General features: G+C 42.1%; 1 protein-coding gene across 2 annotated transcripts; it reads left to right on the top strand.

The window, feature by feature from the left end:
- The first annotated feature begins 17,810 nt into the window (after nucleotides 1-17,810).
- On the top strand, nucleotides 17,811-95,102 carry FAXC (failed axon connections homolog, metaxin like GST domain containing). 2 transcript variants are annotated; one of them, XM_034962569.4, is made up of 7 exons: nucleotides 17,811-18,048; nucleotides 18,536-18,657; nucleotides 24,746-24,881; nucleotides 34,224-34,420; nucleotides 44,114-44,337; nucleotides 75,888-76,004; nucleotides 86,560-95,102. In XM_034962569.4, exons 2-7 carry the CDS (start codon nucleotides 18,551-18,553, stop codon nucleotides 86,847-86,849), a joined length of 1,071 nt encoding a protein of 356 aa, XP_034818460.1. In that variant the 5' UTR covers nucleotides 17,811-18,048; nucleotides 18,536-18,550; the 3' UTR covers nucleotides 86,850-95,102. The 2 variants fall into 2 exon arrangements, with proteins under 2 accessions (XP_034818460.1, XP_003824411.1); XM_003824363.6 differs by lacking the exon at nucleotides 17,811-18,048 and having other exon boundaries at nucleotides 18,272-18,657.
- Nucleotides 95,103-132,522: the final 37,420 nt, after the last annotated feature.

Genomic DNA, 132,522 nt, shown 5'->3' with positions numbered 1-132,522 from the left:
TTCTGTGTATGTCCTTATGCAGCATCCAGATTTTCAGAAAAAGCCAGAGACTCACGTACTTCAAGAGGCATAAAAATATATTTCATGTTAGTCCTTTTCATTATAAAAATGTTAGCTGAAAAAGGAAGTTTCCATAACTAAATTGTTGTTGTTGTTGTTTGAGACAGAAACTCACTCTGTTGCGCAGGCTGGAGTGCAATGGCACGATCTCGGCTCACTGTAACCTCTATTAATTCCTTTGGAATTAATAGATAAAAATATATCTTGCCTCTATGTATAATCTAATTTGATCTTGCAGGCCAACTTCAATCATATTCCAGAAGAAATAGACTTTTAAAAGACATTACAATTTCTTAAATGTGTATTTGTAAAGTGAGGATTACCCAGCTGAAAAGTTCTAATTTTGAGAACCACCTATTTTTGAAAACCAGGAAAGTATCAATTACAGTTATAGTAGAAACTTTAATATGCAAAACATCCCTTAGGAACACTGGGGGCATAAGAGTCCCTGCAATAAATAATGGCGGAAACTTTAGGGCTGATAGTCCAGCAAAAGAGACCGTAGATCTGTCTTAGGAAGAAAAAGAACAAGGCTGGAGAGAGCAGGAAGGTGAATTTGCTTGGGATTTTGGTTTAGGGTCGGAGGAACAGCGATGGGAAGCTGAGAGATGACCTGAATGAATATGCATACCCTACTTATAAAAGTAGATGACTCACATAGTCCTCATGAAGGCAGTCAGATTGCTCTGTGGGGCTACTAATTATAAAAACTCCTAGACCATTTAAGGTTGACTCCCAGAGCTATGAGCACTAGGAGAGCAAAACTTTCAGCACATGGAAGTAGTAATAAATGATGGTAGGAAGAGTCACAAGAGAGAAGTCAAGTGGTGTAGCTTTTTCGAAAACATCCATAAGGAACCATAGAAGCCAGCACCCAGCACACGCACAAAACACCTGTAGAACCTAGAGGAGACTTCTGGCAAGATTCCAGAAACTAGCAACAGTAATGAATAAAATCAATAAAACATCATGTGCATGTTCTACATATTTCCTCATAGTAAAACATGACAACAAAAATCTTTCTTTTATTTTACATCTTTCAGGAGGCACTAGAATTGTCAGCATCCATTCCTCAAATTATGCCTGAGTGTTCTCAAATGAAAATGTCACTGTTACTACAACTGTAAGCTTAGAAAACTTCCTATTTTTGATAATAATGTCAGGATTTAAAAGTCAGGAGTATCATTTACATAGTCAGGAGCATAATTTACCCAATCTCTATGTAAACAAATCTTCCTCAAATTATCTATTTTAAGCATGCTATCTCTTTCCTGTTGGAAACCTCACAGATATACTGACCCCATGCCCTGACCTCTTCTTCAGTGGTTTCTCATTGCTCATAAGATACAAGGCCTAAATCCTTTAACATGGCTACCAAGTGCCCACATGTAGCCCTACCTACTTCTCAAGGCTGTTTGTTTGCTTTTTGACAAGTTTGCTGTATTTGAATGACAGAACAGTTCATTACAAGTCTTTTGCATTATTTTATTTTATTTTTTTGAGATGCAGTCTCACTCTGTCTTCCAGGCTGGAGATCAGTGGAGTGATCTTGACTAACTGCAACCTCTACCTCTCAAGTTCAAGCAATTCTCCTGCCTCAGCCTCCCGAGTAGCTGGGACTACAGGCTAAATGCATGGCTAATTTTTTTGTATTTTTAGTAGAGATGGGGTTTCACCATGTTGGCCACGCTGGTCTCGAACTCCTGACCTCCCAAAGTGCTGGGATTACAGGCATGAGCCACCGTGCCCAGCTTTTTGCATTATTTTAAACTTTACATTTTAAAATAATTTAAAAATAATTTCAGACTTAGAATAAAGGATACAAAAGTAATGCAAAGAGTTCCCATATATCCTTTATTCAGCTTCTCCAAATGTTCACAATTTTAACCACATTATAATTATAAAAACTGGGAAATTAAATTTGATACAATACAGTTATCTAATCTAAAAACCTTATTTAAATTGTATTAATTGTGCCACTAGTTGGGTTCTTTTTTTTTTCCTTTTGAAACAAGATCCCACATTGCATTAAATTGTCATGTCTTCTTAGTTTCTTTTAATTTGGGATGGTTCCTCCATCCTTCTTTAATATTCATGACTTTGACACTTGAAGAGCACTGGAGAGTTATTTAGAATGTACCTTAACTTGAGTTTTTCTGAATTTTCTTTGTGATTAAATTCTGATAATGCATTTTTGGAAAGAATACCACAGACATGATACTGTACTCTTCTCCACCTCAATGCATCCTATCAGGAGATACATAATGTCAATTTGCCTTGTTACTGGTGATGTTAACTTTCATCACTTGACTAAGGCGTTGTCTACCAGGTTCCTTCACGGTAAAGTTAGTATTTTTCCCTTTGAAATGGATGAGTATCTCGCAGCAAGATACCCCTAGAAATACATAAATATTCTGTTTTTCATCATATTTTGCCCATTAGTTGTATCATCCATTGATGCTTCTTGCTTGAAACTATTATGCCTATGGTGTTTGTCTCTTTCTACACTTATTAATGGAATTCTTCTGAAAGGAAGAGCTGTCCCTTTTCCTCCATTTACTTATTTATTTACATCCATATAGACTCATGGATATTTATTATCATTGATGGGTTATTATTATTCATTACCATTTCATGATATGATTATTCATTATTATTTTGTTTTTCAACTTGTCCCAGATTTGGCCATTGGAACCACTCCTGTGTCCTTTCATGTCCCCATAATTTTTTTTTTTTTTTTTTTTGAGACAGAGTCCTGCTCTGTCACCCAAGCTGGAGTGCAGTGGAGTGATCTCGGCTTGCTGCAAGCTCCGCCTCCCAGGTTCAAGCAATTCTCCTGCCTCAGCCTCCTGACTAGCTGGGATTACAGGCACCTGCCACCACGCCCGGCTAATTTTCGTATTTTTTTAGTAGAGACAGGGTTTCGCCATGTTGGCCAGTCTGGTCTTGAATTCCTGACCTCAAGTGATCTGCCTGCCTTGGCCTCCCAAAGGGCTAGGGTTACAGGCGTGAGCCACCATGCCCAGCCTAATTTTTTGAATACCACATTTTTTCTGGCACCATAAGATGCTCCGGGTTCAACTTGTGTTTTTCCTGAACCAGCCCTGGAAATCGAGGGACTCTAATACCTTTAATTGGAGAATGGTATTTAGAAACCAAGATCTGAGAACCAACGACTCTTGTAACTACTGAGATGTCATTGATTCCAGGTTCAGCAGATAGCTAGGAAATATGTGAATGCATACAAATATACATATCTCTATTTCTGTATCTGTGGGTGCGTTGTTTGTGTGTATATAATAATGAATTCATACTGATACCTCTGATTCCAATCCAACATCACAGGGTTTATTCCAACATTCCTCCTATCTTTATTTGTAACCCTTTCTCTGACAATGAGAAACCTAGCTCTCATTATTCACAGTATATTCAGTTATTTACTCAATTCCAGAATGCTTAGTTTCACAATTGCTAACTCATACCACTGCGAGTTAGTTCTTTTCCTTCTCATCTATCTCAGCATGTTATTCATTTGTAACACAGTTGGGTTCTTATGGTACTCTGTGTATGTGTGTGTGTGTGTGTGTGTGTGTGTGTGTATCTATCTATATTTTTTGAGACAGGTCTCACTCCAGGCCGGTGTGCAGTATCCCAAGCATAGCTCACTGCAGCCTTGATCTCCTGGGCTCAAATGATCCTTCCACCTCAGCTTCTTGAGTAGCTAGTGCTACAGGTGCATGCCACCATACCTGGCTAATTTTTTTTGAGACGGAGTCTCATGTTGTCGCCCAGGCTGGAGTGCAGTGGTGCAATCTCGGCTCACTGCAATTTCCACCTCCAGCATTCAAGCGATTCTCACGCCTCAGCCTCCTGAGTAGCTGGGATTACTGGCGTACACCACCATGCCCAGCTAACTTTTGTATTTTTAGTAGAGACAGGGTTTCACCATGTTGGCCAGGCTGGTCTCGAACTCCTGACCTCAAGTGATCTGCCTGCCTCAGCCTCCCAAAGTGCTGGGATTTACAAGCATGAGCCACTGTGCCCAGTCCACTCGGCTAATTTTTTTTTTTTTTTTTTTTTTTGAGATGGAGTCTCGCTCTGTCACCCAGTCTGGAGTGCAGTGGCATGATCTTGGCTCACTGCAAGCTCTGCCTCCCGGGTTCATGCCATTCTCCTGCCTCAGCCTCCCGAGTAGCTGGGACTACAGGCACCCGCCACCACGCCCAGAAAATTTTTTTGTATTTTTAGTAGAGATGGGGTTTCACCGTGTTAGCCAGGATGGTCTCGATCTCCTGACCTCGTGGTCTGCCTGCCTCGGCCTTCCAAAGTGCTGGGATTACAGGCATGAGCCACTGCGCCCGGCCCTACACAGCTAATTCTTAAAAATCATTTGCAGAGACAGGGTCTCACTATGTTGGCCAAGCTGGTCTTCTGCCCTCAAGTGATTCTTCTGCCTTTGCCTCACAAAGCGTTAATATTACAGGCGTGAGCCACTGCATCTGGCCTGATATTTCATTTTGGGTCTGTCTGCCCACATCTTGGCTAATTTAAATTATTTCCTTTGGAAATACATGCCACTAACATAGTACTGAAAGTCAGAACTATACAAAAGTTATACTCAGAGACATGTCACTCTCCCATATGCCTTCTACTCTGTTTCCATCTGCCCCATTCTTTCCATCCATTCTTGCTTACTCATTGTAAGTGACCAATCTCATTATTCTTCTGGTTTTGTGGGTTTTGCAGAAATGAACAGAAATGTATATTATTTCCCCCCTTGCTTACATGAAAAGTGGCAAACTATTGGTAGTGTTTTGCACTTTGTCCCAGGCTTCATGTTGTTACATTGTTATGGGAACTGTTGCTCAGTTCTCCCTCCACTGTCAGGAACATTTAAACTCTCTCACCACTAGTCACCCACCCCTTCACTTAGTTCACTCTACTTCTCAGTCTGACCTCAGCCCAAGCATCACCTCTCCTGGGGACATTTCTCTGATCTCCCTGACTAGGGCAATACCATTTTAATATTATACTTTATTTCCTTTCTTGTAGCACTTACCACAATTGCAGGCTTAGATTTATTCATGTGAATATTTGATTCGAATTTGTCTCACATAAGTACTGTGTGGGCTGGGACCACTGTTCTGCTGTGTTCACTATTGCATCCCCTGACCCAGTTTGGTGCCTGGCACATGATATGTGTTTATTGAATAAAAAAATGAATGAATGAAGTATTGGTAATATATTCCAACAAAGTTCCAATAAAGTCAGTAATCTGGATATCTGACAGGTTACTACTGTAGGCTTTTTTTTTTCTTTTTGGAGACGAAGTCTTGCTCTGTTGCCCATGCTGGAGTGCAATGGCGTGATCTCGGCTCACTGCAACCTCCGCCTCCCAGGTTCAAGTGATTCTCCTGCCTCAGCCTCCCGAGTATCTCGGATTACAGGCATGTGCCACCATGCCCAGCTAATTTTTATATTTTTAGTAGAGACGGGGTTTCACCATGTTGGCCAGGCTGGTCTTGAACTCCTGAACCTCAGGTGAACCACCCGCCTCAGCCTTCCAAAGTGCTGGGATTATAGGCATGAGCCACCATGCTCAGCCAATTTTGCGAATAATAGGTTCAAAACTTATGCTTTCTTCACTTTGGGTCTACCACCTTCAGAGAAGGCCAAATAAATAAAAACAACTTTCTTGAGGTTTTGAAAAGTATTTAATCTGCCTGTCTTTATTCTCAATTTCCCCTTATCTTTTCCTAAGAATATGGCCTGTTTTCATCTTTCTAAAGATTAACCCATGCCATCCCCAATGCCTGGAGAGCCTCCTTTTTGTTCCCCACTAACTGCTCCTCAGTGACCCTCTTAGCCACCTGTGAACAGACATAGCCAAGTCTGATGGATGTTCTCTAAACCTCTTCCCTTCTGTAGCAAAATAACTGTATTTTAGCTACATTTCTCAACCTTCTTTGCAGCTAGACGTGGCCATGCCTTTTAGTTATGGCCAATGAAATGTAAATAGAAATAATACGCGTAACTTTCAAGAAGTGTCCTTAAAAATATGCCCTTTTCTGTGCCCTTCCTCCTTCTTGCTGGCTGAAAAGAGGACATGATGGCTTAAACTGGAGCAGTCATCTCAGACTTTCAGCTGGAGAAACAAGATTGAGAAGCCTGAGACATGAAGTACTATGTTATCCCTAGGCAGTTTACTTCCATACTTGAGAGAAGAGAGAGAGAGAGAAACACAGAGAGGCAGAGAGAATCAACTTGTTTGAGCTACTGATGTTTGGGTTTTCTGTCACTCACAGCCAAAATCTTAATTCATTGTAGCTTACTTTACCATAACATCCAGACCTAGAGCCAAATTACCACTTAGAGAGCAGGGATAAATAACCCAAACAAAGCTCACATCTGTTGATTGGAGGATCCCACACAAAGGAAAGCAATGATTTAGGAATCATTATAAGAATGACCACTTTAGGTCTAGGGGACCATGATGACATAAGGATGAAGTCAATTCAGAGGCAATGGCAGACGTCCATATCTTTATTCACTCAGCACCCTTCTCTCTCGTCCATTGAGTGAGTAGCTAACCTGCTTCCAGACTCAGCCCAAATATCACCTCCATGAACCCATTCCTGACCAGCTTTCTGACTCAGGTAGAACTGATTATTCACATCTTAGAGCCACCCTTTCCATCCTCTACCAGCCCCACTCTGTTATCCTATATTTATTCTATCAAGTGTTTATAACATCTTAGTACCCTTAATTCTTTATTAGGAAGCTCTTTGTGAGTAGGAACTGCATGTCTTATCTATATATTTCTAGTGTAATTTCTGGCACATACAGCCACTATTAAATAAGAGTTGAAATGAATAAATACTTGTCTTATGAAATCCAGCCAAGAAACATATATACTTATAAAATGAGATCATTTTTACACATGGTGTAGGAACACAATCTCCAAGCCCATGGTGATTTCTGTCAACTTTTAGATATTCTTCTTCCCTTTAAGCACTGTCTCTACTCTTTTTTAACTGACCTATTCAGTCACTCAAATGGAAAATTAAAAGCACTTGCATTGCCTACAACGTAATAATTGATTCAGGCAACGGTCATCAGTGAAAGCTGTCAATCTAAAATAAGCAACAGAGAGGCTGACTCTCCAAAACAAAGAATTTACTTGGGAATAGCAAGAAATTGCCATTCAGAATGCGATTCACCATAGGCACATACAAAGAGGCTGGGGCAAGGGGAAGTTTTTAAGTGAAAAAAAGGAGACATCCATGTAAGCTGCTTTGAAACAAATCCATTGGTTACAGAGGCTTGTTGCAGGAGTTGGCACTGGCTTATTACTGGAGACAGCCATTGTTAGGTGAGTGTCCTTTGCCAAGTGGCTTATCTGGAATAGTGTGGGTTTGAGGAATTTCTTGCAATAATTTCTGTTACAGATATAGGTGTGTGAGGGCTCCTTCTTTGTGGCTTCTCAGCTGCATTTTGAAAGAATATGACTTAAGTGACTCAATTTTGATACTGATAACTTCCACAAAGTTAAAACCATTGATATAAAAATTGAGGGGAACAGGATGTTTATTGGATGTCAAAGTGTCACCCAACAGATTACTTACTAATTCCAAATGAGTGTTTTTTTTACAACGGAAAGATTAAATTTAGCATCACTCATAGTGGGATTGCCTTACACTATGTCCTCCTGATATGATGCAATATGAAGTACATGATATATCTATGGTGTGTCCTTGCTAAAAAAAAAATTTAAATCTAATTATGCTTCTAGGCTTAAGTTTCCAGAAATATAGGGCAAAGGGAAACACGTTAAAATAAACTATAAGGGGAAAGCCAGACAAATCCAAAATGTGAGGCATTCTACAGGTTAACAGGCCTAAACTGGGATGTAGGTTAAAAGTGACCAATGCAATGCAAGACTGGATTCTAGACAGAAAAAACAACGGCAACAACCAAACAACTAGAAAATATGTTCGAGACAATTGGAAAATTTTGAATATGGTTTGAATATGTACTGGATATGAGATAGCATTATGGAATTATATATTTCCTTGTGTGTGATCATACTATGTTTATGAAAGAAAATGTCCTTGTTCTAAGGAATTGCATGCTGAAAAGTAAAATACTTGCAACTTATGTTCAAAGGGTTAAAAAAAATGAAAACAGGCCATGTTGTTAGTACCTGATAAGGGGCAAATGGGAATAGTCAGCTAAAGAGAGACAGATGAGATACTTTTCAGAACTTTAAGTTTCTGAGAGTGTGTGTCCCCGCTTATGTAGAAACACAGAGGAAGTAAATGTAGCAAAAGACTAACAGTTGATGAGTCTAGATGAGGGCACACAGGCTACTATTCCTTCAACTTTCCTATTAATTTGAAAATTTTCAAAATCAAAAGTTAGCAGAAAATGTTAGTGAAATTATGATTTTGAGTTGGCCAAGAAAAGAATTCCTACATTGATTATTGTCTCTGTGTCATATTTCATTTTAAAAAGAATTCATGATTGGCCGGACGTGGTCACTCACGCCTATAATCCCAGCACTTTGGGAGGTTGAGGTGGGCGGATCACCTGAGGTCAGGAGTTTGAGAGCAGCCTAGCCAACATGGTGAAACCCCGTCTCTACTAAAAGTACAAAAATTAGCCAGGCGTGGTGGTGGCGTGTCTGAAGCCCAGCTACTCGGGAGGCTGAAGATGGAGAATTGCTTGAACCCAGGAGGTGGAGGTTGCAGTCAGTGGAGATTGTGCCATTGCACTCCAGCCTGGGCAACAAGAGTGAAACTCTGTCTGAAAAAAAAAAAAATTATGGTTACTCTTGGCTATTTACTGTAATCCTTTGGATTTATGAAGTGCCAAATCTTGTGCTAAATGCTATGCATGTGCAATCTCACTTAATCCTCACAACAGCATGAGGTAGAAACTATTGTTAGCTTCATTTCTCAGAAATGTTGAGTGAGATTGACATGTTCAGCATTACACAGCTAGGAAGACAGAGCCAGGATCTGAAGCCAGGCAGTCTGATTCCTGAGCCTGTGCACTTCACCACTTTTATACTTGTATCTAGTGTCCATGCCATCATATAGTCATAGCAGTAGCATAGCCATGCACAACTGGATTATTTTAATCACATATTTGAATTGTCTGTATGCAAGGCAGCATCTTCAAAAATATTGAAATCAGACAGAACATCAGCAAGCCTGAGTCTGGGCTCTTGACTCAGTTCTCTTAAAGATTAATTCCCCTTCTATGATTAAAACAACTATGAGCTACTAATTGCAACTTTATAAAAATGCTTTAAATACCCTGCATAAAATTATATCCTTACTCTCTGTATTATACTTAGATGTTTTACTATTATATTAGTGTTAAATTGAAGAAAAGCATCAAGTTAAAATATAACACATTGAAAGTATCTTAGTCAAGCACAAAGGTCAAAATTTTGGACACTATTTGAAATAGCCCTTTGATGTGTTCTAGGGACACTCAAGAGGGCTTCTGTGTTACTACTGGCCTGGAATAGATATAACATTGAGAAGCATCAAGTTTTAGAGACTGTTCAGTAACCAGGCACAAGCTCAAGTCATGCTTACTGGGAATATTTTTTAAACCTGGACTGCGGAGGTCCCCACAATTCCATTTAACATATTTACATTATTATAGGCTACAGAAGGAGGTCTGAACATCTAAGAAAATGTCAATGTAGAAATAAAGATGGAAAAGAGATGCGATAAAAGTGTTAGTATAGTCAACACATAATTGTTTTGATTAACTTATGATGTTAATTAACTTACAATGTGACTCTATTAGAAGGGAGATTCTTACTTGACAATTACTGATGAGATGCAAATGACATACAAACTTTTTCTGTATCAAAAAAGCTGACACTGACCATTTGCATGAAAATTAAGTAAAAAAAATGGATTGTGAGTTCAATAAACCTCTTGTATCTGAGGAAAAAAGTGATGCGGCACGTATAAAGAACCATTGTCTAGGAGATAAAAGGCACCAGTTGGACCCAAAGGAAAAAAATATGTTCTCAAGATGATGTGGTGGCAGAGCTAAGAATGGGAGTAGAGAGTTTCAAGGTAAATATGGACATGAGATGTTCCCACTTCAGCTAGATCTGAATCCTTGTTTCTCATTGAGGAACAGAACCAATGGATGTAGAACTCACTGATATCTCACAAGATCTCCATTCCTTTCTTGACTTTAAAACAGGCTTGGTGTTTGTCTCTGTGCTCCTTAGATGACACCTTTTCCTGAGAACAATCAGTTCAAGTGCAGGTCATTGGTGTTCCAGGGAGCCACCGAGTCCAGATGGTTGTGCCATTCCTATAGTCTGATAAGGATCTCTGCTATCTCTAGTCGTTGCCCAACATGTAGACACCCCATAGTGATTCTTTCCCAGAATCTCTCCTTAAGAGTGTTTCTTGAATGTTTCTTGCCTAACTCCCATTGATCTTCTATACTTTTCTGCTACAACCCCTATAAGGCCCATTTCATGATATACTAATTACCCTACCCTCTCAAGTCCTCTTTGTAGTGCCCTTTACTTCCTACCTCAACTGAAACCTGCTGTCCTATGAGGACATGATTTCACCCGAAGGAAGTCCCACATTTTCTATGAACCTCAGACTTTGGAGATGGGCTTTATGTCCTCTTCACTCACTGCCATTACTTTTGGGTAAAACTCATGCTTCTCCAAGTTTCAGGTCTAGCTCTCCCATCCTCTACTCCTCCTCTGTTCCAAACTCCCACTTCTGGTCACACCCCTCAATCACAGCACCTTTTTTCTTCTACTCTCCCTAAGTCTTCCCATATTCATGAATAACTCCTCTGTCCTTGTGGATGGTCTGTGTCCTATCTTGTCAGCAACAGACTCTTATCTCTAGAGGCCTCTTCCTTCCTGGTCACAATTGACAAAGACTCTCTCCTTGACCGAATTTTAGTCAGGCTCCACTAAGCCTTCTTCTCAACTAAGCCTCAACATTTGGACTTCTGTGTCTATGTTTGCATTGCCCAATTTTAGAGAGAATTCTGCTAAGTCAGTTTAGCCAGATTCTCCCATCCTTGATATTTGATCACCTTCAGTATCTGATCAAATTTCTCATTTCCCATGTGGCATCTGATCACTCAGGGCTGTCTTCATCAGGAATCTTGTTGGCCAGTTTAGCCTTCTAGCCTTGATGTCTTCTCATAGTAATTCTCCATCCTCTGACATCTTCTCCCCTCTTCCTGCCACTTTGCTGTAAATCCTCACTTTTCCTTGTTGTATTTGGAGTTAAGCTCAATCTTTCTCCCCTATTGCAAAGCCCCATTGAAGTAGTCCCTTGAAAAAGGTTTTCTTTACTGCCTTTAACAAGTATCAGAATAATTTTTTCTTTAATACAACCCAGCATTTGAGGTCACCCCGGAACATTGAAATAATAGATTTGAGCATCCCATTCAGAGGATAAGACCACTCTAAAACTATAATAGAAAATCAAGAAGCCATAGAAGAAAAAATGGAAAGAGACTGGGGCAGTGGCTCATGCCTGTAATCCCAGCACATTGGGAGGCTGAGGCAGGTGAAACGCTTGAGCCCAGGAGTTCAAGACCAGCCTGGGCAACATGGTGAGATCCCACCTCCACAAAAAATACAAAAAAAAAAAAAAATTAGGTGGCCGTGGTGATGCCTGCCTATAGTCCCAGCCACTTGGGGTGGTTGAGGTGGGAGGATCGTTTGATAATTCGGGGAATTATATGAAGTTACCTAGGCCCAGGAGGTTGAGGCTGCAGTGAGCCGTAATCATGCCACTGCATTCCAGGCTGGGTGACAGAGCGGTCTTGTCTCAAAAATAATAAATATGTAAAATAAAAAGAAAAAATGGAAAGATAACAAGCTGGGGAAAATATTTGCATCACTTTGATTTATAGACCAAGAGTTATTTTTCTCTATTAAGAGCTCATATAAATAAATAAATATATAAATAATGCCAAGTGAAAAATGAATAGTTCAGGAGCAGGTGTGCACATATAATTTCAGCTATTCAGGAGACTGAGATGGAGGGATCACTTGAGGAGTTCGAGTCTAGCCTGGGCAACATAGTGAGACTTGACGCTTAAGACAAAACAAATGAGCAGTTCACAAAAAAATAGAAATACATCTTTCCAAAAAATGCATTCAACCTTACACATAATAAGAGAAGCACAAATTTAAAACTACAAGGAGACACTGCTTTTTCAAATTAGGGAGGATCAAAACATTTAACAATATCATGTACGGTAAGGGTAGGACAAGGAAACAGACACTTTGAACACTATTGACAGTAACATTTTTTCAAGCTAGTTTCTGCCTCCGCAACACTTAAATGCACTCACTCACCCACGAAGGTCAGTAATGTCTGCCCTACTGGCTAACTTTATTTTACTTGACTTTTTGGGAGCATGTGACACTATTGATCCTAACCCTAAATTTCTCGAAACTCCCTATTCCCTTCTGTGGCTCTGACACCCTCCCACTTGTTGCTCCTTCTCAGTTTCCCTCTTTCTTTGCCCATTCTCTAAATATGATGTTCTTAGGGTTCTGTTCTTTGCCCTAGCAAACTAATACACTGTTCAAACTCAAAATGTTCTACACTTCTCACGATTCACCTTCTCAATTGCCTCTCACTCATCTGAGCCTGGTTATTATTTGCATATCTTTCCTCAGCATCAAGTTAATCTTACAGGACATGCTTTCTGAGAGTTGCATAATGGTTTATAAAATGTTCAAGTCCAGTGGATCAGAAAGTATATAGGCAAAGCACCTTATGGTGAGAGGTGAGAGACTGGCTTCCAGCTATAATGTTAGTTAGGATTCAGAATTCTCTTATGGGCTGGGTGCAGTGGCTCATGCTTGTAATCCCAGCACTTTGGGAGGTTGAGGCAGGCAGATCACGAGGTCAGGAGTTCGAGACCAGCCTGGCCAACACAGTGAAACACCGTCTCTACTAAAAATACAAAAATTAGCTGGGCATGGTGGCAGGCGCCTGTAATCCCAGTTACTTGAGAGGCTGAGGCAGGAGGATCGCTTGAACTCGGGAGGCAGAGGTTGCAGTGAGCCGAGATCGCCCCACTGCACTCCAGCCTGGGCAAAAGAGCTAGACTCTGTTTCAAACAAAAAAAAAGAAAAAGAAAAAGAAAAAAGAATTCTGCTATGCCAGGTGGGTAGCTTGGTGTGAGATGTCCTCTCCATAAATCAAGCCAAGAAAGCAGAAGTTTACAACAAAATTCAGAGAAATATTATCAATTAAATTACCTACATTTGAATAACATAGAGATATTTTAATGCAATAGCATAGTAAATGTTACTATGTAAAAACCAGCAATAGTGCCACATCACATCCACTTATTACTATAAGAGCAAGGCTTTAAATCTCTTAAACTCGATTTTAAAACATCAAGTGTAATATCATTCTGATAAAAGATGATTAGGATAAATTAAATTTGTAAATTATTTTGTTCATTTGTTTCTGCTGTTTGTATTGGTGCCTGAAAAATGTTCCATGATATTATTAATCACCCAGGTAGTGAAACAGAGACATCATAAATTGCCTATTCTCTGTCTTCTCTCTTATCTCCTGTCCCCTTCCCTTACATCTCTCCTTCCCCATGACTTCCTCCCTCAGCTCCCAGCACTTGGGCATCAGGGTCAGTCTCTCAGAAGAAATACACATTACTTTCTGTTCTAATTGTTCTTCTAGAGTCTTGATTTATTTTCTTCCTATTTCTCATTCTACTACTGCCCCAAACTTATCTGCAATGTATGATGTTCAAACTAATAAAAGGTGGTGACTTGATTGGGTTGATTAGAAACCATCTAACATGGGGTACACCTGGTGGGCAGAGTTCTTGATCTTCCTCATAAGCCAGTGGTATAAACAACTGTTACACAAACTGTGGTCTGGTATCACCTGGAAGCTTGTTAGAAATGCAGACTCTCAGGCCCCACCCCAGAACTACTGAGTCAAATTTTGCATTTTAATAATATCCTCATATACACGGTAATGTTTGAGAGGCCCACACTCAAAACTTCCTAAACTTTTCTCACCACCCACCTTCTCAATTGCCTCTGATCTAATTGTCTCTTGTTTGATCGTCATGACAGAGCCCCAGGTGACACATATGTACTTTAAGGTTTGGGAAACACTGATTTAGTTCTCCTTACCCAGTTGTCTTGGTGAGGCTGTAGACCCACGTGACACAGGGCACGCCGATATCCGTATAATAAATTATCTGAAGCTACCTTTTTCAGGTGACAGTATAACCTGCAGGCATTGGACGCTTTGTAGTCATTCAGTTGAGACAGTTCAAAACTGAGCCCCAGACTAATAGTGTAAAGCAAGAATACCATGGACAGCGCTCCAGCACTCACTGTTCTTGGTGTGAGACCCTTCTAGGTCAAAACCTTGTCCAACCTGGTGGCCCAGGACGACTTTGAATGTGGCCCAACACAAATTTGTAAACTTTCTTAAAACATTATGAATTTTTTGCGATTTTTTTTAAAGCTCATCAGCCGTCCTTAGTGTATTTTAGGTGTGGCCCAAGACAGTTCTTCTAATGTGGCCCAGGGAAGCCAAAAGATTGGACACCCCTGATGGAGGTGGTGGAGCGCCCACAGGGCCGCTGGTGTAAGACATGCTTGGATCCATCATCAACTCACTCTGGGAATTGAACTTGTTAATTGTCCCCTCTGGGCCTTAGTTTCTTTCAGTTGTAAAATTGAAATGACAATACTTATCTAACATAGCTTGTTACTGGAAAAAAAATCACTATACAACACAAACAGGTGTTCAATCAATATTAGTTCCTTCTTTTTTCTTGTCTTATAATACCTCAATTAAAGTTAGTTAACAAAAAGTCCTTGAAAAAGAAAAATAAATTGCCTCTAGTTTGGAGCTAATGTCCATGCGTACGGCACCAAAGCTGTCAAAATTAGTGGTGGTGGTGGTAGAAGGGGTGAAGTAGAGATGCCTAGCCTAGTGCCCAGAGTCTTCAAATTTTCTCACTAACTATAGGAGCCTCAGGAGGAGAGCTGGGGTGCAGACATGCTCAGCTCCTGCACCTTCAGCCTCAGTAGGGAGGCCCTGCATAGCTACTGTGGCTTCAGCCTGTGACCTGGCTCTACACTAGGGATTCTGAGGAGCCATTCTTTGAAGAATCAGCCTCCTTAGCAACTCTTGTTAACCAAGCTGTGTTTGGTTCCTTTCTACCGAGTTTATCCCACCACCACCACTCCTCTGGGGCTGAGTCCCTTGCCCCTGAGCCTGAGTCTCCCATCTTTCTACAGCTGGCTTGCACCCCTTTGTGGAGCAGCTTTTCCCTCTGAAACTCAGTCTGTCTTTGGATGAAGAGTTGGCTGAGGATTGCATCAGTTGGTGCCTTTACAGCTAGAGCTGCTTTCCTTGCTCCCCAAAGGTTTGTTCTGAGGTTCTTCTTCTTTATTTGAGATGGAGTCTCACTCTGTCATCCAGGCTAGAGTGCAGTGGTGTGATCTCAGCTCACTGCGACCTCTGCCTCCCAGGTTCAAGTGATTCTCCTGCCTCAGACTCCCAGGTAGCTGGGGTTACAGGTGCTCGACACCATGCCTGGCTAATTTTTGTATTTTTTTTTTTAGTAGAGACACGGTTTCACCATGTTGGCCAGGCTGGTCTCAAACTCTTGACCTCAAGTGATCTGTCCACCTCCCAAAGTGCTGGGATTACAGGCATGAGCCACCCCACCATGCCCGGCCTGTTCTGACATTCTGATACCAAATATTTGTCCAACTCAGATTTGTTGTCTCCTCAGTCTACTCTTCCTCTTTTCATCTTATACAGCCCTAGCAATAATCATCTTTTCTCTTCTATGCCATGGATCTAAAAGTTAAAATTTAAGATGCATCAGATTAAGATGACATTTTAGTTTCTCTTGTGGGATTTTATTTTATTTTTATTTTTATTGAGACGGTGTCTCGCTCTCGTTACCCAGGCTGGGGTGCAATGGCACAATCTCTCCTCACTGAGACCTCCGCCTCCTGGGTTCAAGCAATTCTCCTGCCTTAGCCTTCCGAGTAGCTGGAATTACAGGCGCTCGTCACCACGCCCGGCTAATTTTTTGTATTTTCAGTAGAGACGGGGTTTCGCCATGTTGGCCAGGCTGATCTCGAACTCGTGACCTTAGGTGATCCACCCACCTTGGCCTCCCAAAGTGTTGGGATTACATGCGTGAGCCACCTGTGCCCAGCCCACATCTGCTTCTTAAAGATGTTCACTGCAGTGTCTCTAAAAATGTAAACCATATTTGAACCAGAGACCAGATGATGCTCAACAGTTGTCCGACACTACCAGGAAGCAGCAGTGGGCCCCTGGCCTGCATGAGTGGGTGGGGCAGGTCACTATGAGTGAGAGTGAATTGTAGTCAGTGGCTTTCTGGGATAAAAATACTACACTTCCTCTGGGTTCTAACTTGTTTTGGGCATAAGGTTTGTCAGGATTGACTCTCCCTTTTGCCTTCCATATTCTTCCACTTAAGGTAATTTATGCCCATCCCCATGCCTAGACCTAGATATGCAAATAATGTGATCCCAAGTATCAAACTTATATTCTTTAAATATTGGCTCAGTGTTCACTGAGAGCAAAGACTGAGTGCTCTGTGGGAAGGGCACAGAAGGAGCATGGAGAATCCCTGGTGCCAGCCCTCCTTGTTCCCTCTTCCAGAGCACTGCAGCTTTGGTCCCAAACTTAACTACTCTGCTTCTTGCCGACAAGGCCAGGCAGCCTTCTGGCCTCTCTCCTTGAAAGACCGGCTGGTGACCACCTCAGTCACCCCAGGAGGCCGTTGGGTTTCACTCCTTGCAACCTACTTATGGGAGCTTCACTTACAACCACACACATTACTTCTTCCTGGGAGGTCACATTTTCCCAGGAGTGTTTGGGGCGTCTCACATGCTGGTGCCTAGGCATCAGCTGACTAGCCCCTCCCCCCGTCTCGTTGAGGCGACACGTCCATATTTATTATTTATTAACAATACGACCACACTCCTTGCCTGTTCTAAGGGGCGGGTGTGTCAGGAGAGGAAAAAAAGGGGGAGTCCTTTTGCGCCTCAATCTCTGCTCCACAGGCAAGAGCCTGGAGGTTTCTTTTACCCATCCTTCCACCTTGAGAGTGATGAACCTCCACGGCCCGAATCCTTTTTCAGTTCTTCCAAACAATTTAAAACTATCCATGCTCTTGTTAAAATCTGTGCATATATTACAAGCTTCTATTCTTTGTACTTATGAACTTTAATAAATGAAGTTAAAGGAAAAAAATACACTGAACACACACACAGTTGTTAGACAGATTTTCTAAAACAAAAGAGGGACCCCCGTCCCCCAACCGAAACCCTGTATCAGCGAGTTCCCTGATAGTGACTTCAAAGAGAAAAGACTTGAACTGGGTTTGTCAGAGAAATCTCTCTAGGTAGAGTATTTTGTTATTTGTCAAACCAGACATCTCGTCTCTGCGAACACCTGGTCAAGCCCGAGGTAATTGTGTAATGTAATAAGAGTGTTTTTATACATTATGCAAATACGCAGCGCTTTCCTGATGGCCAGAACAATCTGATTCCCGACTTTAATCCTGGCCCACGCTCCCAGCCCCCGCCTGGTGGCGTCTCCTGCCCGCAGCTCCGCGCCGCCCCAGGTGAGTCCTGCGCGTTCCCTGCTCTGGGGCCCGCGGGAGGGGCTGGAGCGCAGGCGGAGGGCGGGCCGGGGTAGGGGAGGACCGGGATCCGGGCCCCGACTGCAGCTTCCTCGCGGTGGGGCCGCATTTCCAGGCACCTCCGCCGCCCTTGCCCGCGCGCGGCGAGCGGTTTTTGGGCGTGCCGCCTGGAGGCGCGGAGCCTGCCCGGCGCGCCTCAGCCCTGCAGATCCGGCCCCGGCGGAGGCGGCCGGACCGCGGAGATGCGGGGCGGGGGCAGGGCGCGGGGTAGGTGACTTTATCCCGCCTCTGTTTCCCTGCCCCGGGGAGCAATGACATCACGCGGCCTTCTCCAGGCGCCGACACAAAGAGCGGGGCGGAGAGGCCGCTGCGGGGGGAGCCGGCGGCCGCTGCTGCCGCCCAGGGCTCTGGGGCCCCGCCGGCCAGGCCCGCCGTCCGCGGCCAGTGCCCTTCCTCCTCCTCCTCCTCCTCTGCCGCCGCCTCCTCAGTCGCCGCCGCCCGCGCCGCCCGCGCCCTCCGCGCGCCTCTGAGCCCGCGCCGGGCCGCGCCGGCCCCTTCCCATGCGGGCGGCGCGGGCCCTGGGAGGGGCGCCCGGAGCCAGCCGCGCAGCATGCACTGGGGGGTTGGCTTTGCTTCGTCCAGGCCGTGCGTGGTGGATCTGAGCTGGAACCAGAGCATCTCCTTCTTCGGCTGGTGGGCCGGGTCCGAGGAGCCCTTCTCCTTTTATGGGGACATCATCGCTTTCCCTTTGCAGGATTACGGTGGGATCATGGCAGGGCTGGGCTCCGATCCCTGGTGGAAGAAAACCCTTTACTTGACCGGGGGAGCTTTGCTGGCCGCAGCTGCGTATCTGCTCCACGAACTCCTGGTCATTAGGTGAGCCGGAGAGAGGGCCCCGCACAGGGGCGCAGAGAGGGGCACCTGGCTAGGGCAGGGCTGGCGCGAGAGGGGCCCGTGCCAGCCCCTCGGTCACGCTGCCCAGATGCCCAAGCGTCCTGCAATTACCTTTCCCTAAAGGCATTTGTGGTCACCTGGCCGTGAGGGGCAGTTTGGAGTTGAAAGGAGAATTAAACCGGTGCTGGGAGGGAAAAACATTTGTCTCCCAAAATGCTCTGGGTCACTTGTCGTTATCTATTAAGAAATGGCCTTAGGAGGATCTAAGTGCAGTGTGTTTGCAACAATAGAATTGGGCCCTGCAGAAATAGGTTACACTTTTATGAAATGCCTTGTTTATAAGTAATAATGCTGGAATATTAACTGCTAACCTTATCTTTTACCTAAAGGTTAGTTCTTCACCATCCTTCCCTAAATGTCAACATCAAAAGACTGAAAAATTGCAAAAGCTCCAGAAATCTGCGGGTCCCTGTTAAAGATGCATGACCAAGTGTAGTGGTGGGCAGCTCTGATGCAGCCTTAACCTGGTTCTCTGCTTATCTGGTATTGAACGCCAAGCACCACCTTCAGGCTTAGATGTCATTGTTGTGTGAGCAGTAGGACAGGCTAGCACATGGGTGTGTTGGGCACAACACGGAGTCGCCCAGTGCCGTAAACAGTTGCATCCGCTGCCGCAGAATGTTTACAAGATTGAGTTGGAAATACCAGAAAATGGAGGCCCCTGCTGTTGGTACATCCAGCCGGCACGAGATTTTTGTTTGGGTAGAGTAATACCACAGGGCACTGAGACAGTCGTTTGGCTAATTGATACATCAATTAATGGTTAAAATTTCCATGCATTTGAGCCTTCCGTCACTGGAAGATTACCAGAAGCCCAGTTTTCAATAGCTCAGAATGTCTCTTTGCCAGTATTTTCTAAAGTGAGAGAAATGTGTCCACACTGCCTTATTCCAGTGGAGGAATCCTACACAATAGGTTATAAACAAAGACAGTGATAGGTGACCTTTACTAGCCTGCAGGGATCCCAGGAGATTATTGTGATAGCCTAATGTAGGCATTTGGCCTAACGTACATATTTTGAATAGTTCCCATCTCTGAAAGGGTGGGAAATCATTTAGGTTTGGAGAAATGTATTGGTTTTCATATTATTTAGCCATATTTGAGGAAGTTTATTTTAAGCTTGTTGCACATTTAATTCTCTCACTTAACACATTGCCTTGAATCTAGCTGAACCAAACAAAAAAATTTAAAGAGAATTATCTCTCTAGATTATTTATTAATTGTGCTAGTTTTAGAACTGTATTTCAAGTTAGATTTCAAGCTACCTAAAGAACTAAAACATTTGGGCAGTAATTTAAATGGTAACCCAGTTGTTTCTCAGTTGTATTCTAGTCTAAAGCCTTTGAGGAGATCCCAAACCATGAGGCTTCTCAGCAGTGGAGGGAGTGAAGGCTTCACAGGACCAAGTTTAAAACAAAGCTTAAATGACCTTGCAGAAACAGTGTGGAGCTCAGCTGCCACTCCGGAGTAGGCCATGCCCTGGCAGGTGTGGTCACTGGAGACTGGAGAGCTCTCTGCCCACAGATAGCTACTAACTCATTTAGGGGACTATATACCTCAGCACTGGATGCTTATTTGGACTAAGGAGTTTAATCCTAGGTTGATTCACTTTTTCTTCCTTTTTTTTTTTTTCTTTTGAGACTGAATCTCGCTTTGTCGCCCATGTTGGAGTGTAGTGGCTCGATCTCAGCTCATTGCAGCCTCCACCTCCCTGGTTCAAATGATTCTCCTGGCTCAGCCTCCGGAGTAGCTGGGATTACAGGCGTGCACCACCGCGTCTGGATAATTTTTGTATTTTTAGTAGAGATAGGGTTTCACTGTGTTGGCCAGGCTGCTCTTGAACTCCTGGGATCAAGCGATCCTCTGGCCTCAGTCTGCTGAGTTGCTGGGATTACAGGCATGAACCATTGCACTTGGCTAATTTTTTTTTTAACTTTTTTGTGGAGATGGGGTCTCACTATGTTGCCCAGGCTTGTCTCAAACTCCTGGCCTCAAGAAATCCTCCCTCCTTGGCCTCCCAAAGTGTTGGGTTTATAGGTGTGAGCCACCATACTTGGCCAGTTTTGTTTCTGGACAAATGTTTGAGTTGAATTAGAAAGCTCTGAAGTAATGCAAACAATAAAAAAGGGCTATTTCTGAATACTGAGTAGGATGGGCTTTGCATGTGTGACTGCATTTATTCCTCACAACTGTTGTTTGTTCATTTCATAGATAAGGAAATTGCAGCTCAGGGAGGTTAAGCAGCTTGCCCAAGATCACACAGTAAGAGTAGTAGGATCTAGATTCAAATCAGAGCCTGCAGTTTTTAACCACTGCCTCTTAGAAAGTACCTACTTTGGCCGGGCGCGCGGCAGCTTACGCCTGTAATCCCAGCACTTTGGGAGGCTGACGCGGGCGGATCACGAGGTCAAGAGATCGAGACCATCCTGGCCAACATTGTGAAACCCCGTCTCTACTAAAAAACAAAACAAAAAAACACAAAAATTAGCCTGGCGTGGTGGCACATGCCTGTAGTCCTATAGCTACTCGGGGAGCTGAGGCAGGAGAATCGCTTGAACCCGGGAGGCGGAGGTTGCAGTGAGCCGAGATGGTGCCACTGCACTCCAGCCTGGCGACAGAGCGAGACTCCGTCTCAAAAAAAGTACCTACTTTGAAATCCGTTTTGTTGGAGGAAGAGGAAGGAAGAGAAATGTGGAGAACTGAAGCATTGCTCAGGGAAGACAGACCTGTATCAGGTGCCTTTCTTGCAGCGTCTAGGGGAAGAGGAGTGGAGGGGCAAAGGGAAAAAAACCAGGCAGGAAGGTCAAAGACCAAGGCTTTAGAGGTTACATGATAACTACCTCCACTTAAGGTGAAATCTAGGTTTCAATAGTCTTTATAATTTAGGCAGAAAACAAAACAAAATCTGAAATATGTAAGATAGAAAATACACCTTAAAATGACTACCCTGAGTTTCTGGCTATTGCAAACTCTTCCCCAGCCTACTTGGATTTTCTGCTGCATAGACATAACCTTAATCTATGACTGTGTCTCTAGAGTGGAAGAGTAAAGTTGACAGGTGAGAATTACTTAGGAAGTTTAATTAATGAATATAACCGAAGTAGGTTTTTGGGGTTTTATCCATGTTTTTTAGCACCATATTTTAAAATAAATATTGTTCCAGCACACTACTTTGTTTTCCCTGAGTGGAGATAGCTTGGCAGCTATCTTAAATTCAATCAGGCTTTGGAAATTTTTGTTTGTAAATTGAATGACTAAATACTAACTACATTACCAGTGCTTATTTGCACTTTTGACACACGGGCTCAGCCTCTTCTAGAGCATTTAGTTGGCGAATCAACATCTGATCTCTGCAAACTAACAAATCATCAGCTGTATACAGAGGCGTGTTCATCTGTGGTATCGTTAGCCCCGGGAATAGTAGTAAACTAGCTAGTTAATGCTCTATGGCTGTCCTCTTATATAAACCTTATGGTAAGATCACTTTATAAAATATAGCCGTACAGGGAACAACCTACCCAAACCTCTGATCCTAAATTAGAGAGGAGTTTCTGACATGTTGGAGGGAGGGCTCTGGTGCCAGACTGTCTGCGTTCAAATTCAGACTCTGTCTGTAACCAACCACATAACCTTGGATATGACAGTAAGCTCTTGATGACTCAGTTTTCTCATCTGTAAAATGGTAATAGTAGTAGTAGCTTTTCTCATAGAGTTGATTAAATTAGATAACACGTGACATGCTTAGAACAGAGTTTGTCAAGGTGAAAATTCAATAAAACTTGGCCATCATTAGCTGTGATTTTTATCAGAAAGTTTCAGGCTTCAGTGGTCTAAGTCAAACTGGCAGTTTTAATATGATTAACTGAGGAATTGCCCATTTTGGTGACCTTGAAGTGCTTAAGAGCATGGAAACGAGTTATTTCAGAGTCAATCTTAAATTGATGTTCCTTAGGCAAGTTATTTAACGTCTTTGAGCTTCAATTTTCTTATCTACTATAAAATAGTATAATATGATATCCCAAATTTAAACTATAACAATACCCATTCTAAAGTGTCATTGTCAGAATTAAATAAGTTAACATATATAATATATATAAAGTCATTAGCATATACTTGGTAGATAATTAGCCTCCATTCTTACCATGACATGGCCCAAATTAACAATTAGAATTAGATCGTTCTGGCTGATGGAGCAGGGATTTTTTGTTTGTCTCCTCTCCTGTCAGTTCTGAAATTTGTGCCTGTTAATTTACATGAAAATACCACTTTGTGATGGGAATTATTTGACTGGACAAAATGAGTTAATTGTCAGATCTATAGTTTGTGCTGTCTTGGAACATTGTCTAAATGAGTTCTTGATTTTAATACCTGACTTCCCGAACATTCCATCTAAATGAAAACATTTCTTTTATAGTGAATATTGCCAGAAAGCAGCAAATATTTTTTTTTTTGACTTGACATATTTTCAAAATGAGTCATTCTGTACTGTGAAGTTGAGTGGGCCCTTGGGTGGTAAACTTTTCAAGAGAGTTTGTTTTACTAAATGGGGATCTGCAGGAAGTGGGCATCCATGTGATGAAGATACAAAGAGCTTGTTCTTGCTTGGGTAGAAAGAAGGGGGTGTGGTGTTGTACTGGGAACAATGCGAGGGAACCAGAGGCTCAGGGAGGGCCAAGGGGAAGGAAGAGTGAAGTTTATCTGACTAGAAATCAGCTGGGTCAAATGAAGATGGAAATTGCAAAAGGGTCCCGAGGAGTGGGGTATGAGTGGGGCTGTGTGGAATGATGAGCTTGCAGGGATGAGACCATATCTCTTTGGATGGGGATAAATTCCACTATTACTTAATGCTTGATAGTTTACTAAATAGTTACAGTATTACCTTATGTAATCCTCATGATAGACCATACAGAATTGGTACTGTCCTCACTCTTCAGGTGAAGATGGTGGAGAGATCTAGGCTAACGTGGCCAGTAGGAAGCAGGGCTTGGATTTGACACCAGTTGTCCAGACTTGGAATCCAGCATTCATTCCATTATGTAGTGGTTATTGAAAAGCTGTATGCAGGGAAGTCCTTCTCACCCAAAAGAGTAGCCAAAGGAAAAGATGGATGTGTGGCTGAGACAGAAGAAAGGGGAAAAGCAGGGGTACTGAAATACATGCTGTGTGGTAAAAGTGGGGATACTGGGAAGGCAGAAAATAAGGAAGACAGAGCTAGAGAGAGAGCATCCAGAAGGCAGGTTCCATGGCATTACAGGTGAAAGAAGGGTTAGGTGAGGGCATGGGCAGTTGGGAAGAGGGACCAGAATTTCAGTCTCAGATTCCCTACAGACTTGGGTCATAGCAGAGCAAATCTGCACTGTTATTCCTGGGTCTTATGGATGAATAGACTGTTTCATGGTATAGTCTAATGGCCAAAAACATGGGCTCTGACTTCTTGGTTGAGTGCCCATTCTGCCATAACTAGCAATGTGACTTTGGGCAAGTTAATCCTCTGTGCCTTAATTTCCTCATCTATAAAACGTGGATAACAGTAGTACCTACTTCATAAGGTTATTATGAAGATTAAAGGAGATAAGACCCGTGAGACCCTCAGAACAATGTGTGACACGCAGCAAGCACAGAATATCATTTTTATCCATCCAGCTTGTCCCTGGCAGGTAAATACAGCCGGCTGGAGAATAGGTGGACCAGTACCAGAAAATGTTCTTGCTGCCTGGAGGCCATAGGTAACAGAAGGAGGTTGTTATGTAGTTACTTTGCTGAGCCAGTGGGGTCATGGTAATATCATGGGAGTTTGTAAGGTTCTCTTGAGTTTTGACTAAGCTTCCGTGAGTGCTGGGTGAGGTAAGCCCCTTCAACAAACTGGGTGCTGGGTGATGTAAGGCCCTGTGACAAACAGATCTGCTTGTTCATTGAGGAGCTACAACCCTGCAGGGTCCTCTCAAGAAGTAAGGGAACCGAATGTGGATAACATGTGGATTGTACTTTATTTCTGTTTTGGTTTTGACAGGAAACAGCAAGAGATTGACTCTAAAGATGCTATTATTTTGCATCAGTTTGCAAGACCTAACAATGGTGTTCCCAGTTTATCTCCTTTCTGTTTAAAGATGGAAACTTATTTAAGGATGGCTGACTTACCGTATCAGGTACTTGTGTGCAAATATGTTTTCTTTTTATGACATCAGTATCAGGGGATGAGTATTTAACTAAAGGGGGGAATATTTCATCTCACACAGTGGATGCCAGAGGGGATGGGAGCTGAAACTAGCAGTGCCTAATCCTTAGTAAGAGGGAAATAAAATACTTGATTCCAGGGTCTGTTGATAATGATGGATCAAAAAGGTCTAAACTTTTGAGAGAGTCAGCGCCATGATATTTTTCTTTAACAGAGTATTCTTTGGGCTGGGCACGGTGGCTCACGCCTTTAATCCCAGCACTTTGGGAGGCCAAGGCAGGCGGATCACTTGAGGTCAGGAGTCCGAGACCAGCCTGGCCAACATGGTGAAACCCTGTCTCTACTAAAAATACACAAATTGGCTGGGCTAGTGGCAGACGCCTGTAATCCCAGCTACCTGGGAGGCTGAGGCAGGAGAATCACTTGAACCGGGGAAGCAGAGGTTACAGTGAGCCGAGATTGCACCACTGTACTCCAGTCTGGGTGACAGAGCAAGACTCCATCTCAAAAAAAAAAAAAAAAAAAGTATGCTTTGGTTAATAGTTTGGACAGGCCTACTGAGCCTTGACAAAGATGGGTGTGCCACTGCCTGATGTGGTTTTTTACTTTAGGTTTTAGTTTATTGACAGCATCGTATTTTGTCCCTCATGAATCTTGGGGGCAGAAGGCCCAGTAGGCCACGAGGTAGATATTTGTGTATGTGGTGAGAGCTTTTCCACAGCACTCCATGTTCTGTTTGTGTGACTTTCAGGGAAACACTTGTTCATTTTAGCAGTAAATAAGGAAGAGGAATGTACTTAAAGGTATATATTTCTCTCTGAGTAATGCTTGAGCTGTGTCTCACAAAGTCAACACGCTGTGTTTTCATAGTCATTCAATTCTATGTATTTTTTTTTAAAAGTTCACTTATGTTTTTATTTTTAACCAAGTTCTAGCCATATGGAACTATTTTAAGCTTTGATTTTTGTTATCATTTTTAATTTTATGGTCAGAGAAGATAGTCTCTGTGATATTGATTCCTTGGAATTCACTGAAGCTTTAGCCTGGTTTGTAGTTACTTTTTTAAAATGTTGAAAATAATTACATATTCTCTGTTTGGATGTAGAGAGCTCTCTATAGATCTACTTGCTTAAACACGTTTAGTGTATTATTTAGACCTTCTTTATTTCTGCTTATTTTTTTGTCTGAAAGGAGCATGTTAAAATATTCAAGTGTATCTGTTGATTTGTCTCTTTCCTGTCATTCTGTCAGTTCTTGCTTTATGTTAGAGTATTTATATATTTTAGGTTACATTGTTAGGTACATATAAAAGTTCACATCTTTTACTCTTGTTTAGTTTTCTAGTATGTATCCTCCATTGATGTCTCGTACTATTTTTTAAAAAACTTGAATTCTGTGTTATCAGATATTGAGATAGATTCTCCAGCCTTCTTTTGGTTCATATTTGCTTAGGATATCTTTCTTCATTCTCTCTCTCTTTTTCTCGCCCTCTTTCTTTTTGTATTTATTTCTCTCTCATATCTAATTGGAGAGTCTTTTAATTGGCAACTTTAATCCATTTATACGTATTGAAATGATTGTTTTATTAGAACTTATTTCTAATATCTTATTTAATATTTTTCTCCTTACTATACTTCATTTTAAATTTCTTCTCATTTCCTGCTTTCTAATAGATATTTTTTCTCATTTAAAACAAATTATATTTTTGTTGTTATTGTAGTTACTCTTAAGACCCAAATTTGTGTTTATGCTTATTAATTTGTTAAATGTATTAAAGTCTGTATTTATTCTGTTATAATACAAACACATTAGCAGTTTACGTGTACCTCGGGTCTCTCCCTTTCTTCCCAGCCCTCATCCCAATTGTGTTGCTGTTGTCTAAGATTTTAATTCTGGAATTTTTTGGCCGGGCACGGTAGCTCACGCTTGTAATCCTAGCACTTTGAGAGGCCGAGGAGGGTGGATCACTTGAGGCCAGGAGTTCAAGACCAGCCTGGCCAACATGGCGAAACCCTATCTCTATTAAAAATACGAAAATTAGCCAGGCGTGGTGGTGTGTACCTGTAATCCCAGCTACTTGGGAGGCTGAGGCAGGAGAATTGCTTGGACCCGGGAGGCAGAGGTTGCAGTGAGCCAAGATTGCACCATTGCACTCCAGCCTGGGTGACAGAACCAGACTCCATAAAAAAAAAAAAGGAATTTTAGCAATTCTTATCCTTTCTTTTTTATCCTTTTTAGGCAACAAACTTTAGTATGTTATTTGACTAGCCTTATTTCCCATATATCTTATTATAAAGGATTTATCTTTTTATTTGAGAACTTCCCTGATGAATATCTTTAGAGTGAGTCTTTATGTGGCAAACCTTCAGTGGCTTTGCATGCCTGAGAATATAGTTATTATACTCTCACATTTGATAAATTTATGTTCAAAGTTCTTTTCCTTCTATGTTTTAAAAATATTAGGCCAGGCCGGTGGCTCATGCCTGTAATCCCAGCACTTTGGGAGGCTGAGGCTGGTGGATCGTCTGAGGTCAGGAGTTCAAGACCAGCCTGGCCAACATGGTGAAACCCCATCTGTATTAAAAATACAAAAATTAGCTGGGCGGTAGTGGCGTGTGCCTGTAATCCCAGCTACTCGGGAGGCTGAGGCAGGAGAATCGCTTGAAGTGGGGAGGTGGAGGTTGTGGTGAGCCGAGATCACGCCACTGCACTCTAGTCTGGGAGACAGAGTGAGACCCTGTCTCAAAAAAAAAGAAAATTGATGTTAATCTCATTCTTCTTTCTCTTTCTCTCTAAATTATCTTAGAATTTGTATTTAATCTTAATATTCTCAAGTTTTAATATGGCATGTGTTGGTGTGGGTCTTTATATATCCTGTTTGGTCCTTTATAAACTCTTATTATCTGAGGTCTTTCATCTCTTTTGAATTCTGGAGAATTAATTATCAATTTTCTTAAAATATTTCCTTTTCTTTTATGTTTGTTTTTCTTTTCCCTCTTCTTCCTTGTTCCCTATTATCCAGATTTTGGAAACTCTGCCTCTGTTTTCTATGTCTCTCTACTGTCTACTTGAATTCTTTTCTGCTTCTTTCTGGAAGCATTCCTCTCTCTGTGCTTCCTTTGCATTGCTCTATGTGTGTTTGTTGTTGTTGTTTGTTTGTTTTTGTATCCATTATGCTATTTACCCTGTCTATTGTGTTCTATTCCAACTTTTGTATTTTTCTTCTTAATGTTTTCTTTCAGTTTGTATTAGTAATCTCTTCCTTTATCCATTGGAGGATATTTATTATGTTACTTAAATTTTTTGGTCTGTCCCAATAATTCTGCTTCATGTCATATAATTCAGTGCACTGCCCTTCTCATAGTAGTGGTACTTATCTAGTTATTTTGGTTTGAGAACTCCTTTTACCAGGGATGCCAACTTCTCTGCCTGGGAATTTGTACCGGACAAGGGCTAAAGCCCAGGCCACAGGTCCTGTACCTCTGAGGGAGTTGAAAAAAAGAAAGGAGGTGAGCCTCAGGCATCCCCAAATTACTCTGGTCCTTTTGCTTGGCTGCCACTCCCCCAAATGGCTCCTGCAGCTCCGGGGTTCACCTTTAGACTCTTATAAAGCACCAACACTGGGAGGAGGTATTTTCCTCAGGTTGTAACAGACCAACTGGGAGGTTGGAGGGGGTGGGCTCTCCACTCAGCCAAGCTTTTGCCTGCCCCAGTAATGATATTACTCCTCCAGCTCCTGACTCCCCATAGCCTGTGCTTTTTGAGATAGCTTCTGTAGAGAAGAGGGGAAGGGGGTGGCAGTGATCCTTCTAAGGCAATCCTGGGACAGCATGGTTGACATGCTTTAGTTTGGTAAGTGCTATAATGCAGGGCCTCTGGGGACATGGTGAAGTGGCACCGAGTCCAGACTTTGGATTGGGGCATCAGGGAGGACATGGGATGTTTGGGAACAGGAAGTGATTAGAAAGGGAATCTTTATAACTGGTAACTGGAATGCATGGGGGGAGTCCAGAGAGAGCAGCAGGGAGAAGATTACTTAGGACTTGCTAAGACAGCAATGGAGGAAGCAAGGTCTGCAGCATCTAAATGTATTGGCTCATATTTGAAAGATCGTTGTTCAGCTTGGTTTTGGCAGTCAGCACTTGAAGATGTGTGTCACTTGGAGACTCAAATTGAAGGAAGAGATTGCTACCCAACAGCTACCTGTCTCTATTCCATCATCACTCTTGACCAGATTGCCTCACTTAGCCATGACAGCTTTGGAGCAGTGGGAGTCCAAAACCTGAATTTTGTGCAGTGCTGTCTCTGACTACTTTCAAGAACTTTTGTGCTCCCCCACCTTTGATAAAATAATCCTGTCGTTTGTGGTGGCTGCAGCAGCTGCCAGGCTTTTCTGCACTTTCCTTTCTGCCCTTCAAGCCATCAAGCCCTGACTGCTGTAGACCTGTCTTTACCTGCAGCATATCTGCCTTTGTTCACATTTTAGAGCAGCTGCCTGTAGTTAGTGTAACTGGAGCAGCAGGACTCGTGCCTTGCTGTGAAGCCTGCAGCTGTTACAGAGGTCTTCAAGAAGGGGTGTGCTTACCCCTTCCAAAATTATTATTTCTTATTAAGTATATTTTTAAAAAAAGAATTGTATAGGGCTGTTTTTCTTCTGTGAGGTCTGTATGGAAAATACATGGAGTGGGCAATGCTCCAGGGGTGTGACAGATTTTAGGTAAAAAAAATGGTGCTGTGGTTTAGAAAGGGATGCTGTGTTGCAGCGGTTGGGGGTACCTTGATTCCCATTCCCTTAGTGGGGATTTGTATTGATGCAGTGGGTGTCTGGGGAGTGCTGGGGAGTTCATTTCTTGGATTGATCAGTAGAGAAGTATTTTGTCATGGACCCAGGGAGCTGTACCCTTTGCCCCTTCTTTTGCCTGTGCCATTTTAAAAAGATTAAAATGCCAGTGCTCCTCAGATCATGACTTTATATTAGAAGCTCTTGAATTTTTTAACCTAAATGGAATGGGAATGAATATTTGATGACCATTAGTTAGGAAATCAAAAGGCTTATTTTTAAAAAAAGCTCAATGTATTGAACACAGTTATTATTATTTTTCTCTATCAAGATATGAATATTGGTAGTTCAATTTTAAAATCTTTTTATTTTGTAATAATGATAGACTTATAGGAAATTGCAAACAATGTACAGGGAGGTCCTGGGGATGTGGTTAATTTTTTAAAAAACACAAAAATAGCTTTACTGCATTTTCTGATTATGTGTAGATGATATATGGTCCTTAGAAAAATTCCAAACAGTACAAAACAGTGTATGTGGAAAGTGAAAATTACCTGATATCCTACGAGCTGGAGATTATTATCATAACTGATATTTTTGACTTTTCTTCTTTACATTTCTTTAGACATGTAAAGACACCTACATCATTTGATATAAGTAGTTGTATAAGAAGCATACATTTCACAAAAGAATTCTTTTTAAGTAAGAGAAAGAAAAAAGAAAATGTTTCCTTTGGTGCTGTCTGCCTCAGCTGTCAGCCCTAACTTTTGATGTTGTATTTATTTGCTGACCTTGTCTCCCCTCCTGCCTCTTTTTTTTTTCCTAAGCTGCAGACAAAAGAATAGTACAGTGCACACCCCCATGCCCTTTACCTAGATCGTGAATGGTTAATGTCTCCTCCTTTGCTTTCCCCCCTCTTTACATCTACATTTGTGAACAGTGTTTTTGGTAAACCATTTTAAAGTAAGTTGCAGAAATCCTGACACATCATCCTGCAATACTTCAACATGCAGCTCCGAAAAATAAGGACATTCTTCTTCAAAACTAAATAGATAGTGGGTGCGTGGATTTTTTCAGTGTGTCATAATCCACACAGACTGCTCAAATTATTTCAAATTTAGCCAGTGGAAGATGACTCCAGATAGCTCCTGAGCAGAGTGAATGTAATAGATAGATATTTACCTGAAACCCATGGGTATTCTGGCCAGTATATCAAATCAGAGTCCCAAGACTCTGGTATCTCTCTTAGAGTCTCAAGTTCTTCATCTCAAAATACTTCTGATGAAGGCACTGCACATCTTCTCATTTCATCCTAGCAACTGTTATTATCCCCACTCTACAGATGAGGACACTGAGGTCCAGGGAGGGTTAAGGGAGACCCAGGGAGGTCCAGGGTCACTCAGTGAATAAATGATGGAATGAGATTTTGAAATCCAAAGCCTATGGCCTTCACTGCCATGCTAATAATGTAGTATATGTGTGGCTGCATCAGTCTCACCTGGGGCAGACTTGCAGAAGGAAACATCAGCTTGGAAAAAATATAGAGGATTTACCTCTTTATCTTCTCAAAATTACTTTCAGAAACTACCCTCAGTGGATTAGTCAGAGTCTAATTGCTTAAATAAAAATAGTCCAGGAGTTCTTTAATAGATTTAAAGAAGTTAAGAAAAAGTATTATTTTTGGCTGGGTTTGGTGGCTCATGCCTGTAATCCCAGCACCTGGGGAGGCTGAGGAAGGACGATCACAAGGAGTTCAAGATCAGCCTGGGCAACACAGCGAGACCCTGTCTCAATTTTGTAGAAATAAAAATATTTAGGAAAAATTAAAGGGAGAAAAAAAGAAAAAAAATCAACATTTTTAACATACTTTTTTTGGGCCAGGCATGGTGGCTCATGTCTGTAAGCCCAGCACTTTGGGAGGCTGAGGCAGGCAGATTGCTTGAGCCCAGGAGTTTGAGACCAGCCTGGGCAACATAGTGAGACACCTGTGTCTGTAAAATTTTTTTTTATTTTAAAAATTATACGACCACATTTAGAGAAATTGAAATGTACTGGAAAAAAAGATCACCGGCATCTCACCTATATAGTCTTCCCAATTACTTGTGACATGTTTGTAAGTCTCTTTTTTTTTTTAATGTTTTTTCATTTATCTATGTTTACTTAGATGTAATCAGAGTGTCTCTAAAATGTTGTCTCTTGCTTTTTACCTAGCAATCAAAATATAATTGTTGATCATGAAAACATACTAGAACTTCCATTTACATAAGAATTGATTATTAATTTTGTTAGAAATACCAAAATTGTTAGAAATAGATAATTGGTGCTGCGAAGAAAAGTCAGCATGGAGACAAAAGATCTCTCAGCAAGGCCATCTTTACTTTCTGCAGAAAAGGTGCTCAATCACAGATGGAACAATGGTGAGAGCACACCTGAACAAAGAAAAAGCAGACATATTTATCCCTTACGCATTTGGGTTGTCCTTACTGCTGTGTCCTGCATCCATTGGCTGGAGCAGGGGCTCACAGTCTTAAACTGATGCCCGATTTGCTAATAGCCTAAAACTTTCCTAAATAGGTAAGTGAAAGGAAGAACAAAGAAGTTGCTTACGAAAGGTTTAAGGAAGCAATAACATTTCCAAATAAGGAAGGGGCATAGGCTGTGAGCTGGAACGTGCCTGTGAGCATGTCCAACAGTTACGTAGGATAGAGCTTAACAAAGAGTTACTAGCACAAAGCAAGGAGGCTTGAAGAAAGTTAGTCTTTAATAAAAAGAAACTATTATTTCTAACACTTATGATTTATTCTTTAACAAGAAGGGGAACTTTGAAGAGGAAATTTTTTACTTTCTACAATTTTTATTAGTACTATTTTAAAAAGTAGTCAAGATAAACATGTAACAAGTTATCAGGGGAAAGGGTGGTCTACAGGGAAGGCCAGATGTGTAAATAGTTACTCTGTAAGGGTAGGGGACTACACACCATACAGTGGAAGCACAGAGGAAGGGCAAATAATGGTTGTCTCCTGGGGAAATAGTTATGTAACAAGGTGAGATTTGAACTGATTTGTTTTAAAAAGCATGGATATAAGACTTTACAGAGGGTGGAGAAAAGGATTCCTGTAAAAGGTGAAGAGTGCACAAAGTCAGGGAGGTGGGCAAACACCTTGACCTGGCTGGGTAGGGGTAGTTGGAATTAGGAGACCAGAGGGACTTAGATAGCCAATGAGACCGGGCAGGTGGGCAGTGTCTAGATGGTGGATGTGGGTCTAGATTGCTGTGTGAAAAGGGGTAGTTTGTAGACTAGAGCTATTAAAGCCATTGGATAATTTTGAGCAGCAGCGTTCTTGGGTCTCATTTGCATTGTAAACAGTTCCCTCTGGTGGCAGTGTGGAGGATAGATTGCATCTGAGAATGACTAGAGTCCAGAAAGGGATGTATTAAGAGGATATGGATGGCATCAAGAGAAATCTGAAATAGGGGCTATGGTATGTGGTAAGTTTACATCTTTAGTATACAGATTATAAGAATGTTAGATTTATTAGCAGCTTCTAGAAGTATTTCTCCTGGGGTAACATCAGGGATAATGTCTAGAGATCCATGTGTGGTTGTGCAAGTTGCTCACTGCACAACAGTGCCTGGCCAAAGGGTGGGAGTGAAATCTTGACCCAGTTCTATTTGCCAAGCCGCAAACCTTGGAATGGACCATTTCCACCCAGAGGAGGTTCTATTTTCTTAATTGCACAAAGAAACTAACAGCAGCCCCTATAACATCCCCAATAGTTACTACCCTTTTTGAGGTTAGGCCTACTTTTATTCTTTAGAATAAGCAATGAGATAAATATCAAGACACCAGGAGGCAGAGATCAGTCCAAATCCCCGTTATTCTCTCTACCAATGACAGCTTGTCAAAAACACAGATTTCTGGGCACTATCCCCAGGATTCTGATCCAGAAGTCCAGGCTAGGGCACAGGAACCTGCATTTTTAAGAGGCACAGTAGTTGAATATGTTGTACATACTTTGCTACACCTAAGCATTATAATTTTTGGGGACCGTTCATTCATAGTGTAGTGGTATTATTATTCAGGTGTGAGATACTGGTTTTCAAGTGAGGTCTTTGGTTAGCTGTCCAGTCAATACAGGCCTCCTTGTGGTTTATATTGACTTTTTGAGTCTTTGAATTGTTTGTACATTGAAACTAGACTGACTATTACTAGGGTCATTTCAGCCCTTTCAATCTGCTACCCCTTACCCCCATCATCCCTTGCCCCTGGGGTCTTTTTTTTTCTTTTCCATCATAAGCCAAAGTCCATGATAGAATCTGTGGGAGAATAAAGTGATATCTTTATGTGAGGTTAAACAAGTTTTTTTCCTGAAGTAACCATGTATTGTCTTAAGGAGTTTATGCCCTGAGTTCATTCACTTGAATAGTACTGTCACTATCAAACATAAGGTTGGAATGTTTGTTTCTATTAATCATGCAGTGGAATTTAAATACAATATTGCTTTTCTCTTTTTAAAAATGTACTCTGCTTAGAACTATTTTGGTGGAAAACTCTCTGCTCAAGGGAAAATGCCTTGGATTGAATATAATCATGAAAAAGTTTCTGGCACAGAATTCATAATTGACTTTCTGGAAGAGAAGCTTGGAGTGAATTTAAACAAAAACCTTGGCCCTCATGAAAGAGCCATCTCCAGAGCGGTGACCAAGATGGTGGAGGAGCACTTCTACTGGTGAGTCCCCTCTGGGGTGTCCCCGTCCTTTCGAAGTAAGCCCCAAGTTCTGTTTCACTTTTCAGATCCTCTTTCCACCTTTTCAGCAGTTTTCTACCTTAACAGTTTCGGATGAAGTGAGTGGCTCAGTCATCAAAGTTATTATGACTGTGAAGTTTCTGGTTACCTAGACCAGGGGTCAGCAAACCATTTCTGTACAGGACCAGCCAGTAAATATTTTAGGCTTTGCTGGCTGTATGTCTCTTTTGCAACTAGTCAACTCTGCTGTTTTATCACAGAAGCAGTGATAAGAGAGTATGCCAACAAATGAGCATGACCGTGTTCTGCTAAAACTTTATTATGGGTACTGAAACTTGAATTTCATTTAATGTACCATATCCTTCTTTTGATTTTTTTCAACCATTTAACAATGTAAAAACTTCTTAGCCTGTGGGCTATAATTTGATGGGCCTTGATCTAGACTAGAACTCACTGAGTTGAGGAAGATAGTTGAATTGATTGGACTCAGGGCTTTCTACCAATACTGTATAAACTGTTGAATTAAAATAATATTATGTCAGAGACTCAGAGGAGGGAATGGAAGACTAAGTCAAGATAAAATTCCTAGGGTCAATTGTCCATAGATAACAAGAGCTTCTGTATGTTCCAGAAGTAAAGCATACTACTCCTTTCTGGATTTTCTTTGGCTTGATTGCAAACTCCTAGTTTGTATTCCCCAAGTTTGAACCATCACACGAGTTGATGAGTTTTCCCTGTTCTGTTTTTTGTAGCCTTGAGCTGGCGGTGGTACCATGTGAGTTAAGAAGATGTGGTTCTTGCTTTACAAACTCATTAGTCTATGGTTTTTGAAATTTTTCTTTCATCCATTTTCTGGAGTTTCTGCACCTTTCTCTACACCCCAGTAGATAGAGAAAGTTTCTCTTGATTTCTGCAAACTTTATCTTTTTCCAAAGATTGAATTAAGAGTTGTTAAGCCCGTTGTTTTTGGCATTAATTGTTATCTGCAGGCAGATGCTGGCCCAGTAGCTTTTATTAAACCTCTCCCGCTGAGTGATATCCTCAATATGGGCTTGACTGGAGAAGGTTCTTTCTCCTCCTCCTCCCCTATTTCATTTATTCTACTCTCTTTCTAAATGGAGAACTTGCTGTTCCTATCTCTTGGATTTTAAGTGACCCTCTTCTTTTTCTCTTTTTACTTTTGATTCTTGCCCAGTTTATTCCAGGGCTGACCTAAGCTCCACTTCTACCCACCACTCGCTAAAGAGGTGATAAAGTAGGCAGCAAGGAGGGGGCTGGGGAGAGGCTGGAGACAGGGGTACAGATTAGTGTGGAAGTAATCAGACTCAGTGTTCATGGAATGAACCGGGTCTTTTCCTTACAATAGTGGTGGGGAACTGCTGGGGCTCCCCTCCCAAGGTGTGCAGCAGTCACAGTGGGAACCAGAATGCATGACTGCATGTGACATGCATAGCTTCCAGGAAAAACTTAGCTTCTGAGAAAAGCCTTGCGAAGAGCCCATCACACTTGCTTACTAGGCTCCAGTCGGTTCTGCTGCTGTGAAGGGAAAGGAAGGACCTGCACAAGGCCACGTGACCCATGTTCCTTCCCTCGACAGAGGCCCTCCAAGGCACTACCTCATTTGATTGATGGGCCCATTGATTGCCAGAGCTGTTGCTTTGTTTGCTGTCTGAAAAGCTGAAAGCCATACATTTTAGTTGTCACTTTGGCTACAACTCCTTGATTTCCATAATGGTTTAGAAAATATATATTCCCCTTAGAAAGTTTTTGACCCAGCAACATTTCCAACTACCACACATCACTATTTTTTGTTCTGTGTGTGCGTACATGTCATTTTACATAACTTTACTCCCTGCTAAAAGTTCATCCCTGCCCTGCCCTTTCCATCTCTTCCTTCACCAGCCCCGAGCTGATACTCCATGCGGGGTGGAGTGTGGGCGGGGTAAGGGATGGAGGTGAGAGTTGGGAAGTGGTACCCCGTGGGAAAGGATCTTAATTTTGTGGACTACAAATTTCCAAAGGCTTGGGGATCTGCTTGGGTCATATGTAGACTCTTCTAAGGACAATTTTATTTCTCTAATTCACTTTTTAATTTGAAAAATGTTGGAGGGGTTAGCTATTATTTCTTGCTTATGTCTTCTCAATGGTTAATTTGAGGAAAAAATAGTGAGGGTGGGAGGAAAGGTCTTGATTGAGATGCACATATCTAATAAACTTTCAAAGCAACACTGCTAATTCCCACAGTTCTATTTAGTCCCTAGTAGCAGAAGGAAAAACAAATCTGTTTCTTAAGGTTCTCAAGCCTTTAGCCAACTTCCTGCTTTGGGGAAACCCTGAAGAGACTTTTAGGAGAGCTCTAAATCCCAATGGAGAAAAGACCCTCCTTTCCCCATGCCCCAGGCAGAGAATCTTCAGATACTCTTCCCTCAGGCACCTCCCATCCTCCGCTCTTCTGGTTCCAAGGCCACACACAAAATGTCTACCTGTGGAAGCTGAGGCCCAGTATATAGGGATCTGACCAAAATTTGTAGGAAAATATTATAGGTATGAGCTTTCCGTGATATCTTGTTAAATTCTAACAGTCAGTGAGCTCCTAGGTTGTGTCTATACTCACATAGCCAGAAGAGGAAATTTAATAAACCTACCTTGTTTGACTCAATTGATTCAATTATGTGGAGTTTTCATATGTTTATGTTGGCCTGAAACCTTAAAAACACCCCAGGCATGATTTTATGAAAAGCAAAGGCAATGGAAAGCTAGCATTGTTATATTACATCACATAATTCTGAAACTGTTTTAGGTCTATTCAAATAAACACACTCAGCTCTAAAGTGGCTTTTCTTCCACTTGAAATCTATACACTGATGTCCCCCTTGCATTATAAAAACTGTTACTGAAGATCAAGAACACAGTTTTTAAAAATCCCCTTTGTTGTACTGAATACGTAAGTACAGAGAAGCTGGTGTAAAGGGAAGTCAACTTGACACGGGGTCAAATGACTGGAATGAAACTGATTTTGGGTAACACACACTGCAGCTTCTTCAGTGTGACATACTGCCCCCTTGTGGATGTCAGTGAGCGTCTTCAGAGTCTTTCAACCCCATATGGGTATCATTTTCAGACTATCTAGTTATTATAATATTTTCACCCATAAAAATATAGGCATTAGGGCCAGTCGTGGTGGCTCGTGCTTGTAATCTCAGCACTTTGTGAAGCTGAGGTAGGAGGATTGCTTGAGCCCAGGAGTTCGAGACCACCCTGGGCAACATGGCAAAACCCTCTCTCTACAAAACAGTCAGGTGTGGTGGCGACTGAGGCGGGAGGATCTTTTGAGCCCAGGAGTTCGAGGCTGCATTGAGCCGTGATCGTGCTACTGCACTACATCCTGGGCGACAGAGTGAGACCATGTCTCTAAAAAAAATAACAAAAATTGTTCTAATGCCTGTGTGTGTGTATGCACGCGTGCACACACACACACACACAGGCATTAGAACAGTGAATTCAAACTTGCTTCTAGGTTGGCCATAATTTTACAATTTTGAGTGTAGTTCAGGAGATGGGGGAAGATGGGATAGTTTCATAAATTGACTTAACCAAGATCTTTTCTAAAAGCCAAGAGACTACTCTTCCTGATTATAACTTTGTTCATATGTTCTCCTTTTCTTTCTTTTCTCCCCACCCCAGTTTTAGATGTAGTGAGGGCCCCTGTTTGGAGGAGTTGATGTAATGCTTGTGAAACTTGGTGAAACTACAGAAACATATCATATGCTCCTGTATTCTTGAGTAGATATTCAGAGTATAAGCAAAAGACAGCAAGGATGTAGCCCTATGCAGAGAAAGGCATTCTCATGAGTTGGAAGTCCAGGTGTTGATACTCAGTCATCAAATTGTAGTTTGTTATGGGTTCCCACTTATAAATATTCATTTCTATCACGGGCCAGGTATTAAGTTATAATGCGTGATATCTTCATTAAAATACCAGGGGTCAGCTTCTCTTTGACCGTTTTCTTGTTCACCTGTAAACATTTTTGAGCAGGTTTTGTTCCTCTGTTCTAAGATAGTCTTTTAAAAAATCTCTTTGACCCCATTTTTGCAGAAGAGATTAGATACATTCGTTGTGATAAGGAAAATTAGTATTTCAACTTCTTGAAATAGATCCTCAAAATGATAAATTAATTGCTTAGCCTTGTCTGCTTTCCAAATTGACCCTCTCTGTCCTCTCCAGTTAATGATTCATGATTCCTTTTGCAGTGGGTCTCCTCCCAGTGGAGAGTGAAGAGCCATGGATTCCAAGAGAAAAGTGGCAGCCCCGTCTTCATTTTCCATGGGCACATCTCTTTGTTCTCTTTTCCCATTTTTCTATTTAAGTATGTGTCATCTCTTAGAAACACTACTTAGCAGTAGCTGGCTCAAAAGCAAAGCCTTTTTTCATTTAATCAATAATTCATTATTTCTGCAAACTTAATGAATGACTGTTAGTGGCCAGGATGGTATGTGTACCTGTTATCAAGTGGCTCAAAGGCTGGAGGCAGACATGAAACCTTTGTAATGGTTAGTGCTGGGGGAGGGTTTGAAGAACCAAGAAAAGGCAGCCAGCCATCACTAGAGAGAAGGGGGGAAGGCTTTGCAGAGGAGGTATTGTCAAAACGGAATCCAAGGACAGTTGGAGTGGCAGATGAAGGGGCTGGTGGTCGGGAAAGGTTAGGATGTCTAGGCAGAGGGAGCAACATCTGCACAAGTTTAGAGGCAAGAAGGAGGCATTTGGGGAGTATATTAGGCCGTTTGGGCTGTCATAACAGAATACTTTTGACTGGGTGGCTCATAAAGGGCAGAAGTTTATTTCTCACAGCTCCAGAGTCTGGCGAGTCCATGATCAAAGCATCAGTGGATTTGGTGTCTGGTGAGGGCCAGCTTCCTGATTCATAGATGGTCATCTTTCTCACTGTAACCTCATATGGTGGAAGGGCCAAGGCAGCTCTCTGGGGTCTCTTTTATAAGGGCACTCATCCCATTTATGAGAGCTCTGCCCTTATGACCTAATCATAATCCCAAAGGCCCCACCTCCACATACCAACACACTGGGGGTTAGGTTTCAACACATGAATTTTAGAGGGACATGAACGTTCAGTCTATAGCAGGGAGGTGCATGTAATTCTGTATGGCTTGTGCATGGGGTGCATGGGAGTCAGTGCTGGGAGATGGGGCCCGAGAAGGGCCAGGTCATAGAGGGGTTAGACTGTGGGGAGAGGGGCTGGCATGCCATGCAAAGGAGCTGTGGGGTATTAATGAATGACTCTAAGAAGCATTACTGTTATGATTAGGTTTGTGTTTAGGAAGCTCTTTGTATACATTGGAGCAAATGCATTTCTGAAGGGCCTTGAGGGGATGTCAGGGGACCTGGTAGGAGGCCATGTTCCTTGTAGTTAAGAAATAATGAAGGGCTGAACTGCAGTGTTTATGGAATTGGAGAAAGGGCAAATTCACAGGGTGACTGGCTGTCAGGAGTGAGGGAGAGGGGTCAGTGAAGAATAACTCCTGGGATTCTGGTTTGGGCGAGGAGAATAAGGTTTGAATGGAACAAAGATGATGAGTGCAGTTTTGGAAATGTTGGTTTGCAGTTCCTGAGGGTCATCCACATAGGATCCATGGATCTCAGGAGAGAGGGCTGGATATGGGAGACATGAGTGTGAAGTCATAGGTGTGAGTTAGATGGCTCCACGAGTGTGGAGTAGGAAGATAGGAGGAATGAAGATAGAGATCTTGGGAATATGTAAGGGGTAGAAGGAAAAGCAGTAGAGGTGTAAGCTAAGGGGAAGTTCCAAGAAAGAGGCCAGTAGTGTCAGATACTTTAGAGAGTTCAAGAATATAGAAAGATGGTTTATTTAGATGTTGCACTGTTGACTTGAACAAGAGTGATTTTGGTGGAGTAGTTGGGGTAGAGGCTCCAACCATGTGAACAGGGTTTTCAAGAATCTTGATTGTGAAAGGAGGTGGATTCTTGTTTGCAATAACATGGAAACATATACAATGTGATATCTTCTATGTGTGGTAGTTGATTTAGGAATCTATGAAGCATCTATTTTATTTGGTATTTAAAGTTTATACACATTTCACTGGCCTCAACCCTTAAAGACCTGCCTGACCCTCATTTACTTCTCTTCCCTGACACTGGTCGATAATATTGAGCACAGAGAGTGAAAGAGAGGAAGAAAAATCAAGAGCAAGATAGAAGGAGAAGAGAAAAAGACCAAACAGTTTCTGAGGTTACTTCTAGCTGTGAAATTCTGAATCAAGCCAGTGTTTCTTCTTCTGTGTCCTGCATTCAGCCTGCTGCAGGTAGAGAATCCCACACCATTGCACTGGCAGAGACTCCTCCCTGCCAAGTTGGGTGGCCCAGAACAGCTGCCTCTCCCTTCGTGCCTGCTACTGCTAAAACTCTCTACACTGCTGTGTTTTCACCTTGTGTGCGTGCCCCCATTTCCCATGCTACGGAGGAAGCTGAAGTCATCAGGCGGGAACTCTAAATTTCTCTGTAGCCCCTCACCCCTTACAACACTCTCTCTTTCTGAAGCGCAGAGAAAGATGCCCTTACACTTCTCTCCAAGCTGCCTCTTTCAGCCTGGCCTTCACATCTTCTAACTTGCCCTTGAACTATGGTTTCCTCAACACTCTAGAAACTTCCTAAGGTGACCTCATCTCCTCTCACAGCTTTGAAACCACCACCAACATGCCCCTGCTCACCAGTTCTCTATCTGGAGTCTAAACCTGTCTCCTGAGTTCTCAGCCTTCTAGACATCTTCACTTAGGGGTTCCATGGGACCTTCAAATGCTACAGGTTAACCAATCTTTCATCATCCAAATATATTCTACCTTGTACAATCTAGTATTGGTTAATGGTATTACCATCCACTCAAACTATCATTTTAGGAGAAAATACCTAGTTTCTCTTTACCCATAAATCTTTACATCCATTGTAGTCCAGTAGACTCTTTTTCTTCTATTGCAATGTTTCTCCTATGGATTCCTTCTGCCTTTGCCTCACCCAGTGCATCATCTCTTGCCTGGTTTTGCTGTAGTCTGGTAACTGGCCTTCCTGCTAGCATTTTCTCCACCTTCCAGTTCTTCCTTTACATTGCCACAAATCTGATTATGTTTCTTGTCTGTTTAAAGCCTTCCAGCCGTTAACCTTTGCTTTTGGAATAAAGTTCAGCTCCCTGTCCTCAGGCCTGTCCTGATTGGGCCCTTGCCGGCGCCTCCAGCCTCGCCTCTTACAGGCTTCCTCAAATGCAGCCTGTACCCACGTGCCCCTTACAGAAGTTCTTGCAGTTCGTCAGGCAGCTGATGCTCTTCATGCGTACACCTTCACCCTCTGCTCTGCCCGGTGAGCTCGATCAGTTACGCTTATGATCAAATCTGTGTAATTTGTCTACAAAGGATTTTTTTCCCCTTCTAACCTGTCAGCTTAGAGCCACACATTCTGCATTTTTACACTTTAGATGCTTTTCGGATGCTATTATTACTTGCTCATGTTCAATTTAGAATAATTTAGTTTTATCCTAAAACCATTGAATTCCAGAATGGTAAAAGGTTGTGTAACTTTTTTTTGTGAATTTAGACCTAATACAATTAGAGTCAAAGTGCTGAATTATTCTAAGGGAATGTGAAAATTGTCATCTTAATTACTGCAGGTGTGAAAAAAGGAGCAAGTAGGAAAGCATTTCATTTCCATGTCTATATAGAATTTACTAGAAAAAATGTGAGCTATTCTGTATTGAAAGATCAATGGAATGCTCTGACTATACACATTAATTAGTCACTATTATGATGTACTTCTTCCTCTTTTGGGGAAAAACTATTTCTTGATTCTTCAGTACTTTATTCTGAGAGACTTACCAAAAGAGCCACACAAAGCTTTCTAATCAGATTTATGGGCATTCGTTTAAAAAGGTAGCCAAGAACAGCTATAGCTACAGCACAGGGAGTATGTTGAAATTGGCTGTAAGACTTTTTGGTGAAAATCAGGAATCCAGCAATTTTAGAGAAATCTATTTCTTATTTTTATTTGTTTTTAGAACAGAGAACCCTTAAAGAACAGAACTATATAAAATGATCAAAATGCCTTTTTTTCCCCCTTGAGGTGGAAAACAGCATTTCATTGTAGCTGTGATTTACTGTCATTCCTTGAGTTCTCTCTCAAAATATTTTTCACCCCTTTGATTAAAAAAAAAAAAATCTTAAAAATCGCAGCATTCTGGCTCTGACACTTTCCAATTCCATGAATTTCTTTTTATTTCTAAGTTTTTATTTATTGATTGATACAGTGGTCCCACTATGTGTTGCCCAGGTTGGCCTCAAACTCCTGGGCCCAAGCGATCCTCCTGCCTTGCCCTCTCGAGTAGCTGGGACTACAGGCATGTACCACCACACCTGGCTTCTGAATTTTTTGAAGTGGCCATTACTGCTATATCAGCCAGCACTAAGAGTAGAGGTGATTGCCAATACATCTTTTAGTACTCATTAGGGAGGAAAAATGAAAATGTCTTACGCCTGTACTCGCACACAGCTGCATTCTCTTCAGCCTTTGGTAGAAAACCCTTTGAATTTCTATCTACCAGCACTATTAGCCATAAAAAAAATTCTTGCCATTTGGGGAATAAAATCAGCAAAGACCTGGGTATGGTGGCCAGCAAAATGTTGGAACAGTGAATAGCTGCTGGCCTCGCCATACGGATTATACTGTTTTCAGGAGCACCCGAATGAGCAAGTTTACCACTAGGATCACCTAGACGGGAAAAAGGATTCAGCCAAGTTCCATTGGCAGTTGTGTTCCCTTTAGAGTTCTTGAGAACAAACTGAGGTAAAGAGTTGATTTTCTTGGAGAGCAAATCATTTACATAATATTTTAGTTTATAATAAAGATGGACAGGTGCACTTACTCCCTAATGTGCTATCAAAAAAGCAAAAAGGCTAGGTGTGGTGGTGCGTGCCTGTAGTCACAGCTACTCTGGGGGCTGACGTGGGGGAATCACTTGAGCCCAGGAGTTATAGAGTCCAGCTTGGGCAACATAGCAAGACCCTGTATCTTTTTTTAAAAAGGCAAAAAGGTTTCTTTCAGAAATTTCTTTCTTTCTTTTTTTTTTTTTTTAAGTCTTTTATGTCATGAAATGTAAAACGCATATGCAGAGTATACAAAACAAATGTGCAGCTTAGTTAATGAACACCAAGCATAAACCTGTGGAACCATCATCTTGCTCAGGAAAGAGAATGATGCCAACACCCCAGTCACTACTGCCTCCTGCCCTGTGCCCCCATGGGTGCTCACTCTCCTGACTCAAAGACTTTTCCAGTGGGTTTCTACTTGTTTTCTGTGGGGTTGTGTGAGAGAAGGCAGAAATGTGGCACTGGGAGGGGAGGGGAGAGGTCTGAGGGTGGGTACCAGGAAAGGTTTGATGGCATCTTTATCTGGATTTTTTCCCATTTCTTCCACAATCCCTTAAGTCTAGGCATTGACTAGAGCCTGTTGTGATAGCTGCCATGCAGATTGCTCTTTATTAAAGCTGCAGTTATTCACTTCCTCCAGACTGTAGTAAATTCTGAACGACTCATTCTAAAGTGACCCTGTGGAGCTGATATGTACCTGATGCACAGTAGTAACTTGTTTCCACACAATTCCAGGACGTTAGCTTATTGCCAGTGGGTGGACAATCTCAATGAGACCCGGAAGATGCTCTCTCTTAGTGGTGGTGGTCCCTTCAGCAACCTGCTGAGGTGGGTCGTGTGCCACATAACGAAAGGAATTGTGAAACGCGAGATGCACGGCCACGGCATTGGCCGCTTCTCCGAGGAAGAGATTTACATGCTGATGGAGAAGGACATGCGGTCTTTAGCAGGGCTTTTGGGTAATGTACCACACCTTCTATTCTATATTTGCTATTCTTTCCTTTTGCATGATTAGTAAAACACTGTTGGTTCACTAATTTATGTTTTAATTTTGGTTGATTTCTTTGCTTCCATGTGTAGATTGCAGTCCCCACATTTAACCAAATCCTCTAATTTTCAAAAGCATGTGTCTTTCTACTTAATCACTGGTACTTGACTGTTTTTAGCATGGTGAGCCCGTGTGAAGAGAGTATGGAACATGCTTCAGCCTCACCACCTGGCTGCAAGTGATGCTGGCATTTCTGAATGTGCTGTAAGAAAACAGGGATTTTGAGCAAGGAAGTACTTTGGTTTATAAACAGGTCAGGGTCACAGGCTGCTTTAGGAACACGCTGCTCAGAGGTTCAACTGTGTGCCCATTGATGTCAAGAGTTTGAGAGGCCTGCTGACAGCTCTGATTCTGATCCATTCCCTGTATATGTGGAACATTTGTCATTTTCTCACCCCTCTTATTCCTGGTCGTATTCTTAGTCCTCTTATTACTTGCACATTTAGTAGTGTGATTTTGTATTTGTCACACGCAATGATATAATTTTGTTTGGGAAACCACTAAAAGAGAAGCACAGAGAGCAGTGTATACCCGCGGGCTGGTGAGGATGGCTGGGAATAGAATGATGTACTCTTGCTCCCCTGACTGGCTGAGGGGGCCTGGGCTGATGTGGTTCTTCACTGGGCAGAGCTTGATTCATAGCGATGACAATTCATAAACAGATATTGAATTCAGGACCTTCTATGTGTGAAATAATGGCTTCTCCTGGGGGATAGCTAATGTACAGGGAGCCAAGTCCTCCCTGTGACTAGGTCATCTGACCAGGTCCTTTGAGGGCTACTAGTTTTTTCTGCAGAAGGTGGGTTTTCACTAGCTCTCCCTCATCTGCAGTAATTTCCAGATTCACCCTCATCCTCATTCTAGAGCACATTAAGTACCTCACCTCTGCTAGGAAGTAGAGTTTAGAATTTGTTTTGTTGAAGACCACCTCGTGCCTTAGGAACTGGAAGCCATGCTGGGTAGAGGCCGTTCTGGATATAACCTGTCCCTTGCAGAGTGACCCACTCTGACTGCATCTTTCTGCTCTACATTTCAGACAGTTGCTAGACCTGAGGTCCTTCCTTGAACCCCAGCCTGCAGAGGGCAGATCCCAGTACCACATCCAGCTCTTGGCTAGCTTCATTACGGGAGTTATGTTCTGGGGGTGGGGGCTTGATACTGGCTGGACTCCTTCAAAAGCTCTGTCTGGCCTGCAGAATTGACATTATCTAGGCCTTCTGTTGTTTTGCTCCACTGGGACCAGGTAGACCTGCTTGATGTAGATGTGAATGGAATTAACCTCAAGTTTGCCTCATTCCTTTGGAAACTTAATGCTGGACTCTTGGCCTCAGAAACCAGGCTCACAACTGGGCCATTTCTCCTTAACAATGGCTATGTCTGTTCCTGGCTTCTTCCCCTTCCTCACCGGCTCATGCTGTTGTGAGCCTCAGTAAGCAAGGAATTGAGCCCCTGGAATTATGACAGAAATTATGCTATAAGCACCACACATCTTTAACAGTGTTGCTTTTTTAACCAGAGAGGGGCGACCTTCACCTTTCGGGACATTTCTGGTTGGGAAAATCAGAGAGCAGGGTGATAACAATAATAATGGTAACTGACAATTGTTTCTCTCGTGTTTAGCGATTTAGACAATGCTTTCTCCCCAGTTTTCAGGAGATAGAAGAAAAAGGAATCACTGATAGCTAGGCTGGATACATGATAAGTATTCAAAACAGCATTAAAAGTCTGGATTTTCTGGGATGAGAAGCTGAGCGGGCTAGTTGAAAAGTTGGAGTTAGCTGGCGTTATATTCTGTGAGGCCCAGGGAGCAGTGTAGTTGTGAACTCTGTGATAAGAGAAGCACTTTTTCTATATTTGGGGAGGGAGAGGCTCTTTGGCTGAATATCATCATTTGTCTTACTAAATGAGGCAAAAAGCCTCATTTCATTTATTGAATAAGTGAAATTCAAACTACCTCCCTGCCATCCCCACGGATGTGGCTCATTTTTGATGCCCAGATGCCTAAGAGACTCAAAATCCAAAATTACTTTTTGTTGAAATAGCTCAAGATTTGGGGAAATAATTGTCCATGGTTGTATATCTGACTCATCAGGATACATTAGTTATCAGTGTTCCTGGTCAATCAACTTCAGTGATTTGAACATTTCCCAAGTGCCAGGAGCTGAGGAATATGAAGATGGGTTAGAGATTTCCCCCTCTCTCAACTAGCTTATAGTCCAGGGGGTGATGAGGCTGTAAACCAGGAGAGGCAAAGTACTGCTGATCCCTGGTGGCCTGTTTTCATATGGCCTGTGAGCTAATAATGGTTTTTACTTTATTAAAGTGTAGGGAAAAAATGCAACAGAAATGTGCCCATGAGGCCTGGAGAGCCTGAAATATTCACCATCTGACTCTTCACAGAAGTTTGCGGACCTCTGCTCCAAATGAGGATCTGCACAAGTCAGGCTGGGGCAAGTCCCACGACAGAGACGTGTACTTGGTGCTCTGGGATGAAATAGCAGGGAGGACTGGGGAGGGCTGTAGATGAGGCGGCAGTGTGTTGGCCCAAGAAAGAAAAGAGTTGTCCCAGTGAAGAAAATAAGGACTTTTTGGGAAAATCATGAGAAAAAGAATCCCAAGTGAGTGGCATTTGGGAATCATGGTTGAAATGAAGATTAAAAGATAGTTTGGGGCCATCTTATAAAGGACAGTAATTATCGTGCTAAAAGATGTATACTTTATAATACAGAAACATGGTGATGTTGCAGATTGCTGAGACTAAGAGAGAAGGAGCCGCATGTGTGATCTAGAAAAGCGGCTCTGTTGATGTTGTGGGGGATGAATTAGGCCTGGTGGGAGGTGGTAAAGAGAGACAGGAGACAGGCATAGTGAATAGCTATGGATATAGTTTTAAAAATTGTAACTTAATTCAAACTAAAATAAATGAAATTCAAACTACATAAAACAGTTAAACAAAATTAGCTAATTTTTATTTTCATATATGAAAAATACTCTGCAGTCAAATCAGGTAGAGTTAGAATAGAAAATATGATTTTATGATATAAAATACATTAATAATCTTTATCATTAATTGCTAGGAGGACAGTCATAATTATCTCAGTACTGGGAAGACATTTGATGATGAAGTTCAGTATTTATTCCTGATAAACACTCTTAGTAAAATAGGACTCAAAGACTAGTTCCTGAACACGATGGAAGGGTATTATATTAAGCCAACAACTGGTGTCATACTTAGTGTTGAGTCACTAGGAGCATCCCCAGTTAAATAAAATACCAAACAAAGATGCCTGCTCTTGCTATTATTTAATGTAGTTTTGGGAGGGTTCTGACAATGTAGTTGTACAACATGAAAGAAATATATCTTTGTATTGGAAAGGAGGAGACAAAATTAGTATTTATAGAAATTAGGAGATTATGTAGCTGATATAATGGAGAATCAACTAAAATTATTACAGTTAATGAGAGAATTCAGTAAGTTTACGAAGGATACAAAGCTAACATGTAAACAAGTTTTCTTGAGTATCTCAAATAACCAGTTGGAAAATATAATTTAAAAATATTAGGAGTATGATTTATACGAAATATTCAGGACCTACAGAAATAAAATGAAGCAATCCTAATAGGAGAAACATTTTTTTAGAAAATGGAGAGGTGTACCTTCGTTCTTCATTGACTTGAGAATGATAACTCCAGAACTCAAACCCCAGCTCTTGCCTTGGGCAAGTCTCTTGACTTCTCTGGGCCTGAATTTCCTTGTGTAAAGTAGGAACAGTAATGGTGAGAAGAAAAGTAATGCATGCAAAGTGCTCTGAAAAGTGGTCGGCATGTAGAAGTAATCAAACAGCAGGCAAATGTGGAGGGCAGGCGTGACCAGCATCTGGAAGGAGAGGTTTGTGGTGCTGTGAGAGCTGACAGTTGGAGGGTTTGCTTTTTTTTTTTTTTTTTTTTTTGAGACGGAGTCTCGCTCTGTTGCCCAGGCTAGAGTGCAGTGGCGCAATCTCGGCTCACTGCAAGCTCCGCTTCGCGGGTTCACGCCATTCTCCTGTCTCAGCCTCATAAGTAGCTGGGACTTCAGGCGCCCGCCACCATGTCTGGCTAATTTTTTTTGTATTTTTAGTAGAGACGGGGTTTCACCGTGTTAACCAGGATGGTCTCGATCTCTTGACCTCATGATCCGCCCGCCTTGGCCTCCCAAAGTGCTGGGATTACAGGCGTGAGCCACCGCGCCTGGCCGGGTTTGCTTTTTAATTCTCATGTTCTTATGTCCCCCTTGGGGAAGGTGTGTGTGTTCACAGCAGATAACTATGTGTAATGGCTGCCTGACTGCCTCCACATGCCAGAAATACATACACTGTTTATTTCTGAACACTCCCAAGAAAGAATGAGAGTCAATAAAGAGCAAAGAAGACATGAAAATCAAAAACAGAGGTGAGGTTTTTGGGAACCAGCGTGGCTAGAGGCAGGAAGCCTAGTGGCTGGCATATGGGTGTGGGAATCCTGGAGTCGGATCCCGGGTTCACATCTGGGGCATCACCGCTTACCAGCTCTTTGATTTCACACAAATAACTTTAGTTGTTTATTTGCAAAATGAGGTTCAGAACAATACCTACATCACAGTGGGTGGGGACTAAATGAAATGCTTTCTGTAAAGTACTTACTGCAGGGCCTGGCCCGTAGGAAGTGCTAAATAAATAGTTATTCTCATAATCACTGTCACTGATTTTGTATGTAACACAACTTCATTGGAAAGATTGTTTTCTGGGAAAAATGTCTTTATAACAAAAATCATTTTTCTGATTTTAGAATTGTAGAAATTTGGGAAGGCTCAGAAAAGCATAAGGAAGGAAAATAAGTCACTGCAATTTTTAAAAAATATATTTTCCCATCCCTCTCTCACTTCTTGTTGCTGTAATCTTCTAACCCATTGCTAACAAATGTTACCATTTTGGTGCATATGTTTCCAATATTTTTATGCATAATTTTGAATCATCTATATATACATATTTGTACATATATATTTTCCATTTCTTCTATTTTATGTGTGTGTGTGTGTGTGTGTGTGTGTTTTTGAGACGGAGTCTTGCTCTGTCGCCCAGGCTGGAGTGCAGTGGCGCCGTCTTGGCTCACTGCAAGCTCCGCCTCCCGGGTTCACGCCATTCTCCTGCTTCAGCCTCCTGAGTAGCTGGGACTAAAGGCACCCACCACCATGCCCAGCTAATTTTTTTGTATTTTTAGTAGAGACGGGCTTTCACCGTGTTAGCCAGGATGGTCTCGATTTCCTGACCTCGTGATCCACCCGCCTCGGCCTCCCAAAGTGCTGGGATTACAGGCGTGAGCCACCGCGCCCAGCCCTATTTTTAAATATTCTATACCATGTGATTCTGTGTGCTGGGTATCACCCTTGGTGCCAGGAAAACTGATAGAAGATTTATCAGACAAAACCCTGCTTTGTCTTTTGCCTTTTTAGTATTTCTGTTATCAGGCCTACATAGATTACAGGTATGACCTTGAAGTGGATGCAAAATAAGACAATGAAAATAAGAATTGTATAGTTGTGTCCCATGTTAACACAGAGATCCCCAGCTGTGGCCATGAGATACAAAATATGAATGGAAGATAGACTCTAGTACAAAGTGAAAGGAACACCACCCATTTGACAGATAAGAAAAACGAGGCACAGAAAGGTTGAATGACTTGCCAACAATCACACAACCACTAACAAGTGAAGCCCAGACTCAAATCCAGGCTGTCAGACCTAAGGCCCCTGCTGTTTTCTGACCTGACTACTACCTTGGTTTCTTAAGAATTTTGCTTTAAAGTACAGAAGTTAAGTTATGTCAGGATGATTTCTTTAGAACATTTTCTAAAATTGCCACGACTTCCACTGGGCAAGTTAAAATGTGGTCTTCAAAGTAATTTTTAAGTACATTTGATTAGGTTGCCCCTGGAAGCAGAGTACAGATTTAAATGTGGAGCATTATCACTGATTTAGAGATCCTGAGCCTTGTGAGTTGAAGCTGTGCCCTTCATCGGGAGGCTTGCTGCCTAGCCTCTAGGTTGAAATGCTTAAGGAGAAATGATCTCTTTTTGGGGGCTGCTTCTGAAAGAGCGAAGTGGTAAATGTTATTTGTAAGTGGAAGTGAAAAAAAATCTGATTTCCAGCAAACTTCACTTGATTAATAAAAAATGTAATGTACTTTTCTTTTACTTTTTTTTTTTTTTTTTGCCAGGCTACAGCATTTTATTGAGTCAGAAAATGGCTTGAGGAGTCATTATTTTTCAGTCTTTCTTGACATTGGATCAACACATTTTTAAGAACCAAACTTTTTAGTTATTTTAGTAAACGTCAGTGTGACCTTGACTGTGTAATAAAGAGTAGGGAGTTGCAAAGTAGTGCGTCCCTTCAGAGGCAGTAAAAATGAATCATTTGCTGCTTCATGTCACCTTCCTAAGCATGTATAATGACAGTGTGGTTTTGCTTTTCAGAATGATTGTATTTTGCTGTAGAATAAAATAATCAAGCAACTTTGTTTTCCAAGTATATAGCTATTTGGGTGATCACTTAGTTCATGGAAGGTGAAAATCTCAGAGAACAGCAGGGTTAAGCTTTTGTGATTAGTCATAGAAAATCTGTAGGTTGCTCTTACCCAGAAATGCCTTTGGGGTTCCATCCCTCCAGATTGGGAAGCCTATACCATGAAGCAGTGTTGATGCTCTTCAGGGAGCAGATGACTATAGCAGAGTCAGGGAAACTCAGAGACAGGCATGTGTTGAGGGAAAGGTAAAGAAAATATGGGTGCAATTATGCCTTGCAGTGTAGGTCAAAAACCTTGGAAAGGCAGGTGCCACATTGCGGCCCTCTTATAGCTCTGGCATGCTAAGAAAGAGAGAACTGGCTTCAGTGAGCTCAGAATCCAAAGACAAGGCTGGACTCTTGTAGGAAATAGGCAAGGGGAGGGGGATGAGTAGGTTAACACATGTAGAAGAGCTACCCGCTGGGGAGTGTGCCTTGGGTTGTTGTCAAACCCTTTCTGTGGTTTTATACACCTTATCTTGTGGCTCTCAAGCTTCTCCGAGCACCAACACAAGATTGGATTTTGATGCTTCTGGAAAGTAGCTTTCTTCCCAGAGCTCAGAGCTATTCAGGAATGTTAAGGGGGCAACCCCTTGTGGGTGGGGGGGCGAGTGGGTTAAAGCTGGGCCTGAGTTTCTTCTCTTGATCTCTCTACTGACCCCTTAAAGCTCAGGGTGGGGTACAGGGTGCTAGGTGGCTGGATTTGGTGATACTGATCATGATGAGGCAGCACAGATTACTAAAACCTAATGTTTCATTGCTTTTAATTGGATTTGTATAGATCCTGGGTGGTGATACAGCAGCTATCTCATGGGAAAAGTAGATGAATAATTGGTAAATAGAGTTGGTTTGGGAGATATAGTCATATAGAGGGAGAAGAAGAGAAATACAGTTTCAGTTGTGAGGCTCAGCTGTGGACCAGTGGTGGTCAATAAGTATCTGCTGGATGAGTGAATAAAAGAATGAATGAATGTTAGAATGCTGTTAGCAGATAGCCAAGCATGGACTCCAGTATCTGTGGATCTTAGGAGTGCTTTCTGAGCAAAAAATTTAAATTTGTAAATGTATTTAAGAGTAGGTAGGATCAGAAATAGTAATGGGCTGTGCAAGTGGAAACTGCGATGTTATTTTCAGCCACTTTTCTGTTGTTAGACACCTTAGGAGGAGAGTATACTTGTAATAATTAGAATTCAGGCAGAAGGGTAATTCCATTGACTTAGGACTGTGTGGTTAAACACATATGCCTTGAACAGTGTGCCAGGCTTTTTGTGAGGGGCTTAAGGGTTGGTGGTGAACACATTGGGCACAGCCCTGAGCTACCAGAGCTGCCACCTGAGGGAGATATTGCAGGTAAACATTTATAAAATCTCAGCACTTGTGAGGGGTGCCACTGTAAAGTGCAAAGTGCAGTGAGGAATTTTTTTGCAGGGGAAATGAACATGGTGGTGGTAGTGATGAAGAGGTGGTTCTGGAAGCCTTCTTCAAGGAGGTGACATTTGCTGTTTTTTTTTTTTTTTTTTTTTTTTTTTTTTTTTTTTTTTAAGATGGAGTGTTGCTCAGTTGCCCAGGCTGGAGTGCAGTAGTGTGCTCTCAGCTCACTGTAGTCTCCGCCTCCCAAGTTCAGGTGATTCTCTTACCTCAACCTCCCAAGTAGCTGAAATTACAGGTGCGCAGCACCACGCCTGGCTAATTTTTGTATTTTTATTAGAGATGGGCTTTCACCATGTTGGCCAGGCTGGTCTTGAACTCCTGACCTCAGGTGATCCACCTGCCTCGGCCTCCCAGGGTGCCGGGATTACAGGTGTGAGGCACTGCGCCTGGCCAAGGAGGTCATATTTAAGCAGCATTCTGAAAGATAAGCCCAAGTAAGGCAGGCATGTGTGTAGGTGTGGGCAACAAGGGTGGGACAGTGAGTAGAATAGTGTGGACTAGAGAAGGAACATCATATGTAAACAGCCTGAGATGAACAGCAGCTGGGCGCTTTCAAGGAATGAAAAGGTGGATAGTGTGTCTGGAAATTGTGTGAGAGCAGGAGTGGCATGAGGCAGTGGTGGCAGGGGCTGAGCTCACAGTCTTATGTGTAACATAAATAAATCTAGACTTTTTCCCGAGAGCAGTGGAAACCAGCAGAGGTTGAAAATTGGGACATGGTGTGATCCTATATCCATTTCATGTGCTGGAGGGGCCAAGAATAGATTTGGTGGCCCAGGGAAGAAGCTGTTGCCCAGGCTGTAGTGCAGTGACACAATCATAGCTCACTGAAGCCTTGATCTCCTGGGCTCAAGTGATCCTTCTCCCTCATTGTCCTGAGTAGCTGGGACCACAGGCATGTGCTACCACGCCCAGCTAATTTTTGTATTTTTTTGTAGAGACGGGGTCCAGGAAAGATAAGATGGTGCTTGGATTATAGGCATGGTGGTAGAGTTGGGCAGAAAGTTATGAATGAGAACTATGTTTTAGAGACAGAACTGAGAAAATTTAGTGATTTGATGTGTAGAGGGGGAGGGTCATGGTGATGGAGAGGGGCGGGGTCAGGCATAATCAGGTTCTGGACATTAAAACTTAGTGGATGGCTGGGTGTGGTGGCACGTGTCTATAGTTCTGGGTACTCAGGAGGCTGAGGCAATGGGAATCGCTTGAGGCCAGGAGTTGAAGGCTGCAGAGAACTGTGATTACAACTGTGAATAGCCACTGCACCCCAGCCCGAGCAACATAGCAAAACCTCATTTCTGAAAAGAACCAAAAAACAAAGGACAAATAAACATTATTGATGAGGTAGCCATTCACAGAGTTGGAGGACACTGGAGAAGAGGGGAAGATCATGAATTTCAGGTGTGGGTATGCTGAGTTTGAGGTCCCTATAAGACAGACACATGAGTAGAGATGCAGTATATGATAAAGGCAGCCGTGATCATGGAGGAAAGACAAATTCATTCAATAAATGGTGCTAGGACAAGTGGCTAACCATTTGGAACAAAATAAGTTCAATTCTGACTTCATGTCAGAATAAATTCCAAATGAATCAAGCATTTAAATGTGAAACATAAAACCATAAACATAAAAACATAAAGGTGCCAGAATAAAATATGGGAAACTTATAGAATGTTGAGCTTAGGAAAGTTTTTCTAATCATGGTGCCATAGGGTGAAACTATAAAAGAAAAGTTGAATTGCTTGATGACATGAGAAAAAAGAAAACCAACCTCCTATATATAAAAAAATTGCCATATTTAAAGTTGAAAGGGTAAGCTGGAAAAATGTTTGCAACATGTGACAAAAGAATATTAACATTTGAAGAACTTTTATAAATAAATAAGAAAAGTGAATACTTAAGGGGGAAAATTGGTCAGAAGACATATAAAGAGGTAATTTACAAAAACAATACAAATGATGAATAAATATATTAAAAATGTTCAACCTCTTTATTTGTTTACTTATTTTTGTTGAGACAAGGTCTCACTCTGTTGCCCAGGCTGTAGTGCAGTGGCACAATCATAGCTCACTGAAGCCTTGATCTCCTGGGCTCAAGCAATCCTTCTGCCTCATCGTCCCGAGGAGCTGGGACCACAGGCGTGTGCCACCACACCCAGCTAATTTTTGTATTCTTTGTAGAGACGAGGTTTTGCCATGTTGCCCAGGCTGGTCTTGAATTCCTGTGCTCAAGTGGTCCGCCTGCCTTGGCCCCACAACGTGCTGGGATTGTAGACGTAAGCTATTGCACCTGGCCTCAACCTCTTTAATATCAGAGAAATGCAAGCTAAAAAATGAGGCACTTCTCTGTCAATCAAATTGGCATATTTTGTTTTTGTTTTGTTTTTTAAATAATATGAAGGAGTATCAGCAGAGGTATGGGAGAGGCGTTGACATATTCTTGTGGTAGGAGTAAAAATTAGTATGTAGTTTTAGTAGTTTCAAAAGATAAAATATCATATTTCTAACATTTACTTATTAAGTAATTCAACCTTCAGGATTTTTTTCCTAGGAAAATATTAGAAAGATTTAACTAGAAGGAGAATTCAATACTAAAATATTGCAACCTTACAGTTATTAATAGTATGGCTTTTTGGTCTGGAGTCTCTGATTTTTGTTTGAGATAGTAGCTGGAAACTTAAGCTGCTGTAGGCACTTGCTCTCACTTTCCCTACCCTCTTCTCCCTTATGTTGTCAACTTTCCCTTTCTTCAGCTGGGAGTCTGAGGGTTTAACGGGTACACAACATGTATAAGTTGGTGTATCTTCAGACACCCACTTGTAGATCATTTGTGAATAATCTGCATGTCTCTCTATGAATGAGTGATACCCTTTCATTAGTCCTCTAATGAGGACTACCTAAAGAAATGATCACTACTGCAGAGAATGCTCTGAAGAGCTGAACAGTGTGCATTGGTGTCACCATGTTGGAGTTCAGTGGACCGAGGCTGGACCTGTCTCCCAGAGTGTTCCCAGCAAACCTGTTCCATGCTCCCAGGCAGCTGGTGCTTTCTTTTTCAGAGCTCACCTTGCACCCTCTTCTAATGGTTTGGTTTGAGTGTTTCCTCAGCTGGACTCTGTGCCAGGCCTGGCAGATTCCTCCTTTGTCTTGAGAGCCCAACTGAGTGCCTGGAACACATGAGGCATCCAGCAGATATTTATTGAACAAGAGTGTAAGGAGCAGTTTTGGGATTGTGCTTTTAAAAGAAAAATGGCCAAACTAGTGTGTTTCCAGAGGAGGCTGGTCAGGAGTAGTTAGTGGGGAAAAAATTTCATGTGAGGAATTTGAGGATACTGGGCATGGATAGTATGGAGAAGTAAAGCTATCAGGTAATATACTAACTTTTTTCAAATATTTAAAAGTGGCTAATGACTTAGTTGTCACTGTAGATGACAGGCATAAGAGGGAGGGGAGAAGAGACAGAGAGGAAGGTGAGATGTATATTTGGAGAAATAATAGCTTTCAACTCAGGGTAAGGCAGAATTTTAAGACAGAGCTGTCCACAATTGGGAGGACTTGTGGTGTGGCCTGAGCTGCTATTCTCCAGATGAGGTTGGATGACCACTGTCATGATAGCTGAGGAGGGGTCTTTTTTACAGATGGTGAGATGTTTAGAAATGGGAGGTCTTTCTAGTTCTAATGGTTTCATGATTTTATTTATGTATGTATGTATTTATTTATTTATTTATTTTTGAGATGGAGTCTTGCTCTGTTGCCCAGGCTAGAGTGCAGTGGCACAATCTTGGCTTACTGCAACCTCCACCTCCGAAGTTCAAGCAATTCTCCTGCCTCAGCCTCCCGAGTAGCTGGGATTACAGGTGCCCACCACTGTGCCTGGCTAATTTTTGTATTTTTAGTAGAGACGGGGTTTTACCATCTTGGCCAGGCTGGTCTCAAACTCCTGACCTCGTGATCCACCCACCTCGGCCTCCCAAAGTGTTGGGATTAAAGGTGTGAGCCACCGTGATTGACTTCATGATTTTATGTTCACTCTCTGGGGAGAAGAGTAGAGTCATTTTGTAAGTCATGAAACAAGGCAGAGGCCAAAGTAGAGATTGGTTGTCTCGAATTCTGTTTGCTCTGTTGGGTTGTGATTTATGTTTAGGCTGCTACTCACGCCTGCTGAAGTCTCAGTGCTTTAAAGCATTCGTGTTTACAGCACTACTCTACATCCATTGTTACTAAATCTATGCTTTGAACAATAAATCTTCCACTTCTTTTAAAATTTTTTTCTCTTTTTACTTGGACAGTAGCAAAATTGTTTTTGTTTTTAAGAAAGCTTTGGGATAGGCTGTTTTAATACCTGCTCTTCCTACTCTGTTTAATTAGATCATGCAACAGCACCTCATAGAGATGCCCACCTCATCTCCACATTAGGCCTTCAAGTCTTGGCCAGAAGCTGCTTGCTTACAACACAGCAGCCACACACTCATACCTTCTATGAAAGTGAATGGGAAAAGCCTTCAGAACCAGGCAGTGGAAAAGGATGAACATCTACGCACACATGTTAGCACATTTAGCATATGCTGAGTAACTGGGAACAGAGATCAGAGAAGAAAAGTGAAGACATGGAAGTAATCATGCCTGTCAATCTAGCTAGAAAGATAAAATACACAGATAAAAGAAAAAAAACATAGACATTGAAAGTAATGAGCTGGAACCTCAAAGCAGTGTTTCCTATTGCAGGTTCTAAGCATTCTCTAAACTACAGGGGCTTGTCTTGAGCAGCGGCTTTCAGCCCTGACTGCTCATTTAGAATCACCCAGGGAGGTGGGGAGCGGGAGGGTGGTGCTTTTAAAACACAGCTATGCGGGCACCACACCAGAACAGATAATTCAGCCTCTGGGAAAGGGGTCTGGGGGAAGGTAGTTTAAAACTCACCAGGTAATTCAAATGTGTCTGTAACCCAATATAGGGCAGGGATGGAGGAGGGAAGGGCCACGTGAGGGCACCGTGCCTTGGTTTGGGCAGGCACCAAATGGGACAACATTGTAGTCTTTTATAGAGGAGGTGATAAAATCTAGAACAAATCAGGCCTACTTCAGTTTTGCCAGAAAGGTTACCTTTGCTTGGTCTGTCTGCGTGGTACACAACCCAGCCCTTCTTTCCATGTCAAAAACCAGTTGCCTAGACAGTAGACTTTTTTGGTGTGAGTAAATTTTAGATGCTATTTTTAGTAGCACCTTGAAGGTAACTCTGGTCTTAAAACAGCTCCGAGAGTGAGTGATTGTATGGATGAGAGGGCCAGATGGGGTTCAGAAGGGCTAGGGAATGGGTCTAAGGCCACTCAGCAAATGACAGTGCTTTTCTTCTGTTCCAGTAGAACTTCTGTGTGTTTACGTTGGTGGTTTGTTAAAGTCACATGCCAGAAGAATAATAATTTGACCTGAAAACCATAAATTTTAACTTTACCTGTATTGATTGCATTCTGGTGAGTACCTCACCCTCTTACAAGTTCATACCGGAGTCCTGTGCTCATCCATTGAAGTGGAAGTGATTTACTCTGACGGGTCTTTACTTATTATTCAATAACTCTAAGTTGCTCACTGCTCTCTAAGGGAGAGGACCATTAGATCATACACTCAGAAAGCATTAACTCTTCTTTTCACTCAGCCTCTCCATTCCAGACTTCCAGAGGGCCGAGGGCCTGGTATCTTTCAATAGCTGGGGATTGTGGGACCAGGACCCATCCATGCTGGCAATTCTTATGGGGACCAGGTAGTGGAGGTCTTGAATTGTGATTTATTTGTTTTCCATTTTCCTTGTTGCTATCTGAATTGGTAAAACTATGTTGATTATTCATGAAAATGAAAAAATTAGTTTTAGCAGAATAAAATTAAATGCTAATAAATACCGAGTTCTTAGAAATCCTTGTGGCTTACTTAGCAATACAAACGGATTGCTACAATTCTGACAGGCTCTATCTGGTCTCTATTCTGGGTCTTTATCCTGGGTATATTTTAGCTTTTTCTTCCTCTGAGAAAAGCGACTTTGACTTTGTGCTTAAATTTCAGGGTTCCAATTACTGAATGATTACAATAAAAGAAAAAAAAAACCCTTACAAGATAGCATCATGTAGACAATAGTCTTTAAAAAATCTTTATGAGTACACATCCCTTATGTGTGTTTATGTGTTAGAGATGAATATAGAATGGGAAGGCTCAGCACTTCCCTTTCATCCCCACCCATAAGTTGCCAGCTATGGAAGCTCTCCCAGTGTGTGTTCTGCTGGGCTGATTTGCCTGGATACAATTCAGGAGGAATTACAGATAAGTGATGACCTGGTATATTGTAATACATTGTCAATTGTTTGGTGCTTGGTCAACCTAACAAATTATTTCTATTTATTTAAATGATTCAACTTATATAATAAACCAAAATTTTAAAAAATTGGAAAAAAAGTAGTTATCTTTCATTATTCTGTCACCTAACTCAGTAACTATTTCCTATTTCCGTATACTTTCCACATACATACTTTTATGGATACACATCTCTTTGTATCCTGTTTATTTTTTAAAAGCAAACACTAAACATTTTTCTCTGTATTGACATATTTTAAAAGTTTATCTCTTTTAATAGCTGCATAATGTTTAATTGTGTTGGAAAGTACCTGTATTGATTCCTTTAAAGTTAGTCCAGTTTTTTTTTTTTGAATTATAGATGACTCTTTCATGTCTGGATGCATTACTTCTGAGGAATAATTTCCCTGAGATAAGTTCATAGGAGTGAAATTACTGGGTGAAGGATTATGCAAATTGTTAGGTCTGTTCCTAGGCATCACCATGGTGCTCTCCAAAAGGTGCACAAATTTACAAAGTGACCAGTAAAAGACTGAGGCTTCAATGCCACTGGTCTTACCAGTATCAGATCTTACTACTCAAAAATAGTTTACCACTTTATTCATTGTAAACTGATATCTTAAGGTTGCTCTATTTTCTGATTCTTCTGATTCTTTAATCACTTGTAAGAATAAATATTTTTCCTTTTTGGATTTTTCTCTGTTGCCCAGGCTGGAGTGCAATGGCACAATCTTGGCTCACTGCAATCTCCGCCTCCCAGGTTCAAGCAATTCTCCTGCCTCAGCCTCCCAAGTAGATGGGATTACAGGCACCTGCCACCATGCCTGGGTAATTTTTGTATTTTTAGTAGAGACGAGGTTTCACCATGTTGGCCAGGCTGGTCCCGAACTCCTGATCTCAGGTGATCCACCTGCCTCATCCTCCCAAAGTGCTAGGATTACAGGCGTAAGCCACTGCGACTGGCCTGGATTTTTCTAATCATGTATTGTCTTTGATTTGTCCCAATCCTTTATCCATTTTTCCAGTGAATGTTGAGGTTTTTTTTTTTAAATGTCATTTGATCTATTTATATTTCACAGCGTTGTCTCTGATGTTTGAGGGAAATATTTCCTGAGAGTCACATGGAATCTTAAAGGTTTATGTGGAGGGACACTGACTTAGGCTCATCCTCTTTGCGGCAATCCCCATCCCACTGTAGGCATCGCAGCGCTTGTGTGAACCTTTTGTCCAGCACCTCACAGCAGTGAGCCTCAGCCCTGCAGTTACCTCACTCTTTCCATTAAACCGCCCTCTCCTATAGGCCAGCTCCAGACTTAACTGGTTCCTGGGGCCCTCTGACCCCTGACCTTGCCCTCGCAGCCTGCAAGTGCACTCCTGCTTAGCCCGCAACACCCCACCCTTGATCTTTGCCTGCCTCCAGACCTCCCCACTGCCGCCACAGTGGATTAGCCCCTTCCCATATTGACTTCCCTTCCACTCAGTCAAGACTGAGCTCAGTCATGGAAGCCACTCTCTCCGTAGTATCCCCCATCGGTGCCCCAGCCTTTCACTCACCTCATCCGTCTGGGAGTCAGCCCCATCGGCTCATTGTTCTCTCCATTCGGGCCTTTGAGTACAAATTATCTTTCCTGTCTTTAACTCTTATCTCTTTAAGTCTCGTATCTTTAAAGACACCACCCAGTTCTGTCCTGTCTCCTGCTTTCCCTTCACACAAAAGTGTATTTAAAATGTAGCAGATGCTCTTCCCTTATCTCCCATTTACTCTAAGAGCCACTGCATCCTGACTCCCAGACCTGCTACTAGTTGGCTCTTGAAAGGGTAAATAATACCCTACCATTCAAAAGCATTCCTATTATGTTTTGGCTGTTTGGAAGTAGGAAGCTTCTACTGGAGAGAGAGGAACCGAGGAGCCCTTCTTCTCTTCTGTAATGCTAATGGAAATGAGATTTCTTGGGTGTATTAAACTACAAAGGACAGGCTTTCTCCTCTGGAAGCTTTATCCCACCTTTTCAGCTCCAGAGATTCCCAGCTCCCTCTTGATGAGACATTAGTCTCTTGTAGTTTCAGGTGATCCCCGGTTGTTGGATGTAGCAACTACTAACACATGCAGGCACTTACTCCATGCCAGCACTATTCTGAGAGCTTTTCAGGTATTAACTTATTTCATGCTCACAACGATCCTATCCATGAGGAAATTTAGGCACAAACAAGTAACTTGCCCAGGGACACCAAGCTTGTAAATGGTAGAGCTTAAATTTCAACCTAGTCTAGGAGAAGCCAGAAGTCATTGCTGAACACTTTTTAGCCTTTATCTTACATATTGGATTTCTCTGATCCTTCATCCCTGCTTTTTCTTAAATGTATCAGTTGTTAACAGGATTCCAGCCCCCACCCTGTTCATCTCACATTGCATACTCCCACATGTAATCACTCTCCTTAATCCCAGCTGTTTTCTAGATCTTCACTTAGATGTCCCAGAGCCTGCAGAAATTCAGCACATCCTACAACAGAACTCTTCATCCTCCCAACAACCCAGCATTCCCTCTGACCTCTCTCCATGAATGGCAGCACCGTCCATCCAGTTGCTCCATCTGGATGCCAGAAGTCATTCTCGAGGTCTCCTTCTGCATCATTTCCACTGGGCTTTCAAAGCCCTGTACTGCCTGACCTCTCCAGTCTCATTTCATAGACCCCGGCCCTTGCCTGCTGTATCTTAACCACACGGTTCTCTCTGCCTTACAGACACTCCAAGCTTATTCTGATTTTCAGGCCTGTGCCTTAACTCTTCCCCTGCCTGGAATTCTCTTCCTCCCGATCTTTGCCTGCTTGATCCTGCTTGACATTCATGTCTCTGTGTAAATAGCGCTTCCACAGAGAGGCCTTCCCTGACCACCCACTCTAATGTAGCTGCCAGCCACCCTCTATCACATCACCTTGCTTTAATTCTCTGCGTAGCACTGATCATTGGCTGCTTTTTTTAATTGATTGATTGATTTGCTTATTGTCTCTTCATGTGATGTAAACTCCGTGAGAGCAGTGACCTTGTCTGTTCCATTTGTCACTGTATCCCACTCACCCAGAGCCATGTCTTGTAAATAGTCAAAATAATATTGATTAATATTGATAAGAACTGACATTTATGGAGCATTTACAGTGTGCTTAGGCAAATAGTAATGCAATATATAATATATACCCTTATGTATAATATACTTACCCTCAAAACTATATATAATGTATATATATGTTATAATATGTATTATGTATATATGTATAATATATAAAATACCTATTATATATATTTTTTCCTATGGTGATATAACAATACCTATATTATTCTCATGGGTTTGGTGAGAGTTAAATGCGGTAGAAATTGTTCTCATTAATTTTCACTAAAGGCATATGAGGGTAGGTAGTATTATTATCATTAGTATTATTATGCCTGGTTTGTAAATGAGGAAACTAAGGTACATTGTAGTGAATTAGCTTACCTGAGATCATGACTAATAAGGGGTGGGGGTCAGGCCTGGCCCTGGGAGTCTGGCTGTAGAGCCAGATGCTCAGTAAGTGCTTGCTTACCGAACAGATGGCTCTAATTCATCACTGGGGTGCTCACTAGGTACCTGAATCTCTAGGTACTTCCTTTCTGCCCCGCAACCATGGTAGAAACACCTGATGTCTATTGCCTGGATTTTAACCACAGTTTCTTAGCTGATGTCCCAACCTCCAGTTTTGGTTTTTAACACTAAGAGTGGTTACTTTGAAATGCAGACTAGAACTGTAGGCTCTCAGTTCCTCTTAGGCTAAAATTCAAACTCCTTTTCTCCACAAGCTGAATTCTCACATCTCCAACCTCATCTTCTTTTTCCCCCTATGTGCCTTGATTCCTGCCACACCAAATTACGCTTATTCCCTGAAGTCCACTGTGCTGTTCTGCAACTTCGTGCCTTTACACAGGCTATTTCCCCTGCTTTGCTTCACTTCACAGTTTCTCAAAACTTATTTCCACTTACTTAGAATCTTTCTTAAGGTTCTTCCTAACCTCCCCCAGCCTCCCTGGGCTATGTTGGAGGTGCTTCTCTTCTCTGCTGTTGCACTGAGCTTGTACTTCCATCAAGGGAGTGCTGTGTTATACTTGTCTGGGTTCTTCCTGACCTCCTCCCCTCCCCTACTTGCTGATAACCTTGCCTGTGGACATTGTCATCCTGAAGGAATTGACTGGCTTCCCTCTAATCCTGGTCTCTAACAGAAGGCCTAGTAAACAGTAGGCACTCAATAACTATTTGCTGAATGGATACTAACTTCCCAAGGTCAGTTGAGGCAATCCACAATGTTATAATACATATAAGACAGGGCAATATAATATATTACAAAACATTAATAGAAAAGTTTCAGAAGCCTGTTAGAAAAAGTATCATGCTTTTGGAATGAGCTAATTCCTGAGATTAGGTGCAATTTAACTTTGAGCTTTTGGCAACCAAGGTAAAAAGGGAAACGTGGGGTTTGTGTTTATTTTCTAAGAAAAGGAAACACTGAAGTTCTTCAATGGGGACAATTTTTTTCTTGGTCCTGAATTCTAGGAGAAGATTCTTCCATGGATGTTATATAAGGGAGAGTGGGTTTCCTTGTGGAGAGTGTTTTCTTTTTTTAATTATTTTATTTATTTTTTATTTTTTGAGACAGAATTTCGCTCTTTTTGCCCAGGCTGGAGTGCAATGGTGCAATCTCGTCTCACTGCAACCTCCGCCTCCTGGATTCAAGTGATTCTCCTGCCTCAGCCTCCTGACTAGCTGGGATTACAGGTGTGCTCTCCCACGCCCGGCTAATTTTTTTGTAGTTTTATTAGAGATGGGGTTTCACCATGTTGGCCAGGCTGGTCTCAAACTCCTGACTTCAGGTGGTGATCCACCCGCCTCAGCTCCCAAAGTGTTGGGATTACAGGCATGAGCCACCACACCCGGCCAACCGTGTTTTTTGAATATAAACTTTTGTAAAAACCTTTCTTAATAAAAGCTCAGGATTGAGTGTTGAAGCTCCAAAAGCATTTCTTTGAAGATCTACTTTAACATAGCTCCTATATATTTTTTTCTGATCAAAATTATTGTAGAGGTAGAGCTTAAAGAGCCTAGAGGTTTTGATAACTTGCGTTACAACCATAGCACAGGCACCTCTTAGACTCACGTTCTAATACAAGTTATTTTTTATGGGAGAGAGGGCAAGCCATGACAAGTCTTGAATGAAACTGTTTTACATTTAATATTTTGGTGACCTCCAGAGGTATAGCTCTCCCATGTTGTTGGTAAAAGAGAAGTCTTGTTGCATTAGACACTAGGTGGTCTAACCTTGGGCATTCTCTTAAGAGAACATAAGGGCCTGACTTGTCATGCTGCCTGGTTAGAAGGTCATCTTGCCCTCCTAGGGCAGTGCATTAGAGTAGTATGGGACAGGCCAGAATACTTCTTCATGAACTTTTAGCTCAAGCACCTATACACGTCCTTGGTTGAACCCCAGAGTTCTAGACCCTGGAATTCCATGTCATCAAGTATTGAAAGAGATAATTTTGGTGTAAAATATTTAAGGGCAAGGTATTATAAATAGTTGCCACTTACTAAAAGTTAAGTATATTTACTGAACACCTACAGTATACTGGGCACTGGGCTGGGTACGAGGATGTAGTCCTAGTGTTCAAGTAGAGTTCATCATCTGGTGTGACTTCTGTCCTTACTGAATATACAATCTAGACAAAATCACAAGAAAAACATTTTGATGAGACCATCAGGGCATATAGGTACCAAATAGGTCCCAAAGGACTTAGTTCACTTGTCAGAGAGGTTATTTAGCATTGCCTATTTAAACACTGGAGGATGTCTCCCAAATGTTATAATTTAAAATTTAGCATAGTTAATATACTTTTTTTCCCACTGACCCCACTATAAGTGAACAAGATCAGACGATTTTGATTTTTTATGATCACATTTTTCAAACAGAAAAGTCAAAGAGCAGTACAATGAACAACTTTACAATCACCACCTAGATTTAATAGTTATGTTGTTATATTTGCTTTACCTATTTTTTTTTTTGTACAGAAGTATTTTAAAGTAAATTACAGATATCATGACATTTAACTTCTAATCACTTTTGAATGTAGCTCTGGTAAATAAGGATGTTTTCTTCTTGTGGTAGGCAGCCCCCAAAATGGATCACAGTGACCCCTACCTCCTGCTGTATGGCCTCTTGTGTATTCCTCTCCCTGTGACTGTAGGCTGGACCTAGTGATATGCTTTTATTTTTATTTTTTAATTTTTTTGAGACAGAGTATTGCTCTGCAAACCAGGCTGTAGTGCAGTGGTGTGATCTTGGCTCACTGCAACTTCTGCCTCCTGGGTTCAAGTGATTCTCCTGCCTCAGTCTCCTGAGTAGCTGGGACCACAGGCATGCGCCACCACGCCCAGCTAATTTTTGTATTTTTAGTAGAGACAGGGTTTCACCATGTTGGCCAGGCTGGTCTTGAGCCCCTGACCTCAAGTGATCTGCCCATCTTGGCCTCCCAAAGTGCTGGGATTACAGGTGTGAGCCACTGCGCTTGGCCGTGATTTGCTTTTAACAAGAAGAATGTGGCAGAAGCATTGGGATGACCCAACATTCAATAACAAAATGAATGTGGCTTCTATCTTAGGCATCTTTCTTTCTTCCTCTTGCCCTCTCACTTGTTTGCTCTGACAGAAGCCAGCTCTGAGGTGAACTGATCTATGGAGAGGTCCATGTGGCAAGGAATGAATATCTTTGGCCATGAGCCAGTGAGGACCTGAGATGTACTAACAACCGTGTGAGTGAGTTTGGAAGGAGATCCTCCCCAAGTCAACACTTGAGATAACTGCAAAGGGCTGGCATCTTCATTGCAGCCTGTGAGACACCTTGAGCAGAGGCACCCAGCAGAGGCACCCAGCTAAGGCTATCTGGTTTCTTGACCCACAGAAACTGCAAGATAATACATGTCTGTTGCTAAGCTGCAAAATTTGGGGGTAACTTATTATGCAGACAGCAATAACTAATATACCTACATAGCCCCAATCCTATTAATCCCAGTAGGCACTTGTTTCAGCTGCTGCTGGGCTGTGCAGAGTAAAGCCAGGTTGTCAGAAGAGGTTGTCATAGCTTATCCTGCTATGGTGGGTGGCAAGTACCCGATCTCAGTTGCCTCAAGTTATTTATTTAGATAAAAGGTTTTACATCTTGTAGAAGTAGAATCTTATCTTTCAGTCTCTCCAGGGACTATTATTATTAGCCATTCTGATTTTAGCAGGAGTATTCTCATCTTGGCTGTGAAGAAACCAGGATCTATTCCAAGATTACAGAGCTTGGCACACAAGAGGTTTCTGTTTCTGGCTTCAGTGATCTTTGAGAAAGAAGTATGCACTGGAGAAAGTTCTGTGGCCATCCTGGTTTTTATTCACTTTGTTTTCTTCTTAAAATTTTTTGATTTTTAATTTTTGTGGGTACATAGTAGGCATATATATTTATCAGGTACATGAGATGTTTTGATACAAGCATGCAATGCCTGTGGCCATTCTTAACCATTGAATTGTCAGGGCACAGAGACAAGCACATTCGGTAGAGGAGTAACGTGGTCTCCCACAGAGTAGAAGATAGAGATTCACTCCTGCACTTGAAGAGAAGCATCACAAAGAGTTTTGACATGATGTCCAGCATACTGATGAGTGTATGGTTTGAGAAGGTTTAGGATTTCCATGTTTAAATATAAGGTCGAACACAATTTGGTTTCCTCCTAAGGGATTCGTGCCTAGAGAGTTAATCTGAGCAAGGCTCACCACTCTGGGCAGGTCCTAAACAGTGCTGGTGGTTAAAGATTTTTACCAGTTTTTGGTGATTATGTACATGTTTGAAAGTGGTTGAGGATCCTGGATTCCAGCTAAGGTGAAGCCTAAAATCCATAAAATGAAGAAAAGTCCTTCAGGAATGTGGAGTCTGCCTGCAGAGTTGAGCTTTTCTGGCCCCGATGGCCAAACACAAAACCTCCCACTAGGATCTGCTACTATTCAGCTTTCTCAAAAGATGGGCGAGTTCCTTATAAAAGGATTTGAACTTAAATTTCAACATGACATTGTGTTCTTTCTGATGTGGTGTTTCGTTAACCAGAATTTGGTGGCTACCAGATAGTCTTTATTGAATAAAGAGATAGAACAGCTGGTTCCTTTGATTGCCCAGCACAGGGCAGATGAGACAGAAATGAAATTGATGGGGAAGCCTGTCCTGGAATGCAGTTTGAATTGAGTGATATATTTTCTTTATCCTCAGAAGATGTACTTGGGAAAGTGATACTGGGGAGAGAGACTCATATAATTTTTATAGCCCTCAAATCTCACCATTTCAGCTAACTGTGCAGTCACTCAGAAGCAACAATATTGTAGCAGCTTCAAGAAGGGAGAGAACCAGGAAGGCTGATCATCAGTGAGTTGGTAAAACTGATATCTTTGTTGGAGATGTTAGCTGTCGATCTTTAAGACTTCCGGGAGCTGTTTAGTGATGCTAAATTGTAAGTGAGCCTGAGTAGGCATTTGCCTCATCCTGAGGAATACTTTCCTAATTTAGATGTGTAAAGTCTTTCCACACTGGTGCAAATCTTTCATCCAAGTTTCCTAAAATTATAAAGTATGCCCATGGATTCTCTGAGTGTCCAGAGTTCAGAAGGTGTTCAGACACATTAATAGAGGACCAAAGTACAGAGGAGTATACACAACCCTTTGCTTAGAGTCGGGGATTTATGTCCTTCCTGCTTTCATCCATAAGGAATTATAAGAGCTGGGACATCAGCAAAGAGACAGAGTGATGGTGGTATTGGTGGCCAGTGAGGAAGGTGTCGAGATAGTTCATATGAGCCGGAAAGAGATAAATTTTTGTGTGTTCTTTCAGAAAATCTTACTAAAAATTAAAGGAGTATCTAGTTGCTTTCTAGAATGAAATCTGAAGAGGGATTAAATTAAGGAGCTTCTTCTGGTATTTTCTCCACCCACCTTTATTTTTTCCCAGAATGTGAGCTAATTGGCGATCGTGAGCTAATCACAATCTATATAGTGATTTTAGAGTATGCTTGTAGTATGAAAACAAGGGCTTTGTGAAGGAAGTGGCTTGTCTTATATATTATTTCTGACAAAGTGGGGTCTGATCAGGAGTGTAAGAGAATAGGAAGTAGATTTTATTTTTCCTGTAGCTTTGCCCTCTGGGAGATTCACTTGCAGAAAAAAAGTTTTAAGTGTGTGCATTTAAGCGTGTGCTCTTTGATGCTTGGATAGTGAGATTACCGTGACCTCCTGTTTCATTGGGAAAAGCACTCAAAATCTTTGTTTCTTAATTTTTCTTCAATTTCCAGTTAATGAAAGGTGAGAGAGGGACAATTAGAAGTATGAATAATGTCCACATTGATTTTACTATAATTGCCTGCTTATAAATCACATGAGTGCTCAGGTATAGGGAGCCCTATGTAAAACACACAATTGTACTTTATGTCTTAGACTCATAGGGAAATGAGTCTTGGAAAATCTTTTGATTATTCTGTTTAGTTTCTCCCTTGAACTTATATTTTATAGCACAGCCAGTCTTGTCTCTTTTGTCACTTATAGAGTTTGGAAATTTAGCTAAATTGTGGAAGTGGAGCTGACAGTGACCAGTGGGAAGTGGGAAAAGAATTAGGGAGGAAGGAGATGAGATTCAGAAGTTCATTTCTGTAGTGTTTCCAGTGGTCTGAAATAAACTTTCTGTCCACCATCTCATAATGATATATATGAAAACAGGTGATCAGTTTTTCCTTAGAAGTATGTTAGTGGAGACTAGGAATGGGTGCTGTGGTAGAATAAATATGGCCATAATTTTTTTGTGTGAATTCCAGAGGAAAGAACTGAGATGCATGGTGGAAGTTCTAAGGAGACCATTTTGTTTCAGTATAAGGAACCATCTAACCACAGAATAGTCTGCCCTACCCAGTAAATTATGGGAGAGAAGTTTCAGCAGGGTTGGGGTTGGGGATGGGGAGTATCTGGTAGGAAAGTGTGAGAAGGGATTCCTGCGCTTGGAGAGAGGTTGAACTGGTTCTGTCCACATTACTTGTTTTGATTGTTGGAAATGAGTATAAAAGAATTCCTTATGTTAGAATAGCACCTCCTAGCTTGCAAAATGCTTTCACATTATTATACTTTTTAATCACTATTATAGCTCTCCATTTTGAGAAAGGACAGAGATCAAACATAATTAAGGCTATCATAACCTTAATTGATGGTTCCTATGTGATAGGTACCAGATGGACAGAAAAGTAAAATAGAAGTTTACTTGCCCTCAAGGTGCTTAAAAATTATTTGAGGAGATAGGGCCTACACGTAGGTAAGACTGCAAGATGGCTGTGTGATTTACCTAATGTGTGAGCTAGACCAGTGGTTCTCAAAGTGTGGTCCCTGGAGCAGCAGTATCAGCATTACTTGGGCTCTTGTTAGAAATGCAGATTCTTGGATCTCACTCTGTACCTACTGAATCAGAAACTCCTGGGATCAGGGACTTAAGTTAGTGTTTTTAAAAAGCCTTCAAGGCCAGGTGTGGTGCTGTATGCCTGGAATCCCAGCACTTTGGAGGACAAGGCAGCAGGATCACTTGAGCCCAGGAGTTCAAAACCATCCTGGGGAACATAACGAGGTCTCATCTCTACTAAAAAAGAAAAAAAAAAAGCCTTCCAGGTGATTATGCTACATGCTCAAGTTTAAGACCAATGATATACTCTAGCCCAGTACTTCTTAAGCTTCAGTGTGCACAAGAATCACCTGGAACAGTGCTATTCACAGTCTGGTCCAAGAACTGCAGACTATCCTGGTGATTTTAATACCTCTAAAGTTTGAGAAACCCTGACCCAAAAACTTGTTAAACACAGGTTCTCTAGTCCCATTCCCAAGTATTCTGATTCAGTGATGGGATCTAAGAATTTCTAACTAACACTCAGGTGCTGCTGGTGCTGCTAGACTACTCTCTCAGTAGCCTCGCTCTAAGCAATTCGCCGCTCTGGGATTTAGCAGAGGCGTGGACAATGAGAGGTTCCAGTAGACTGGGACCGTGTGGGAAGCCTTCATGCAGTGGAGGAGGTAGGACTTGGTCTGAGTCCTAACGGAAAGGTCAGGCTTAGATAGCCGGAGTTATTTGGGGCAGGGAGGATAGGATGAGCACCTGCATGTTTGACTGAAGTAGACCATTCATAGGAGGTAGAGCTCGGTTTGTCCTGCCCAGGTCTGGAGAGTGTCACACACTGTCAGCTCTCATACATCCTCCCCAAGGGGGCGGCTCAGAGCCAGGCAGTGAGCAAACAGCCCAGGATTGTGAGCACTTCCTCAGTTATGCTGCGTAGGGCACTCCCTCCCCAACTGGAACTTTCAGGGGCATGTGGCTCTCTGCTTGTCCCCTCCTATTCTCTTGGCTCCCTTGCTCATCAAGTTCAGCTCGCTTCAGCTTTGCAGCTTGCTTTTTCCCTCAATTTGGCCTAAGTCTTCAGGCCTGGATTCTGGCCATTCTTCTCAGACTCAATATTGCTTCCATTCTCCCTGGACAACTGTGCGTCTTTGTCCTCTGTTGTTCTCCCTGCTCTGCTCATCCAGCCATCCGCTCAGTTAGTACTCAGTGGGGGTGAGGGACCTAGTCTACATGCTCAGTCCTCCTCCACATACTCTTGTCTTTGCTGTGTCCCTTATCTCCTGGTCAACCCTCTGTGGCTGCCCATGACAGAAGTGGAAGACAATGTGGGAAGGGCTGGTCAAGCTTGGCAGTCAGGATAAGCAGCCTTGGGTTAATCAAGTTCACTAAAGGCTTATAACTGATGATCCATGACAAAGTCCAATCACAGTGAACTCAAGTCTGGGTAAGAGAGCTGATATCCATCAGGACCCCTTAACATTCTTGTTATTCATGGTTTAGTACTTCCACTCAGTTTTTGGTCATCCTTGGGTGCCCCAGTTGTTCCTTCATCTACAATATGGCCTTCCTCACAAAGAGGAGCTGCCTAAACCACCCAGGAGAGGTCATATGAAATTTTACAGATATCCAGGGCCAACTGTCATTCTCCAGCCCCACAGTAGAACCAGCCCCTGCTACTCCCCCTATGGGCTCTCCTTCTCCAGATCCACATGGCTCCTCCCTCTGGCTGCATGGTCACTGTCCTTGTATTTTATCCCTGGTCTGTGCTCTCTGATTGCCACTTGAAGACCAAGCCATGAGGTCTGTCGGGTCACTGCGGGCACCTGAAGTCACTTTGCTACTATCAGGATGTGGACTCACCCTCATTGTCAGGAGGGCTCTGCATCCTTGGGGAGGTGTTCTGGGTGCTTAGAAGCTGGCCTCAGGTGGAGCATACTTTAGAAGGTCTGATGTACCCTAGGTCCCTTCACACCCAGGGCTTCGATGTTTTCAACCTTCATTTTCCCTCACTGATGGTTCACAGTTCACATTCTGAGCTTGGAGGCTGGCAGGGGAGTTACAGGTGCCCACATATCCCTCAGCTGCTTCTGTCCATCCTATGGAAGTCACCAGATGGTTCACCTGCCAAAAATGAAGCTCACAGTGCCTCACCACCCAAGTCTCCTCCCTCAGTGCCCTTCACAAGTGTCCTGAGTGTTCTGCTTTTGCCAAAACCCCCTGGTCGTGAGATCCGGGGCCACTTTGCAAACCCCAAGAGTGCTGCAGTCCGAAGCCTTTAACTTGGCCTCTTTGTCTCTAAGCAGAGTCAACTCTTATTTGATTTCCTTTTAAAAATGTTTTTTTTGCCAAGCTCCCAAAGGCCAAAGCTGGAACAATTTGAGCAACAAAATAATGAGAGTATTGGATTATAACCTATAGAATAAAATAAATATCCATTAGTGCATACTTACATAAATAAATAATTGAATACATTAGGAAATGGGAAAGAAAGGACAGTAGAATTCTAATCAATACAAAGAATGAGAGAAATTGAAACTCACAATGAAGCAAACACTACAGTAATATTTGCTTCAGATAACATCCACCAATGGACACTAAAATTAGCAGGCCAAAGTTTGAGGAGAAACAGGATATTTATAAAGTCTCAAAGTGTCTCTGTCAAGATTATTAGTTACAAAGGAATAAATCTTAACTTTATAGTGAAAAATCTAGCAGATACCACCTTTACCACATGGTTACAGTTAATATCACAGTCATAAGATATAGGACATTATATGCTCCCTGATACGATGCCCTGCGAAGGTGTATTAGTCAGGATTCTTCAGAGAAACCAAACCATTAGGATTTATTATATGGAGTTGGCTCACACAATTATGGAAGCTGACAAGTCCCAAGATCTGCAGGATGAGCTGGCAAGCTGGAGACCTAGGAGGGACCAGTGTCCCAGTTTGAAGGCAGTTAGGCAGAAGGAAATCTGTCGTCCTTACTCAGGTGAGGGGTCAGCCTTTTTGTTCTATTCAGGCCTTCAACTGATTGGATGAGGCCCACCCACCTTAGGGAGGACAATCTGCTTTACTCAGTCCACTAATTCACATGCTAATCTCATCCAGAAACACCCACACAGACGCACTGTGCTATTTTTGCAACATTTCTGTAAATCTAAAATTATTTTAAAATAAAAATTTAAAAAGGCTTTCTGCCATCAGGTATTATGAGGACTTTTGAATGATGGGATATTTTTATATTCTTTACATTCATAACTGTCCTGTATGTGTGTACACATATATAATTTTAGATCTGCCACTCAGCATTTTCCACAGATACTAAATTCCACCTATATTTTTGCAGGCACCTTTGAAAACACCTGATTTCTGTTCTCTTTTCCCTTTTGCGTTCTGTGTTCCTTCCTGACAAAATCATCCTTTTGCAAACTTTCACAGCTCAGCCCTCCTGCTCTTCCATATGGTCTTTATCTCTGAGATGGAGATCCATGTGGCACATTGTGGAGACCGAGAGCATCGGCCAGAAGTCAGGAGACCTGGTAGCATTCTCAACCTTGTTCCTTAGTCACTAACTCAAAGTCCTTCCAGTTTTAACATTTCGAAGCCAGATGGCGAATTTTGGCCAGCCATTATATGTGCTATTTGATGTGTGGGTTCAAATGATTTTTTAAATCATTTTTTCTTTATGTCAAAGTCCTGTGTGTTCTATTTCTAGGTTTTCCAAATTTTTATTCATATTTATGTTTTACATTTTGCCTTCAATCTTTGGATTCTACAAGACTTCAAAATTTATGGACTTGACTCTGGCATTTCCCTTAGAGTCCTTTTGAGTAATTCAAGGACAGCAACATTTTCTTTCTCCCCCTCCCCCTCTTTTTTTGACCATGAAGCCATTGTTGCTCTTAAAAAAACACACACACACAACAAAAATCCTGTTTTCTTCTCTCTGAGGCTGTGAGTAGCCCTTCTCACAGTGGTCCTGAAGCCCTCTCATGGCTTCCAGTGTGTGGGTAGACCTGTGTTTGGACTTTGAATGGGTTGAGCCTGGTACAATCCCACAGGGAGGACTGTTTGGCCACCTGGCCAACACCCCCTCCTGCCCTAGCAGGATGGCAGGAGAGCTCCTGTGCAGTTTCCCTCTGCCTGCCTGCATTCACTTAATGCCAGCAGGGGTGCGGTGGAGGCATGGCGCCAGTGGGATGCACCCTCAGGTGTAACACCTTAGGATTTGCTTCTTATGGTATCTGATTTTTCGTTATTATTTCTGTCCGGTTGGTACTTTCTCTGGATTCCCCCCAGTATTTGGATAATGGTGTAAGACTCAAATGATGGAGAAGTTGGTTGACAATAGGAAATAGCTAAGAACTCTAATGTGAATGACTTGATTGTCCTTGCCAGAAAAGGCAATTTGGTTAGGTTCAGCATATTGCCCTACTGTAGGGTATTTCTTGATCTCTATGGCATATATAGAGGAAATGATTTTTAAAAATCACTTTCTGCTTCATTTGTGCTGTAACAGTTGTTACCTTGTGTTCCCACCTCCAGCCATTTCCCCCTCCTGTCTTTCCTGTGCATTGTCATCAGATACTCAGTTTCCTCAGCTTGTCACTCAAGAACGGTGAAAGGGGTAGATATTCCTAGAGTACAGCATGTAGAACCAGGCCAGGCATGTAGTAAACGTGGTATAAGGGTTTGCTAAATAAAAGCAAGAATTGACCCTTACTTTCAAAGAGCTAACAATTTAGCTGGAAAGATAAAATGCACACACACACACACACAAACACACACACACAGACACACACACACACACACACTGTGTATAGAGCATTATGGGAAAAATGTCACTCAAGAAGCCTGAGAGACAAGAGGCAGGATATATCTGCTGTGTGCTCTGCTCAAGTCACCTCAGTTATTCATCTCATTTTATAGTTCAGAAGGTTAATAGGCATTAAATGCTTTAAAGTCCTATAAGGTTGTGTGTGCAAAAGGGAGATGTAAACACAGGACTGTATGAACTGAAAGCTCCTGTTGCCACCAGAAAGCTTTGAAAGCAGGCTGGAGCTGGACCTTGACGGATGGATAGAATTGATTCGAGAGAAGTGGTGAGCACATATAAGTTGTGGGGGCAGAGAGAGGGTGCACAGCATGAGCAAAGGTGTAGCAGTTGGAGGCATAAATTGTGCTGGGGAATGGGGGTGGTCCCCAGGTTTGCTAGGATAAGGGAGGAATGAAGGATACAGCTGGAACATGGGTTGGAGGCAATGTATAATGCACTTTAAGTTCTAAGTTGAGTTTGGACTTCATTTTATAACTCATTTCAAAAGCCATGGAAGGTGTTTGAAAGGGAGTGACATGATTAAAAGAGTGTCTTAGGGCCGGGCGCAGTGGCTCATGCCTGTAATCCCAGCACTTTGGGAGGCCAAGGTGGGCAGATCACTTGAGGTCAGGAGTTCAAGATCAGCATGGCCAACATGGCGAAACCCTGTCTCTACTAAAAATACAAAAATTAGCCAGGCGTGGTCGTGGCTGCCTGTGATCCCAGCTACTTGGGAGACTGAGGCAGGAGACTCACTTGAACCTGGGAGGTGGAGCTTGCAGTGAGCCGAGATAATGCCACTGCACTCCAGCCTGGGCAATAGAGTGAGACTGTCTCAAAAAAAAGTCTTAGGAAGTTGATAGTGTCAGGTGGGATGTGGAAAGGACTGGAGAAAGGGAGGGGCTGTCATGAGTGCTAATGTACATTATGTCATTTCATCCTCACAATAGCCCAAAGAAATAGAAACTCTTAGTTTCATCCCCATTTCCAGATGGGAAAACTGAGGCTGTAGAGGTTACGTGATGATCAGATTCCCACAGTGAATAACGGTGATGCCAGGATGTGAGCTAGGCAGCTCCATCTCCCCTAGTGCTCCCTCCATATGCAGTAGTGTCTAACAGTAGCCTGGGAGATGACTTGGGTCAGTTTTAATAGGTCAAGTGTGATAGTCCGGTGACAAGGCCTGGATGAAGTCAGTAGTGTGAAATGGAGAGATGGGAGCAGTAGTGTGAAACATCCTTTCATGGGATCGTGATGCCAGGGCTGAGCCTGTGACCTCATAGCTACTCTTTACTTACTGTTTTCCGTGGAAGCTGATCCTCAGAGGTGAGAACTTTGCCAGGACCATGTAGCGTCATGGGAAACCTCACCTCCAAACCTCTTAAGGAGCTTAGGCTTCTTGTTTTTCCTGGGGAAATGTATTTAAATTAATAATGTAAGTGCTAATGTTGGCTTTGCTTGCTTTGGGTTACTTTTGAGATGATTTAAGCAAACTTCCAGGTGTTCTTAAGCATCACAGGCTTTACTTGAGTTTGAGACAAGAAGGTTCCCAGAGGTCTGGTGGTGATCAGTTCTCCCTTTTTTCCATGAATGCCCTCCCTCATCTGCTTATTTTGGTATGTTCCCTGTGTTGCTGTTCTATGGGTTGATGTATCACATGATTGCTTAATTCATTTTACTTTTGTTCTATTTTTTTTTAAGCAAAAGGGTGTGCATGTATTTCGACTCTGCAAAGCTTTTTGGTATCAGTAAAGGAATATGTAATAGAATGTGCTAAATGCCATTGTGATGATGTGGGGCAGTGTGGGCCAGCCCATTGACTTCTCTGCTTTATTTACTGCAGGTGATAAGAAGTACATCATGGGGCCCAAGCTTTCCACTCTTGACGCCACTGTCTTTGGACACTTGGCACAGGCAATGTGGACCTTACCAGGGACAAGACCCGAACGGCTGATCAAAGGCAAGCCCTACACTCTTCTTCAGGTTTTGGGGCTTACTGGGGCTGGGTGGGCAGTGGGGTAGCACAGTGGAGAATTCTAGACCAATGCTTTCGTCTTGGGTGTGCTTTATGGAGACACCAGGCATGGTGTACAGGGCTAGGGTTGGTTCTCTGTACTCAGGATACTTTGGGGTGGAAGAGAGACTGGGCTTCTCACCTGCTATCTTGCCCAGACTATGTTCTTAGCAGTGCTGACATAGGTCCTGTGATGTTTTTATGCTAGCGCTTTTCTTCCATCTGCTTACATAGTGGGACTTAAGATTTGTTGCTGAAATAGGGCTTGAATTCCACCTAGTGCCCTTGCTTTGCTGGTCTTCCTTAATTTCCTTTGGGCAATGGGGGCTCCCCACTTTCTGGTATATCCAGCTACATCAACTACGGTGGGCTGACGCTGATGAACTCACTGGCTGTTTCAGATGCTCTGAGTCTAAACTGTTTTTCGATGTTGCACATGTAACTATAAGTACATAGGATTCTGTGCCATTTGCATTCAAGCCACTCTTTCCTCCTGTTCTAACAGAGTGGCTATAGATCATTCACTAAGAGTAGCAGAGCAGCCGGATGCAGTGGCTCACGCCTGTAATCCCAGCACTTTGGGAGGCCAAGGCGGGTGGATCACAAAGTCAGGAGTTCGAGACCAGCCTGGCCAACATGGCAAAACCCCATCTCTACTAAAAATAGAAAAATTACCTGGGCATGGTGGCATGCACCTGTAATCCTGGCTACTCAGGAGGCTGAGGCAGGAGAATCTCTTGAACACAGGAGGCGGAGGTTGCAGTGAGCCAAGATTGTGCCACTGCACTCCAGCCTGGGCGACAGAGCAAGACTCCGTCTTAAATTAAAAAAACAAAACAAAACTAGTAGAGCTAAAAAGTTCAAGACTGGGAAAATGAAAATGTCAACAAATACTTTGTGAGTCTAGTGCTTTCCGAAGTATTATTATTATTATTTTTTATTTTTGAGACAGGGTCTTGCTCTGTCACCTAGGCTGGAGTGCAGTGGTGCAATCTTGGCTCACTACAACCTCCGCCTCCCGGGTTCTAGAGATTCTCCTGCCTCAGCCTCCTGAGTAGCTGGGATTACAGGTGTGCACCACCATGCCCGGCTAATTTTGGTATTTTTAGTAGAGACGGGGTTTTGCCATGTCGGTCAGGCTGGTCTTGAATGCCTAACCTCAAGTGATCTGCCCACCTCGGCCTCCCAAAGAGCTAGGATTACAGGCATGAGCCACCACGCCCGGCCGCCCAAAGTATTATTTATGTTAATTTTGACCAAAGAAACACAATCTTAGTACTTTTTTTGTGTAATGTGTACCTTGGATGTGAGGCCTATCAGAATTACAAGAGATATGAGAGGGGAAGCTAAGGAGCAAGGATACATAGAACCAGTGCTAGGGGATGAACATATATGTGTGGGGTGGGTGTGGGGTTGTAGCCAGAAGTAAAATTCATGGTGGAAATGGCATACGGAAAGATAGCTCACCTTGGATTGATGTGCCAGGGACCAGATCTTGGGGTGTGTGTGTGTGTGTGTGTGTGTGTGTGTGTGTGTGGTGGGGTAGGGTGGTGGGATATACAGATGGTTCCTGACTTATCATTGTTTGACTTATGATTGTTCAACTTTGAGGTTGTGAAAAACAATACTTGTTCAGTAGAAACTATACTTTGAATTTTGATCTCTTCCTGGGCTGTCCATTTGTGTGGTGCAGTACTCTCTTCTGGTGCCGAGTGGTGGCACTGAGCCACAGTTCCCAATCAGCCATATAATCATGAGGGTAAACAACTGATACTGTATAGTGTGCTGTGTTGCCAGATGATTTTGCCTTACTGTAGGTTAATGTAAGTGTTCTGAGCACGTTTAAGGTAAGCTAAACTAATGTATGATGTTTGGCAGGTTAGAGGTGTTAAATGCATTTTGGACTATATATATATATATATACACACACACACACACACACATATACATATGTACATTTACATATACATATATATTTTAATGGGGTCTTGCTCTGTTGCCTAGGCTAGAGTGAAGTGGCATGATTATGGCTTACTGTAATCTCAAACTCCTGGGTTCAAGTAATCCTCCTGTCTCAACCTACTGAGTAGCTGGGACTTCATGAGTGAGACATCATGTCCAGCTAATTAAAAAAAAAATTTTTTTTTAATAAATGAGGTCTTCCTGTGTTGCCCAGGCTGGTCTTGACATCCTGGCCTCAAGTGATCCTCCTACCTCAGTCTCCCAAGTAGCTGAGATAACAGGTATGAACCACTGTGCCCAGCTGACTTATGATATTTTTAGCTTTCAATGGGTTTATGGAGATGTATCCCCACGTAAGTCGAGGAGCATCTGTATGTGGCAGCCAGGGCCTCTGGGAGAGGCTTCCCCTGCATAGTTGCATGGGAACTGTTTGAGGCAGTACCTAAGCAAGTGCCTGGGGGCCAGGGATGTGGGGATCAAAGTTCAATATTTAGGTTTGGGGAGGAGGGTTGACAAGAATTAATCAAAATGTTTATGCCCAACTGAGCAGGCTGGGTATGTAGATGAGAGACCAGTAGAATAGCACATAGAATGCTCTTAATAAATGTCGGATGGATAGCTGGATGGGTCAATGGATGGATGGATAAATGGATGGACAGATGGATGGGTGAATGGATGGATGGATGGAACCAAGCAAGGCAGAATCATACAAGAAACTGAGGCAGGCAAGCAGTCATGTGTGGTGGTCATGAAGATGGGTGGGGAAGTGGTGGAGCCTGTAGCTCTGTGTGTGTGTGTGTGTGTGTGTATGTGTGTGTGTCGATTCATGTGCATGCCCAGGAGGTTAGACCAGGCTGACGCCAGCAGCTCTCACTCTCCAGATCCTCTTATTGGTGGGGACAGAGCTCCAGATACATTATCAGACTTCGTTGGAATGGGTCAGGCATTGATCGAAGGTTTTCTGGAAGTTCAACTGAGTGGGACTAGGGATAGTATGGACTGTCATTTAATTTCCTAAATGGTCATTATGAGGCTGTTCCTTGTTTTGCAATACATTGGAACTTCTCTAAACTAAATATGTTATCACATTGGTGAGGTTTGTGGCATTTAAAATATTAGTTTCCCTTTAATTTAATCACATTTTCCATAGTCGTCTAAAAGATGTTGATTCCTTTTAGTTCATTTAGGGCTGTGTTTTATATCCATTCTCTGTTCCTATTATTTCCTACTTTATTCCCTCCATCCTCCTACCATACCACCCTTACACACCCACATGTATGTACACTCACATCTACTCACATGCTCTATACAACCCCCCCACACACTCACTTGTACAGATATACCTACACTTCTACCCAAACACATCCCTACATACACACATGTGTGTACATACACATACAAATGTGCACACACACACTGTTGTGGTCATCTGTTACTTAGTCTGAAGTATTTAGGGACCCCATTATCAGTGGAACTCACAGACTCTACAGAATTTTTTCTTTCAGAAATAATGCATTTTTTGTTGTGATTTGGCCCTTTTCTCTATTACTTCCTGAAAGGACTTGAGGCATTTAGTGTTCTTTTAAAAGAAATGATCAGCCTTTTGGAGGATTGATTTTGGGCCTCATGCACATCTGGGGAATCTGACACCATCATCTGCACGGGGCTTTTGGCACATTGTTGTATGTACTTTGATTCTTTTTTTTTTTTTTGAGACGGAGTCTCGCTCTGTCGCCCAGGCTGCAGTGCAGTGGCGCGATCTCGGCTCACTGCAAGCTCCGCCTCCCGGGTTCACGCCATTCTCCTGCCTCAGCCTCCCGAGTAGCTGGGACTACAGGCGCCCGCTACCACGCCCGGCTAATTTTTTTGTATTTTTAGTAGAGACGGGGTTTCACCGTGTTAGCCAGGATGGTCTCGATCTCCTGACCTCGTGATCCGCCCGCCTCGGCCTCCCAAAGTGCTGGGATTACAGGCGTGAGCCACCGCGCCCGGCCTACTTTGATTCTTAAAGTAGCTTCCAGCTTTCCCTGGGTGCTGGTGTAGCATGAATTATTAAAGTCCACAGGGATCTCTAAATCCCATTTTAGGCATTAGTTCCATACCCCTTCTAAATCTCTGGAGGGGAGCTGATAACATGCAGCCAAACTACTACTGCTGTAATTTGCTCTCAACCTCTGTCCCTGCCTTTGCTGTCTCTGTGGTAGAGACTTTCTCAAGAAGTAACATGAGAAGGGTTAAGTGGAAACAAGTAGCCTGGAGATTTTAGAACTGGGTGAAACCCAGGCATGTAAGTGGCTCGGATTCAGGCAGTTTTCTGCTTTAGCTTTGGAACGGCAGAAGCACCACTGGCCTTGCCTCATTGTGAGTGTGTTTGGATGAATATTAGTTTTTTGGTCCAACATATTATTTATAAAGCCACACAAGCTACTTCTGGAACCATGTAGAATAGTATGAAATTTTCCTTCAGTTAGATGAGCAGGAGGACAGGCTTTGAATATACATATGTGTGCATATGTCTATCTAGATAGACATATAAATATGAATAATAATTTGCTTACTGAAGAAAATTTAGAAAAGATAGAAAAGTTTTAAAAGAATAAAAAATAACTTGTGACACCATCTTTCACAGAGAACAATTGCTGATATTGTGGTATGTATGTAATCTTTTATCAAGTGTAAGTATGTATATATATATATTTTAAGCTGGGATCATAATGTTGATACAATTATAACCTAAAGTTTTAAAATTAACTGTATTTTGGCCATTTCCCTTGTCATGAAATATTCTTCAAAATGGTATTTTTAATAGTTGCATAATATCCTATCCTATGGCTATATGGTAATTTATGTGATTAATCTATTTCTGGACTTGTGGGTTGTTTTAAATAACTTTTACTAATATTCTATAGTGAATATTGTTATAAATATATACTCTTGCTCATCTCTGATTATTTCCTTAGGGTACATTTCTTGTTCGGTAATTACTGTCTCAAAGGGCATAAGCTCTTGGTCTACATGGCTAAATTGCTTTCTAGAAAGATTATACAATTTATATTCTCATGAGCAAAGTCTGAAAGTACTTCCAATTTTTGCTCCTTGATTAGGGTTGAATATAATTTATTTTGAAATTTTTGCCATTTTATACTGAAAAAATCTCAGTTTTATTATTAGCAACATTCCTAATGTGGAGTTAGATTTGATATTTTCATCAGGGTTCTTATCAGAGAATTGCATGTGGATTGGGGCACTCCTTAAAACAGATGTGGAGAGCTTAAGAAAGCTGAGAAAAGTGAAATTGAAGCCATGATGGGTCAAGAGCTCTGCAGCGTGTCTGCATGTCCTCCAGAGTCCTATCAAAACCACAGACCTTAATGCTATTTTCTGAATGAGGAGGAGCTCAAACTTCTGTGCTCTAGGAAAAACCTCATTCAGCAACTTTCACCAGCAATTATTTATTTTACTTGAATGTCCTTTTTACTTAATACTTGATAGATTAAAAAGTGGAAAAAATGCTGCATCTCCTTGACCAGCATGTAAATATCTCCTCACTCCTGCACTCTTACTATTCTCCATCTGGAGGGAAGTGTTCAGGAAGAGGTTGTCGTGAGGAGATTTGGGTTTCAGGAAAGGGCTGGAACGAATGACCTTGGCCTGTTTTTGTATTTGGAGATCTGTGAATTAATATTTTTTAGCTTCGAGGAGACAAGGCAAAGGGGGTGTTTTCATTACAGTATTCAAGTATTTTAGGAACTTTTCTGAAGAGGATATATGCTCAGTGTCCTCCATGCCTGCATGACAGATGCTAGAAGGAGCAACCAAGGGTGTAGTCAGCGCCTAGCATGGATCTGGAACAGGGAGGTGCTGAGTAAATACCTGTAGAGTAAATGAGTGTGTTTGGATGTTGGCCTATGTTTTCCAAGTTATTTGCTGGTTTGTGACCAAGGGCTGGCAGGTGCTGCTGCGAGACATTGGCATGCTTCTCTCTCACCCGCATTCCTGCCTTGTATGATTGGCAGCTGGGAGAACGTTAGTTCTGGATTCTGGGTTTGGTTGACAATGTTTTCAGCATCAAGTTGTACAGAATGTTTTGATTATTAGAGAAATTAGAGGAATACAGGAATATAAAATGCATCACTTTATTCAAAGAGCAGGGAGGGCATTCCCATTTGAGAAACTTTAACAGAAAGGTTCTTTATTCTATCTGGGATTATCTTCTGGGTAGGCGGGCATTCGGCTTTCTGATAAATATCCTCTCAAGTTGTCTGAGAATATCACTTTGTTTCTTACCAATTGATTTTATTGGATTTTTAAATTTGAAAAGTAATACATGATGGTTACAGTAAGTTGAATTACAAAGGTATAGTTTAAAAAGTTTATGGCCTTCTCCTCATCCATGTCCAATATTATTTCCACAGAATAATCAATATTAAGGATTTAATGTAAATCCTTTTGTGCCTTTTTCATGTACAGATTTGCATAGCATATCTAGGTGTTTCAGTTTGTTTGTTTTCACTGTTTTTAAACTAAATTGAATTATACTATACACATTATCTATAACTTGTTTTTTTCACTTAACAGAATATCATATCATTTTAACAGCTTCACAATATTCTATAGCATAGATGCACCTTAATTTATTTCATCAATACCTATTGATGGAGATTCAGGCTGTTTTCATCATTTACTTCTTTTTTTTTGCTTAAAAAAGCTTCATTTGATATCCATGTACATATATCTTTACATACCACTGCTTTTATTATAGTTGAATAGAGTACTAAAAGTGAAATCCTGGGCCAAGAGATATGCACATTTAAATTTTTGATAGATAACATCAGATTACTTTCCAAAACAGGTTATAGCAATGTATGCCTCTGCCAGCCATGTAGTACAATGCCTGACCCTCCACATCCTACATCCTCATCAGCATTGGATGTTATCAGACTTTTTTTTTTACCAGTCAAGTAGATGAAACTGTTATCCGATTGTTGAGTACACTTTGAAGAAATGCAGTTTTTCTATTATTTTGCAAACTTATGTCTTCTGTATAGGCTTTTTTTTTTTTTTTGAGATAGAGGCTAACTCTTATCTCCCAGGCTGGAGTGCAGTGGCAGGATCTCGGCTCACTGCAGCCTCTGCCTCCCTGGTTCAAGTGATTCTCCTGCCTCAGCCTCCCAAGTAGTTGGGACCACAGGCGCCTGCTACCACAACCGGCTACTTTTTGCATTTTTTAGTAGAGATGGGGTTTCGCCATGTTGGCCAGGCTGGTATCGAACTCCTGGCCTCAGGTGATCCGCCCACTTCGGCCTTCCAGAGTGCTGAGATTACAGGCATGAGCCAGTGTGCCCGGCCTGTATAGGCATTTATATTAACACAGGCTTATCACACACACACACACACACACACACACACACACACACACACACACACACAGACACTCCACACAACCTGTTTCTGCTGCCACCTTTTTCTGTTCTTTTGTCCAGTAGCATGTTAAGTGGCTCAGCTGATGGTGAATCTAGCCACAGAAAGGGATAGGCAAAGCCAGAAAAAGATAAAACCCAACTATAGATGTCCACTCTCTGTTTCACTCTTTATCATGGGCAGGAATTGAGGAGTGTGTGGGCTCCCAGCTCTTGCTCATCAAAGCAAACCCTTTCTCAACTACATGTTGGAATGATCACTTCTTTTATGATAGCTCATTGCCATTAAGGGGTGGCACCTGTCTCCTCATAAGTCTTGAGACCTCAAGAATAATTACAGAAAAATATTCCATGACAGGTAGTGCAATACTATTAATTCCCAGGCCATGCTGTCAGCTCATCAGTAGAGGGTTGAGTGGAGGTGAAGGGCATGAGGACTAACGAGGTTAATATGAATTCAACAGGTGAGTGAAGCACTTTACATGCCTGGCACACAGTCAGGACTATGTAACTGTCTGCTATTATGATTATCAATTTTTATTATTGCATACTGAAGTGGTATTAATGTCACATGATCACAGAGCAGACACCTCTTCTGGAGAAAGGTGAAGAAACAAGCCTGTAGAAAGAAAAGCCATCAATGAAGTGATATTCATAGATCCTGTGGATCTTGTGAATAGGTTCTGATTTTCTGTAGGAAAAGCTAGTAAGGAATGGATTTGATTGAGTCAAACAGGGCTGTCCCCAGGTCCTACTGTGAAGTGACTGTATTTCATCTTGGATGTCTCTTTACCTCCCCAATTAGATATTTTTTTTTCTCTTGCTGCTGCCCTCACATCTTTATTCAATTCTTGGTCCCCTGGGATTGGCAGCGATACCTGGTGAGGCGTTTCATGACTGTCCCCATGAGGGAGAAAGTAAGTGAAGGTTTTCCATGCTGCATCTCCTCAAAAGGAGCAATGGTGTTGACTTCTCAGTTTCTGGCTCCTGAGCATGTGCACAGATATCTTCTAGAAGAGAATAGATTTTTACATAGTGGGGGTTGAGCTGTTATAGTTTGAGAAGACTGGAAATGGTGACCTGGAGCCAGTACATGTCCGTGGGATCCATGAAGCAGGGGGATTTGCTTTGTTATGTTTTGCAGGGGATGTAAGTAAAACAGCAATCAAGTTTTGAAAAATTTTAACACGAGAAAATGTTTACAATAATGTTACAGGAGATAATATGTAATAATAATGGCAATAGGTAAATAGAAAAAATACTGAAAGAAGTTACACCAAAACGTTAATTGTGATTATCTTGGATCGATGAAATCATGGGTACTTTTTGTTTTCTTCTTTATGTATTTGTACAGTTTGTCTATACAGACTAATTCTAATTTTCCAAAATGAGAATATGTTATTTTCCTTAACAGAAAAATAAAATAGAGTAGTGACAGACTATAATCAACAGAACCATTAATATGGAAACAACCTAAACGACCTGTGATAGGGGATTCATAAAGACAAACTGAAGCTATGGTACAGCCATATAACATAGTGTGCACTTATCACTGTGATCAGAGTGTGACATTCGAAGATTTTTATTATACGTTGTTAAGTGGAAAAACATAGGATAGGAAAAAGAATATATAGTAAATCCTATATAGCACATGTAAATATATGTAAATGTATATGTAAATATGTACCTTTCTGGAAGAACATAAATGAAAATGTTATGGGGAATGGGATTATTGGTAATGCTTTTATTTTTTGCTTATCTGTTTTTTCTAATTTTCTGCACTAAAACATGGATTGTTTACACAATAAGTGAATGTTTATATAACTTAAATCCAAAGACATTCTTAGAGTAATAATGTCCTATAAGAGATAGTAGCAAATCATATATTTATAAGCAGTGTTGCCATCTGCTGGATCAGAGGGAGAAACTCACCCTCTTTCTTTCTTTTTCATTTGGAATTAGGAAATGAAGGCCAGGTAGAGTGGCATGTTTCAGATAAATGCCTAGACAGTAATAGTGACTTAACACAAGAGTTCTTTTGATTCACATAAAAAAGAAGTAATCTAGTGACCGAGTGGGACCCGGATCCTGAGTACCGCTGTTCAATTTCATGTAAAAATTTAAAAATATCTTATACTAAGTGTGTTTGCAGGCACACTTATCCATAAAGACAATTCTGAGTTATCCATTTTATGGATTTTTTGGGGGGAAAGGTTTATGTCCTAACATAACTTTTTTCAGCTGCTTGGCATGGTACTCAGCCCACAGCAACACTGCGAAAATTTGTGGAGTAAATGATTACTTCTGGCTGACTTAATGCAACCAACAGTTTGATGTATTTTTATGGAATATAAATTAATTTATATATGAACCAATCACAGCATTAACTCTCTTGATATGTAAACATAAAATAATAAAATGCTTCCTAAAGCCAAATGATGGTAGTTTATCTGCCATTTTGGATAAACTACCTTGCCACTTCTCGTCATCATCGGACTCACTTCTTCATTTCATTCAGCCCACTCACTGAATGTAACTTTTCTCACTCACCGTTTTTATTATGTGCATAAAAACCTAAATATTTTCACAGTATCTCTATGGAAAAATACTGGTAATGTTTACCTTCCCCATTATTCCAGTTTCCCAGAAAGCCTAGTGGCTGGATGTCATAGTTTGGGCCGCTGTTGCAAAATGCCATAAACTTGTTTGCTGGTAAACAAGAGGAATGTATTTCTCACAGTTGTGGAGTCTGGAAAAGTCTGGGAAATGCAGGATCATGGTGGGAAATGCAGGATCACGACTCTGGCCCATTCAGGATCTGGCGAGGGCCTGCCTGGGGGAGGGACCACTTCCTGCTTCCTGGACACAGTGCTGTCTTGCTGTGTCCTCACATGGTAAAAGGGGGAAGGCAGCTCTCTCAGGCCTCTGTTATGAGGTACTAGTACCACGAATGAGGGCTTGGGCCTCATGAACGAACCACCTCTTAAAGGCCCCACCTCCTTAGACCATCACATTGGGAGTCAGGATTTCAACATTGGAGTTTTGGGGCAACACAGACCATAGAAGTGGTAGACTGCTGCCTTTGAGAACTAATCCTTGCTTTCCCTACCACACTGCAGGTGAGCTGATCAACCTTGCCATGTACTGTGAGAGGATAAGGAGGAAATTTTGGCCAGAGTGGCACCACGATGATGACAATACCATCTATGAGTCTGAGGAGAGCAGCGAAGGCAGCAAAACCCACACCCCGCTGCTGGATTTTAGCTTTTACTCAAGGACAGAGACCTTTGAAGATGAGGGAGCAGAAAACAGTTTTTCCAGAACCCCAGACACAGATTTTACTGGACACTCACTCTTTGATTCGGATGTGGACATGGATGACTATACAGACCACGAACAGTGCAAGTGACGTCCAGCCTCACTGACCCTCTTCCTTGGGACCTGCCACTCCCTGGGTCGGTCCATTTTCCCAGGTAGCAATCCATCCGAGCTGGGAGGAGATCTTCGTGCTTGGCACAGTTTTCACATGCTAACTGGACTATAGCAGCCTTATTTCTTTTTTGTACAAACAAAACACAGAACCATTCAGATGACTCCATTGAAAACAAACAGGCAAAAAATAATGTCAGCATGGTTCCTGAAATCCATTTTTGTTTTCATTAGAAAACTATTAATAATATTGTGTGGTAGAGCAGGTGTAAGAGCTGGTTGTCAGCTGATAGTTTTTATGATGATCCTCTTCAACCTTGAGGTCTTAATTGTGAGATGGATTCTTGAACCTCCTTCCTCCACCAGGATTTGAAGTAATGAGAGATATCATCAGAAAAATGTTTTACGGTGGCTGCTTGTACTTTATGTGTGTATATTGTATGTTGAGACATAAGTCAAATAAAATCCACAGATATTAAACGAACACCTACTATGTGCAAAGCACTGTGCTAGATGCTAATCAGTATACATTTTATTCTAAGCCCTGCCAGTGACTAGCTGTGTGATTTTGAGCAAATCTCTTATTAACTATTGTGTGCCTCATTTCTCCCACCTGTAAAGTGGGGATGACAGTACTCTCCACCTACCTACCTCACAGGGGTGTTGTGGGGATTCATGTGGTAACATTCGTACGGCGCTTTAAACCTCTTAGAAGTGGTGCGACATAAACACAGCATTTTATTCTTTATTGCACTTCATGCATGTGAAGATTTGAGGGCAAAGGAATTCCATATCCAGGCAACCACCACCACAGTCACCTGCAAAAGCTGAGCAGATGAAATACACACAAAGGTACACTTAGGACTTTGTCATGATTCCTTTCTGTAATCTTGGCTGAATCAAAATCTTTTGTTCAAAGAACATTGGAAATGTTTTTACAAATTATCGACAGCTACAAACAGTCTTCAATTCTACCATGTATTTGCAGAAAAGTGGTTCTTTCATTGCCTGAACTCACCCTGGCGTGTTCTGTGTTGACTCCAGGGTGTTACGTTGCCTATGTTTGATTTATTTGAGAAGAATAAATCTCAGGTATACGGCAGGTTTCATAGAGTTGAAGGGAAAGTATTTCATTGATTTTTATAAGCAGAAGCCTGCCAACTTGTAATGTCTTTTTGAAAACAAACCTTGCAAAGATGTATTGAAAAGATGAAGTAGCAAGAGGATACTTGTATCAAAGCACTCGGTGCAGTGTTAGACTATATGCAGTTTTATTAATGCAACTTTTCTGGTGTTTTCAGCCACTGCCCAGTGAGAGGACAGCAATGCTGAGAACAAGTCTTAATGTTTTTGCTGTCTCATCCCTGTTCTCTCTCTCTCTCCCTATAGTATTCAATGAACTGTTGGCTTACCCATATTTGTGAAGGCACTCTATTTCTAAAGATGAAGTTGTTGTTGTTGTTGTTGTTGCTGTTTTGACTTAGGACATTTTCCAGGGAAATATGGGGCAGAGATCCTGGGTGACGGCTGTGAGATTTGGGCTAGGAGAGCCAAGATTTACAATTGCAAACAAAACTGCTTTGCTTCTGACCAACATAAGGATTGCTCATTATGGGGTTAAAGAGGCACTTCTTAAAATACAGCAACTTCTGAGAAATCCATGCACTTTACTTGAAAAAAAAAACAACCTCTTTTTGAATATAGCATTTGCAAAACAATCTTAAAAGGCTGCTGTAGATTCACAAAGAGGTAAAGGGAGGAGAGTTTTTCAGGCTGCTTACCACTTAAGCAATTGTGTAGAGCATGTGTAACTGGGAATATGTGCTGAGATACCCTAAGTTAGAAATTCTTATTCCATGGGAAACTTAGTTGTTAATATCTTATTAAAACCATTCTTATTTAAAGGGACTGTTTGATGCCTAATTAGAATGTGGTGGAGAAGATATGAATGGATAAGCCTGTTTGAGGCTCCAGCATCATTTGGGAGGACTGTTTGCCTCCCCTCTCTCTAGCAAGTGTGTTTTAAGGCCAACTGGTGGCATTTCTGTGTGACTAGGGAGACTCCTGGACTGAAAATATGAATATAATGAACAGGTGGACTGCAGACCTGTCTCCACAAAGCATGGGTTGTCCTTTTCCCACCACATTTTAGCAGAAAAGAAATGTATTTCAATTTTTTTCTATGAACAATCTATCTTACTATACAGTACCAAGTGTGATGTATTTTCTCTCAAAGGATGATTAAGTTATGAGAATGTAGATTCATGTATGTTTTTAATTTTATATTACTTGGAATACAAGTATGTAGAGAACCAACTTTGAAAATGAAGTTGTAAAATAAGTCATTCCATCCAGGTACCTCTTACAGGGGCATGAATGGACATTGCTATCTGGAGTCTTGGGCAATTGCCTGACAGCATATAACTGGGCATCAACATTTTGTAGGTGTTAATTTGATTTAGAGCCCTAGAATATGCCCCCGCTTTACTTTCCCAAGGTGGGTTATGCAAACAAAATAACCAAGACAAAGTCACCATAGTGTGAGACTTTATCCGGAAGGATTTAATTTTATGTGCTTCATTCTTAAGCTACCCAGATTTGAAATGTTCTCCAATTTCATGAACAGGTGCTAATTATAAGAAAAAACAATAAGAAGTTAAGGGACATTTTGGTCATCTGGCTTCTTGTTCAAGTTCCGTGTTTCCTTTTTGCTGGAAGGTAACTTGAAGTATGTGATCTTTAATGTTAACAGATGCTTTTGGTTGGACAACAGACCCATAGGCTATTCGTTCTTTTTTTACCTCTCATTGTAAAAGTAAATCAAGCTCTTGCATCCACCTCTCTTTGCCCATCTGTACCCCCACTCAACAAGATTAATGAGCAGAATCATTGAGCTTTACTTTCCATCAGAACAGATATAAGGACAATCTATATTTATGCAAAGATGAACTATATTGTCAGCATTTACCAATTTGTTGTTGTTACATAATGAATTGTAGAAAGTGACACTACCAAGGCTGTGGGCTACCCAGGAGACTAATCACGGACTTGGAACAACTTGGACTTGAATCAAACTGCAGTCTACTCCTCAAGTGAGCCCTGCCCAAGTATACTGTGGTGTTAGGGTATATTTTTGTGAAATAGCTAAGGTTCAAGGAACAGACATACTAAGGATTTTGGCCTTGTGGGTCTTGCTTAGATTTGTTTGAGAGATAATGTAGAGTCATAGAAATGTATAGCTGTGCTAAAAATTAGCTGTAGAAAGCACCTTATTGACTCAGTGTCACACACATACTTATTTGAAGGGCAGGACCAAAAACTGAGGTCAATATGGTTCTTTCCATTACACCACGTTGCCCTTGATGGTTTCTTTCTATTACACCACCTTGCCCTTGATGGTTCTTTCCATTATACCACTGTGGCTTTGTTGTCTTATAAAATGCATGTTACCTGAGAAGTCACCCTGTGTTCAGACAACCAGCACATCTCCAGCCATTCCCTGGTTGGAATCCTACTTCGCTTTTGTCCATGTCCTGTCAGCCTGGTCAAGACCAATACAAGAGACTTCTCATCAGTGCAGGGCATTGCTAGGCTCTGAAGAATAGCAAGATGGATTCCCAAATCACCAAGACTCCTCATACTTCCTTATGTATCTTTTAAAGAACCCATGTCCATTCCCTCACTTGCTGAATATTTACAGAGCACCTACCCTGTGCCTGAGATCTACACTGGTTGTAGAGTGGCAAGTAGAACAGCACAGAACTCTGATTTCAGGGCATCCCCTTTTGCCTAGACTTCTCTAGCCTCTTTTACGTACTTGGTCATTTCCCTGTTCCATTCCATCCACTACAAATGGATTAATCTTTCTAAAAAGCTCTTTGGCCCTGATGGGGTGTGGCGTTGCCTCAGGGTGAGGGGGGCTACTCCTTAGGGTCTGGTGTTTTCACCTTTGTTCACCTTGTCTCCATAGCTCCTCCATGGGAGCCATCCAGTGCAGCCAGGTTGATCCATTTGCCATTGCCTAAAAAAGCCTCATGTGGCCCACCTCTGTGCCTCTGCTCATGCCAGTCCTTCTCCTGAAATGTTCTATTCTCTGCTCCACTGGCCCAAGTCATGCCCATCTCTCAAGGTCTGACTTCGTCGGCTTCACATGAAGGCTTCCCAGCTGATTATAATCTCTTCCTTTGAAAACGAAGCACTCATCACTTCCTTCCCTGAAGGTTGCATGGGAAAGATGCTCAGAGAGTGAGTCACATACCATTAAACAGTGAATTTTCACTTTTTGTTTGTCAGGAACTCCACTGATAATCTAACGAAAGTTCTATACCCTATTCCCAGAAAAACACATATATGCAAATACATAAAATGTTACATATAAATTCAGGAAATTTAGAGACCTCCTGAAATTATCCATGGTTTCCTCAGGGGGTTAATGGACCCCAGTTAAAGAGTCTTGTTCCCAAGAGTCTTTAAATGTTATCATTGTGTTTGTTCTTGTTTTTAACACAGCCAGAGAGAAGAAAAATTAGTACAGGCTATGCAAGCAAAAGTAATCTCTATTATCCATGTTCAGTATGTCTTGAGTGACAGAAAAGAAGAAAGAAGTGCTCTTAGGTTATTTGAGAAAATTTTGTTTTGGAGGTTTGGAATTTTGAAAGTCATAGGATTTTGTTGTTGTCCTTGTCATTTATCTTTTAACCACCCCCAAAATTGATTTATCAAAATGAGTTCAGGGCCAAGTGTGCTTCATTTCAGCCCTGAAACCCACCACTTCTGCATGGATAGGGCAACCAGCCTGGGCTGAAGGTGGGAGAGAAGAGGCTGGATTTTTCTTCCTTAAAGAAGAAAGGTCTGCACAATCAGGTTTTCCTGTATTCGTTTATTCATTCATTCATAGAACAATTGTTGAGTGTATTTTCAATAAAAGGTTGGTGGCTTTTGTTGATAGGGAACAACTCAGGTTATTCTTCTTTCTTTCTTTTAGGGTTTTTTTTTTTTTTAAACAGAGTATGTTATTTTATTGTTCCTGACTATGACCCAGGATCCTTTGTTCTCCTTTATATGCAGTGCTATTTAAGTCAAACTAGAACTGATAAAAGTACACTCAATGACGAATACTTCCCAGGATAAATGCTGGGCTCTGGGAACCCATCTTTAACAGGTCCAGGGATCAATTGCATGTGATTGGGAAGTGCTTGACCTTTATTCAGTTGCTTCCAGTGGTCTGGATATAACTTGGGAAGTTCAAAAGGATCCCCTTGGTGGGTGAGGAGGGAGGGGCCTCTTACCTGTAAGACTCTTGCTAGTGTCAGGCGTGGATGCGAACATCTGTGGCATGTTTTCCTCATCTGAATTCCTTACCCAGAAACTCAGATTTTTGGTCCCTGACTTTCAAGAATATCTTAAGGATATTTAAGTTTCCTTAATCTTTGAGATGAGACTGCTGGAACCAGCAACGTTAGCCTTGCCTGTTAGAGATGATTACAGAGGGCATTGAAGCATAGATTTAAAAAAAGGGGCTCAGCTGTTTTGGAGCTGACAGGGTGACCTCCTCAACCATTCTGCTTTCGCCGAAGCAAGGAACTTGTCCCCAGACCTAGACCCTCTAAAACTCCTGCTATTGGCTGGACCATGACAAACTAGGATGCTCAAATTTCATAAGGATGATTGCCTTAAATTGTCAAATTGGTAGACAAATAAAGGGGACCATTGCAATAATAAAACGAATAACCTACAGATATGGTCTAGCAGCACCAAACTGACCATTTCAGTAGGAAAACAAGTCATCTGGAGTAAAAGATGGATATGGTACTTTGGTGTTCTGTACACAATAATTTTAGCAAAGAATTTAATGGCCATCATGCACTTTTGAAACAATCCACTAACCATAAAGCAATATATGTGTATCATAATCAGTTAACTTTATAAAAAGTTGTGCTACTAAATGTGACTAATTCACCTCCCACCCCCCATTGGCATGCATTTATTTTTATTTATTTATTTGTGGCTCTGGAATAGAGTAACTTTCACTTATTAGTAATGCTTAAGCTTTTTTCCTTATTTAATATCTTTTGTGTTTTTAGTTACCCCATGGCTTCTAAAAAAATAAGATCCAACTTCTGAATTGCCATGTTAGTTAATGGTGGCTAAACAGATAGCAAAGGGAATATAATATAATTGTTCATTGAGGGCTAAAAAAGAGGAATGCTCTGAATATTTACTGTCTTCCTCCTCTTTAAAAAATAATCAATGACTTTCCTCTTTCATTGTTCAGAATCAGAAATGTTCTTTCGTATTTGCTTCTCTTCTACAAGAGATTATATTTGGCTTATTAAAATATAAACCATGTCCAAATGATTGTATTTTTATCTTTAACAAATTATGCCTGGGATTTGTTTTTTACAGAAATAAGGCTAAAGGCTTCTGCTTCAGTAGGGGTGACATGTTTACTCCTGTAAAATGATTTTAATGTTACTCCCGTCAAAATGATTTTATTGCAAGTAATAAGTCTTGTGGGATCAGAACAAGCTTATTGTAAACACATGTTTTTTTCCCAGTGATCTACATCATGCCAAATGTCTGACAACTCAAATGTTGATGACAGCGATGGTTTTTCTATGGTGATGTTTGGAAAACTGAGGGTCTGAGTCCCTCATTTGATGGTATTAGAATTTAACTGAGTAGGAGGAGAGAAGAAAACAGTAACAAATGTCAAAGTTTCAAGCAACCATGTGGTATGGCTGTGGTAGAGATGTATCAGGCAATTGAAAGTTTTCTAGGTGGTGCCATCTTGCTAAAATAATAAAAAGTACAGGTTTATAAATCAAAAACAAGTGCAATCTATGTAGGGAAGGATTGTCTATGGATATACAAGTGGCCAGTGCAGGAAGTGAAGTAACATTTATCTTTATCTTAATTTCTATGCTCATGTCCCCCATTCCCCTTCTGAAGCCAGGCCTGGGACCTTAGATAGCAGCTTAGAGGGTCTGGCCCTGATACATTTACTCCTTTAATTTTGGAATTTCCTTCTAGTCTCTCAAGAGTGTTTGTGGCATATATTTTTCATTTTATAAATATAAAATTGTACATAGTAATGTACATTTTGTTTTAGAGAAGTCTTTTAAATGTTTGCAGACAGCCCAGATCGTCCATCCCTATTTAGGCAGTGGTCTCCAAACGTTTATGTTTATTCACCCTATTAGTAAAACTTTCTGAGCATGCCCCTCCATGTATGTATTTATGATATATATGTATATATGTATACACTGCTATATATGTATATACTGTTTTACTGATGTAAACATTAAAAACCATAGCAAACATAGACATTTTAAAAGTATATTTTCTGGTCCTCAATGGAGTTTAGAGAATGGGACAAGGGGTCTTTAGGCGTAGCACCCAGATGCCTGTAATTGATTAGAGAATGTGTATATACCATTTGTGGCAAAGCAGATATAAAACAGGCATGGATGCATGATTTTAGGTCAAGGTATTTAATTATTTTTACTTAAAATAGGCATTTTTGGTTGGGAAAGAGAAGGATGAACAATTTGATGTCACCTTGAAGACTGATGTTTTTAATTCTGCTTTTGGGACCACTTGATCTAGAATGCCTTGAAAATTCCAGAAAGATTTAACAACACACTGAGGTAAGCAAAACAAGAAAAGAAAGTAGGGGTGAGGTGATACCCAGATAATGCAAATGCAGGATGTATTGTCTGTGAATTTCAGCATCAATCTGAAAAACATGTTTTGATAATGCCTGATAATTCATCATCTCACTGATTACATGTCTTTTTTTGTATTTGTTTATAATCTTGTGTCTTCAAATGTGTGGAAGATGTGCAGACTTATTTTTAGGTATCTGAGATAGGAAGGGCCAATGTTGGCATAATTTGAACCCACATTTCAGCTACTTGGGGGCTAATGGGCGGACACCACCTGGAAACACTTACCTGCACCCTCTGTTTTGCAAACACTATGATTAGCATCTTGCTGAATGATGACCCCAATGTGAAGATGGCATTTCAGTGTTTATTTCTGGATCTATGAGTTACTTTAGCAGAGTTATTAGTAGTTTATAAAGCCATATTTAAACTTGTACACTTGATTGTAAGATAGATTTTAATCGTGCACTATGTTGACTACTGTATATAAATGTGGAAATTCTGTATATTTGGTCTTAATGCTATATGTATTTGATGTGTAAATGATAACTAATGGATATGAAATAGTTTTCTGTGAATGTCTTTCTTCCAATTTACTTCTCTTTTGCAAATTTAAATGTTTAAACTTCAGGCTCATGGGGAAAATCTGAAATGTTTGCATCTAATATACTGTTAAGTGGTGGTCTCTTAGCTGACTGGGAGAGTATTTTAGTTGTAAGGCTCTTGTATAATTAAAACAGAGGTAATGAATTTTTTAGGCATATAACTTTGATAGAATTTCAAATGAGTGGCTTTTAAGAAGAAAAACAGATCTCTGGAATATGCTGTCCCATCCTCTTCTGCTTTTATTTCATGCCCAGCGTGCCTCAGAGTGTTACGAAGTGTGAGAACCACTGGTAGAGAGAAGACAAGGAGGAGAGGGAGAGCTGGGAGCACATGTTGAGACCTTTACTATGGCTAGGCCTTATAATAGACCAATTTCCCCTTGTATAAATATTATCTCAATTAGGCAGGGTGCAGCGGCTCATGCCTGTAATCCCAGGACTTTGGGAGGCCAAGGTGGGCGGATCACCTGAGGTTGGGAGTTTGAGACCAGCCTGACCAACATGGAGAAACCCTGTCTCTACTAAAAATACAAAATTAGCCGGGCATGGTGGTGCATGCCTGTAATCCCAGCTACTTGGGAGGCTGAGGCAGGAGAATCGCTTGAACCCAGGAGGCAGAGGCTGCAGTGAGCTGACTTTGTGCCATTGACTCCAGCCTGGGCAACAAGAGCAAAACTCCATCTCAAACACACACACACACACACACATAGTCTCAATTAGTTTTCATACCTCTTCAATAAAGTAATTATTGTTCCCAAATTACAGATGAAGAAAGACGTTTGGGATGATAAACTGGCATATGGTAATATGGCCATGATATGCTCAAGTCTTTGGGGTCAGAGATTCACAGCAAGATTTTGGAAATTCAAATCTTACTATGAAGTGATTCACACATGTGTATGGTAATGAACCTTAAAGGATAGCTGGGCCTATAGGCATGTCAAGATCTATAGAGACATGCAGGATGTTTCAAATTCTATCTTAAAATTTGACCAAATCTTGGTCAAATAATAATACTGTTACTCAAATATTAGCTTTTTACCATTTAGAGCAAATTACAATCAGGTAACATTCGAAATTCTAACCCTCCCTTCCCAACATGGGAATATCTATTAAGTAGCAAATGAGAGAACCCCCTAATTTCCCATTTCAGTGATAATACTGATTATCTCTTATCTGAAGTGCTTGGGACCAGAAGTGTTTTGGATTTGGGTTTTTCTCAGATTTTGAAATATTTGCATTATACCAGTTGAGTATCCCAAAATCAAAACTGGAAATCTGAAATGATCCAATGTCCGTTTCCTTTGAGTGTCATGTTAGTGCTCAGGAAGTTTTGGATTTTGGAGCGTTTCAGATTTTGGATTTTTGGATTTGGGATGCTGAACCTGTAGTTTGTTTTTTATCTTTTTAGACTCCATTTCTCTTGACTTATAAATCCTAACTATCAGCCCTGTTTATTAACATAGACCCTAGTCAGAAATGCTCTGAAATAGATCTACATCTACTTCAACGTCAGTTGGTTCCACACCCTTCTAGAACTTGTGTGGGGTCCTGGACTTCCCGTCTGTCCTGTTAGGGAAGATTTGCTGTCCTAGCTTTCAGGACTCATCAGAGGGAAGAGGGTCATTTACCTTTCCAATGTGCTGTGATCTCAGAGTCGTTAAAATACATGTTTTGCTGCCATTTGTACTGTTTCTTGACTCAATGTTTCATATTTCTGTTCTTCTTTCCTTTTAGAGGAGAGGTGGAACAGCTGGTCTCCCTGCTCTCTCAGAAGCTGCTTGATTTGTTTCTAGATGACGCCACTGGCAGGCACTCATTAGATCTTTCACAGCTGGGCTGGTTCCCATTAGCAACAGACTTTTCTTTTAAAAACTGTCAAGGTCAGAGCAGCTTATCCTTTGGATAAAAGTGGATTTTGGAGAAAAAAAAAAGAGGAAAAAGAACCAGCTTCCTTCCTTACGGAATTAGCGTGTTGCTGCCCCGTATGCCTAAGAGGTCTATTTTAGTGCCAGTGTTCTTGTTATGAAGACTTAGGGGGTCGTCTCCAGTGGAGGGACTGTTCGGATTGGAGGGTTACGTTCACCTACTGCAGGGTATGTTGGGCCTGGGCAAACACACTGGGTAACCTGTGCTCAACATTATATACAGGTAAATCTGGATGAAAACAAACACGAAAAGCAGCTCCGGAAGGGCGGAGGGTTGAGGGAGGGGCTGAGTGTGGGAGGGGTCAGGCCCAGGCCCCTTCCCCACTCTACCTGTTTACAGGCATTGATTGTGTGGGGGCCTGGCTACTTCCTTCTCCACCGTCACAGGCCTCCTCCCAACTTTAGCTGGGGATTTCAAAGGAAGATGGTGGAAATCCTGTGGGACTGTCAAACAGTCAAAAGTCAAATAGTCCTGATTCACTGGTGGCACAGCTTGGGAAGGGGGGTAAGTGAGGAGGAAGTAGGCAGGGCCAGATTCTACGGAAGTCATCCCTTTGGAGTGAGGAGGGTGTTTGAGCAGGGGACTAACACAATGGGAGAGTATTTAAATAAGATTCATCTGAGGACATCCTGGATCTAGTCAGAGAAGAGGCCATAGCAGAACAATGAGACCTGCTGATTCCCGGGGCTCAGAGTGAAGCTAAAGGCGTGCAAGGGAGAGGGGATGGTGGAGATGGGGAGAGGGAGAGAGCAGCCACGTGCACAAGGAAACACTGAGGCTCCTGGGATGTGAGGAGCAGCAGTGGAGAGAGAGATGATGAAAATGAAGGTAATGCTTAGGCTCCTACCCCAGGAGACTGGGGATGTAGTGATGCTGCTGTCAGACATGGGAAATGTGGAGGAAGGGGAATGGGTTTGCAGGGAAAATGGAGTTTGGTTTTAGTCACACTGAATTTGAGGATCCAGTAACAAATCACAGGCCTGGAACTTGTGATGGGGTAAAGTGAAGCCACAGCCTATGAAGGGATAGTTAAAGCAAATAAGCTGGAGAGCTAGAGACAGAATCAAAATTACTAGCACCTTATATTTGTATTATGTTTAATTGTCTTTAAGATATTGTAACTCCTGGAGCATGTCACTATCATTTTCTTATATAAAATGAGGGGGCCTGTAGGTTGATCTTTAAGATACCTTCTAGCTCAAACCTCCTTCCATCCTCCCCTGAAGTTGAGTACTACTTCTCTATAAATACTAATTCTACCTCCTGCTTTGCTGATTCTCATATCAATGAAGAGTTTATTGACCAAATCAACTAATAATAGCTAACATTTACATATCACTTACCATGTGCTAAACACCGTGTTCCTTGCAAGCTACATATATCAACTCATTGAATTCTCACAACAATAAGTGCTATCATTGTTACCATTGTCATTGTCACCATCATTATCACCATCATGTGGCTCCATCATCATCACCACCATCACCATTGTCATCATCAGCATTGTTACCATTGTCATTTCCACCATCATTATCACCATCATGTGGCTCCATCATCATCACCACCATCACCATTGTCATCATCACCACCATCACCATTGTCACCATCACCACCACCACCACCACGACCACCACCACCATCCTCACCATCACCATCACCATCATCATCATCATATCAACAGATTAGAAACTGAGGCAAAGTGAGGTTACATAACTCACTGGAGATCTCATGCCAAGTGAACAACAGGGCTGGGGTTTGAAAGCAAAGAGTCTAGGTTTAGGAATGTAGCTTTTACATTCTGCACAATACTAGGTCTACACCACTCTATCTCTTCTGCTATCAGACCACACAGAAGGTAGAAGGCTGTGAAGATTGGGAGGTGCTTGTGTTGAACCAGGAGTGATTTTACTTCATCAACTTTTGTTAAATCATCCTCACCTCGTAATGCAGGGTTTGCCTTCTTACAGAACCCATGCAGATCTGTATCATTGAGAGGTGAAGCCGGCTGGGCTTCTGGGTCAGGTGGGGACTTGGGGAACTTTCTGTCTAGCTAAAGGATTGTAAATGCACCAATCAGCACTCTGCATCTAGCTAAATGTTTGTAAATGCACCCATCAGCACTCTGTAAAAACGCACCAATCAGTGCTCTGTGTCTAGCTAAAGGTTTGTAAATGCACCAATCAGTACTCTGTAAAAATGGACCAATCAGCACTCTGTAAAGTGGACCAATCAGCGCTCTGTAAAATGGACCGATCAGCAGGACATGGGCAGGGCCAAATAAGGGAAAAAAAAGCTGGCCACCTGAGCCAGCAGTGGCAACCCGCTAGGGTCCCCTTCCACACTGTGGAAGCTTTGTTCTTTCGCTCTTCACAATAAATCTTGCTGCTTCTCACTCTTTGTGTCCACACCACCTTTAAGAGCTGTGACACTCATGGTGAAGGTCTGCGGCTTCACTCCTGAAATCAGTGAGACCACGAACCCATCAAGAGGAATGAACAACTCTGGACGTGCCACCTTTAAGAACTGTAACATTCACTACGAAGGTCTGCGGATTCACTCCTGAAGTCAGCGAGACCACGAACGCACTGGAAGGAATGAACAGCTCTGGACGTGCCACTTTTAAGAGCTGTAACACTCACTGTGAAGGTCTGCAGCTTCACTCCTGAACTCAGCAAGACCACGAACCCACCAGAAGGAAGAAACTCTGGACACATCTGAACATCTGAAGGAACAAACTCTGGACACACCATCTTTAAGAATTGTAACACTCACCGCGAGGGTCTGCGGCTTCATTCTTGAAGTCAGCGAGACCAAGAACCCACTGGAAGGAACCAACTCTGGACACATTTTGGTGACCCAGATGGGACTATTGCCTATCGCCAAGCAGTGAGTACCATCAGACCCCTTTCACTTGCTATTTTGTACTATTTTTCCTTAGAATTTGGGGGCCAAATACCAGGCACCTGTTAAAAGCTGGCCAGTTAAAAGTGACTAGCATGGCCACCAGACTTAAGACATGGTTGTCAGGCTTTCTGGGAAAGGGCTCTCTAACAACCCCCGACTCTTTGGAATTGGGAGCGCTGGTTTGCCTGGAACCAGCTTCCGCTTTTCCTGTACTTCTGGGCTGAGCCAAGGATTGGCAGAGAGAAAAGCCATTCTGCTCTGGGGTCCCGACAAGTTGGTTGACCCTGCAGCCATGAGCAGAACTCTCAAAGTCATGTCGCCCAAGCGAGACTCACCCATCTATCCTATCTATCCTGATGCTTGCCTCCTGGGTCCTAATGCCTGTCAGACAAACTTCCTCTCGCCTTTCTTCTCTGAGGCCAGTCCTGCTTCTAAAAACCACTCCCTGTCTCTGGTCCTTTTCTAGTTTCTCCTGTAAGAATGATTTATAGTATAAACTTCAGGACTCTGTTACCTTCTTTAGGCACCCGGGCTCACCAACCAGAAAGACATAATTTTTGCCCAAAGCCCCATTGTAGGGGGGACTATCTGGAATTTTAGGATCCCTCCTCAGAAAAGCAGGCCTAACAAAAGCTATTCCTGAAGCTAGGATTTGGGGAGCCTCAGAAATTGTATCCTTCCTATTCATATAAGTGAGGACAAAAGGCATCACTCTTCTAACTCTGGAGATCCCTTCCCTCCCTCAGGGTATGGCCCTCCACTTCATTTTTGGGGCATAACATCTTTATAGGACACGGGTAAGGTCTCAATACTAACAGAAGAATGCTTAGGACTCTAACAGGTTTTCGAGAATGCATCAGTAAGGGCCACTAAATCTGACCTTCCTCGGTCCTCCTTGTGGTCTAGGAGGAAAACTTGTGTTTCTGCTGCTGCATCAGTGAGCGCAACTATTCTGATCAGCAGGGTCCAGGGACTGTTGTGGGTTCTTGGGCAAGAGGTGTTTCTGCTGCTACATCAGTGAGGGCGACTATTCTGATCAGCAGGGTCCAGGGACCATTGCGGGTTCTTGGGCAGGCGGAGAAACAAACAAACCAAAACCGCTGGCGGTTTTGTCTTTCAGATGGGAAACATCCAAGCATCAACAGGCTCATTCTTGAAATGCATCCTAAGCCATTGGGACCAATTTGACCCACAAACCCTGAAAAAGACCTGGCTCATTTTTTTCTGTACTACAGCTTGGCCCCAATATTGTCTCTCTGATGGGGAAAAATGGCCACCTGAGGGAAGTATAAATTACAATACTATCCTGCAGCTTGACCTTTTCTGTAAGAGGGAAGGCCAATGGAGTGAAATACCTTACGTCCAAGCTTTTTCATTGAAGGAGAATACACAACTATGCAAAGCTTGCAATTTACATCCTACAGGAGGACCTCACAGCTTGTCCCCATATCCTAGCCTCCCTATAGCTCCCCTTCCTATTAATGATAAGCCTCCTCTAATCTCCTCCACCCAGAAGGAAATAAGCAAAGAAATCTCCAAAGGACCACAACCCCCCCTGTGCTATTGGTTATGTCCCCTTCAAGCTGTAGGGGGAGGGGAATTTGGCCCAACCTGGGTACATGTCCCCTTCTCCCTCTCTGATTTAGAGCAGATCAAGGCAGATCTGGGGAAGTTTTCAGATGATCCTGATAGGTACATAGATGTCATACAGGGTCTAGGGCAAACCTTTGATCTCACTTGGAGAGATGTCTTGCTATTGTTAGATCAAACCCTGGCCTTTAATGAAAAGAATGAGACTTTAGCTGTAGCCTGAGACTTTGGAGATACCTGGTATCTCAGTCAAGTAAATGATAGAATGACAGCTGAAGAAAGGGACAAATTCCCTACCAGTCAGCAAGCTGTCCCCAGTATGGATCCCCACTGGGACCTCGACTCAGATCATGGGGACTGGAGTCGTAAACATCTATTGACTTGTGTCCTAGAAGGAATAAGGAGAATTAGGAAAAAGCCCATGAATTGTTCAATGATGTCTACCATAATTCAGGGAAAGGAAGAAAATCCTGCCTTCCTTGAGCAGCTATGGGAGGCCTTAAGAAAATATACTCCCCTGACACCCGACTCACTCGAGGGTCAATTGATTCTAAAAGATAAGTTTATTACCCAATCAGCTGCAGATATCAGGAGATAGCTCCAAAAGCGAGCCCTGGGCCCTGAACAAAATCTGGAGGCATTATTATACCTAGCAACCTTGGTGTTCTATAATAGGGACCAAGAGGAACAGGCCCAAAAGGAAAAGTGAGATCAGAGAAAGGCCACAGCCTTAGTCATGGCCCTCAGACAAACAAACCTTGGTGGTTCAGAGAGGACAGAAAATGGAGCAGGCCAATCACCCAGTAGGGCTTGTTATCAGTGCGGTTTACAAGGACACTTTAAAAAAGATTGTCCAATGAGAAACAAGCCTCCCCCTCGTCCATGTCCACTATGCTGAGGCAATCACTGGAAAGTGCACTGCCCCAGAGTGCAATGGTTCTCTGGGCCAGAAGCCCCCAACCAGATGATCCAACAACAGGACTGAGGGTGCCCAGGGCAAGTGCCAGCTCATGTCCATGTCATCACCCTCACTGAGCCCCCGGTACATTTAACCATTGAGGGCCAGGAAATTGACTTCCTCCTGGATACCGGCACGGCCTTCTCAGTGTTAATCTCCTGTCCTGGACAGTTGTCATCAAGGTCCATTATCATCTGAGTAATCCTGGGACAGCCTGTAACCAGGTATTTCTCCCACCTTCTCAGTTGTAACTGGGAGACTTTGCTCTTTTCACATGCCTTTCTTGTTATGCCTGAAAGTCCCACCCTTATTAAGGAGGGATATATTAGCCAAGGCTGGAGCTATTATCTACATGAATATGGGGAACAAGTTACCAATTTATTGTCCTGTACTTGGGAGGGAATCAACCCTGAAGCCTGGGCATTGGAAGGACAATTTGGAAGGGCCACAAATGCCCACACAGTCCAAATCAGGCTAAAAGATCCCACCACATTTCCTTATCAAAGGCAATATCCCTTAAGGCCTGAAGCTCATAAAGGATTACAGGATATTGTTAAACATTTAAAAGCTCAAGGCTTAGTAAGGAAATGCAGCAGTCCCTGCAACACCCCAATTCTAGGAGTACAAAAACAGAATGGTCAGTGGAGACTAGTGCAAGATCTTGGACTCATCAATGAGGCAGTAATTCCTCTATATCCAGTTGTACCCAACCCCTATACCCTGCTTTCTCAAATACCAGAGGAAGCAGAATGGTTCAGTGTTCTGGACCTCAAGGATGCCTTCTTCTGTATTCCCCTGCACTCTGACTCCCAGTTTCTCTTTGCCTTTGAGGATCCCACAGACCACACGTCCCAACTTACGTGGACCGTCTTGCCTCATGGGTTTAGGGATAGCCCTCCTCTGTTTGATCAGGCACTGGCCCAAGATCTAGGCCACTTCTCAAGTCCAGGCACTCTGGTCCTTCAGTATGTGGATGATTTACTTTTGGCTACCAGTTCAGAAGCCTCATGCCAGCAGGCTACTCTAGATCTCTTGAACTTTCTAGCTAATCAAGGGTACAAGGCATCTAGGTTGAAGGCCCAGCTTTGCCTACAGTGGGTCAAATATCTAGGCCTAATCTTAGCCAGAGGAACCAGGGCCCTCAGCAAGGAATAAATACAGCCTATACTGGCTTATCCTAACCCTAAGACATTAAAACAGTTTCAGGGGTTCCTTGGAATCACTGGCTTTTGCCAACTATGGATCCCCAGATACAGCGAGATAGCCAGGCCCCTCTATACTCTAATCAAGGAGACCAAGAGGGCAAATACTCATCTAGTAGAATGGGAACCAGGGGCAGAAAGAGCCTTCAAAACCTTAAAGCAGACCCTAGTAAAAGTTCCAGCTTTAAGCCTTCCAGAAAGCAGGGATAGCTCTTGGAGTCCTTACCCAGACTCATGGGACAACCCCACAACCAGTGGCATACCTAAGTAAGGAAATTGATGTAGTAGCAAAAGGCTGGCCTCACTGTTTATGGGTAGTTGTGGTGGTGGCCATCTTAGTGTCAGAGGCTATCAAAATAATACAAGGAAAGGACCTCACTGTCTGCACTACTCATGATGTAAATGAAATACTAGGTGCCAAAGGAAGTTTATGGATATCAGGCAACCACCTGCTTAGATATGAGATGCTACTACTTGAGGGACCGGTGCTTCAAGTGCATACATGTGCAGCCATCAGCCTTGCTGTTTTTCTCCCAGAGGATGGGGAGGTGGTCGAGCATGGCTGCCAACAGGTTGTAGTCCAGACTTATGCCGCCCAAGATCATCTCTTAGAAGTCCCCTTAGCTAATCCTGACCTTAACCTATATACCGATGGAAGTTCATTTGTGGAAAATGGGATATGAAGGGCAGGTTATGCCATAGTTGATGTAACCATACTTGAAAGTAAGCCTCCTCCCCCAGGGACCAGTGCCCAGTTAGCAGAGCTAGTGGCACTTACCCAAGCCTTAGAACTGGGAAAGGGAAAAAGAATAAATGTGTACACAGATAGCAAGTATGCTAATCTAATCCTACATGCCCATGCTGCAATATGGAAAGAAAGGGAGTTCCTAACCTCTGGGTGAAGCCCCATTAAATACCACAAGGAAATTATGGAGTTATTGCACGCAGTGCAAAAACCCAAGGAGGTGACTGTCTTACACTGTGGAACCCATCAAAAAGGGGAAGGAGAGGGGAGAACACCAGTATAAGTGGCTAGCAGAGGCAGGGAAAGACCAGCAGAAAGAAAGAGACAGAAAGTCAGAGAGAGAGAGAGTGAGAGGAAGAGACAGACAAAGAGGAAGTCAGAGAGAGAGAGAGAGACAGAAAGTCAAAGAGAGAGAGGAACAGACAAAGAAGGAGTCAGAAAGAGAGAGACAAAGAAGTCAGAGAGAAAGAAAGAGAGGTGGAATTAGTAAAGAAAAAACAGTGTACCCTATTCCTTTAAAAGCCAGGGTAAATTTAAAACCTATAATTGATAATTGAAGGTCTTCTCCGTGACCCTATAACACTCCAATACCACCTTGTTGTCAGTGCAAACAAGGGCATAGCCTGAAAGCACTGAGGCCACTGACAACCCATAGCCTTTCTGTCAAAAATCCTTAACCTAGCAGGTTTCCTAACAGGGATCTAAATCTTAATTAATTACCATACAAAGGTCCAACCAGATCTAGGAGGAAATCCCTTCAGGATAGGACATTAGATGGTTCCTCCCAGGCAATTAAGGAAAAAAAAAAAAAGACACAATGGGTATTCAGTAAGTGATAAGGAACTCTTGTAGAAGCAGTTAGGAAAATTGCCTAATAATTGGTCTGCTCAAACACGCCTGCGAGTTGTTTGCACTCAGCCAAATCTTAAAGTACTTACAGAATCAGGAAGGAGCCATCTATACCATTTCTAAGTTAATATGGACTGAACGAGGTTTTATTAATAGCAAAGAAAAATTGAAATCCCAAACGGTTTTATTAATAGCAAAGAAAAATTGAAATCCCAAACTTACAAGGTTTTCAACTAAAGTAAAGTTTGCTAAAAGTTAATAGTGTAACATGCATTATCCTACTACCACACACTCTCAAAGTATTTCTCAGACAGTTTGCAAGAAATAACGAAATCTATCCAGTAAGGATAGTAACTATAATCCCAAATAGACTCTTTGGCAGCAGTGACTCTCCAAAACCACCAAGGTCTAGACCTCCTCACTGCTGAGAAAGGAGGACTCTGCATCTTCTTAGAGGAGGAGTGTTGTTTCTACATTAACCAGTCAGGGATAGTACGAGATGCTGCCTGGCATTTACAGGAAAAGGCTTCTGAAATCGGGCAACGCCTTTCAAACTCTTATACCAACCTCTGGAGTTGGGCAACATGGCTTCTCCCCTTTCTAGGTCCTGTGGCAGCCATCTTGCTATTACTTACCTTCGGGCCCCATATTTTTAACCTCCTTGTCAAATGTGTTTCCTCTAGGATTGAGGCCATCAAGCTACAGATGGTCTTACAAATGGAATCCCAAATGAGCTCGACTAACAACTTCTATAGAGGACCCCTGGACTGACCTGCTGGCCCTTTCACGGCCTAAAGAGTTCCCCTCTGGAGGACACTATCACTGCAGGGCCCCTTCTTTGCCCCTGTCCAGCAGGAAGTAGCTAGAGCGGTCATCGGGTAATTCCCAACAGCAGTTGGGGTGTCCTGTTTAGAGGGGAGATGGTGAGGTGAAGCCGGCTGGGCTTCTGGGTCAGGTGGGGACTTGGGGAAATTTTCTGTCTAGCTAAAGGATTGTAAACACACCAATCAGTGCTCTGTGTCTAGCTAAAAGTTTGTAAATGTACCAATCAGCACTCTGTAAAAATGGACCAATCAGCACTCTGTATAATGGACCAATCAGCGCTCTGTAAAATGGATAAAACATCAGGATGTGGGTGGGGCCAAATAAGGGAATAAAAGCTGGCCACCTGAGCCAGCAGCGGCAACCTGCTTGGGTCCCCTTCCACGCTGTGGAAGCTTTGTTCTTTCGCTCTTTGCCATAAATCTTGCTGCTGCTCACTTTTTGGGTCTGCACAACCTTTAAGAACTGTAACACTCACTGCGAAGGTCTGCAGCTTCACTCGTGAAGCCAGCAAGACCACGAACTCATCAGAAGGAAGAAACTCCGGACACATCTGAACATCTGAAGGAACAAACTCCGGACACACCATCTTTTTTAATTTAATTTAATTTAATTTAATTTTATTATTATTATACTTTAAGTTTTAGGGTGCATGTGCACAATGTGCAGATTTGTTACGTATGTATACATGTGCCATGTTGGTGTGCTGCACCCATTAATTTGTCATTTAGCATTAGGTATATCTCCTAATGCTATCCCTCCCCCCTCCCCCCACTCCATAACAGTCCCTGGAGTGTGATGTTCCCCTTCCTGTGTCCATGTGTTCTCATTGTTCAATTCCCACCTATGAGTGAGAACATGCGGTGTTTGGTTTTTTGTCCTTGAGATAGTTTGCTGAGAATGATGGTTTCCAGCTTCATCCATGTCCCTACAAAGGACATGAACTCATCATTTTTTATGGCTGCATAGTATTCCATGGTGTATATATGCCACATTTTCTTAATCCAGTCTATCGTTGTTGGACATCTGGCTTGGTTCCAAGTCTTTGCTATTGTGAATAGTGCCGCAATAAACATACGTGTGCATGTGTCTTTATAGCAGCATGATTTATAATCCTTTGGGTATATACCCAGTCAGACACACCATCTTTAAGAACTGTAACACTCACCACGAGGGTTTGCAGCTTCATTCTTGAAGTCAGCGAGTCCAAGAACCCACTGGAAGGAACCAACTCTGGACACATCATCATGCCCTTGATCTATGTTCAGACACTCCTTGATTCTCTGTTAGAGGGCCTGTCTGATTTGTGAATTATATGTGGTCAGTTCACTTTAATTTTTATTATTATTATTTTTTTGAGATGGAGTCTTACTCTGTCACCCAGGCCAGAGTTCAGTGGCCCTATCTTGGCTCCCTGCAACCTCCACCTCCCTGGTTCAAGTGATTCTCCTGCCTCAGCCTCCCAAGTAGCTAGAATTACAGCCGTGTGCCACCATGCCCAGCTAATTTTTGTATTTTTATTAGAGACGGGGTTTCACCATGTTGACCAGGCTGGTTTCAAACTACCCCAGGTGATCTGCCTGCCTTGGCCTCCCAAAGTGCTGCAATTACATGTGTGAGCCACCGCACCCAGCCAGTTCACCTTAATTCTGGTGGTTATAACCATTGGTTCCACACAATTCATTCACCCTGACTTCTTAGACGGGTCCTGGGGATATTACAGAAAAAATAAAGGAGAAAACACCCTTAAATGGCATGATTCTTAGGGCTTCAACTGCCACTGCCTTGAGAAGCTCACCTTACATATTGCTTTCCACCATCTACAAGCAGGTGATACACACTTCTACATCTCTAACCCCAGACCTTGTTCCCCATCTCCAGACCCATATATAAACACATCTATGGACACTGCCTCTGATGTCTCAACATATTCAGAAGTGAACTTATAATCACTTTCCCCTAGTCTGTTGTTTCCTGATGTTTCTAATCCACCCAATGTCTAAGCAAAACCCTTGGAGTCATCTAAAAGGCTCTTACCTTCCCTTTGAAAATTTTGAGTTACCTAATCCTGTAGATTCTACTTTTTGAAAATAGTTTTTTTTAAATTTTATTTTAGAATTGGGGTACGTGTGCAGGTTTGTTGTATAGGTAAATTGCATGTTGCAGGGGTTTTGTGTACAGATTGTGTCATCACCCAGATAATAAGTATGGTACCTGATAGGTTGTTTTTTGATCCTCACCCTCTAAACCTCCACCCTCAAGTAGGCCCTGGTGTCTGTTGTTCCCTTCTTTGTGTCCATATATACTCAATGCTTCGCATCCACTTATAAGTGAGAACATGCGGCATTTTGTTTTCTGTTTCTGTGTTAGTTCACTTTGGCTATCTTCCATCCATGTTGCTGAAAAGGACATGATCTTGTTCTTTTTTGAAGACGGTTTTAATTCCTCTCCTCTTCAGCTCAACGTGAATTTCTGGAGCTGCTGTTTCTTCTTCTTCTTCTTTTTTTTTTTTTTTTTTGAGACAGAGTCTTAATCTGCCACCCAGGCTGAAGTGCAGTGGCATGAGCTCATTGCAACCTCTGCCTCCTGGATTCAAGCAATTCTCATGCCTCAGCCTCCCAAATAGCTGGGATTACAGGCATGTGCCACCACGCTCTGCTAATTTTTTGTATTTTTGGTAGAGATGGGTTTCACCATGTTAACCAGGCTGGTCTTTAACTCCTGACCTCAAGTGATCCACCTACCTTGGCCTCCCAAAGTGCTGGGATTACAGGTGTGAGCCAATGCACTCGGCCAGGAGCTGTTTCTTATCTGGGTTCTCTCTCATTCTCTACCTTGCTGCCAAGCTATTCAAAAAGCAAAAACCTGTTCATGCTGCTTCTGTAGATTTCAAGATAAAGTTCAGGCATACAAGAATCTTCATGCCCTGGAACCTGCCTCCCTTACTGGTCACATTTCCCACTATTGCCCTTTCCATACTCACACACCAAATTCCGGAGCTACCAAACTATGTATTGTTTTTGGTCACATTGTTTCACATGGCAATCCACCACCAAGGGATGGATGCTGTTTAAAAAAAAATTTTACATTGCTGTGGTTTGACTGTATGTGTCCCTCCAAAATTCATATGTTGAAAACTAATCTCCAATGTAATAGTATTGAGGTGGGGCCTTTAGGGGGGCAGGGTGCTCATGAATGGGACTCGTGTCCTTATGAGAGAGGGTCTAGTGAGATCCAGAATGCCTTTTGTGCCCATTTACCATGTGAGGATGCCATTTTGATGGTAGAGAGTGAGCCTTCACCAGACACTGTTTCTTACAGTTCTGGAGGCTGGGAAGTCCAAGCCCAAGGTATCAGCAATTTCTACTATATTATAAATTATCCAGTCTGTGGTATTTTGTAACAGCAGCCTGAACAGACTGCGACAGACATCTTTGTCTGTTTCCTTTACATACATAACAAATAGTTGATTGTGGTTAATTTTTTCTGTGTTCTCTGCTGAGCACCTTTATTTCGCTATAGTTTCACCAAGGAGAGAGGATCACTAGAAGGTTCTCTTTCATTTCTTTGATATAGTGGATTAATGACAGTTAATTTTATTAACCATCACTTTAATTTTATAATGGTTAATTTTATTTTTATTTATTTATTGTTTAAATTTTTTTAATGTTTTGAAATTTCAAAACAGTTTTGATGAACACATAATAATTGCACATATTTATGCAATAGATAGTGATATTGTGATATGTACACATAGTGATCAGCTTAGGGTAATTAGCATATTCATTATCTCAAACATTTATTATTTTTTTCCTTCTAGCTATTTGAAACTATATATTATTGCTAATTATAGTTATGATGGTTAATTTTGTGTGTGAACTTGAGTGGGCCATAGGGTGCTGGGATTAAACATTGTTTCTGGTGCACCTGTGAGGATATTTCTACGTGAGACTGACTTTTGAATTGGTAAACTCAGTAAAGTAGATTGCCCTCCCTAATGTGGTTGGGCATCATCGGATCTTTTGAGCACTGCATAGAATGAAAAGTGGAGAAAGGAGGAATTCATTCTGTTTTGTCCCGCCTCACTGCTTGAGCTGGGACATATCATCTCATCTTCTCCCAACCTTGGGGTAGGATTTACATCATTAGCTCCCCTGGTTCTCCTGTGTCTCTAGCCTGCAGACAGCGAGGGACTTAGCCCCCAAAATTGTATGAGCCAGTTCTTCAGAATAAATCTCTCTCTTATTCTGTTTCTCTAGAGAACCCTGACTAATACAGTGGTGGATATAAAGATAAACCAGGCATTGATCCTGCCTTCAATGGAAGGTAAGGCATGAGCACACAAAACTCTGAAAAAAGGTAGATGCTGGCTGGGCCTGGTGGCTCATGCCTATAATCCCAGCACTTTGGGAGGCTGAGGCAGGAGAATCGCTTGAGTCCAAGAGTTTGATACCAGCCTGGGCAACAGAGGGAGACCTCGTGTCTACAAAAATTTAGCCAGGTGTGGTGGCTCATGCTTATAGTCCCAGCTACTCAGGAGACTGAGGCGGGAGGACCACTTGAGCCTGGGAGATGGAGGCTGCAGTGAGCTGTGATCACACTGCTGCACTCCAGCCTAGTAACAGAGCAAGACTGTCTCCAAGAAAACTTCCCAAAATAGATGCTCATAATAAGATAATTTGGACTCTATAGTAAAGAGAGTCTTTCCACCGCAGGCCTTCCAGAAGCACAGGGAGGTCTCTTGGAAGTGAACTTCCAGGCTCTGCGCCTCTCTCTGTTGTTCTCCTTGCCCTTGTAGTACTGAAGGTTAACTTATTTTATTTATTTATTTATTTATTTTCAAGACAGAATCTCGCTCTGTCACCAGGCTGGAGTGCAGTGGCACGATCTCAGCTCACTGCAATCTCCGACTCCCTTGTTCAGGCGATTCTCCTGCCTCAGCCTCCCGAGTAGCTGGGATTACGGGCTGGTGCCACCACACCCAGCTAATTTTTGTATTTTTAGTAGAGACGGGGTGTCACCATTTTGGCTAGGATGGTCTCGATCTCTTGACCTTGTGATCCACCTGCCTCGGCCTCCCAAAGTGCTGGGATTACAGACGTGAGCCACCATACCCGGCCTGAAGGTTAACTTATTTTTCTAAATCATAACACCTTCAGATGTGCCCTCTTGTTAGCATAGAAAGGAAGAAACATGTATTTTATTGGTTAAAAAGACTTTCAGAAAGCTGGAAGTCTAAGAAATAGTTGTCCACAGACCACATGACCTGAATTCTAAGTTTAAGATTCTGTTTATCTTCATCCTCCTGAGACGACTCACACTGTCAAGGACTCTCTATCCACCATCAGCATCTTATACAGGTAAATAACATTAACATGGAAGGGATAAAGGAGGCAAAGAGGTGTCTTGAAAAGGTCAGAGAGAACATGGAATGCATCTGTGAAAGGGAGGGACAGGGTTTTGCTCAGTAGCATCATGTTAGCTGCTTGGAGGCAGGTGGTGTGGGCTGACTGGGTGTACGCAGTATATGTCTTAGTATCATTTAAGTCACCCTTTTTTTCCTTAACAGCAGCTTCCCAAAGTCACTGTGCAGCAGCTTTTCCCTATGGGTGGAGTCCTAGAAAACTGCTTAGATAGACGTTTAAGGATGGAGCACTCTGAGAACCCCCACTCCAAAACGTTTGTGGTTGTGTCCTCATTGAACATTTGTTTAATTTTTTTGTTGATGGGTATTTACTCTGCAGGCAGGACTCTCTAGCTGGCTATAGAATGTCTGTTTTCTGGTGTCGATAGCTTTATGGGCCTAAAGCCTGAAGTAGCTGGAGGTCCAAAGGTAACTGCACAATCCACTTCCCCTCACAGCTTGGTACATGTAATAAATGCTCAATAAAGATTTGTTACAGAAATGGACAGATTCTCAGGTAAAAGACAAATCAGATTCCAAAGAAATATCCTGTTTCAGGTTTGACACAACATACTGTGCAAAGGCGGCCAGTAAATTACTCATAGAACAAATCACAGGTGACTGAACTATGGGGTAGTAATTTCTGAAGGCTCAAGTGGTTTATGCAGTCCTCAGCATCCCTTGATGGAATTATAGCACCATAATTCAAATAGCTCCTGTTTCCTTGACAGACACATACCATGGATTTGAATCCCAAATCTTGCCCATGGTTGACACTCTGTTTTTATCCACCCCTGCATTCTTTTGCTGCCCAAGAAATTCTTTTGTTGAAGCCTCTAGTGTTAGGTACATTTCTCTATTTCTTTGTGTTATGTTGTTTCCATGTATTACTGGGTATTTAACTTATTAACGAGACTACATACATGAACATTTTGTGAATGGCTTTCTTTTGGGATTTTGGAAGTTTATTTCTTTTAGCGGTCAGTTTTTGCATCCTGTATGAAGCAGAGTGAGGCTAGTGCATGGTGCATTCTTTGCTTAAGTGCTAGCATGTATGCATTTAGTCTGATCTTTGTACACAAAAATAGAGAGGTAGTGAAATGAGAAAGATTCCTTTGTCCCCCTCGCAGGGCATGCGATGGGGGTGTGGCTCGCTTCTTCAGTGCCCTGCTGCTCAGACCTCTAGGGGAGCATACAGATGGGCAGGCTGTGGGACTCCCACCCCATAGCAATGTCTAGGGGTGAACGTTTACAGCTCCTGAAGCCCCAGTGGGCATGTGTTACCGGGTGCTCTTTCAGTTTGCCTTTCTTTTTCTATAGGCGGCTTGTGTTAGCTCAATTAGACCCTCTACCCTGTCTAAAGGATAGAGGGTTTTCTGTATCCTGGAGTTTCTAGCTTTGGTGTACCGGAAGAACTGGATCACATGTGGGCTTGGAGAATGAATGCAAGGTTTTATGAATGGAAGTAGCTCTCAGCAGATGGGGGAGGCAGAAGGGAGATGGTTTTCCAGTGGAGTCGGGCCACCTGGCAGCCAGGCTTTCCTCCAACTGCCCCAGCCAAACTCCATGTGGTTCTGCCGGTCAGTGGCCTGTTGGCATGTCGGTGCTGGTGCTTTCCTCTCCACGTCCAGCCGCCTGTGTGTTCCTCCGCTGATGTGCTCCTCTCCAAGTCCGGCTGCTTTTGTCTCTGCCCTGCTAGGGTCTCGGGTTTTTAGAGGCACAGGATGGGGACATGGCAGGCCAGGGCGGTCTTGGGAAATGCAACATTTGGGCATGAAGGCAGGAGTGCCTGACCTCACCTGGGTCCCTGAGGGTGGAGCCCTAGCCAGGGACCACGCCTTTCCTCTCCCCAGCACTTCCCTTTCCCGCTTCCGTATCATTTAAAGGGACCGCTCTTCCTTTCCCAGCACTTCCGTATCATTTTCCCCCTCTGAAGAAGTACATCTAACTGCCTTTAGAATATGGACGATGACAGGTCTTAGCTGCATCTTGCTGACAGGGGTCATTGTTTTGGAGGAAAACAGCAGTCAGACTCCTCCCAAAGGTCTATCTAAGCGTTCCTAGCAAAGGTAAGCCATCATCTGAGGCTCTGGTTGCCTGTTTGGAGTTTAATGGTTTCTAGGTGTGAGAGAAAAAAACAAGTTTTATAAGGTTAAGTATGCATGGGTTAAACATGTGTATTATACACAGAAAGGATTTAGTGCCAAAGATTACAGAGACAAGAAGTGAAGTATACTAATAACAACATTGTACCCTGAGCTGTTTCACTCTGGTGAAAGAAATTAAACCTTGTATGGGAGCAGATAAAATTGTAGAAGAGAGATAACAGTTCTTGCCATATCTTCAGCAGTTAACAGCTGCACCCTGGGAATACCTGTATCTTCTCTCTGTTTCCCGGGCCTCCCTGTCTCTATTACAAAAGACAGAGGTGGCCACTTTCAGGAGGTCCTCTGACGTACTTTCTGGTCCCAGGGCTCGTTTCTGCAACTTCCTCCTGATGTCAGGAGCTGCCTGAGTAATATATTTGCCCTTTAGGATTAGCTGTCCCTCGACTGAATCAGGAGATAGAGACTTACCAAGTCGTCCCTTAGCCTTTCCAGGAAGGCAGTGGAATTTTTATCAAATCCCTGGTCGATCATGGACAACTTAGTATAATTGAGAGGCTTGGTCCCATAAGCCTTCCATTATGCACACCTGAGACTTCCACCTCATCATTGGGATCCCATTTAGGGTCATTCATTAGTACTGCTTCTCTTCCAGCTGGATAATGTTTGCCCCCTTCCCTGACACTATATGTGAAACAAAGCTCATCCCCAAATCTCTCTGCTACTTGCAGAGCAGCCTGCTTCTCATTGTCTGTTAGGGTCTGATTCAAAAGTAACATTACATCTCTCCAGGAGAGTTCAAATATTTGAGTGAAATCCTGGAAAGCCTCTATATATCTATCAGGGTCATCTGAAAACTTGCCAAGATCTCCCTTAATTTGCCCTAAGTTCTATAGGGAGAAGGGAATTTGAACCCTACTGGGCCCAAATTCACTGGGCATCTGTTGAGGTGGGGGCAAAAGAGAGACTGGGCTTGTTTAGGGCAAGGATTTTTAGGAGGGGGTAAGTGAGAGGCTGGAACACTATAGGCTGGTAGGGGTGAACCTGGAGGGGCAGGGCTGGAGAGAGCTGGCTCCTCTGCTGGGGGTGCTTCTGGGACTCCTATCTTTACTTCCCTGGGCTTGCCCCTTGCAGCCTACCTGAGATAGTAAACAGGAGGGCTGGATCAATCCTACACTGTCGGCAAAGGTCTGGATTGCCTTGCAAGTTATAGAAAGCCTGCACATATGGGGTCTCAGACCATCTGTCCTCAGGTCTACAGAAAAGTTCCTCTTTTTCCACTGCACTATGTACCCATGAAGCAGTGAAACTCTGGAGAATAGGAATTAACCACCCTCACCTGTGCCTCCATTTCTTCCTGCTGTTGGCAAACTTTGAGTTTTCTGGGCCTGTTTATGCCACGAAGCATGGCCTCCTTCTTTGGGGTGGAGGGTTCAGTTGGCAGGAATTGGTCATGCCCGTTTACATTGTGCCTGTTGCCTGGCTTTGGACCCACTAAGACCTGGTTTTTCTTTCTAGGGCCTCTGCCTGAAGCTTGGAATAGAGTTAGGGATTGAAAAGGCATTTTAGAGGCTGTTTGTATCTGTTTGGAGTGTCTCAAATGTGTCCCGTCAAAGTTCTCAGCCAGCAGGCGTCATTCCTCTGTTACGTTCCCTATCAGAAACACAGTTGGGTGTTGCGGGGTGGGGGGCCCTTTCACTTAGAAAAGGAAAAAAGAAAAAACAGTTTAAGGGGAAAGAGGGGAAGATTCTGGGGGAAGAAAACCTTGCTTAGTGCAAGTGGGTGCCCCTAATCTCTATATCTTTTCCCCAAACCGGGTTGAATTCCATGGCCAGGAGAGAAAAGTTTCCATCGGCTTGGCAGGCTAGAAGCACCCTGTAGGGTCATGGCTACCATCTCCGCTTTCTCCCGCCCCGCTCATAGCTGTTGGGCTCGGCCTTTGCCTGCTGTGGGCACGGCTAGGCACCTGTGGGAAAGGATAAGGAGAGGTGTCCTAAGCCATGCGTTCCTGCAGCTGTCACGGTAGTGGCATACATGGCACTTCTAGGAACAGTTGGTCTGATTTGCACCTTTGGCAGCTGAGCCAAGTGCTCACTTTACTTAGTAACGTTGCTGTACCCTGTAGCAAAACATTGTAAAGAAAGAGATAAGAGCCATTTAAAACCATGTGAAAGAAAAGAGACAAAGTCTGGGGGTTTTGACTTGCCAGTTAGGGCAGAATTTTTATTTTATTTTATTTATTTTTTTGAGATGGAGTCTCGCTCTGTCGCCCAGGCTGGAGTGCAGTGGTGCCATCTCGGCTCACTGCAAGCTCCACCTCCCGGGTTCATGCCATTCTCCTGCCTCAGCCTCCCGAGTAGCTGGGACTACAGGCGCCTGCCACCACGCCCGCCTAATTTTTTGTATTTTTAGTAGAGACGGGGTTTCACCGTGTTAGCCAGGATGGTCTCGATTTCCTGACCTCGTGATCCGCCCGCCTTGGCCTCCCAAAGTGCTGGGATTACAGGCGTGAGCCACCGCGCCCGGACCAGTTAGGGCAGAGTTTTGAAGGGAAACAGAGCCTGTTAACCACAGGAAAGAGAGAGAAGTGGCAGGGTTTCGGAAAGGAGGTGGACCCAACAGATTCACATTCATTCACACTCACCTTCCAGGATGCTGGGGCGAGGCCCCGGTTGAAACAGGAAAGGTTCCCTCGTCCACTCTCGCACGCCCTGCGGGATGACAGGGGAGCCTTTCCCGTTTCAGTAGGTAGGAGATAAGCTGTCTTCTTTTAGTTTTTCCTTCTGCTGCTGCAACTCTTCGCCGCTATTAAGAATTTGAACTCATAGTAATATGCTATTGTTTTTAGCCCTCTTTCCTGTGCTGTTATATGCTTAAAAGAGACACGTCAGGAACACTTACAACGCAACTTATATTTTTAAATAACTGCCCCTGTAAAGTCACTCAATGGGGATCATTTTTTCTCCTTATATTAGATGAAATTTCAGGCAAGCCTCATTGTTTATCTGCTCGCTCTTACACAGTGAAAAGCAGGGGATCTCTTTAGTCCCTTAAAACAGTTGCAGTTCTATTGTTAATACCTCCAGTCAAGTGTAATAATCAAAACTCTGAATTGCATTCAACACTGAAGTTACTTCCTTGCTTTGCTTGGATTTCCATCAGAAGAAGGGCATGGTACATTTATTTCCTTTCCTCAGTCAAGTCTTCTACCTCCTACCTCCATCCCATCCCATCCATGCATTAGTTAGCCTCAACTTCTGACCCTTCTAGAGTTAGAGCAGAGGAAGAGAGGGCATGTTTAACTCTGCTGCCATCAAAATGGTTGTAGATATTTGCACATGCTTAAAGATGGCTTTCTTGTGGGTGCATTCACGGGCCCTTTAGAGACTTTCTAGTACTGGGGATCTATGACCTGGCAGCTGCAATGACACAGGCAAATGCATCTCCTCTGGCTGACCCTTTATGACTCCACTGTTACCCTTTGGTTAGAATTCTACCACTCTTCTAAAAGCCCTCTTAGGCAAAGTCTCTAAGATGGTACCATTCTCTGCCTTTCTTTATGTTAAAATGTAGACCTCTCCACTCAAATGGTGAACTCTCTACCAGGCCTCATTCACTGAGCTTGAGGTGACTCCCCCATTCCTCACCCACCTCTGCTAGATGTGCTTATGTGGTCTAAGACTCCACTGAGGAAAGCGAGATTAGTTGGTGCCTATTGTCTTGGGCTCTCAGTTGAAGGTGAGGGCATAGTTCCAGTTTAATATCTTGTAAAGTGTAGCATATACATGTGAAAGAGAACCAAGTAATTTTCTAGGTGGGCTTGATATTCATGAGTCTGTTAAGAGCCACTGATGAGCAGGACTCTGGTGTCTGTTCTCCTCAGGCTTGATGTGGGAGGCACTCATCACAAGGGCTCTGCTCCAAGTATTCCCACCTGTTCAGTTCTTTCTCATAAGCTCCTATCTCTTTCTTCATCACTGCAAAATAAGAGAATAAAAATTCTTCATTGGCCCAAATAAATGGTTAAGCTAGCCCTGTATTTTGTCTCTGAAGCGAGATTCTGAGGTACTCTGGTGATATCCCCTTAGTATGTAGGAATATTTCCATATGTTCTTTTAATAACCTGAAATGAAACTAATACACATATATAAAAATCAATCATATAATCAAAAGATATTTATTGCTCACCTCATGTTCTGTTCTTTGTTAGGGACTTGAAGGGACTAAAGATTATTCTTTAATATGAGAATACTAAAATATGTGTATGTGAAAAGATACCTAGCAAATGGGCAAGGGACTGTCAAGGAGCCTGGCTTGACTAGTAGGAGCCTTGGCTTTATGAAAAGTAAGTGGAATTTGTTGAGAAAAATTGTTATTAAAGTTTCACTTCTAAAGCCAAAACTGAAGGGTAAATTGTTCATAGAAGTTTATTCCCAAATTATGATTCAGGGAAGTTATAATAATTTGTGTTTTGCCAGGTGCAGTTGCTCACGCCTGTTATCCCAGCACTTTGAGAGGCCAAGGTGGGCGGATCACTTGAGGTCAGGAGTTTGAGACCAGCCTGGCCAACATGGTGAAACCTTGTCTCTACTAAAAATACAAAAATTAGCCGGGCGTGATGGCACACACTTGTAATCCCAGCTACATGGGAGGCTGAAGTGGGAGGATCACTTGAACCTGGGAGGTGGAGGTTGCAGTGAGCCGAGATCATGCCACTGCACTACAGCCTGGGTGACAGAGTGGGACTGCATCTCAAAAAGAAAATTGCATTTTAATTATACTTGTTTATAACATTAGGGCTAATCTAAAACTTATAAAAATAGAAATTTATGCTTTTAAAGTCTGGGTGCTGTTGTATCCCTGGCACACTATTGCATCCTGATGACAGCATACGCAAATTGCAGGGAATGTGAACAAAAACCAATCTTAGGTGTTGAATCTGTTTTTAAAAAGTGATAATTTTTTGATATGTTAAAATCAGAAATGATTAATAAAATACAATTATAAATTATTATAAATATAAAATTATAAAATAAATGGAAAATATTATAGGTACAGATGATTTCAGAGTAAGTGAGGGCAGTGTAGGTAAGTGTGATCATCAGTGGCCCTGGGGAAGATGTGGATCTGCTTCTAGATGAATGAATAGTGTTCAGGCAAAAAGCAGTAGAAGAGGGATTCCATTAGATTTGGGTCTTCAAGAATAGTCTCTATTTTATCATTCTTTCATTTTCACATGTAGCACAGCGCGGGGCACAGTGGGTGACCTTGTTAATAATAAACTATATGTATGCTGGATATAGTCAACTGATTGGTTGAATGCAGTGGAAGGGTCATGTCGTAAGTGGCAACTGACTTTATAAATAGATCTGTGCAAGATGGCAAAGCATAGTGGATACTAAGAAGAGGAGTTTGGACTTTGTATGGTATGCAATGAGGTCTTTTGAGTGGAAGACTAGTAAGTTGATAAAGGAGGATTAATCCAGCAGAAGTGTGCATTAGAAGGGAAGAGCAGACTGCCCTATAAATTTCTTCGTTTCTTTCCACATTGTTGCTCTCAACTTGGGTCCTTATTGCTCCTTGGCAGAACCTCCTGCTCAGACATTTTTGATGGCTCCTCACCATTACAGAATAGTCTCAATTCTTTAGCCTGCTTATCAAAGACTTCTAATATCCTGTTCCTAAAGATCTCATTCTCCTGCTCTTCTATGTGAAGTTTCCTCACTTGAACTCCATTCTCCATCCAGACAACTGATTTACTCAAATTGGGTCATACTCTTGGTTGCCTTCGTGTCTTGGCTTGCGGGGTTTCCATCTTGTCTGCTTATCTGTGCTCATCCCATGCAGTGTGGCATATCAAGTTTATCCTTCTTCAGGAAGTCTTCCTGCCCTGAGAAATAGTCCCTTCTTAAGGTTTGAAGCAATTATTGTTTATCTCTTCCCTTAGCAACTAGCATGTGCCTATGTCATTTTCTATTCATCTTTTGTTTTATATCACATCCACTTTTGAGATTATACATTTTCAGAAAATATACTTTTCTTGCATTTAAAAATATTTTCTTGGAGGATTCAATAAATATACAGTGTTCAAGGTGAGGATGGTGAAAATAGAATGGAAAAGGCAAATAGATGAGTGATTTTGAAGGAAGAATTCACAGAACTTTGTAATTACTGACCCACCTAAATCCTTCTTGGGCTTATTTTTATTTTTATGCTGTACAAACTCTTGAAATAATAGGTTCCATATACATCCATACTCCTGTGCAAGGAAGTTCTTCCTTTTATTTGTCCTAAATTGCCCTTTATACTGATGATCCTATTTAAAGCATAAGGTCTATATGCCTTTTAAAGGTTAGGGCACTGTTTAGCCAGACGCCCAAATATTTATATACTGAGACCTACGTGAGTGTTTTCTGATTAATACCTGTCTTCTTGGGAAAGCTGTGAATAATGTCAACATGAACTACATTATTCCTGCTAAAAATTCATCCATTTAGTTTAACTTGCATGTAACGACACCTGAAAGTCAGGAGCTGTTTGCTGAGCACTGCTGCAATACTGTTGCAGCTCATTCATAACGAATGGCAATGAAGTACCTTCCGCATACCAAATGGGAACATCAGCATAAATGGGAAATTTAGGGGCTTCTGGAAACCTTTAATATGTGATGAATATAAAGGGAAAATGCAATGAGTCTCAGAGAAATTCTTGTTTGGAAAAAAAGACACCTTTAGTAATAAAATTGAATTGGGAGTTAAAACTATGGTATTATCCATATGCTTTACATTAATGCCAGTTGAAATTTATCAAAATAGCTGAACAATAAAGAAGGCAGGGATGGAGCTATTAAATAGATCCAGCAAGGGCTGGGGAAAGGCAGAACACCATTCCCTTTTGACCTTTCTGTTTCTTCTTTTTGATTCCTTTTTTTTTCTCTCTTGCTACATGACTCTGTTTATGCTTTTTCTTCCCTCTTGAAAACTGCTATTTACCCTGGTCTTTGATCAGCCTCTCCTTTTTTTTGGTCAAGTTGCAGATTCCTTTCCCCACTCCCTCCTCTTTCTTGCTCTCTGAGTCTACCCTTTCTCCACCCCAGATGTTCTGTTCCCTCTCTGTTGTAAGTTACAGATTTCTGCAATGCGAGAGACCTCGAATTATCTAATTAGCCTTCTCTTGTAGGTGAGGCTGAAAAGCCCAAAAGAAATTAAGTTACTTGTTCAAGTCACCTGGACCATGAGCAAAAAAGCAGTATGTCTTAGTACTGAAAGAGACTGTATGTTATCTAACACAGAAACACTTTCCTTAAATAGTTAGACTGTTGGAGGATACTTCCAGGGAGGGCAACCCACTCCTTGGTTAGGTGCATTATTACATTATTGGAGAACTGTGAAAGCAAGCTATTCTTTAGGTTATGTTCTGCCTCCCTATGGAAAAAAGGGCATGCTTATACACCACTGATGGGAATGTAGATTAGTTCAGTTACTATGGAAAGCAGTTCAGCAATTTCTCAATGAACTTAAGATAGAACTACCATTTCACCCAGCAATCCCATTCATTACTGTGTATATGTTCAAAAGAAATAAGTTGTTCTACCAAAAAGACACATGCATGTGTATGTTCATTGCAGCATTATTCACAATAGCAAAGACATGGAATCAAACTAGGTGCCCATCAATGGTGGAGTGGATAAAGAAAATGTGGTACATACACACTATGGAATACTGCACAGCCATAAAAAGGAACAAAATCATATCTTTTGTGAAAACATGGATGCAGCTGGAGGCCATGATCCTAAGAGAATTCATACAGGAGCAGAAAACCAAATACTGTGTGTTATCACTTATAAGTGGGAGCTAAGCAGTGGATACTCATGGACACGAAGATGGGAACAATAGACACTGGGGACTACTAGAGTGAAGGAAAAAGGGAGGGAGCAAGGACTGAAAAACTATTGGGTACTATGCTTAGTACCTGGGTGATGGGATTAATTGTAACCCAAACGTCAGCATCATGCAATATACCCAGGTAACAAACCTGCACATTCCCCCATGAATCTAAAATAAAAGTTGAAATTATTAAAAACAATTCTGCTTCCCTGTAATTTTCTTCCAGGATCCTGCTTCTGTCCTCCAGAGTTACAGTGAACACATTCTTTTATGTGCTTGTTCTTTAAATATGTGAAGAAGTAATTAGACTCCGAAGACTTTCCTTCTCTAGGCCAAACACCTCCAAGTTCTGTTAATGGTACCTCATGTCACACGGTTTACACATTTCTCATCACTTTAGAGGCCTCGCTGGATGATCCCTAGCCAGTGTCATCTTTGTAGGATGACAACAAATCAGGCACAATACTTCAAATAATATTTAATCTACACAGACTGTAGAATCATTACCTATCATGATCTGGGAGGTCTATCATTTTAATAATGCTCATCGTGTTGTGCTCATATAGTGTTGGCTTATCCTGAGATTAAGCCCAGCTAAAATCTTCAGGTCTCATCCATTCGAACGGCCAAGAAGGAAGATTTTTCCAGTTCTTCTTCTTCTTTTTTTTTTTTTGGGGACAGTGTTTTGCTCTTGTTGCCCAGGCTGGAGTGCAATGGCATGATCTCGGCTCACTGCAACCTCCGCCTCCTGGGTTCAAGTGATTCTCCTGCCTTAGCTTCCCGAGGTAGCTGGGATTACAGGTGCCCGCCACTACACCTGGCCAATTTTTGTATTTTTAGTAGAGACAGGGTTTCACCATGTTGGCCAGGCTGGTCTCAAACTCCTGACCTCACGTGATTGACCTGCCTCGGGCTCCAAAGTGCTGCGATTACAGGCGTGAGCCACTGTGCTTGACCTCTTTCCAGCTCTTCTTATTTGATTATGTAGATGATTATAACATTAATTTGGGTTTTAATAGGTATTCCTATAAAATTTGGTCATTTTGGTTTTGTGTCATTTCCTCCAGCAACCTGGGCTCTTTCTAGGCTGCTGATTTCACTTGAGTTCCTGTACTTTACAGTGTATTGACATCGTCCTACTGGTGAACAACCACCTTTGATCAATGTGTAAATTTATGTTTGCTACAATTAAGTATCCATGCTGTTCCTGATATCTTCCAGATAAAATATTCAGTGACAGAGTCATGTGCTGCAGAGTGGAATGGAGTACACCCCATCTTGTGTCAATTAAGATTCATTTGATTATAAGCCATAGTAGTCAATTGGGAGAACTCTGTCTTATTTCACAAAGCTAAAGGAAGAATGGGATAATCAAACCTTGAAATGGGCAATTTGGTGCTAAGTGTTTGTGACATTTTCTAGAGATTGGTGACTGCCAGCTCCTAGGTCTTTCCATTCTATCTTTCAAAATTCTTGGTGAAAGAATCTGATTGATCCAACTTGGGTGTCATTGGGGTCCCTGGAGCTGCCTTGGAGGTCCCTGGAGCTCTGCACTTTTGGAAGTCCCACTTTGCTGTGGCTCATGTAGTCAGAAGTTCAAGGTTTTGTTATGCATACACAGAACCCCTGGGACCCAGCTCCTGCATTCTAGACTTCCCAGTGAAGGGTACATGTTATAAGCTACTCACCCTTAATGATTCCTAATAAAGACATGGCATAGTATAAAGAGAATGCCAAAGGAAGAAAGGGTGTTTACTGGAATATATGAGAATATAGTTTTATTAGTACAGACAAGAGCAAGATCAGGGCAGTAAGGAGATTTTCTTCAATAGCTACCCAGTGCTGAAGAGCAACCAAGGGAATAGCGAGAGGTTTAATTACACTGCAAAACTTGATTATACTGTAGGAGTGGTCCTGTCACTATGTTGCTGACCTCATTTGTTCGTTCCTTCATCAAATATTTTTTATGTGTTTACTATGTACCAGTCATCGTTCTAGGTGCTAGGGAAAACTTGGTGAATAAGATAGGCATAGTTCTGCCCTGCTGGAGCTTTTTGTAGTGTGTCTATGGCACGATAGACAAGGAAACAAACAGGAAAGATAATTTCAGATAATGATAAGTGTTACAAAGAATACAAAACAAGGTAGTGTGAAGAAGACTGACTGGGGCTGGTGCACAGTCAGGGAAAGCCCTTCTGAAAAGATGACATTTGAGCTGAGCCCTCAACATGTCAGGAGACATCCAGATCAATAGATGCGGAAGGCTAAGGATATTTGACTTTCGTAGCATTCAAGTTTTTTAGTACCTTTAAATGCCCCCAATAATTCTAGTATTTGCAAGTTAATCATAAAGACAGCAAATCTGAGAGCCCAGCCCTAGGTAGATTGCTACTGAGTGGTAAATCTTGATTTGGTTGTAAGAATCTAGTGGCTCTGGTGGCTTGACTGAGGCAACAGCTCTTGGAGTTTTCTAGTTTGGTATGAGTTGGGGGAGAATAAGTAGACATTTAGGTTTAGTTTCCTGAAGCTTCATTACAAAGAGAGGGGTGTTCTGATTCTCCAATTTCACCTGTGTTGCCCATCATTCTTGCATTGGCTCCTTGCTTAGACGTAGGTCCTAGAAGAACTCAGAAATTGCCAGACCTAAATCCCCATGTGATAAATGAGAAACCTGAGAGGGTTAGTGACTTGCCTCAGATTACACAGCTAGTTAGGTCAGAGCCAGGATTTGACCCCAGGCTTCCTACTCCCCAGTTTGATTTTCTTTCTCCCAGTTCACTATGACCCTGAAGATACAGGAGGTGTTTTCTGAGAGCTCTATTTCAAACATGGGTGAAATCAAAGCTTACATTTATTTTTAAAAGTAATAGTTCCCCAAATTTCTGAATAATATTAATAAAAGATAAAATATTTTATAACAAAATATATTAGTAAAATATATTGTTAAGAACAATTAACAAATAATACATATTTTATTAAAAAAACAGCTGTGAAATTACAAGAGACCAATTAACCTTATAGTTTTGTGGTGAGAGAAAGTGAGTTATGGAAAGCTGCAGGGAGGAGGTGGTATTTAAGGAACCTGGGTCTTACAGGATGAGTAAGCAGATCTCAGGTAGTGGGGTAGGAAGTAGAGGGGAGACATCCTGGGGAGATCAGTGGCAGCAATGGGATTGGGAGCCATGTAGTGGGGATATTTGGAGAAAGAGGCCAGAGACGAGAGTAAGGCATTTGGGACCAGGCTTTGTTTGTTTTGCCGAGGATTTTCATCAGTATCCTATATTTAAGAGCAATTTATGTAATCTTGGAAATGTTCAACAGTTGCACTAATACAGTAGCCACATGTAGCTACTGAACAATAAAGGGCCTAGTGACTGGTGCAATGAGGAAACTTTAATTTTAGTGCATTAAAATATAAATTTAGACAAACATGGCTAGTGGCTACAATATCAGACAGTGCCACTGTGGAATATGGAGGCCATGGGAGCTTCCAAGTAGAAGAGTGATGCAGTCAGGTATGTGTTTAACGAATCTTCATTTGAGGAATCATTAATATGAAGCTGTATCTGTGCAATGCTAGGTCAATCAAGTAAGGAAAAAATAAATTCATTGCTTGATTTCTGCATGGACCAGCCTTAGAATGAAAACTACTATCTTAGGATAGAGGATGCTCATAAAACAGGCTTTTCTGTTGTGAATGCTCATGGGATCAGAATGAATGCTACTTTAAAACCACTACTCCAGCAATAGTATTAGTAGACTTTGTATTATGATATATCAATACAAAGATAATAGTAAATTAAATAATGTTTTATTAAGGCTCCCCTCTTTTCTTAGATTATTAGAATATGTGGTTACATTTCTGTAAGATTGCTGAAATTTCATGTATATATTAAGAATGTAATAATTTTAAAAATCCATTTAGGTTCATTTTTCTGTCACTAGTTAAGTTGCAAATGATGTGGCAGCTAACAGGGAAATCTGAAATCTTTCATTAGCACAGGGTGATCTCTAGAGGGACTGTGACTTCAACACACATTTTGGATCTGTTCCAAGCTAGGGAGAGTATCTTTCAACATTCCTAAAGACAAAAGCAATTCGCTTAGCTCCTGATGGGCTAAAGTCTAGCTCGGTCCACTGTGGACAGAACTTGAGCTGCAATTTGGGGCACAGCACCTGCTCCCAGCTCAGGCCACCTTCGCTGTGAATCAGCCTCACCTCCTGCTCCGTGAAGTCTGGTTTGGTTTCACAGTTGATCTGGTCCAAGATTTCATAATTGGCCTGAGCCCCTGACCTCCTCTTCTCTAGAGGAGATGTAACCCTAAGGATTGGTCTTGGAATACGTCATCTTACTAGCTCTCTCCTACCTCCCACCACCCCTGGATGGTGCAGCGTTAAGCCAGAGGCCCAAATTCAGATTTGTACCACAAGAAAATTATAAGCACTATGACAAGTTTTGCCTTTTGTTGCTTCTCCTTCACCATTTCTTCCAAGGCTAAGGAGATAACCCAGACTTCCCTTGGCAAGCAGCAAGACGGGATACCAAGGCACCCACAAGAGGGCAGCAAATGATTTCCATTCTAATTTTGCTTCTTTTTAAAAGTCATTTTGCTTCTCTGCCACAGAGCTTCTATTTAGTCAAGAAATAAAAATTTGATGCTGATGTGAGGAATGGGACCCGGTTTCATTTCCCTGAGAATCCTTGTTAGTACAGCTTACCGCAGGAGCGTGGCAAGTCCTGGCTGGTGGTCTGGCCCAGGCATGCAGGATAGAAAGGCCTATGGGAATGGTGCCTTTCTGTCCACTCAGCTTTTAAGGTCTGGGTTTATTCCCAAGGAACATCGATCCCTGCATTTAGTCGAGTATTTATATATTTTTTTGTTTCAACGTCCCTTGTTTGTAAAAACCCCTCAGATTGCGCCTCTGACTGGATTATCAAATGCTGGTCAATTGTCAGTTTACCTACCCTGGAGGCTGAACATGGAGAGGACGTCTTGAGGGTAGAGGTCCCTGGAGCTGAATGCTGCCCTGTTGATGAAGGATGTGTTCCTACCAAGTGTGGTCTAGACTGAATTGGGATTGGCCTTTACCTGCGATCCTTTGATGACCTCTTCTGTATGTCCTTCTCTCTCGTGAAAGAGTCTTCCTCTAGTGTCCCAATTCAAATCAACAAATACTTATTAAGTACCTCCACTGGCAAGTCACTAGGTAGGTGCCAAAAAGGCCACAAAATGGCACTAATAACTTATTAAATGTATATTCTTAGCTCATTAATTGACATTTTATGAATCCCCAAAACAACCCTATGAGGTTGGTTTTATTCTCGATTTGAAGATGAAGAAATTGAGACTGTGAGAAGTTAAGCAATTTGTCACTTAACTAGTCGAGGGGAGGAGCAGGGATTTGAACCCAGATCTGTCTGACTCCAGGACCCTACTGTGCCTTTATATTGGTTTTCTTCCTGGGAAAACCTTTCGTCTCAAAGACCTTGTAATTTACTGCAGTGACTTTCCAATTTGGGTATACATCAGAATCACCTAGGGAGCTTTTAAATATCCCAGGGCCTTGTCCCAGGCCAATTAAATCAGAATGTGTGTGTGTGTGTGTGTGTGTGTGTGTGTGTGTGTTTGGGTGAGGGCGGTCTCCCAGCCACTGGCACTTCAAAAACTCCTCAGGTGATTCCTCTGTGCAACCAGAGTTGGGAAGCCGTGCTTTTGTGGATGGGAAGGGATGGGTGATGCGAAATCCAGGCACAAAAATAAAGAGAGGTGTACATTTGTTTTAGGTGGGATTGCCTATCAGCATTGCTCAGCCCTCTCAAGCAGGCAGCTGACTGTTCCTGTTAAGGTGAGTACATGTGTGCAAGGGAGCTTTCATTTGATAACAGTGATAACAGCTAATTTTCCTGAGTGCTTGCCTCTTGTGACATACAGTTTCAGGTTTGTCCATCTATTTCAACTCTGTTAATCATCACAACAACCTAATACAGTAGATCCTACCTTTTCATCAAGTGTAAGATGCTGTGGGTTCTAAGATGCATCACCTTAGAGCATCTTATGTACAATAAGAAATAAAGAAGAAAACACTACCCACTAATTTTAAGTCACTATAAATTATAATTTGTTTCTTCCCTAGAGATGTTAAGATGTGAGAAAATATGCATGTTAAAGTTAATTAAATATGGTGGTGTTATCTTCATTTATAGATGAGGAAACAGAGGCACAGACAGCTGAAGTTATGTGTCCAAGATTACTTAGCTAGAAAGCATTATATTACGAGCATTTACCATTCATCAATATTCTTCCTTAGCATAATTTTTAATGGCAACATTAAGTTTCACATAAATATACCCTAAGTACTTTAATTACTCCCCTAATTTTGGCTGATTATATCTCGATGTAAGTTTTCATATGTATCTTTTCCAGGGCATTGCCAACCACAGATTGGGTGCTGACTATTTTGCAGCCAATGATTCAGGTAAATTATCTCCACATGCTGTCATGTGAGAAAGCTGCTGGGACACCATGAGCCTCTTGTTGACCTTTCTCTTTTGCAGGGCTTTATGTTGAACTCTGAATGGTGGGATGCTGATTGGCTGCACGTTGCTGACTTCATTATCCAGCATCTCTAGTTCATCAGCCTCAGGTTGGTCCACCCTGCACTCACCTAACTGCCCTTTGAGACCTAATGAGCAATGATTGTATAGTTGATCAGGTCGGGGGTGTGTTGCTTTTCCTTTAGCGTTCAGAGGTGAGTGGAGGAATATGATCTGATGGGTGGACACACTTAATGATCAGAAACAAATTGCTAGGGCTTTTTGCTTCTGGGAGGTCCAACACTTTTCACTGAAAACTCCTGATCCCTCATCAGACATTGGCATGTCTACAAGTAGCCTACGCAGGTTCTTGCAGTCTTTCCTTCTCTTGAGTGGAGTGACACAGTTGAGGTTCAACGTTGATGATGGTGACATAGTTCACAGGGCAGATTACCTCAGCTGGCTGAGAGTTGGCTGGTCACACCTGAAAGCAGTAGTCATGTTCACTCTGAAGCAAGTGTAGCTGGACCCTGACTTCCCTGTCCTTTATCAGTCATCCTCTTTTAGTAAGTGTTAGAGTGTGTATTCCACATGCACTGGGACTGCAGCAGGCACAGCAATAGACTGAAGGCTGACCATCTGGAAGTGTTGGTTGTTTTCTTTCACATAAGACAGATTTCTGATAGGTAGGCTGATCTTCTGGAGATCCCAAGGCCATTTCTGACTTACCAGAAGTTTATTACTTCAACACATTATTTATTGATGTGTAATGAAGTTCCCAAAGCTTAGGGGATTAAAAGAATAACCATTCTATCAATTCTCATTGGTTTTGTAGGTTGACTGGGCTCAGCAGTGTGGTTCTGCTTAGTTGCTTGGAATCTCTCACGTGGCTGCAACCAGATGGTGAGTGGAACTGGAGTTGTCTGAAGGCTGGACTGGGATGCTAGGAGGGCTGCACCTCTCTCCTTCTCCATGTAGCTGCTGGCCTTTCTTCTCCATGGGGTCTCTCCACCAAGGGTGTCAGATTGCCCAAATGGCAGCTCAGGGCTCTCAAAAGAGCAAAGGAGAAGTTGCCAGACATTCTTAAGATGTAGGCCTGGAACTGGCACACTGTCACTTTTATTCATTAGGGAGTCACAGCAATAGCCTAGATTCACGGAGAGAGTTAATAAACTGCAGTTTTATTGGGAGAGTGACAGAATTTGTGGCCAGCTCTACTCTACCACGCACTGTATGTTCACACATTGATTGGTCATATTGGTGAAAGCAGGCTAAGAGATAGATCTCACCCCAAGGGTTCTAGGGAATGCAACCACTTCCTTACTGTTCCTTTGGTAAAAGTGCTGAATGGGTCTTGCATGCATTGGCCAAAGTTTTCTTAGGAGGAAACCAGAAAGCATAGTGGACTGAAGAGGGTGCATAGTGGTCTTTCTGCTTTGAGCATTGGCCATCTAATCCAAGTATAGAAAGTACAGTGAGGCACTTTTCCAAATAAAAAAATGAGTTTTTACCTAAATAGCTCTAATTTGTTTGTTGTCACATCTTGGTCTTGCCTAGTTTTGGTTGGTGAAGGTCTTTTCTCAGTTGTTGGTGCCCTTGGAGTGCTCACAGGAGAGCCTGCTGTTGGGATGAATGGCAAGAGAGAGTCTAGACTGCATTTCCTGGAGGACATGTCCTTGTCCTACATCTTAGCTGCCTTTGTAACCATTGCACCTGCCACAGTGCCTGGCACAGTGTAGACAAGGAATTCATGTGGTTTGAGCTGAACTTCAAGTGTAATGAAGAAGACAGGGCAAACCTGGGTAAGCACAGATAATGAAAAGCACAAGAGAAAATAAAAGTAACATCTTCCTACACACAGCTTCATATACTGTGGGAGATGGGACAGAATAGCAATGGGGGAAAGACTTGTGACTGAAATCATGACAAACTCACTAAGAAAAACTTCAGGATGTTAATAAAAGAAAAGGGAGGGCTCAGGGGGCCAGGTGGAAAGGGGCTCAGGAAGAAGAAGAATGTAATGATGTGGCAGCTTCTCAAACTTCTATGTGCAAGAAAATACCATAGGGATCCTGATAAAATGTAGATTCTTTTTTTTTTTTTTTTTTTTTTTGAGCTGGAGTCTTGGCTCCATCACACAGGCTGGAGTGCAGTGGTGCGATCTTGACTCACTGCAACCTCCGCTTCCCAGGTTCAAGCGATTCTCCTGCCTCAGCCTTCTAAGTAGCTGGGACTACAGGCACCCACCATCACGGCCAGCTAATTTTTGTATTTTTAGTCGAGATGGGGTTTCACCATATAGGCCAGGCTGGTCTCGAACTCCTGACCTCATGATCTGCCTGCCTCAGCCTCTTAAAGAGCTGGGATTATAGGCGTGAGCCACTGCGCCTGGCCAAAATGCAGATTCTTATTTGGTAGTTCAGGGTGGGTTCTGAGAGTCTGCATTTCCCAGGTATTGGGAGTGCAGGTATTGTAGGTGCACACTCCCAGGTATTGTAGGTGCTCCCTATCTGAGAAGGATCTAGTAGAAAGGAGAAAAACCAGACAAGTTTTTTGGGTGGAGAAAAGTAGGTGAAGCTTGGAGATGGTGTTCCAGGGCACTGAGATGGAATCAGGTTTCTCTGGACAGCTCTTACTTTAGGAACATCTCTCCTGTAGGGATATGGTAGAGTATGAGGCAATACCCTTCCAGAAGGCAGGAATGTGGGAGTGAATGAGAGACAAGTGTCCCATATTTTTATCTTTTCATATTGTACAATTTCAGCAAGTTGAATTCAGATGTTCTCTTAAATATTCCCCACTTAACAGGCTGCTTCTCCTAGTGCATTGGGATTCTATTTCTCTAGGATCTGCCTCAAAATGGTGTCAGAGATTCATTTCTGAGGGAAATAAGGGAATCTACTAATTTTTGAAACCACTTTGAGATTATGAACAAATGTTACAATAGTTTGAAATTAATTTGAAGACCAAAATGATGTTTGAATGCCTTCAATAGTCAACGAAGATGAGAAATACTTGAAAAATCTATTTAAAATCGATTTCCCATTTATGGCTATTGTTTATTTCCATTTTTCTTACAAGCACAACTTTCATTTTTCCAGTTTAATATGGCAAACATTCTAAGTTGTGTGGGTTACTTCCACTTCTAAGAATATGCTTCTAGTCCTCCCAATAAAATCCTATTCATCCTAGGGGCCTGTGATACTCAATCGTGGAAGGGGAGATTATGCCCAAGAAACCACTGACCTCTACTGTAGCTAAATGGAGTTCCATGTCTCCATTCCATCTGAGACAGATAGGCCCCATGACCACCATTACTTCCATGGTGAGAGGTGTGTACAGACTATAATGGGAGGTTAACACCCCAGCAGATTTATGACCCCAGCCAGCCCCAGTTACGGTTCAGATAGGCAGTATCTCCTCTTATCACATCCCTTTCATCATAATCTGAAAGATAGCAGTCAGGGTCCAAATAAATGATACAATTTGAGTTCAATTGGTGATTTTTTTTTTTGTTTCATAGTAGTTATTTCAAGTGTATACTCCCAAGCTCTATGAAATGTGGTGTCGTGTCTTTTCTGTGTAGGAACTGTTGATTTGTAACACTCATTTTCCAGATAATTGTTTTCCTTGGTCTTGTATTGCTGCAAACCACTCCCTGGAACTCTAATATTGTATCTTCTTCTTTTTCTTCTTTTAAAGTGGTCTAGTTTAGATAAGAAAACTTGATTTCAGATTCTTATCCAAAGCCTATGCAAACCACTTTGGTTTAGAAAATTGGTCTGTAAGTCTTACAGGGTCCAGGATTTTCTTGGGCACTTACTTGGTTTCAGGTGGATCAGAAATATTGATATGGTCTGGCCTTAGAATTACAACATTGCTCTCTGAAGCCAGCCTGTAATTGCAACTACTAGAATGTATTATGAAATCGAAAGGAGAGCTACTGGATGTTTTGAACTCTCCAAAAAACTTGTTTCATTTCAATTTGAGGTTAAGGGTCAGTTCTCTTTGATGGTGAAGCTTAGTTTATCCTCTGAGGCTCACACAGCCTTGTTAAGAGAGAGTTTACCTGTTCTCTGGGGGCCACAGCTGAAGGCAGCCAGATGCGGGCATTGCTGCATCTGTTTTGCGTAATGAAGTTGAGCTGTGTGTGATATGTGTGGTAGCTAGTTATAGAGAAAGCAACAATAATATACAGGGTGCTGATTTGCATGACTTGTCTGGGGAGAGAGCAATTGTAACTGCTCCTGTTTATTTTATGTCTACTGCGTGCAGGGCATTGTGCACTCATCATACCATTTAATTCCCTCAGCAGCCCTGCAATATAGGTGTTATCATTCTGATTTCCCAGTGGAGGGAACCTAGGCTCAAAGAAGAGAGGTCTTTAACTTTCTTCCAGGATGACAATGGGAGAAGCTGTCAATACAGCTAGCATTAACAGTGTCCCGAAAT

This window comes from Pan paniscus, chromosome 5 (assembly GCF_029289425.2).
Source record: "Pan paniscus chromosome 5, NHGRI_mPanPan1-v2.0_pri, whole genome shotgun sequence".
Lineage (NCBI taxonomy): Eukaryota > Metazoa > Chordata > Mammalia > Primates > Hominidae > Pan > Pan paniscus.
The sequence above is the reverse complement of the archived record's forward strand: the minus strand, read 5'-3'. Positions and strand labels throughout refer to the sequence as shown.

Coding starts and splice junctions, on each gene's coding strand:
- FAXC (XM_003824363.6), top strand. CDS start 18,392: ATGCACTGGGGGGTTGGCTTTGCTTCGTCCAGGCCGTGCGTGGTGGAT. Junction 18,658..24,745: donor CACGAACTCCTGGTCATTAG/GTGAGCCGGAGA, acceptor TGGTTTTGACAG/GAAACAGCAAGAGATTGACT. Junction 76,005..86,559: donor ACCCGAACGGCTGATCAAAG/GCAAGCCCTACA, acceptor ACCACACTGCAG/GTGAGCTGATCAACCTTGCC.